The sequence below is a fragment of the Anabrus simplex genome, chromosome 1 (assembly GCF_040414725.1).
Source record: "Anabrus simplex isolate iqAnaSimp1 chromosome 1, ASM4041472v1, whole genome shotgun sequence".
Classification (NCBI taxonomy): domain Eukaryota; kingdom Metazoa; phylum Arthropoda; class Insecta; order Orthoptera; family Tettigoniidae; genus Anabrus; species Anabrus simplex.
In genome coordinates, this window is record NC_090265.1 from 1,794,622,638 (window position 1) to 1,794,766,816 (window position 144,179).

General features: G+C 42.1%; 2 protein-coding genes across 2 annotated transcripts; both read left to right on the forward strand.

Moving 5' to 3' along the window:
* Positions 1-9,605: 9,605 nt before the first annotated feature.
* On the forward strand, positions 9,606-117,599 carry LOC136882897 (facilitated trehalose transporter Tret1). Its single transcript, XM_068226821.1, has 7 exons — positions 9,606-9,619; positions 68,939-69,029; positions 95,962-96,097; positions 106,573-106,839; positions 111,994-112,112; positions 113,426-113,947; positions 117,444-117,599. The coding sequence occupies exons 1-7, from the start codon at positions 9,615-9,617 to the stop codon at positions 117,597-117,599; spliced, it is 1,296 nt and encodes a 431-aa protein (XP_068082922.1). The 5' UTR covers positions 9,606-9,614.
* An 11,506-nt stretch (positions 117,600-129,105) lies between these two features.
* On the forward strand, positions 129,106-140,217 carry LOC137502777 (facilitated trehalose transporter Tret1-2 homolog). Its single transcript, XM_068229768.1, has 2 exons — positions 129,106-129,374; positions 139,227-140,217. Exons 1-2 carry the CDS (start codon positions 129,142-129,144, stop codon positions 139,852-139,854), a joined length of 861 nt encoding a protein of 286 aa, XP_068085869.1. The 5' UTR covers positions 129,106-129,141; the 3' UTR covers positions 139,855-140,217.
* Positions 140,218-144,179: the final 3,962 nt, after the last annotated feature.

The window sequence follows — 144,179 nt, forward strand, 5'->3', positions numbered from 1 at the left end:
CGTAAAGAAAACATCACAAGTCGAACGTCATGAAATGCAACTCACTAACTCAAAATAAGAATAATTATAGTCTAGAAGTAACGTTATGGAGTAATAAAATAATAATAATAATAATAATAATAATAATAATAATAATAATCGTATGTCCTCAGCTACCGTGTGCAGACATTTCAATTTGACGCCATCTGGCTGTCTGCTCGTCAATTTCGACGTTACGTTTTACTCTAAGCCCACTAGGTGGCAGACCGCGTAAACCGAAACTCTCTCGGGCGTGCGTCTATGGCTGAGATCTAATGAATTTTGTCGGGTAAACACCAAATGTGTCACCAGAGATCTTTCACATACCGACATCGTACCACACGGAGTGCCGAATGGACTTTAATCCGCCCTTCAAAAATCCGACTACTTCAACTGGGTTTGAACCCGCTATCTTGGGATCCAGAGGCCACGTTATGGAGTAGCCTAATTCTATTGTAAGTCTAATTGTAATTTCAGTGGGAAAATAACGATGGGGGAACTATTTTATCAACGCAGGTTGAAACAGATACAACTATACAGTAATCATATTTCACGTATGACACTCCGGCCAGAAAATTAGATAAATAGATGTCAACAAATAACATTATTAACCTTGCATGAAATACCATGCAACATCACTATTAACCGCAGACCATTTTGAAAGCATGCAAACGAATTTCTAGAACAAAACATCAACTCTCCAAAATCCATCTGAATTGTTGAGTTGGTACATTCTTGCACCATCGTTTAAAGATATTTTGGTCTCTCAATCATAAATCTTGGTCACGATTTTCCGAATTTTTGCGGGACTGATTTGCATTTCTTTGTAGTAATGTACGTTGGCTGATAGGGGAAAATGCTAGGATAGGCATCATTTGCGTGACACCCGAACTGGATCAGCACCTTCTACGGGTATAATATCTTCTCTAACAATAAATTTGGTACCGTTATCAAAATGATCAATGCACAGAACATTATTAGGCCTATAATTTGTTCTATGTTTTCCCTATGAACGTATTTAAATAATTTCTGACTTACTACTGGGTTGTATGGAAATCTGAACTCTGAAGCTTGTGCACTACCCCTATACTGGGACTCACATCCAGGCACACAGGACATTAAACTATAAACATAACCAAACCAAACCCTATGGGACTACAGCCCTTGAAGGGCCTTGGCCTACCAAGCAACCACTGCTCAGCCCGAAGGCCTGCAGATTACGAGGTGTCGTGTGGTCAGCACGACGAATCCTCTCGGCCGTTATTCTTTGCTTTCTAGACCGTGGACACTATCTCACCGTCAGATAGCTCCTCAATTCTAATCACGTAGGCTGAGTGGACCTCGAACCAGCCCTCAGGTCCAGGTAAAAATCCCTGACCTGGCCGGGAATCGAACCCGGAGCCTCTGGGTAAGAGGCAGGCACGCTACCCCTACACCACGGGGAAACTATAAACATAATGCACAGAAAGAAAGACTGTTGACCACATTTTACTAGAATGTCATCTATACGATCAGCAAAGACAATTGTGTAATTTAAACCACAATAATAGTGTATGCGACATCCTCAGCAAAGATATTCAGTGTAGAAACATCATTTTTTTAGACAAACAAATCTATTCACTGACATGCAATCACTATCTGATCAATATGTACTGTTGTTATTTCTGCAATTGTAAATCTATTTAATAGCCTAATCCTGTATGTATAATTATGAATGTCGAGAGATGACTTTCTACGTTAAAGCGACAATAAATCTTTAAAAAAAATTATGCACAGGTAACTGAAAATGCAAAGAAAATACTTTCAGATAAGACTACGAGAACAAACAACTGCGGGCATTGTTAGAATAAGCTTTTTTAAGAACAGACATCTTCTTACGGCACTGAAATTGGCTCTATAGCCTTTTAAGAATATAAATAAATACAATGTACTATTAATAATATTCAAATTTCCGTAAATATTTCGTAAAAATACGGCTTACACAAATCGAAACAAACACATGTTAGCACTCCAACTACCCCCATTATGGACAGTTTCGATAAGGTCTGAGGTCATGTAGATCCGTCTCGATTCTTCGTCATCATTTATATGGAGTTCGTGCTATTCAATATGGGTAATTATAACTGTTACGGAGTTTCCGTGGAACAGAGAGAAGTGAAAGAAGGTGTGAGCTGGAATGGGTCTTTCTACGAAAGTCAAAGATTCATTTAAAAAATTTGAAATAAAGGTTATATTTCTTTTCAGAAAATTAAACGTTAACAAACAAAATTCTTCACTTGGTGAAAGAACAAAATTTCAGGTACAATAGCAATTTTGATACCAAAAATATATAAAACCCGAGGATAGGTAATTTACAAGTTTTTTGCTCCAAGCTCCAACGTCGCAAATGTTGCGTTTAGTTAGATAAGGGAAGAAATCTCCCAAGACACAATTTTCCCAGAGCACTTTGCTCCAACCGTTACAATTTACGGCCTCATAAAGGCACCACTCAAAACTACACAAGAGCTTACCTGCTCTACAATTTTAACCAAGGAGACTGCGATCCCAAACCCTTACAGCCTGATTAAGGCAACCTTTCAATTTGCATTAAAGAATTAGAGCTTCTTTGCTCAATAGAACTACATTACTAGGCCTCTCTAGGCACACCCTACCTTTTCTATCTAGTACCCATGCTACTGGGCTTTCGAGAAAAAGAAGAACAGTTTAAATTACAGGCCCAAACTCAAAAATGTATGGAGGCGTACACTTGCACTCCTTGAAACCAAGTTTTAAAATCCTACTTGGGCTTGCGGCCCGATGATGCAGAGGCTAATCCCACTGAGGTGACTACAAGGACAAGTTACTTAATGATTTGCAGGAAGAAAAACAGTTACAAAATCGCAGTCACCTCAAAATAAATTGAAGGGGAATTCAAGAGGGTAACGCACTCTCTATCCCCGAATTACCGTTTACGTCTTTATGAAATTTTACATTAGCAAGAAGAAGGTTTACATTTTAGAAAACAGATGGTTACATAGTTAAAAATTAGAACCTTCCCCTCGTGTCCGTTTGCGGAGATAGCTAAAGAGATAGAAAACTGGTGGCTATTACCTTAGCTGATGTTCTGCCTGCCGAAGAATGAGGCCCCCGCCTCCTGCCTTATCACACACACTCAGTAATACGACGATCTATAAGACAAGTTAACTTCAAAAAGCCGCAGCTTTTAGGTTCGAGAAGGCTTTGGACTAAATCCGGACACACCCTCTCATTTTTATTGGTAGATAAAATAGGTACAAGAAACGTTTGATTGGCTGAAAAACATTACAGAATATTTATGATTGGTTAAAGACCAACGCAAGCGGGATGAGAAGGAAGTGTTGTAAACCTTGAAGTATCTAAATAAATGAAAGTCAATTCAGTTGAGAAAACCTATAAACACAAAACTTCTTTCAATCAATCAATCAATCAATCAATACTGATCTGCATTTAGGGCAGTCGCCCAGGTGGTAGATTCCCTATCTGTTGCTTTCCTAGCCCTTTCCGAAATGATTTCAAAGAAATTGGAAATTTATTGGACATCTCCCTTGGTAAGTTATTCCAATCCCTAACTCGCCTTCCTATAAATGAATATTTGCCCCAGTTTGTCCTCTTGAATTCCAACTTTATCTTCATATTGTGATCTTTCCTACTTTTATAAACGCCATTCAAACCTATTCGTCTACTAATGTCATTCCACGCCATCTCTCCGCTGACAGCTCGGAACATACCACTTAGTCGAGCAGCTCTTCTTCTTTCTCTCAATTCTTCTTTCTTCCCAACCCGGTACAATAACTTATATTATTTTTAAAGATTAATCTGATTTATCATATTTCACAAAAATTACGGTATATTACTCTGTGTCATTTGGCAAACCTAGAACGTCCTGGGTCAGATTGAATACATAAATGTTTGGTGCACAATATAATGTATATAATGTATTTCAGTTTTAAAGCACGGTTGATAGTAAATGAGGAGAATTGTATTGCGAAGTCAAGAAACTGTTTTTATTTTTTCTCGTTGTATGTTGCAAAAATTATTGACATAACCTTGATACTTCCGCCATGTTTGTTTGAAATTTAGGACACGGTCTTCGTCTTACACCCTTAGCTCTGTTTTTCTTTTCTGTATTCTGATTATAATTATCAAGATAAATGCTTTTACGTTGTTTCCCATTGTCACACCAGGCAAATACTGGGTTTGTGCATTAACTAAGGTCACGGCCGCTTCCTTCCCAGTCCAAGTCCTTTCCATTCCATCGTCGCCATAAGACCTCGGGGGGACGTAAAGCCACTTGTAAATAACAATGGTTTTGACAGTTGTACAGTTTATTTACGGTCAACCACTTTTGACGGTTTGGGGAGACGCCGAGTTTCAGAAATTTAGTCGGGTTGGGTTTCTTTTACATGCTAGTGAATCTATGGACGTATTTGAGCACCTTCAAATACCACCGGATTGAGCCAGGATCAAACCTGCCAAGTTGGAGTCAGAAGGCCAACGCCTCAACCGTCTGAGCCACACAGCCCGGCAATAAAACATCTCGTAGACATCTTAATTTGAAAAAAGTGCCATTTGATGACCGATTACAAAACTACGTTCGAATCTTGAGACCGTCTGTCAGAGAGGGGGTCACACAGACGAAAAGAAGATGGTACGCAGTTCTAGGTTTGAATTCATCTTCTCTAATTGGTTCTCTATCTCCGCACCGAAGAGAGAAGGAAATATAAAATACAAGCGAGTGCAATATGCTCAAAACAAACAACTGGAAATTATACGAGCAGCTGAGAACGCTCCCTACAAAATCTTGGAACCTAAGGTAAGTAAGATCTGAGATACCCATAAAAGTATGCGAAGAATACTTCTCCAGCATATTCCAGAGAAAAAGTGGCCTAAGAACGCACTCTACCTACAACCGAGCACAAAACCCCACAAATCTTCGTAGAAGAAGTATGGCGCGCCTTGCAGGGGTGTAAACAACACAAAGCCTCAGGAACCGACAACCTCTCTGAAGCAGTCACTATCGCAAACCGCCGCACTTTGGACGGCAATTTTAAATGTATGTATCCGTTAACCTGCTAATTACGTGACCATCCTCTGACAGTAACAGTAGCACTCCATCCCAGCCCATTGAAGCCTTCTGAAACAAAGACTCTCACTGTGTCCTCACGCCTACAGTGGACAGCCTAAGTTTACTCGCACACTTGGACGAAATTAAGGGTATATTTTACGAAAATTGCATATTTATCAGTGAAAGTTGTGGCTGGGTCACGACTTTGGAATGCACTTCCAGCTGCTGTCAGGAACACTTACTCAAAAAAAAAAAAAAAATGCATGCCGAGGTTACCTGTTGAATACCACTGATTGTCTCGTGTGATTGGTGACGTATGATATCTTCTGTGATTGTGGTACGAAGTAGCAGTGGCAGTTTACTATACAGCTGGGCCAACAGAAAAGGTCAAGGTACCAAAATGAAAGTAGCAGCCAGTCCTACCATTTAGAACACCGCAAGTGGCAAAGACAGCTAAAGTACAAGCCCCGTGGTCCTCAGGCGGCGCAAACGAACTACAAAAGAAGAATGATGATGTAATGTGGCTATCGCAATTAGCGACTCCCTCCGAAGAGAGTGGAAGGTGTCTACTGTGCGTGTTATTGTGGTAGAGCATAGTTGTGTGAGTGGTTCTTTTTGCAGTAATACTTGGGACGAAACAAATACCCAGTCCCCGAGTGAAGGAAATTAACATATTCAGTTTAAAATACCATGACCCAGCCTGGAATCGAACTGGGGCTCTGAGGCCCAAGATGATGATATGGCGCTGGACGTTAAAATGAGGATAGGAACCTCGTAATTCTAATCCAGATTCAACTGGAGAAAGGTATCTTCGTTTAGCAACCATTATTTATTAGATGATGTCTCCGCGCTCGTTCTGCTTGGACTCACTTCGACTTTTACCCACTAACTATTTACGGTTTCCGGAAACGCCTGTTCAGCCCACAACAAAAACACGCGTTTCTTTATTTTTAAAGGAGATTCCAAATACCAATTTTTACGTCTGTAATAGCTTCACTTTTTGAGATATAAGTATCCTCATGAAAGGTATTCACCCACTTTCACGCTCCCCTCCACACTCATGGGTTTATCCGAAAAAAGTACGTGTTTCTTCGTTTTTAAAGGAGGTACCAAATACCAATTTTTACGTCTGTAAACTTTTTAAGTTTTTGAGATAGAGATGTACTCATTTAAATAATTAACCCCCCTTTTCACCCCCTTAGCGATGAAATATCCAAAAATCCTCCCTTAGTAAGCACCTACACTCTAATATAAACGTATCCTCAAAATTTCATTTCTTTATGTCCAGTAGTTTCGGCTCGGCGATGATGAATGGGTCAGTCAGTCAGTCAGTCAGGACATGTTCTTTTATATATACAGATTTGGAAAGAATAACAACAGTCTTACTCATCGAACATATATATGCATGCAAATCAAACGTACGAGATGGAAAGGGTACAAGCTGTGCCTTCGTAATATACAGGCCGTGCTGTGGAAAGCGCGCCAAGCCAATCAGCTGATCAATTGAGGCGAGTTAAGGACTGTTACGAGTTGTACTTGTGTATGTAATGCATAAGGATTCGGAGCATTCTTTGGATAATTGTGAATGTTGAAAGAGAGACCTTGATATTTAAGTGCGTTTTATGTGTGTTCTCTAAGTTTATCATATCAGGAAGTACGTAAACAGCTGTTATTAAGACAACGAGAACTCATAGTTTAGGTTAGGTATATTATCTTCACGTGATGAGTACTGGTAATGTAAATTCAGTGGACATGACACTTCTCGAAGAATTTATTCATCGAGCTGTTATCGTACAGCACGTTCTTGTGGAAATGTCTGTTGTTAGTTTAAATAACATAGTGTGAAAGTTCGCAGTTGCCACAATGCTAAGAACTTGTGCGTACCGCGGCGAAAATACAACTGTACAAGTAAATATACTCTAATATTTTCATGTTCTTCGTATGAGAGCAGGATACCATTGTAAAAAATGAAAATCCCAACCGAAAATATACCTGTTACGAAGAATACAGGAATATGTTTTACTCATTTTCCCGAACTGAGGGTGAGTCTGCTTTTGACTTTCGCGTTACATAGCAGGTCGTTTTATTGTTGATACTAAACAAGCATAAACGGTGTAATCAAGTGAACCTTCATATGATTATTTCTTGGGTTAATAGTGTTGAGTACGCGCTGCCTTTTGTTCTCAAAATTAATGCGGATAAAAGCAAAACCCAGTCTAGGTGCATTTAACTTCTGTTAAACGATTTTAGCATTTGTATGCATACATTGTAAAATGTTAAAATTGAACTGTTGCTGGTAGATAACATTCACTGTAGTTGTTAGAAGCAGCGACTCTTAATAATTAAGAAATCTTAATAATTCAGGAATTATTCCTCGGCAATTTCCTTGATTGTGGGAAATAACTAACAGATCCTCCTGGTCAGTAGTAATATTTGGGAGAACGTGGACTGTTCCTAAAAATAAAAATTAAAAAATACAAATGATTGTGTGGAAGAGAGGGTCTCAATGATAGTACAAGAATATTGTCAAGAAAAACCATGGAAGCTATAGAGTGTATTTATGGCTATTTTGAGATATATCTCCATAGTTTTATTAATGCATAATATTGACGGCGTGGATCACTCTTCAAACTTACTTCTCCTCAAATTACATGGACATAACTTACGAGATGAAATGAAATGGCGTATGGCTTTTAGTGCCGGGAGTGTCCGAGGACATCTTCGGCTCGCCAGGTGCAGGTCTTTTGATTTGACACCCGTAGGCGACCTGCGTGTCATGATGAAATGATGATGAAGACGAAACATACACCCAGCCCCAGGGCCAGCGAAATTAACCAATGATGGTTAAAATTTGCGACCCTGCCGGGAATCGAACCCGGGACCCGTGTGACCAAAGGCCAGCATGGAGGCGGACACTTACGAGATATAATGTGATCTATCCTGTTATATTAATATAACATTTGTGAATATTTCGCAATTACAAGGTACAGACGTATTGCACGGGTCGGACGGAGGGAACAGTTCGCCTCTTTGCATGACGTCATCACAGTACGGCCAGTACATAACGAAGGCAGTGGTGTAAGCAAGTACAGAAAGACCTCACTGAATTAGGATCACCAAATCTGCAGGACAGAAATGTAAGCAGGAAAATTGTTCACACAAGAGGATTTGAGGAAGACGAGCAGAAACCGACATGACGTACTTGGTCGGAGGAGCAGGAATGAAGAACAACTGGGCAAGACTCCGCGTGCAGAGCATAGCAGGGATTGCCGCCTGGGCGAGGTACTAGTCCTCCTCCCCAGTTGTATCTGCGACCAAATGTCTCACGCTCCTTGAGGCGGTAGAGGTGGGATCCTTCGCTGAGTCCGAGGGAAAAACTAACCCTGGAAGGTAAGCAGCTTAAGATAGAAAGATGATTATTATTGTGCTATTTGCTTTACGTCGCACCGACACAGATAGGTCTTATGGCGACGATGAGACAGGAAAGGGCTAGGAGTGGGAAGGAAGCGGCCGTGGCCTTAATTAAGGTACAGCCTGATGTGGAAATGGGAAATCACGGAAAACCATTTTCAGGGCTGCCGACAGTGGGGTTCGAACCTACTATCTCACGAGTACTGGATACTGGTCGCACTTAAGCGACTGCAGCTATCGAGCTCGGTATTATTATTATTATTATTATTATTATTATTATTATTATTATTGTGTCCACTTCTGTGGTGTAGTGTTTAGCATGATCAGCTTCCACCTCCGGAGGCCTGGGTTCCATTCTTGGCTCTGCCACGAAATTTGAAAAGTGGTACGAGGGCTGGAACCGAATGCACTCAGCCTCGGGAGGTCAACTGAGAACAGGATCTTCGATTCTCACCTCAGCTATCCTGGAAGTGTTTTTCCCACTTCTCCCGCAGGCAAATGCCGGGATGGTACCTAACTCAAGGCTACGGCCCCTTCCTTGTCTATGCCTTCCAATCTCCCCATCCTGTCACAAGGCCCCTGTTCAGCATAGCAGGTATGGCCGCCTGGGCGAGGTACTGGTCCTCCTTTCCAGTTGTATCCCCCGATCCAAAGTCTCAAGCTCCAGAACACTGTCCTTGAGGTGGTAGAGGTGGGATACTTCGCTGGGAAAGTAACCCTAGAGGGTAAACGGATTAAAAATGAAAGAAAAGATTATTATTATTAAGAGTAATAGTAGTAGTATTAAGAACGGCATTTACCTGCACCCTGTAGATAGGTTCTCTTGATCACTTCTGCTCTTCGGGAAATCTTCGCATAACCGCCTGAGCACTATTGTCTAAGAGAGTAGCATCCTTGGATAAGAATCAGTTTCCCACAAGAAGTATTGTGGTAATGGTGAGAAGTTGTAAAGGCGGCCGCGAAGCAGTGGACAGTGACGTAGCTGATACGTCACAGGCAAGGTCTCCGGGACGATTTCGGTTAGCAGTACCTGAGACAGGCACCCAGTCAGTGTTGTGGAGTGAGCTAGTGAGAGAGATCGAGTGAAAGAGAGGCGCTCATCATGAGGTGAGTATCCAGTGCAGTCGTCACGTTACATGGTGCTCAAGAAGCAGTCCTACGTGGTCACAGCTCCAGTTTTACCAGAAACCCCAACCATATGGACGTGACTTTTCACTTCCGTCTTGGTGATATCACGCGGTCTGAAACTTATCCATTCTCTATTTTGATTAATTTCTCCTTTAAGTTCGACACTAACGTGGATTAGACCAAGTTTTACGGCCGGGTGGCCATTCTGATGCGAGGAATGTGTTCACTATTGCGCATTTCAAAGGAGTTTTATGGAGTGATGTGTTGTATGTAAATTAAGTTTGTATTGAGACGATTATCAACACCTAGTCCCTCAGCTAGCGGAATGGGGCTAAAGCGTCCACCCCGCCTGGGAATCGAACCCAGAGCACTATGCTGGCCAATTTCTGTTTTTAAAAGGAAACATACGTATTCGTTTTCAGGAAGATTGATTTTCACAGCAAGTGACAGACAAAATTTAAAATCTCTGAGGAAACTAAAAAGCATACAATCGTGCAACTTTATGTGGTTGCCGAATTGAATGGCTCAGAGCGGTCTGTCGAGGGTTCGATCCTGGCCGTGACGAGCGGTATTTGAAAGTGTTCAGATTGTCTGCCTCATGTTGGTACATATTTCGGCGCGTAAAACTGGTTATACAGGAACCTCAGCGTCACCGAAAACTGTGAAAGTAGTTACAGTAATTGAACGTACAGCTAACAGTATGAATATGCATGACCTGTTGTGTTCCGTGGATTCTGAACTCAAACATGTGACATTTTTTAACATCTCGCGTGGCCGGTATTCGAACAGAAGCTATCCTAGTAAGAAATCAGTGACTATGTCATTCGGCCCTTATGCCTCAATATGCTTATCGTAAATGGGAGAACAGGTTTCTATGTTCTTGCTCCGTAACATTGTGTGCCAAATTTAAGTGGTGTAGTAGAGTAGCGTTCTCGATTCCCGATAACACTTTCATTTTTCCTTAGGAGAAGTTCTGGACAGGGGGCGTGGTATTTGTGGGATGCTGTGTAGGAAGGGTGTTGTGTAAAGGATGGTCAGGGATTCGGATTTGGTGTATGGGAAACTGGGAGTGAAATTTGTAGATCTGAATGGGTGGGTAGGAGATAGAGATCTACGTGTTGATGGCCTTCACTTAAATCGCAACGTTAAGGGGGTTTGTTTAGAAAAGTTATATGGAGGTATATTCAGGGAAATAGAGGGCAGTGGACTCGCCTGTTAACGCGTACGCCAAGATCTGTATTCGGGAGACCCGTGGGTTCCAACCCCTCAGTCGCCTGTCGTGAGAAAGGTTTTCCGTGGGTTCCTATTTTCACTTCTAGACAAATGTTAGGACAGTTGTTATTCATAGGCCACAGTCGATTCCTACCACCTCCTTAACAATTTCACTCACCATCATCCATTTAATTTCAACTGAGTTTGCGTCAGGAAGGGCATCCTGCCATAAAACATGCCGTTTAAATTCATCTCACCTCATCACCGGCTCCATATCAAGAAATGTGACTAAGCGGTAGACTAGGGAGTTGTGATGACAGTAGAAGGAGCTGGTAGTCAAGTTTATAGTGTTAACAGTAGAAGATAATTAAATTATGTATATCTTAATCCGTTTCCTCTCCAAGGTTGAATTTTTCCTGGGATTCAGCGAGGGATCCCACGTCTACCGCCTCAAGGGCAAGGTCGTGGAGCGTGAGACTTTGGGTCTGGCGATACAACAGGGAAGGAGGACCAGTACCTCGCCCAGGCGGTCTCACCTGCTATTCTGAACAGGGGCGTTGGTGGGGAATGGGAAGATTGGAAGGAATAGACAAGAAAAAGAGAAGGAAGCGGCCGTGGCCTGAAAGAAGGTACCATGCCGCATTTGCCTGGAGGAGAAGTGGGAAAACACGGAAACCCACGTTGAGGATGGCTGAGGAAAGAATCGATCCCCCCCTCTACTCAGTTGACCTCCCGAGGTTGAGTAGATCCTGTTCCAGCCTTCGTACCATTTTTCAAATTTCGTGGCAGAGCCGGGAATCGAACCGTTTTTAGTGAACTCTTTCAACATATAGATATATTTACCACATACTGTAATAGCAGTTGAATCATGACTGAGATGTAATGCAATGGATGCAGAAATGTTCTCAAGAAATTGGAGTATTTATGACAGAGACGGGATAGCAACGATAGGAGGGGGCGTAATTAATGCGGGTCAAATAATAATTTGTAAGCTACGAAAAGGTTAGGGATTGGAAAGATGAAATTCTAGGTGAAATGTTCATCTCCAAATAGAACAGACAACATGATATTTTTGGAGTGTACAGCAATGCCCCTGAAGCTGATTATCTGATAGGATAATGGATAATGGCCCAGAAAGAAACGTTATTATAGTGCGTGATCTCAATTATCCAAACGTTAAATGGTAAGGTAATGCGAATGACAGAAAGCATGGCCAAAGACACGTAAATAAATTAATCTGGGAGAAAGACAGCCCAATCAGAAAGTGATGGAACCAAATATAGGGGAGAACATGAAGACGTGGTGTTGATGAAACTAGATAAAATCTCTAGAAAACTGAAGTGATCATGAAACTATCTTTGTCGTAGTTAAGGTAAATGTGATGGAAGGGAAGGTTGTTAAAGCAGGAGAATTGTTTGTTTTTGTTTTAACGTCGCAGTAATACGTTGAAGGTTCTTGCCGATTGGAGGATGTGAAGGGCTAGGACTAGGAAGGAGGTGACCGCGACTTTAATTAAGGTACTGCATTGTGTGAAAATGGAAATCCACTGAAAACCATCCTCTAGGAGTGTTAGGTGATACCATACCATACCATACCATACCATACCATACCATACCATACCATACCATACCATAAGAGAGAGACGTGGGAAATTTTAAAAAGTAATTAAGATCATTGGAAAATGGTAAATAAAACATGTAGACTAAATAGGATGGGTGTAAAGCAATGGTTAAGGGGTGTGAAAACGGGTATGTGGCTTTAAAGATGGTAGGAAATGGTGAAGGTCCGCCTCTGTGGTGTAGTGGTTAGTGTCATTAGCTGCCGCCCCCGGTGGCCCGGGTTCCATTTCCGGCTCTGCCACGAATTTTGAAAAGTGATACGAGGGCTGGAACGTGGTCTTCTCAGCCTCGGAAGGCCAGCTTAGTAGAAGGGGGTTCGATTCCCACCTCAGCCATCCTCAAAGTGGTTTTCCGTGGTTTCCCACTTCTCCTCCAGGCAAATGACGGGATGATACCTAACTTAAGGCGACGGCCGCTTCCTTTCCTCTTCCCTGTCTATCCCTTCCAATCTTTCCTTCACCCACAAGGCCCCTGTTGAGTATAGCAGGTGAGGGTGCCTGGGCGAGGTACTGGTCCTCTTACCCAGTTTGATCCCTCGAACGAAAGTCTCACGTTCCAGGACACTGCCCTTGAGGTGGGATCCCTCACTGAGTCCGAAGAAAGACCAACCCTGGAGGGTAAACGGATTAAGAAAGGAAGAAAGAAATGGTGAAGATCCCACTATACAGTATTATATCGGAAAATTAAGAGTTAGAAAGGGGGTGCAGGTTAAGAAAAAATGGTTAGGAATGGTTGTGAAAGTATGAAGAAATTGCAGGAAATTACCAGGAAAATGAACTCAGCAACAAAATCAGCTAAGAATAACATGATGGCAAATATAATTAGCCGTCATATGAACCATATGAAACAAGCTCTAGGAAGGATATTCCAGGAATCACAAATGAACTAGGGGAGTGTATATGTGAGGACTTAAAGAAGTCAGAAGTATTCGCTCAGAAGTATGTAAAGATATTTGGATATCAGGAAAGGGTGCAAGTGTAGGAAGTTAATAATATTGACTAATACTGGGGAAGTACTGAAATTTACCTAAGATAAAAATACAGAATTTGAAAGCCGGAAAAATCAGTCCCGAACGATACGATTTTTTCGGTTATACTGAAGGCAAAAACTGCGTCTGTTGATCAGTGGTAGAGTGTAGGCTTCAGGATCCGAAGAGAGTGGGTTGAAATCCGACAGAGTTAGTTGGATTTTTGAAGGGCAAAAAAAAGTCCATTCGACACTCCATGTCGTACGATGTCGGCATGTAAAAGATCTCTGAGCTGTAGATACCCAAGATAGGTTCGGCTTACTCTGCCATCCAATAGGCGTAGAGAAAAACGGAGCAGGCTTCAAGTTAAAATGTCTGCATACGTTAGCTGAGTCCGTGCGATTGTTATTAGGATGATTATCAGTATTAGTAGTACCTAGTACTAAATATAATAGAATACTTCCACTCCCTTGTTCCGCATCCTCTGAAAATGGGGAGAAAGCATTCTTTCATTGCAGTTCTTTTTTTTTTTTTTTTTTGTCATTAGGTAAGAAATCCAACAGAATTGAACGTCAGATTGGTGATACAAAGCTAGAACAGGTTGATAATTTCAAGTATTTAGGTTGTGTGTTCTCCCAGGATGGTAATATAGTAAGTGAGATTGAATCAAGGTGTAGTAAAGCTAATGCAGTGAGCTCGCAGCTGCGATCAGCGGTATTCTGTAAGAAGGAAGTCAGCTCCCAGACGAAACTATCTTTACATCGGTCTGTTTTCAGACCAACTTTGCTTTACGGGAGCGAAAGCTGGGTGGACTCAGGATATCTTATTCATAAGTTAGAAGTAACAGACATGAAAGTAGCGAGAATGATTGCTGGTACAAACAGGTGGGAACATGGCAGGAGGGAACTCGGAATGAGGAGATAAAGGCTAATCTAGGAATGAACTCGATGGATGAAGCTGTACGCATAAACCGGCTTCGGTGGTGGGGTCATGTGAAGCGAATGGAGGACGATAGGTTACCTAGGAGAATAATGGACTCTGTTATGGAGGGTAAGAGAAGTAGAGGGAGACCAAGACGACGATGGTTAGACTCTGTTTCTAACGATTTAAAGATAAGAGGTATAGAACTAAATGAGGCCACAACACTAGTTGCAAATCGAGGATTGTGGCGACATTTAGTAAATTCTCAGAGGCTTGCAGACTGAACGCTGAAAGGCATAACAGTCTATAATGATAATGTATGTAATGTATGTATGCTATTTGTTTTACGTCGCTCCGACACAGACAGGTCATATGGCGACGATGAGAGAGGAAAGGGCTAGAAGTGGGAAGGAAGCGGCCATGGCCTTAATTAAGGTACAGCCCCGGTATTTACCAGGTGTGAAATGGGAAACCACGGAAAACCATCTTCAGGGCTGCCGACAGTCGGGATCCAACCCACTATCTCCCGGTTGCAAGCTCACAGCTGCGTGCCCCTAACTGTACGGCCAACTCGCCCGGTATTGCAGTTCATTAAAGTTTGATACATGCATTACATTTTCCTCTTGTAATGATTTGACTATTACTAGACTACATGTAATATATTTTGTCCTAGGTGTTAACCATGCTATATTGTCTAGGACAACATGTATCTTCCCTTTCCTTAGCTTATTGAATGCTTACTTTTGTGTCACTAGTCTTTTTCGAGTATTCTATCATTAACAAGATGCCTTATGAATAGAAGATAATGGCACGACAATACAACAATTTATTTATTACTACCTTTGACATTAATTTTTAAACTCCTAGTAATTATATACATTATTCTAGGATATGGAGGGTTCTTATCCTTGTCCTTCATTGCTCTTGCTTGTATTTCTTTCGGCATTTTTAATTGCCTTTTCCACGTACTTTTTGTCCGACCCGTTGGCTGAATGGTCAGCGTACTGGCATTCGGTTCAGAGGGTCCCGGGTTCGATTCCCAGCCGGGTCGGAGATTTTAACCTTAATTGGTTAATTCCAATAACCGGGGGCTGGGTGCTTGTGCTGTCCCCAGCATCACTGCAACTCACACCACACATAACACGATCCTCCACCACAATAACATGCAGTTACCTACACATGGCAGATGCCGCCCACCCTTACCGAAGGGTCTGTCTTACAAGGGCTGCACCCGGCTAGAAATAGCCTCACGAAATTAACATATATCAAACCTATAATCAGAACCAACATCCAACAGATGTATAGAGCTTAAAGACTCAAGAGTTCCTTAGAATCTTCCAAGAATCGACGTCCATAACAGCAAAGTGAAGGTAAGCTTAGCTAATAAATGGAGAAAGTCTTCCTCAGCGCCTTGGGCAATTACACGCCATCACTATTATCTCATTCAGTATATAATTATGCTGTAATAAACCGTACGTCACTGATTGGATACAGCAGATGTGTTCTTGCTGACGCAACATACGTCCTGTCACGTTAGATGCAGAAATCAAACTACAGTGATAACTATCCAGAAAGGACCGAGGCACGGTTGCAGTCCTCTCCTCTTCTTTTGAAAACAATAACTAGAGGCCCCGTGCCACTCCGCAACATACGTTATAAATAGGTCAGATAACTCGACTTGATATGCCTGCAGCAGTCGTTTATAACACTCCTTTCCATTCAATATTCACTCTGCTTCAACCATTCAGGCGTATCTGGATCTTAACATTTTCAAACGATTTTGCCCGAGATGGTGTAACATACAATTGGCCGTCACTGAATACTGGTTCTGGTAAGTAGACTGCCCACTTTTTCAGGAGTTTGTCCCTGCGCTAGTCGACTTGATACCTTCCCGTCTGTGAGTACGTAGAGTGTTTTCTCCTAGCAGCGTGTAAGTTATTGGGAACATTCCGCTGAGTATAAGAAGCAGATAATAGTATTCTTCCGTGATAAGAGGAAATGCATGCTCTCTCGCTTGACAGGTAGGAGTGGTGGTGGTGATGATTATCGTTTTAAGAGGAAGTACAACTAGGCAACCATCCTCTACATAACACTAATCAGAGAGAAAAATGGAAGGGATCCGACACTTCGAAAAATGAAGATATCGGCCAAAGAAAGACAAGGGCCACGAAAGGCGTGAAAATGAAAGACTCCCCAGCCCTCACAAACCTAATAGCGTCGGGGTTGGAAAAGAACAAGAGTTGACCAAGGGAGGTCGGACAGAATAGATTAAAGTGAGGAGCCTGGCACAAGTAAAAGGAAGCAATGCCATGACTCAGCTGAGGGCCCCGTGGTCGCGAACCCACGCTCCAAAATTCAGAGCCTCTGAGGCCCCTTTTAGTCGCCTCTTACGGCAGGCAGGGGATATGACAGGTAGGAATCAAACATGGCTGCATGCAGTCACACGCTTAGCAACCTGCTAAGTAGAGAATGTATTGCGGGTTAGTGTAAGCGTTCGCCTGCAATTTGTTGGAGTGGTCATCTATAGTGCTATTAAAACAATGTGCGTGTTCTGACAGCTCTCGGCGTGGTAGTAGGAGGTGGCAGTTACCATGGCAACCAGTACACGCCTCCTATTTCAGCCAATCCCAGCTCGGCATGCACTCTCCCTTTTCCTACCCCCGCTGTCTGAAAGCTTCGTGAGGCGGTCGGTCCGAGTTCCACGTTGCCAATATAGTATACCGTAGAACATGTGGCTGGGCTAACAATGTCTACTTTGAGAGATATCATTGTCTGTATAGTGTGTTTTTTAAATCAACTAAATATTATAGTGCTATTGTGTTCGTGTTAATAAGTGTATCGTTATCGAGGCTGGCATTCTAGTGTAGTGTAAATTATAGTATTGTGTAGTATAGTGTAATTTTAACACCATCTCATTTACTGAACTCAAAATGTTGCAACCCGTTCAGAGCGCCGCTAAACAACGAGGGCGACCTCGAATTCATTCACCTAGAAAAAAGGCAAGCGTAATGGGGAGGTATGGCTTCGCTATTCGTGGTCAAGCTCGCGATATGGTATGTGCCTTACGGGAATATTTTGAGGCTGAAGGGAAAAATGGAGGCCCACTGATAGACGTTAACAAAGTTGTAGAAAGAACAGCAGCAGCTTTAAAATTTCTCAAGCTACAGTAATTAGAATATGGAAAGAAAAAGAAAAGGAGCCTTGGGAAGAAGGGGAAAGAGAGGGAGTGGATGTAATTGGACCATCACATGACAGGTTATCAACACCGGGCAAAACCCGACTCATTAAAGCCTATGAGGAAGGGAATGAGGAGTTTGTCTTACGATATTTGAGCTGATAAAATTACTGCTGAGCCATCTTGGAATAATAGCAACGATATTTAACGTTTTTCTAACTCTTTCATGATCGCCGTTAATGGATATTATTTTCCGCAGAGCCTAGCGCAGAACGAGAGCTGTTGACTGTGATGTAGTAACTCCTGCCGGATCATGTGGCAACACAGCGCTCCCACTCCTTTGTTCGGCGCCACGTGCTGCGAACTGTCAGAACACGCACATTGTTTTAATAGCACTATAGTGAATTGATTTTAGGATTACTCAAACTTGACTGAAGTTAGAGATTTCAATGGCTGACGATTCACCAGCAGGTAGTTCCGGAGAGAATAAAACAAAAGTGAAGCAAATCAGTGCAGTAGAGTGGACAAATCTGTTTTAGTAAACTATCTTAATACATAGATGATAATAATAATAATAGTAATAATAATAATTGATACGGAGTTATCCGTGGAACGCAGAGAGGTGAAAGAAGGTGTGGGCTTGAATGGGTCTATCTATGATATCATAAATTAGTTTAAAGCTTTAAAATAAAGGTTATGTCCGCCTCTGTGGTGTAGTGGTTAGCGTGATTAGCTGCCACCCCCGGAGGTCCGGGTTCGATTCCCGGCTCTGCCACGAAATTTGAAAAGTGGTACGAGGGCTGGAACGGGGTCCACTCAGCCTCGTGAGGTCAACTGAGTAGAGGTGGGTTCGATTCCCACCTCAGCCATCCTGGAAGTGGTTTTCCGTGGTTTCCCACTTCTCCTCCAGGCGAATGCCGGGATGGTACCTAACTTAAGGCCACGGCCGCTTCCTTCCCTCTTCCTTGCCTATCCCTTCCAATCGTCCCATCCCTCCACAAGGCCCCTGCTCAGCTTAGCAGGTGAGGCCGCCTGGGCGAGGTACTGGTCATTCTCCCCAGTTGTATCCCCCGACCAAAAGTCTGAAGCTCCAGGACACTGCCCTTGAGGCGGTAGAGGTGGGATCCCTCGCCGAGTCCGAGGGAAAAGCCGAACCTGGAGGGTAAACAGATGATGATGATGAAAATAAAGGTTATATTTCTTTTCAGATCTCAAACTTAACAAAATTCTTCACTATGTTAAGGAACGAAATGTAAGGTACAAAATAGCAAACCCAAGGGTTGGAAATTTCAAGGTTTTGAGCTTCCAGCTCCAATTTACAAGTTTACATGTCACAAATGTTGCGTTTGGTTAGATCGAGAGAGATATCCCCCAAGAGCACTTTGCTACGGCCTTCCAAAGGCTGCGCTCTCGATTCCTTACAGCCTACTCAAGGCAACATTACACAGCACCTTACAATTTCTGGCCTCTCTAGGCACAACCTACACTTTACAATACCTTTACACAGGGGTATCTAGTACCCATTCTACTGGCCCAAACTCAAAATGTATGGAGACGTACACTTGCGCTTCTTGAAAACCAAGTTTTAAAACCCTACTTGGGCTTGTGACCCGATGATGCAGAGGCTAGTCCCACACTACTGAGGTGACTACAAAGAAAAGTTAATTAATGCTTTACAGGAAGAAAAACAGTTACAAAATCGTAGTCACCTCAGACAAATTGAAGGGGAACTCGAGAGGGTAATGCACTCTCTATCCCCGAATTTACAGTTTAAGTCTTTATGAAATTTTTCATTAACAAGAAGTACTTTACATTTTTAGGAAACGGATAGTTAAAGAAATTATAACCCTCTCCTCGGGTAAATTTGCGGAAATAGCTACAGAGATAGACAACTGGTGGCCATTACCTGGGCTGATGTTCTGCCTGCCAAAGAATGAGGCACCCCGCCTCCTGTCTTAACACACACACTCAGAAATCCGACATCAATAAGACAAGGTAGCTTAAAAAAGCCGCAGCTTTTATAGCCGAGAGGAGGTTTCGAGAAGGCTCTGGACTAAATCCGGACACACCCTCTCATTTTTATTGGTTAAACCAAAAACCTACAAGAAGCCTATGATTGCCTGAAAAATAAAAACAGAAAATTTGTTATTGGCCAGACTCAAAGCTGGCGGGTGGATAATGAAGTGTTGCAAACCTTGAAGTATCAAAATAAATGAAAGTCAATTGAGTTGCGAAAACCTATAAACACACCACAGTGCATGTCCTCAGCTTTTATAGTAGAGACATCTATGAAAAAAAGTTCAAACTTCTTGATGTACATCAAAACAAAACAAAGAAATCCAGACAGTTTACGAAACTTTAACATAACATATCGCTGACTTATTCAGTAGTGACATCTTCTGATCAATGTCCCAACTTTATGCATTAGCTGTTTCAAGTTTTGTTCGATAGATAGTGTTCCTTAAGGCGCTTCTTTTAAATGTGCGGGTTTGAGGTGTACCTCCCGGTATAATAATAATAATGATAATACCTTCGTCTGTCACAATAAAACGACGGAAACATGTAAATTATTGTTTATATCGTTTAATTATCTGACTGCACTCGGAGGATGTTCTCTTATCGCTAGCATCACTATCAAGGGATTAATCTCGGACTTCATCCTATTTTTCGTACACAGCGTTCAAAGTGACTATTTATCCTGTAGTTTAATCATTTAAAACAACACTCACAATTACATTGTCTGTACCAACTAATATAGGGGCTGTCTGCCCGAGGCGTTAAAGGCGTGCTCGATTCGCCCGGAAGGACGTGGGTTCGAATTCACGTCAGGAAGTCGTAACATTTAAGAATCGAGATATTTACTTCCGTAGGTGCACATGGCCCTGTGGTTCACTCAGCCTACATAAAAAATGAGTACGAGGTTAATTTCTGGGGGCAAAGGTGGCCAGGCGTAGAGCTAACCACTCTACCCCATTAAGTGGCGAGGTTACGGACAGTGGGAGCCCTTACCTTCCACCCCTCCAAGGGCCTTCATGGCCTGTACGGAGATGACTTTGACTTTACTTTTGTACCACCTAACATAAGAACAGATGCTATCGTTATTAAGATACATCAGTTCAATTATACCTAATAACCGGCAATCAGCGGCCTCTGGGTGTAGGTTACGGAGAACTATTACATTCTAATGAAGTTTAACGTCGTAATGTGAAACTAGCTGAGATAATTAAGTCATTACGACCTTGAGATAATCAGGACGGATTGTTCACTGGAAATGTCAAGATATCATCCACGTAACATCTCTACTTGGACTAGCGCTGTGTGAATGTGGTTCCCACAGCACACCCCTTAAGTTACCTTTTATGACTCTAAATACTAATACGAAAATACACAACTGTCCTCGCCACATACACAACATCTGCATCTCGCCCGGGGGACGTGTATTCTAGGAGACGAATGTAGCAAACACTCGCTACTCAATCTGGTATTCACTAAGTTCCTTGTGCCACCGAGTTGTTTGGCTTACTGATCACCGTTTTGGGCTGCGGTCTGCTGGTCGGCGGTTCGATGCCCGCTCATGTCAGGGTTTTGATCGTGTTGTGTTCTCAGCCAAAAGTCTGGTTGGATCCCTAAGACTACTGTCATAGATATCCAAGACTTCACTGAGAAGCCATACTATGGAAATGTGGAGTGGTGTAGTTTCCCGTCGCTTTCTTTACCGAGCCAGAATGTGCTATTTCCTATCAGTCTGCCAAGGCCACTAAAATACATACGCCATCCGACTCTATACGAGACAACTTAACACCATCCACCACGGAAACCGGCTAAAATAATGGAGTTATTTATTTATTTGTTTATTTATTAATTTTCATTTATTTATTTATTTATTTATTTATTTATTTATTTATTTATTTATTTATTTATTTAGCATCCTTCGTTGACGGGACTATAGTATAGAATATGCACAGTTATTTAACTCCAGAGCTACTTTCGGTCAATATTCAGGCGGACTGTTTTACTCGGAGCACAGCAGTAATCCCATCTATCGGAGATTAGTGGCAGCAGAAGAGACAAAACGCATCACAACAATGGTCCATGTAGTTTTGTGAGCTTTCGTTCTCTTCCCAAACCAAACCAAACCAAACCAAACCCCATGGCACTACAGCCCTTGAAGGGCCTTGGCCTACCAAACGACCGCTGCTCAGCCCGGAGGGCTGCAGATTACGAGGTGTTATGTGGTCAGCACCACGAATCCTCTCGGCCGTTATTCTTGGCTTTCTAGACCGGGGCCGCTATCTCACCGTCAGATAGCTCCTCAGTTCTAATCACGTAGGCTGAGTGGACCCCGAACCAGCCCTCAGGTCCAGGTAAAAATCCCTGGCCTGGCCGGGAATCGAACCCGGGGCCTCCGGGTAAGAGGCAGGCACGCTACCCCTACACAACAGGGGCCGGCTTCGTTCTCTCCCCACTCTGTGGTATTAGGGCAGTCCTTCCTCCTTTCACGACTCCCTCTTGTTTTATTCTTCAAGCGATCCTCCCTTTATGAATTTTTTTCTCTCATTTTTAATAATCATCCTCACAATTTTCCTTGTCGGTCCGGACCGATGACCACGCGGGTTTTGCACGTTAAGACAATCATGACAAAATCCATCGCCAGTTAACACGATTCAACAATATTTCCATGTTAGCAATGCTTGGACTAGGTAACACAAAGTGAAATTCATGAATATCTCTGTTATCAAAGGCGGTACGGTAAAAACGTATAAGACGTAAATGATAGGAAATTTAATTATATATAAATTTAGTTGTGTAGTATATAGATAGGACCAATACTAACATAAATATTAGAGAATTAAATTTTAGGGCGTCCCCTAAACTACCATTTCATTAAGCATAAATACAATTATTTATAGCCTATATTGTAGTGCCTCATTACCCGACTTTACATGCCAATTTTCATCAAAGTTTCTTCAGCCATTTTCTTGAGATGCTCCTACATACATACTTCCAGACAGAGATGGCAGAAAATTAAAAATTGTATTTCCATGTTACTGTGGACATGACTGATACAGACATGCCATACTTTTTAAATTCTGAGCAATGTACAGACAAAACTCTTCTTTTATATAGGCCTATATCGATTTCCCTTACGTCGCACCGACACAGATAGGTCTTATGGCGACGATGCGACAGGTCAGTCACTTTCATAATGAAAATCAAAATCTAAACCTGTTTTCCAGCAACACTCTCCGATATCAGTTCCTTTTATCTGTCAGTCATTAATCATTGCCTCAGAGAAGTGCGGCAGGTTCGGCAGCCGGTACAATTCCTATCCCCGCCGCTAGGTGGGGCTTCATTAATTCCATCCCTGACCAGGTGGAATGATTGGAAACAGGCTGTGGATTTTAATTTTCAGTATCTGATTTACCAAGCAGGAATGTGTACATTAGCCTACCAATGTGCGAGTATAAGGAAGCGCCCGATTACCTCTGCTATCCATAGCAGTTACGGATACCGTTCTGAAAGACTAAAGGAAGCAGGAAATAGAGAACTACAGTGCAGGCTTTGGTGAGATGAAACAGAGCAGGGAGCGCGAATCAAACTTAGGTAATATGTGGGAAATGAAGTTCCAATGTAATAATAATCGTATGGCCTCGGCTACCGTGTGCAGACATTTCGATTTGACGCTATCTGACTGTCTGCTCGTCAATTTCGACGTTCCGCTTTACTCTAGGCCCACTAGATGGCAGACCGAGTAAACCGAATCTCTCTTGGGCGTCCAAGTCTGAGATTTAATGAATTTTGTCGGGTAAACACCAAATGTGTCACCAAAGTTCTTTTACATGCCGACATCGTATGACATGGAGTGTCGACTGGACTTTTTTCGTCCTTCAAAAATACGACTACCTCTGCCGGGTTTGACCCTCTATGTTGGGATCCGTATGCCGACACTCTAAGACTGATCCACAGAGTCAGCTGGTTCGAATGTCATAGAATGAAAGTGAGCAAGACGAAAACTGTGACGATGAAAATTAGCAAAGAGAATTTTGGATGGAATATACAACTGCATTACCAACAGGCTGAAGTACAGAGTAACCATAACGGTCCAATTTCTACAGTCTTGTCCGCAACTTACTGCTGGAAGGAATGTTCCCCAAAGATGTTCACCTGGCATAATTTATATCTCTTACCCATTCTTAATCAAAGGACATTAGCAAGCTTCAAGCTTGAGAGATAAAGTTTCTTGGAAATGGCCTCCAAATAAGACTTCATCATACAGTGGCGGAAAAAGAGGATGCAGCACCCTCAAGGACTGTGTTAGTGGCATCAGGAGTTGTTGTGTTAGTGATTCATTTGTCACGGACATCGGCGATTAGATGGTGCTGAGGAGGCGCACTCTGCAGGCCGTAACTGTGATCAGGTTAGAGGTGAACAGAGTTTGAAACATTCATTCTAGGCCACAACGCCCTCCAGTTGAACAAATGCTGCCATTTGCCTGCGCAAAGCATGTTGGGTGTCGCTGCCTTCAGCAGTGGTCTGTGGAACATCCCCTCATCCAGGCTCCGCATGTCCGCGTAGTACAGACGCGCCTCAAGATCGACGCATTGTGCGAGCAGCGGTGGCCGAATGAACAGCATCCAGGAACGAAATGCGGTCACAGACTGCACCTGCTGTCACCGAGGACCACTGGGAACCGTCAGCTTGCAGCAGGGTGCCTCTGGCCACGATACCGTGACACACTACTTGTCTCATCGCTTGTGAATAAAGTGACCTTTTCCTTGTGGATGTTGCATGTTTTTATATTCCGGCAGTATATAAAGAACGAAGAAATCACAATAAACTTAGAATTAACGAACTGGATAGCTGCAGTCGCTTAAGTGCGGTCAGTATCCAGTATTCGCGAGAGAGTTTTTTCCAACCCCACTGTCGCCAGCGCAGAAGATGGTTTTTTGTGGTTTCTGTTCCTTAAATGGGGCCACGGCTGCTTCCTTCTCACTCCTAGGCTTTTTCTGTCCCATCGTCACCATGAGACCTGTCTGTGTCGGTGTGACATACAGCACCTCGTGGAGGAAAGACAAAATTCCTTAAACCGTATGGGCATGCTAAAAGAACGAATAGCAAAACAAAATCAAGTTCTTATATCGAAAGGAGACTAGCAGGCAGAAGACAGGTAGGAAAACCAAGACAAAGATGGATAGACCAAGTAAAGAAAGATAACGGACTTGGGAATCTGACATGAAGAACAGAGAGTGCTCGTTTACCATCACCCCTACCCGTCAAGCTGGAAGCGTTCAACGATGACGATGAATCAACCAACTGTGTTAAGTACATTACTGCCCATGTCTTTAATGGGCTGTAATGTAAGTAACGTACACATTGAACATACTACCGAGGTGGATAACGAGATTGTAAAGTGGAGAGTTTGCTCGGTATCAATCAATCTGCATTTAGGGCAGATTTCCTATCTGTTGTTTTCCTAGTCCTTTCTTAAATAATTGCAAAGAATTTTGAAATTTATTGAACATCTCCCTTGCTAAGTTATTCCAATCCCTAACTCCGTCCGGCTCCATGGCTAAATGGTTAGCGTGCTGGCCTTTGGTCACACGGATCCCGGGTTCGATTCCCGACAGAGTCGAGAATTTTAACCATCATTGGTTAATTTCCCTGGCACGGGGGCTTGGTGCATGTGTTCTCTTCATCATAATTTCATCCTCATCACGACGCGCAGGTCTCCTACGGGAGTCAAATCAAAAGACCTGCACCTGGCGCGCCGAACCCGTCCTGGGGTCTCCCGGCACTAAAAGCCATACTCCATTTCATTTCATCCCGAACTCCTCTTCCTATAAACGAATATTTGTCCATATTTGTCCTTTTTTTTTCGTGCTAGTTGCTTTACGTCGCACCGACACGGGCAGGTCTTATGGCGACGATTCCATCTGTCCTCTTGAATTCTAACTTAATCTTCATATTATGATTTTTCCTACTTCAAAAACGCCGCTCAAATTTATTCGTCTACTAATGTTATTCCACGGCATCTTTCCACTGACAACTCCGAACAAACCACTTAGTCGAGCTGTTCGTCTCCTTTCTCCGAAGTCTTCCCAACCCAAACTTTGCAACATTTTTGTAACGCTACTCTTTTGTTGGAAATCACCCAGAACAAATCGAGTGGCTTTTCTTTGGATTTGTTCCAGTTCTAGAATCAAGTAATCCTCATAAGGATCCCATACACTGGAACCATACTCTAGTTGGGGTTTTATCAGAGACTTATATGCCTTCTCCTTTATATCCTTACTACAGTCCCGAAGTACCCTCATAAACCATGTACAAAGATCTGTACCCTTTATTTACAATCACATTTATGTGAATACCCCAATGAAGATCTTCCCACCGGGCGATTTGGCCTTGCGGTTAGGAACGCTCAGCCGTGAGATCGCATTCGGGAGATAGTGGGTTCGAATCCCACTGTCGGCAGTCCTGAAGATGGTTTTCCGTAGTTTCCCATTTTCACACAAAGCAAACGCTGGGGCTGTACCTTAATTAAGGCCACGGCCGCTCCCTTCCCATTCCTGGGCCTTTCCTGTCCCATCGTCACCGTTAGACCTATCTGTGTCAGTGCGACGTAAGGCAACTAGGAAAAAAGGAAGATCTTTACTTGTATTAACGCCAAGGTACTTACAATGATCCCCATAAGGAACTTTCACCCCATCAACGCAGTAATTAAAACTGAGAGGACTTTTCCTATTTGTGAAACTTACAACCTGACTTTTAACCCCGTTTATCATCATATCATTGCCTGCTGTCCATCTCACAACATTATCGAGGTCATTTTGCAGTTGCTCACAATCTTGTAACTTATTTATTACTGTATAGAGAATAACATCATCCGCGAAAATCCTTATCTCTGATTCCACTTCTTTACTCATATAATTTATATATATGTAAGAAAATATAAAGGCCCAATAATACTGCCTTGAGGAATTCCCCTCTTAATTATTACAGGGTCAGATAAAGCTTCACCTACTCTAATTCTGTGAGTTCCATTTTATGGGACTACAGTATATAGTTGGCTGCTCTCACGAATCACTCTTGAAATATTCAAACATTAAGCTGAACATTGCAGGCCAGTCAGTTTGACATGCATTGCTTTTAAGCTTTGGGAAAGTATTATTTCTGATTATATCAGACATGTTTGCGAAATTAATACTGGTTCCCTAGAAGGCAGTTCGGGTTTAGGAAAGGTTATTTCACTGAAGCTCAACTTGTAGGATTCCAGCAAGATATAGCAGGTATCCTGAATTCTGGAGGTCAAATTGACTGTATCGCGATTGACCTGTCTAAAGCATTTGATAGGGTGGATCATGGGAGACTATTGGCAAAAATGAGTGCAAATGGACTAGACAAAAGCGGGCGAGTTGGTCGTGCGGTTAGGGACGTGCGGTTAGGGACGCGCGGCTGTGAGCTTGCATCCGGCAGACAGTGGGTTCGAACCGCACTGTCGGCAACCCTGGAGGTGCTTTTCCGTGGTTTCCCATTTCCACACCAGGCAAATGCTGGGACTGTACCCTAATGAAGGCCACGTACGCTTCCTTCCCACTCCTAGGCCTTTCCTATCCCATCGTCGCCGTAAGACATATGTTTGTCGGTGCGACGTAAAGCAAATAGCGAAAGAGTAGACTAGACGAACGAGTGATATTACGGAGAGGGTAATAAATCAGAAGGCCATCAAGACGACGGTAATTAGAGCCATTTTTTATCATTTAAGGGGAAGAGGTGTGGACCTGGACCAGGCCACACTGATACTTGTAAATAGAGTATTAACGAGGAGCTGACGCTTACAGGCTGCACGCTTTGAGGCATAACAGATGTATGAGTTATACGAGTTTTAACTACCACAGCCTACAAACGTGCTCAGATAAAGAAATAATTTCTTCCGCTGTGCAGGTACCTGTCACGAACTCTCGTAAACCAGTTCGCCTGGAAAAAAGCTTACGTAACAGCCAACTTCTGTTTGAGAACACTGCCGTAACACTGTAGAGGCGTTCAGCGTTCAGTGAGTATTGAATTTTCACGACCGCATTCCGCGGGAAATAAACTTTCAACATATTAGGTCGTGTGAGTGCATACAGTATTTTACCGAAAAGATGTGAAGTACAGAACAAAAATAGCCACCGGACAGCGGTGGGATCTGAACCAACAACGTTCGGATGCTATTCCTAGTTCAGCTATGGTCGCCTAGATCATGTTTGTGTCGTACTAAGGCAGAATCAAATACGTATATCAAACAACTTGATATTTTAGGAGGCGCTTTTAAAACTTGGCGAGCTCTCTGAAATTCAGATTGTTTTTCTTTTTTCCTTCTTTCTTTCTTTCTTTCTTTCTTTCTTTCTTTCTTCTTCTTCATCTGTCGGTTTTTCCCTCGGACTCAGCGAGGGATCCCATCTCTACCGCCTGAAGGGCAGTGTCCTGGAGCTTCAGTCTCTGGGTCGGGGATACAACAGGGGAGGACGACAAGTACCTCGCCCAGGCGGCCTTACCTGCTATGTTGAACAGGGGCCTTGTGGGAGGATGGGAAGTTTGGAAGGGAAGGAAGTGGCCTTGGCCTTAAGTTAGGTACCATCCCGGCATTTGCCGAGAGGAGAAGTGGGAAACCACGGAAAACCACTTCAAGGATGGCTGAGGAGGGAATCGAACACCCCTTTACCCAGTTGACCTTCCGAGGCTGAGTGAACCCCGCTCCAGCCCTCGTTCTGTTTTTCAAATTTCGTGGCCGATCCGGGAATTGCCGGTGAGGTAGCTATTCATACTAACCAGTAAATCTACCGACACGACGCTGACGTATTTTCCTTGCCAAAACCAGTGCCTCAACCGTCTGAGCTACACAGCCCGGCAACGAAACTGCCTACATACCGGAACTTCATACAGGGATCCATCACTATAATAGGGTCCGGCTCAATGGTTAGCGTGCTAGCCTTTTGTACAAATGGTCCTCGGTTCAATTTCCAACAGGGTCAGGGATTTTAACTATGTTTGGTTAATTTTTCTGGTTCGGGGGCGGGTGATTGTGCCCTTCTTTTAACTTAAGCAGGGCTTCATTCTAACGGACACGCAGATCCCCTTTAGGGCGTCAAGGCGAAAGACCTGCTCCACGCCTCTCCGGAACACCAACTCTATTATTAATATTTCAATAGGAGACCATGCGGAAAAGATCACAGACAGCATTGGCAGGAGGAGAATTGTTTTCTATAGCCACATTGCCCGTATGAATCCTACAAGGCTGAGCAATAGGACCTTTAACTACTTCCTCAAGAAAAGAAACGAATGAAGTGTGGGTCACCGAGGTAGAGAAAGACTCGCAAGGAGTGGGGATAACACAGGAGGATATTCAGAAACGTATTCCGCTCAAGAAGAACCTCCAAGAGCATTGTGGTTTCCAAGGAAAAACCTGAAACCAAAAACTGCCAAAACATGGACTGAAGTGAGGAAGGATTCCAATGCGGGATTCCTGGACGAAAGTTAAGCGCAAGGGAAAGTGCCCCGTTACGACAGCAAGAAGACGACAATAGGAAGCAGGCATAGTGAAATGACACTATGAATATCTTCATTTTCAATCAGTGCTTTTTTCATTCACACGTATTTACATTGGGTCAAGAAATAGAACAACGCTTACCAAATACATATTTCACTTGAAAATAATGGTAATATCGCACTAATAGAAGAACATTTCTATAAGAATTAAGATTATCACTATCACTATCAGTCACTACTGATCTGCATTTAGAACAGTCCCCCAGGTGGCTGATTCCCTATCTGTTGTTTTCCTAGCCTTTTCTTAAATGATCGCAAAGAAATTGGAAAATTATTGAACATCTCCCTTGGTAAGTTATTCAAATCCCTAACTACCCTTCCTATAAACGAATATTTGCCCCAATTTGTCCTCTTGAATTCCAACTTTATCTTCATATTGTGATCTTTCCTACTTTTAAAAACACCACTCAAACTCATTCATCTACTGATGTCCTCCCACGCCATCTCTCCGCTGACAGCTCGGAACATACCACTTAATCGAGCAGCTCGTCTCCTTTATCCCAAGTCTTCCCAGCCCAAACTTTGCAACATTTTTGTAACGCTACTCTTTTGTCGGAAATCACCCAGAACAAATCGAGCTGCTTTTCTTTGGATTTTTTCCAGTTCTTGAATCAAGTAGTCCTGGTGAGGGTCCCATACACTGGAACCATACTCTAGTTGGGGTCTCACCAGAGACTTATATGCCCTCTCCTTTACATACTTACTACAACCCCTAAATACCCTCATAACCATGTGCAGAGATCTGTACCCTTCCCCATGTAAAAAAGTTAAGTGGTTTAAAGATATGAATGTTACATTATCAATATCATAAAAGAATCCGTAATTCGCGAAATCTCTGTCTGATCAGGATGCAACTGCTACTTATATAATATTATTACGTCAGTCTTCAACTAACAGGTCTGTGACATTGAAACACATTCAAGATCACTAGAATTGCTTCTGAGACGGACATGAAGGCAGGTAGCGGACCACCCCTGTGCAGTGTTCGGTTCTATGGGGGAATGGTTAGCGTGCTTGCCGTTGGTCGAGAGGGTCCCGGGTTCGATTCCTGATCGGGTTGGGGATCTTAACCTTCATTAGTTAATTCCAGTGGCTCGGGGGCTGGGTGTTCTGCTGTCCCTAACATCCCTGCAACTCACACACCACACATAACACTATCCTCCACCACAATAATACGCAGTTACCTACATATCCATTACCTACTACAAGGGAAGCAAAAATTAGATGAGGAGTGCGACAAGGCTGCCCACTGACACCGTATCTCTTTAACCAATTTATAGAAAATGTAGTTAGAGGAAGAAAAGAGCACACTAAAGGGTTGTTCAGGTGCACAGCATCCGCTTTGCAGACGATATTGCTCTCTTAGCTAATTCTGAAAATGATATCAGTAATATGCTAAGAACATAAAACTAATCCTTAGAAAAATTTAAAATAAAAATAAATATTTAAAAAAATCATAATAGTAGACAAAAAGGGCCTACAGGTAGAAAACACTTCTAATTAAATAACACACCAATAGAACAAGTCATAGAATTCTCCTATTTGGGTAGTGTAATTACCTCTGATAGCAGTTCCCTTTCAGAAATCAAGACAAGAATAGTGGTAGCAAAACAAGCCTTATTGCTAAACAACCATCTCAGTTTGGACTGTGGTACTGTATGGGTACAGGAAGAAACTAAACTTGAGCCTGCTGAAATGTGGTTATGGAGAAGAATTACAAAAACACGTTGGACAGATGAAAAAAGCAAATGACTTTGTTTCAATGAACGTAAAAGGGGATCGATGTTTATTAAACACGATAAAGGAGAGGAAAACAAAGTTCCTTGGACACGTACTGAGACTTGACTCTCTTCTCAAAATCATCATTGAAGGACGGGAGAGCCGGGAATCGAACCCGGGGCCGCCGGGTGACAGGCCGACGAGTTTCCCCCTACACCGCGGGGCTGGGCAGCTTTAAAGGTTAATAAACTAGTGAATGCCACTTTCGTTCTCTTCTCGACAGAATTAGCCCGTTATATGTTTTGAGAAGTGTAACATCAAAGAAATTCAACTTAGTGATTGCTTGGCAAATTTTTATTTTTATTCAAGAAGTCGGTGTTCACAGATTTGGAAGCAAGATTTATTCACATGAGAGATTGTCGGATCCCTGACAGTGATTTCACTTTCCTTGGCTTCGCGGAGGAGATCCGTTAGATTAGTGCTGGCAAACAAACTTGCCCACATTTGTGACGGATACTTCGTGCGTGACCGCACGAATATATCTGGCAGGAGAAGCTGTACGCTCTCTACCGGAGCTGCTAAACCATAAACTGCCAATATCGACACAATCGTCACAAAATTCCGCTACAGTTGTAAGAGATCCCAAATACAAACAAACAAACAACTACCTTAGATGTGAAGCGAACGTCGGCATACTATTCTGAAGGTACAGAAAACAACAGCACGGTTCAAGTTTTACGAGGATATAACACTTCAAAAAATGAAAGTATCGACCAAAGGAAAACAAAGACCACGAAAGGAGTTAATACAACACTTCTTTTTACAAGTTGCTTTACGTCGCACCGACACAGATAGGTCTTATGGCGACGATGGGAGAGGAAAGGGCTAGGAGTGGGAAGGAAGTGGCCGTGGCCTTAATTAAGGTACAGCCTCAGCATTTGCCTGGTGTGAAAATGGGATACCACGGAAAACCATCTTCAGAGCTGCGGAGAGTGGCGTTCAAATCGACTGTCTCCCGAATGCAAGGTCACATATAGCGCCCCTAACCGCGCGGCCAACTAGCTCGGTCACGAAAGACTCCCTAGGCTCGAACGCTCTAATACCGTCGGGTCGGAAATAAAGCAAGAGTTGACCAAGGGAGTTAGGTAAGGAGGACCCTGGCACAACGCCAGGACTCACCTAAGGGTCCCGAGGTCGCCAACCCACGGTCACAAGTTAACAGCCCCTGGGGCCAACACGGTTCGACCTGTAACAAGAACGAAATAAAATAAAATAAAGAAGCAAATCATTCTAACTGTCGTGAGGTGTGTCCTATTATTATTATAATTATAATTATTATTATTATTATTATTATTATTATTATTATTATTATTATTATTATTATTATTATTATTATTATTACTGTTATTATGACAAACGATTCTCAATTGCACATTCCTTTCTAATTATCAATAATGTACAATACATAAGACATCAAGATTTCTCTATTAATAGTCCTTTTCTGGTTTTTTCAATAATACACAATCATATCCTTTTTCACTTAAACTTCCACTAAACTTTGCCGCTGAGATGGCTTATTTTGTGGTTTTAATATGGCTTGGATTAGCACGCCATACGCTCATAACAGGAGGAGAAAGAAGAAGAAGGGTATGCCAAGAAAATGACTTAATTTGAAACAAGTTACCGGTATTCATTATTAAGATATTATATTTATACTACCAATTAGTAAGTACTTTTTTAATTTTACTATTTTCTTTTTACTTACTGATGTTTTTATTTTTTACATTCTTTTCCTGTTTTTCCTTTTATTTTATTTTTAAGGACGACACACACACACAGTCCCCGAACCAGTGGAAATAGCCAATTAAGGCTTAGTAAGAAAAACTTCTGTCCGCCTCTGTGGTGTAGTGGTTAGCGTGATTAGCTGCCACCCCCGGAGGTCCGGGTTCGATTCCCGGCTCTGCCACGAAATTTGAAAAGTGGTACGAGGGCTGGAACGGGGTACACTCAGCCTCGGGAGGTCAACTGAGTAGAGGTGGGTTCGATTCCCACCTCAGCCATCCTGGAAGTGGTTTTCCGTGGTTTCCCACTTCACCTCCAGGCGAATGCCGGGATGGTACCTAACTTAAGGCCACGGCCGCTTCCTTCCCTCATCCTTGCCTATCCCTTCCAATCTTCCCATCCCCCTACAAGGCCCCTGTCCACCGTAGCAGGTGAGGCCGCCTGGGCGAGGTACTGGTCATACTCCCCAGTTGTATCCCCCGACCAAGAGTCTGAAGCTCCAGGACACTGCCCTTGAGGCGGTAGAGGTGGGATCCCTCGCTGAGTCCGAGGGAAAAGCCGAACCTGGAGGGTAAACAGATGATGATGATGATGATGAAGAAAAACTTCTAACTCCCAATGTTCTTCCTACCCATTATTTCCTTAAGACTGATCACTCCTAGCCACGTATGGGTATGCAGTCCTTCATAACAAGTTTCGTTGTGTTCATTTTCCTACGTGTTCGTGTAATGGAAAATGAACCTTACCGTACCGCACTCTAGGAATGTTTGGGGACGTATTTACGAGGTGCATTTTCCTTTACACGTTAACACAGGAAAATGCATACATCGGAAAGTGTTCACATGGACTGCATATCCATATGTGGCTGGGAGGCGTGACCAGTCTTGAAGAAAATAATGGTTAGGTAGAGCGTTGGGGGGTTACAACTTTTTCATAGTAAGCCAACGATATGAGAATGTACAGAACACACAACGAATCCTTCAAAACAACTTAGAACGTGTTTAGTAACAATACGTTATGCAACAAGCCTATAGTGGCAATAATTAAGACACGAGTTTTATAATTTCCACACGATTGTCTTAATTACCATTATAGGCGAGTTGCATTCGACTGTTTATATGCTCGGCGATAATTATAACTCCAATTTTTAAATGTTTATATATTTCTGTCGAGATGTCGCTTGACAGTTGAGTTTACTGAACACAGCGCAGAGCGCATATGTTTTCAAAGCTTTGATAGAATGCTACCATAACCTAGCTTTATTTCAAATGCAAATTGTTTATTGTACTGTTTGTGAAGACAATTTGAGCTAATGTGCCGTGTGGTTGTGGAATATTGGAAGTAGAAGGCGCATTAATGTTAATATGTGTGTCCGACATGTTTGATTTTGGAAACAAGTGCGAAGCTATCCTTACCTAATTGGTTAAACAGTTGTATCATAATGAAAATCTGAACTCTGATTGGTGGACAACCTGTATCATAATGAAAATCTGAACTCTGATTGGTGGAGAACCTGTATCATGATGAAACTTGAACTTTCATGATCGTCATTAAGATTCAGTTTTCTGGCATATAATATTTATATTTCGGCATCGTCGAGCATTAAATTATTTTAGCCATTTCCTTGTTTGTGTTCTTTTGGTGTAAGAGTGTACAGAGAAATTTCAAAACAACATATTCTCGGAACGAATTCTGATCATCCCCTCTGAAGTGGCATTTCCCGAGAAATGTGGAGTACGACCTTTTTGCTGTTTTATTACATCGCACCAACACAGAAGGTCTTAGCGGACCGCACACCAAAGCGATAGGATTCTTAGGGAGAGATAGGTGTAACGCGGCTGCTAATTTCAGATGGCAAACATACCTGATATCACAGCCTGCACGGTTGCTAGGTAACATTGTCTGACCATCCAACCATACCTTACATCACAGCCTGCACAGTTGCTAGGTAACATTGTCTGACCATCCAACCATACCTTACATCAGAGCCTGCACGGTTGCTAGGTAACATTGTCTGACCATCCAGCCATACCTTACATCACAGCCTGCACGGTTGCTAGGTAACATTCTCTGACCATCCATCCATACATTACACCACAGCTTGCGCGGTTGCTAGGTAATTGTCTGACCATACATCAATACATTACATCACGGTTACCCTTCCGTCAGATATTTTGTCGCGTTACGTTGCACAAATATTCGGATGAGCTCCAGCTATATGACATATTTATGTCAACATCTCATGGAGTGTATGTAAAGCATTGTTTACCTTGAGTAGCTGCATATTCGCGCGTCTGTGGCATCTGTTGGCAGTGCTAGTCTCGTGTGATTGTTACCGTACGATGTGTCAAGATGGAAAGACGAACGAAGATCCAGTGTTTGTGATTAAATCCATAAAATGTGTACAGAAAACATCGTTGTTTGTAAAATTCCACACTGAAACATTGTTGCAAGCGTGATGTTGCGAGAAATCTATTGCGGAGGAATTTCGTGATACCGGTATGTACAGGGTATAGTGATCAAGTTTTTATAATAATTTTAATAAATCGTTATACCTATGAAAAAATTGAAACTCATTCATGAGTTTTAATTTGATACCACTGCATAGGCTAATATTGTACTGCACGTTGTGGAAAATTGTGAGGACGGACCCAAAACCGCCTTCTCTTCATTCTTCTGCCGAGCAAGTGCTCGGGAGATAGTGAGTTCGAACCCCAATGCCGGCAGCCTGAAGAAGGTTTTCCGTGGTTTCCCATTTTCATACCAAGCAAATGATGTGCTGTACCATAGTTAAGGCCACGGCCGCTTCCTTCCCACTCCCAGCTCTTTCCTATGCCATATGATCTAACTGTGTCATATCAAGGTAAATTAAAATGATAAAAAAATCTTGCCAGACTGAGTAGCTCCGAAGGTTAAGCGCTGACTTTCAAAGCCCGTGTTGGCAAATTCGATCCTGTCTCAGTCCGGTGGTATTTGAAGGGCTCGAATACGTCAGCCTTGTGTCGGTAGATTTACTGGCACGTTAAAAATATCCTGCGGACATCAAATTTTGGCACCTCGGCATCTCCAAAAACCGTAACAAGTAGTTGTATGTATGTTCGGTGCTCAGACCTAAGGCTGGTTGGATCCTCCCCAGCTCCGCCATCACCTGTCATAGATGGCTTAGGCATCCCTGAAGAGGCGTACTAGGGAAGTGAGGAGTGATGTTGTTTCCCGTTACTTTCCTCACCAACCAGAAGCTGCTTTTACATATCAGTGTGCCAAGCCCACTGAAATGCATGCATCATCCAACCCTATGAGCAACATTTTCACACCATTCATAGCGGGGACTGGCTGTACAAGGAATGGCTCATACCTCAGTCACTTTCAGATTGTCAAAGTCAAGGATATGATTAAGACAGATCATGAAAGTAACAAATTTATTCTAGGCCATACCTGAAGACATGTAAACACTAGGTCCCTCCAGCAAACGCATAAACAAGTAGTTAGTGGGACGTAAAATTAGTAACACAATTATTAGAAAAAAACTTCCTTCTTGGACGATGTAAAAACGAGTAGAGAGGGGTGGAAGGTAAAGGCTTCCACTATTCGTAACTTCGGCACTTGGTAGCGAGGAGTACGCCCGGTCAGCTTCGCCCCCAGGAATTAATCTCTAGGCCATGGGAACCTCCGGAACAGGAAATCTCGATTCTTAATATATTCGTCTTCCTATCGGGGAATCGAAATACGTCCTTCCGGAAGAACAGACCACGCCTTTACCACCTCGGACAAGTAATTGTGGTGCGGAGCGCACATAACGCCTCCGTGTCCAGTGGTGGCTTGCCATGAAAGATTTGATGATTTCAATACCTCAGGTGGTCGTCTACATACATAATTTGGACATTATGAGTTTTGTACATACTGATTTGTGTGAGGGAAATCGAATAGCCTTCTTCTTCTTAATCTGTTTACCTTCCAGGGTTGGTTATTCCCTCGGACTGAGCGAGGGATCTCACCTCCACCGCCTCAAGGGCAGTGTCCTGGAGCGTGAGACTTTGGATCGGGGATACAACTCTGTACGATGAGCTGTCCTTCGCCCAGGCGGCCGCACCTGGTATGGTGAAGAGGGGCCATGTGGTGGACTGGAAAATACGATGTTATAGACAAGGATTCGGCCGTGGTCTTAAGTTATGAACCATACCAGCATTCGCCTGGAAGAGAAGTGGGAAACGACGGGAAACCACTTCGAGGATGGCTGAGGGAGCAATCGAATCCCCGTCTACTCAATTCACCTCCCGAGGCTGAGCGAACCTCTTTCGAGCCCTTGTAAAACTTCTGAAATTTCGTAGCAGAGTCGGGAATCCAACACGGGGCTCCATAGAGACGGGCGAAAAGGAATAGTGAAGAGAAGTTGAGCAGCAACGCTCTGTGGTCCAGTTGTGAGCCTTGAAGGGCTCTTAATGTTTCACTCGTCCTCGAATATCGTCAATGAACAAAATAGTACACATATCATTGTTACGTCATGCAAATTAAGTACTAAGTGTTCTCAAGAGTTCATTGGCCACTAATCCCAAATCGTGCGTGAGTTCATATTTGAGTCATTAAAACAGGCGGACGCTATCGGTTACCAATTGTTCTGCTTGATGAATATTCGGCGAGGCTTTGATGATGATACATAGCTGGTCTAGACCAACGAAATTATTTCAATCGCATGTGGCCCCTGAAATTAGAGGTTAATACGCTACGAGTCGTTCACATTCGTATTTAACCCCGCTTGTACCCTGCGTAAAACTGTTGTAACGGCTACATGTCTTCATGAAGCTAAGCTCTTAAGTAGAGCTGGAATTCATTTTTTTTAACATAGAAATTATCTGATATTCAATGCACAAAATAATATCTATAACATTCGTAATAAAGTTGGTGTCACATTTTTGTCTCCACCTTATGATTCTCCTTCTTCTTTCCTTATGCCCATTCAGAGAGCGCGTTGGAACTTGTTCATTAGCTTGATAACTTTCGCCTTCCTGAAAATGAAAACCCACAACCTGTTTTCCAGTCAGGGATGTAATGAATGAATCGTATATAGGCTATTAGTAGGATGGGTCACGACTCCCAAACTGATTTATTAATGACTGATAGATGTTATGAAATGATACTGGAGAGTGTTGCTGGAATTAAAGATGACAGGGAAAACCGGAGTACCAGGAGAAAAACCTATCCCGCCTCCGCTTTGTCCAGCACAAATCTCACACGGACTGACCGAGATTTGAACCACGGTATCCAGAGGTGAGAGGCCGACGCGCTGCCGTCTGAGCCACGGAGGCTCTTTCGCCTTCCTATTCTTCCAAAATCTTCTTCTTGTACCAGTCCTGCTGCTAGTTTTGACCACAAATGTGTGTTTATTTACTGCGGTCCCGAAGACGTTGCGATTTTTCATCATGTCTTCCCTGATGTTCAGTTCATTCAGGTCTCCCCTTGTTTTCTTCAGCCAACTTATTCTCCTGTTTTGAGAATTTATTACATTGAATAATCTTCTTGTTAGTCTATTATTATTCATCCTAACAATGTGTCAAACGTCCCCTCCGTACAGTATTGGTGAAACTATCTGTAACTTAATCGAGATCTACATTTCGCCTTTTGATCCAAATTAAATTTTCTTGTATGGGGCCGAAACTTTTCCTAAGAATTTTACCTTCTTGTTTTTCTATATCTGCAATTTTAGAATGACTTCCCAAAGTTAAGGTTTCTGATGCATATAGAGCTTCCGGTAGAATAGCTGTGTGGTAATGTTTCAATTTAACATTACGTGACATTACTCGTATATTGTAGTCGTCCCATGTTAGTCTAAATGCCCTCTTGAAGTTCTGAGGCCCTTTCTGTATTGACCGAACTGTCTAATCCCGAAGGAAGAATTATTTCTCCAAGGTATTCAAGGAAAGATACCTGTGAAATTGTCCCATATGCCGTTTCAGTTTGATCTTTCTTGAACTTTTGCTGAAAATTCTGCATACACTTGGTTTTCTGGAATGATATCTGAAGGCCTGGCTGTGATGCTATTCTGTGTAATATCTCGATAGCATACCTACTTTCATCCTTATTCTAAGTGATTATTATTATTATTATTATTATTATTATTATTATTATTATTATTATTATTATTATTATTATTATTATTATTATTATTAGTATTATGTTATTATTATTATACCATAATGCCCGACCCATTGGGTGAATGGTCAACTAAGCTGTCTTTGGTTCAGAGGGTCCCGGTTTCGATTTCCGATCGAGCCGGGATTTTAGCCACTTCTGGTTAATTCATCCAGCTCGGAAAGTGAATGTTTAAGCCCGTCTTAATGCACACTTCTTCAAACACGCGTACTTCCAAGGTTTACAGGAAGACGTAATTGTGAATATCACCCTGCACATAGGGTTGGTGTCAGGAAGGATATCCGGCCATAAAATTGAATCAAATCCACATGTAATGCAGTAATGTAGTCATAATATTAAGATGAGACTATATCATGAAAAGGATTTAACACCGTGTGAGACTTGCACTTCGTCCTTCTGAGTTACGCCACGTTAGCACGTCGCAAGAGAGGTTTAGTTCCCAGCTTTTAAATACGAGATAATCTCCTGTTATCCTCTTCAATTAAGTAACTTCAAGAACATTTCCATAAATACCTTTCTAAACGAGAAGTTTTATTGCAGGACTAGGATTTTACTGCCCAAGAAAATGCGTGAAAATAATTTATTAAAAGTGTAGTAATGCTCAAGCAAGAAGACCATGTCCATGATAGTCAAGAACCAAAACTATGTTCAAGCCAAATTCAAAGTGGGAAACGACGAGACTGGACTTGCTCAATGGTGCAGATACTTTAGTTGATGATGTGATGGGCTAACTCTCGCTGACGAGTCTCTTCGAAACTCAGTTTTTGTGGGTTCTTAGATGGCTGTAGAGGCCGACCTTGAAGCCAAAGATTCTACCGCATTGATGACATATATAAGGCGTGATCAAGTTTCCGTTAGAGGGCGACGCTGCAGCGGACATGCAACGTAGCGCGACTCCGATGCTGGTTTATAAGCACGGACATGTAGCCAAATGAATTCGTGTGGCAGTCGTATCGTGCCAAGGTGCGTGCCTTACATGCGGCCGCGTGAACTACGGTGATGTTATTAACAAATGCGTCCAAACAGGACCAACGTGTTGTTATTCTATTCTTGGCTGCCCACCAGTGGACATCCATGGGAGAATGAAGACTGTGTATGGGGCGAAAACCACCGCTGTGGAATGGTGCACTAAGTTGTATGCGGGTCGCGTTTCGATACAAGATCTGGGAAGCCAGCCACATCCATTACGGACAACAACAACTCTATCTCCCGCGCTATAGTCCAACAGTCCCCTGAAAAAGGCCTTCCTGTCGGACGAGGGTGTGCAGCAGGACACAGTGTTTTACCACAGGGGGATCTTCAACCTGATGGGATGAGTACCTCTATGCTCGCGGCTATTTTGCCTGATTGACATCCCGATTCAGGACTGTACGGCCGTCGAACGGGGACATTTTGATCGCCCCTTATATTCGGGCTGGTGGGCTATGTAAAGTTGTTTTTCTTCAGAAGTTCCCGTTGTTTCCTAGCATTGTGCTAGTCAGTTTCTCTTTCCCGACGTTCTTGCTCAAGGTCCTGAGTTCCTTCCAGGACATGTCGGCGCCATATTGGACGATCAAGTACAGCAGCTGTTTTAATTTGGCATTTCTTCGTGTTGGTCTTTGTACCGCTTCTGCGGTCCTCCATGTCCTTTAGAATACAAAATTCGTTTTTCCAGACGGAATTCAGGCATACGAACAATGTGACGTGTCCGACTGAGTTGGAGGTTAATGATTATGCCTTCAGTACTAGTGGAATTTGCTTCTTTCACAGTGAGTTTCTGCCATCGGTTGGGCAGCAGGCGCACCCAGCTTATCTGCCGCCCGTTGACTCATCACTGCCCGCTCCACGGCATAGCAACACTGCGCTCACTTTATCAGTGCATGACATGAGATAACAATTACAATTATGAAAATAAGAATTACGATAATTAATGATTAAGAATTAAGAAAATATGCTCGTACCTCATTTCAGGTTATGTTGCAAACATTTTCCTTCTGCATCCACACATTTCTGGCATCGTCTTAGGAAACTCCGATTCACGCGCATTAGTTCGTCTTCCGTAACGTTAACATTTTCGTAGCGCACCATGCTGAGCTCTTCTTGTCCGAGTTGTGTTGGGCATTTTGTCGGCGTATGTTCTAATCTTTCTGTGATTTCATTTCTTTTCCTCGTTAAGTACACGTGTTTTAACACTTCGCTTTTTATCGAATAAGGAAACCAGTTCCTCTCAGTTTGTTTAGGCATGGTCTCACTATGTGGAGGCATTATGAGAATTATAGCCCGAAGTAACACTGCACAACTCGAGAACAGTTGGAGCGACAGATCAACACGGACCTGAACTGCGAAGTGCGGGCATTCCCGTGCTGTGTAACGGGAAGTGATGAGTCAAAGGGCGCGCCTGCCGGCCAACCGATGAGAGAAGCTCACTGTAGAACACTAATGTTAGTTACTATTTCACTCTCAGGATCCTTCTCAGGCAGCGCTGATGATACTTTTTCCAGGTAGTCCATGTTTCACAACCATATGTAAGAGACTGGTACACATAAAACTTAGACTGAGCACTAATATTATGGTTATCAAAGACCCTTACCCGAAGGTACCCAAAAGCCATGCTAGCACATCTGACGCGGTGTTGGATTTCGGCATCAATATTTGCATTTGTTGAGAGATTGCTACGAAGATACGGAAAGTGTTCATCGTTCCGCTGAACCTCACCTTGGCCTGTGAATGTAGGACATGTAATGATGGAGTTCGGTGCAGGTTGGTGAAGGATCAGTGTCTATAAGTAACGCTTTGTATGCTTCATGAGATCGGTTTCTGAGATGGCAGATACATTAGGTACTTTTTGAGTGAAAAGTGGAATTACAGCCGAGAGATCAAGATCAGTACTCAGTGTACAAAAATGTACAATTGTTAAAATGAAGAACCTTGTCAGTAACAGCAACTTAAACATGGATCTGAGGATGTGAATGACCAGGGTGTTTCCCGCAGTGTTGTATGAAACACAAACAGAATCTGAGCAAGAAAATAGAACTATTTGAAATGTAGAATTAGCGGCAGTTTCTTACGTTTCTTTCTTCTTCCTTCCAGGAAGACAGACCTCTATCCAGTATCGAGAATAATTTCCTTTATTTCGCTATTTGCTTTACGTCGCACCGACACAGATAGGTCTTATGGCGACGATGGAATAGGAAAGGCCTAGGAATTGGAAGGAAGCGGTCGTGGCCTTAATTAAGGTACAGCCCCGGCATTTGCCTGGTGTGAAAATGGGAAACCACGGAAAACCATTTTCAGGGCTGCCGACAGTGGGGCTCGAACCCACTATCTCCCGATTACTGGATACTGGCCGCACTTAAGCGACTGCAGCTATCGAGCTCGGTTTCCTTTATTTCAATCCATTGATAACTCTATTAAAAACTTCCAATCACGACAGACTAATCATGTTCGAAAGATTGAGCATAATCACGATTAAATGATTTATCATAATCTTTGTTTCATTAGTTACTGCAGCCAGCATTTTATCATGATATGTATAACAGTAACTTAGCGGAATATTACGATCTGAAAAGGAATTATTTCCTTGTGTACCATAGAAATTAGTTCCTTCTGTAGATCAGAAGTAGAGTATCGGCCTCCGGGACTCACGATCGCCTGTTCAAAACCTGGCATTGCTAGTCGAATCTTTAAAGAGTGAAATAAAGTCGGTTCGGGACTCCATGTTGCACCAGGTCGCCATGTAAAAGATCTCTGCTGACACATTTGATATTTCTTTCATTCTTTTTCTGTTTACCCTCCAGGGTCGGTTTTTCCCTTGGATTCAGCGAGGGATCCCACCTCTACCGCCTCAAGGGCAGTGTCCTGGAGCGTGAGACTTTGGGTCAAGGGATACAACTCGGAGAAAGGACGTCACATGAACATTATCTGAAGATCTCATTGATGGTGAAATCCATGGAAGGTTCAAATTGCTATTTATGGTGCAAGTGATGACGGCTATGAAGTGAAGTAGGGTTGCACTCACTGTACATCAAGTAAAGACTGGACCGCATCTGATCCTGTCTCTTCCTAACTGGCATTTAATCATTCGCAAATTTCTAGTAGAGATGCGTTACCGCTGAATAAAGCCTATTTAACATGCAACAATTTTATCTTTCATGTATTTCACGTTTACCATTTAAATTGCCCGGTATTTTCAGGCTGGCTTTGAAAGCCAAACAATGCGGCTGAGAATGTTTTTCACCTGCCACTCCAGTACCTGTAAGTCATCTGCCTGGACAGCAGTAACCTTGGCAGGCCAAGAAGTTTAAAGGACTGTACGTGGCCGGGTTTCATTATTTGCTGAAGGACCCAATATATTACAATTCAGCGGGTTCAACCTCATTCAGTGACCCATTATGCACGGTGACCTTGCAAAAGGTTCCAGTATTTACGGACGAGAGAGCACAAACAAACGTTGGTCGGAGTTATGGTTCTCTACCACTTCCATCAGTGATCACCGTCCATTACAATGCAGCCTTCCAGCCTACGTCGCATGGAATCACGCATTCGTTGGAACGTCCCTAGCTGTTTCCGGATTGCATCGCAGGCATTGAACACCCGTTGTCGTAGTGTATCCAAAGCATTTATGGGGACCGCATGCGCCATGATGTGTACATAAGCCCAAAGTTAAAAACTCTCAAGTGTTAAAGTCAGGCGATCGGGTAGGGCAAGGTATTGCCTCCCCACCCACCAACCAATGCATCGCCCGTGTTAGGTGTCGCCTAAGCCTACGATGAAAATGGGGCGGTGCCCGATCACTCATGTACCATATTGGTAGTCCTTGACGCCCAATGATTAGGTAGGAAAGAATTCTCATTTTTTAGTGCATATGAAACCCCTTAATTTACTGGAACATTCTGATCATTGATAGTCATGGTAGTGGACCATATCAGGCTTGCCACCAATGATTATAGGACCTTAGTTTGTTGTATGCTGCCGCCTTCTCTGTAAATACTGGAACCAGGACTCCCATTATAGGATTTACCTTAAATCAGTCCTGTGTTTTACTGACAGGTCGTAACAATTTCTGAGCAACTTTCAGGTTTGTTAGCGGACCTGCTGAAGGTGATAAGAGTTCTTGGAACAACTTAAGACTATAAAACGAAAGTTATTGAGAATTGTTCTGGTTTATAACCTGATAAAGAAAGCATGTGGCTGACATTATCGAACTTTCAATTGAGTTGGTAAACTTCATAACATTCCTCGATTTTATTACCAAAATATTGAACAAATTCACTGCACGAAACCGGAACTATATAGCCATTATTGAGAGAGGTTGACCAACATGGCGCGCTCTTTCTTCACATCGCTTGTGTTAGACCAACATGGCGCGCTCTTTCTTCACATTGCTTGTTAACAAGACGAACAACGACTTTACACGAATGAGGACGAACATGGCTTCATTTTCGCGAAAACCATTCGAGTTACGAAGAAAACGCGTATAATGTTTCTTGCAGAGAATTTAATTTCATGGCCACTCCGTGCATTTGATTTTTCGATAGGGCGAACCGTTTACGCATTATTTTCATTGATTTAGGGGGGAAATTTTCCAAATTTGGGACATACCGCTGTAAAATCCCCTCAAATTCTAAACTGAAATATATCAAAATAAAAATATCCTTTGTGTGACTCGAGATTTCAAGCTATATGCTTACGAAATTTTCAACTAAATCGGTCCAGTAGTTTTCGAGCCTATCCACAACGAACAACGAACAAACAAACAAACAAACAATATCTCATTTTTATTAATATTATAGATTAGAAAAACAAGAGTCCAAAATAGGTTCTGTTCAACTACTATCTGTCTCTTTGTATATTGCCAACGGCCGTAGCCGTGTTGAAACACCGGATCCCGTGAGATCTCCGAAGTTAAGCAACATTGGGCGTGGTCAGGAGTTGGATGGGTTTCCACGCGCTGTTGGTGGGGGTAAGGGAATGGAGGAACGCAAAGGAACTGGCCACCCTACCGCACGTAAACTCCGGCTCAGGAACACCTCTGCGGAGGTTCGGACCTGCCTTAGGGCAGAATAAACCTTACCTTTGTTTATATGTTTGTTTGTTAAGAAATTACGGGAAAACGGCTGAACATAATTTCTCGAGAATCCTTACTTGTATTCAGTGATACTCGGATTGTCTACCGGCTATATATTGCTTTTATTAGTATTCAGTGGTGTAGCCTCACGAAGCAGGCCAAGACAGGAAATATCAGAAATTAGCTGTAAAAAAAAATCCCGTCAGGCAATCGACTCAATGTTGAAAACATACTAGATATATGAGCTACGAATTTTAGGTAAATATAATAAAGTATGAGAATATATTCTTTATTTATTCCTAAAATTTGCAATCCTTTTCTTAAGCACCGTTATCGGGTCGATTAAATCAGCAGTTTGCCTTTTTCTACCACTACGAACGCTAATGTTAGTGAATACAGAGTTACACTTAAGCCCTTATAACAACATTCGCTGTGGACATTTTCAAAAAAAAAAAAAAGCCTGTGGGTATTGAACCAAAGGACACATTGCAGAAAGAATGATCTAAATAAGTTAATCTGGCGAGTAAAGAAACAAGCCATTTCAGGCTGTTTTTGCGTAACTACATTTAGGCGAAAGTTATTTTCGAATTTATTTTACTTTGATAGAGCTATCCAAAATTCATAATTTGAAACCTTCCCGGGCCCCTTGGCCCTTCAACTTTAGGCATAATTGAGGAAATTGCTTAATTTTACGTTTTTCGTAGTGTGGGGCCCGACTTTGTCTGCTAAGAAGTGTTTTCAACATAATAAAAGTTGTTCAGCAACTAATTTTCGATCGGGAGTCTTTACCGAGAGAGGAGTAATAAGTGAAATATTCGCGATTAATATCTCACATTTCTCACAATATATTTGGGAAATACATCTAGTACACTTTTCCCGTGGGAGTTATACGAATTTAGTTTCCTGTGATGAACCAGTGTGTTACGTACGAATAGCATCAGAAAATTTACGAACCAGAGGAATGGCATGCTAAAGAAGAAAGATATCTAACTCCCCAGCTACTTCCCGTCAATATTCAATATAGTTGTCACGTAAAAAAAGAGGAATTACTGACGGAAATGGGTTTTTAAACGCTGGGTATCCCTTATCCGCCGCTACCATTTCACGTGACGGAAACTGAAAGTGTTCATCTCTGTATTGTAGCGGAAGTGTTACAGCGATTTAACTCTCGGCTCGCAGACGTTCTCTACAACAAGACAGCTGCAATTAGTGTCGTGCTCAGTAAACTTTTGATGTCAAGAACTTAGTGAAGAGGTTCTGTGTGTTGGCGGTGGGAAGGCTGCGCCTCTGGAATCAGGCCACGTCCTTCAGAGTCACGAACTCAAAGCAAGGCTGGAAAATTCTTTCCGCGTCTCTAGATTTCCGAATCAAACTAACACACCGTGCAGTCCTTGAACTCGTTTGTACACTTCTCTTTTATTAAAGTCAATGATGTATCAATTCTCTTTCGTAACTGTGCATGCACCTTGCGGTCGACACCATGTATGGATTCTAAACCAGATTTTCGGAGGGATGCTCTTCCTGACTTTAAGCTATTGAGTGCGTTCATTCTTGATAATGTGATGAGTTGTATGTTTTGTATGAGAAGACTTTTATATCAAGACAAACGCAGACATCCAGCCCACACACCAGAGAAATTATTCTTTAAATTTGCAATTCGCTACGGGATTCTCAGAAAGACTAACTTTGTGGTTTTCCTAACTGAAGTCAACATAAGTCATTACAAAAACGTCAGTAGGAATGTAACAATTAAAGGCAATGTTATCATATAAAATCCTCGAACAAATGAAAAACAGCACATTTTATCACTTTTAACGAGCAGTACTACGGTGCCAATCTAACAATCCAAAGTTCCAGAGCTGGAATGACCAGGCCGCAGACAGCCGTCAACACTCCTCGGCCATTATTCCGTTAAATATACACACTCCTCATTACAATCAGTGCCTCAGAGTAGGGATTGAATAGCTCGAATGTTATGATGAACCAGTGTGTTACGTACGAATAGCATCAGAAAATTTACGAACCAGAGGAATGGCATGCTAAGGAAGAGAGGTATCTAACTCCCCAGCTACTTCCCGTCAATATTCAGGCAGGCTGTTACACTTTGTACGACCCCCCACTGTCAGCAGTGCGTATTCCGTGGTTTCCCATTTTCACACCAGGCAAATGCTGGGACTGTACCTTAATTAAGGCCAAGGCCGCTTCCTTGGTACTCCTAGTCCTTTCCTATCCTATCGTCCCCATAAGACCCATCTGTGTCGGTGCGACGCAAAGCAAATAAAGAAAATACTCGGTACGCAACAGTAATCCTATCTACCGAAGACGAGTGGCAACAGAAGACACAAAGCACATCACAACAAACAATGGTCAATGTAATGTTATTGTTGATCAATGTTATGAGCTTTCTATATTGTAGGCCTTCACATTTAGTTTTCTTTCCGCTCTGTGATGTGTAACCTTTTTTATAGCGTAGACTGTAGTTCCTTATTCTCCGACTTTACATACAGATTTTCATTAAATTCTCTTTACCAATTTTCTCGTGACTCGGGGCTGATGTGAACTTAGAAACAAAAATCCAAATTCATGAATACCTTTGTGATCATAGCCGGTACTGTAACAATGTGTAAGACATTAAATGATCGGATATTTAACAATATATAACTTTAGTTATGTAGTATTTATCAATACGACCTCTAATAACAAATATTTGAGAATAACATTTTAGGCCTTCCCCTAAACTACCATTTCACGCAGCGTGAATAAAATTATTTATGACCTAGATTATAGCGACTTATTCCCCGACTTTGCATACAGATTTTCATTAATATACGACCACTAATAACAAATATTTGAGAATTAAATTTTAGGTCTTCCCTTAAGCTACCATTTTTCTCAGCGTGAATACAATTATTTATATCCTAGATTGTAGCAACTTATTTCTCGACTTCGCATACCGATTTTCATTAAAATACGACCAGTAATAACATAAATATGTAAGAATTAAATTTTAGGCCTTCCCCTAAACTACCATTTCACTCAGCGTGAATACAATTATGTGTGGCCTAGATTGTATCGGCTTATTCCCCGACTTTGCATACCGATTTTCATCAAATTCTCTTCAGCCGTTTTCTCGTGATGCGAATTCATACGTACATACATACATACATACAGACAGACAGACAGACAGACAGACAGACAGACAGACAGACAGACAGACATTACGGAAAATTAAAAAGTGCATTTACTTGTTACTGTGGACATGACTGATACATAAATGCCATCCTTTTAAAATGCTGAGCAATGTACAGACAAAACTCTTTATTTTATAATATGTTGTTTAAGTCATCAGTTCATAGACTGGTTTGATGCAGCCCTCCATGCCACCCTATCCTGTGCTAACCTTTTCATTTATACGTAACTATTGCATCCTACATCTGCTCTAATCTGCTTGTCATATTCATACCTTGGTCTACCCCTACCGTTCTTACCACCTACACTTCCTTCAAAAACCAACTGAACAAGTCCTGGGGGTCTCAAGATGTGTCCTATCATTCTATCTCTTCTTCTCGTCAAATTTAGCCAAATCGATCTCCTCTCACCAATTCGATTCAGTATCTCTTCATTCGTGATTCGATCTATCCATCTCACCTTCAGCATTCTTCTGTAACACCACATTTCAAAAGCTTATATTCTCTTTCTTTCTGAGCTAGTTATTGTCCATGTTTCACCTCCATACAATGCCACGCTCCACACGAAAGTCTTCAAAAACATCTTTCTAATTCCGATATCAATGTCTGAAGTGAGCAAATTCCTTTTCTTAAGAAAGCTCTTCCTTGCTTGTGCTAGTCTGCATTTTATGTCCTCCTTACTTCTGCCATCGTTAGTTATTTTACTACCCAAGTAACAATATTCATCTACTTCCTTTAAGACTTCATTTCCTAATCTAATATTTCCTACATCACATGCCTTCGTTCGACTGCACCCCATAACTTTTGTTTTAGACTTATTTATTTTCATCTTCTACTCTTTACCCAAGACTTCATTCATACCATTCAGCAGCTTCTCGAGATCTTCTGCAGTCTCAGATAAAATAACAATATCATCGGCAAATTTTATAATATATAGTTATTTTTTTGTCATAAATATGTCTTATAGCTGGAGGTCGTCCTAAATTCTATGTAACGTGACGCCACACAATGTGTGACGGAAGTGTAACCATAGCAACCGTGCAGGTAGTATTACATAGCAACCATCCAGGCCATGTCTTATGGCTGGTTGCCATCTGGAATTCGCAGGCGTTGATGGCTAGCCATGACCGGTGGACGTACAGTATTTATGATCTTTTGATTTTTTAAGTGATTTGTTTTCTTCTTCTGTTCACAGAGAAAACAATATGAGATTCTAAAAAAACACAATTGATTAATAAAAAAGCAAAATGATGTAGTAAGTGTATATTGGTCGCCTCTTTGATAAATATCAGCACAGAAGGGTCCCTGCGTTTGCTCAGACTTTCTCGGATACCCCTTGTTTTATAATAATTAAAAGTTATCATTCTAAAAAGATACATAATCACCAGAAACATATTTTTAAAAGGTTTTGTCAATTCAAAGTCAAAATATGATGAGTTGATTTTTTTCCTTATATGCAAATCTGTGCAATTACCTACGGAGTTTATTAACACAGTTCATTATCGCCACGCTCACGAGTGCTGTGAGACAAATGACATTTGAGATCCCATTTTACCTTTATTGTTTGAAGTTTACTTTTCACACCAGGTAATTATCATAAAACCGGGCTAGAAAGCCAAGAAATTTGGCTGAGATGATTCGGCGTGCTGACCACGCGACACTTCATGATCTGCAGGCCTTCGTGCTGAGCAGCAGTCGCTTGGTAGGCCATGGCCCTTCGTCGCTGTTGCGCCATGCGGTTTGGGTTTATTATCATATGGAGATTTGAAACACGTTACTGTTCACTGTTGCAGCCGGTAGAGAGATTTTTTGCCAGTAGTGTACTTTTATGTTACATCAACCTATAGAAGTTTCTGCTGACGCAAGGATGAGAAAGTGATGAGTGGGATGGTAACGGCCGTGGCCTTGATTAAGATACAGCTGCAGCATTTGTCTGGTGTGAAAATGGGAATCTACGGAAAACCATCTTCAGAGTTGTCGAGAATTGAACTCACCATCTGACGAATGCAAGCTCACGGCTACGCACGGCTAACTCCCTCGATCCTATGCTCCGCACGCTTTTACTTCTACACTGACAGTTCGCAAAACACGTGAGTATCGCATTGCTAGCACTCTACTGCTGTGAGTGCGAACACGCCGCGTAAAATGTAGAAGGGCTGATGAATCACGAGCGAAAGCAAATTCATAAAAACAACACTAAAACGAGAATGCAATATTAAGAGTAAAAGTGAGTGAGGAAATAACAAGTTACTCATAGCTAAGGGGTGGCGCAGGCCTCTCCTGCCACTCGTCTTTTCCGAACTTCACTTAGACGTAGTATATACAGATACACTACCCAGCATACAGGTACACTGAACTATTAAGGCTATAAATAACTATAAGCCCTTGTACTAGCTAAACTACCCTATAGTAGAGATATATAAACTAGAAATAACAATATGAAAAAGACTAATTAATGAAGAAAATCCAAAAGATCGCAAACCGTGCCAAATACCACACACGCCTAGCGAGATAGCTTAACCATGTGGTGAATGTACACAATCCAGTTGGAACTAGGTTTCAAGATTGCGCTCAATCGATATAGATCGATATGAACGGGTGCTTGGGATTGGTTGAATGTCTATCTTCCCGTGCACAGTCACTAGATAGAGCCAAAGCGACCAAAACGTCAATTTAGAAGCTATAATCAAATACACTATAGACAACACTGGACACTTCCATATTCTCCCGCACTAAACTGCGAGACATGTTGACAGTGGCGCACCTGGCGGCCCGGCCTTAAACGTCAGGCGGCGAGATTGAAACTACAGAAGTCGCATGTTAAAGTTTTTAGAAATAATGAAAAAAATAATGATTTCGTTCTATCCGCATCATTGGCTGAATGGTTTCCGTTGAATCCTTCGGTTCAGAAGGTCACGGTTTCGATTTCCGGCTAGGTCGAGGATTTTAATCGCGTCTAATTAATTCTTCTGGATCGAGGACTGGGTATTTGTGTTTGTTCCAACACGTTTCTCTTCATATTCACACAACACACTACACTTCGAAAGACCACAGAAACGTGCAATAGTGATTACTACTGTAGACCTCGGATTTCTACGTGCTTAAATGTTATTTTAATTGCCTAAAATAGACTCTCACATAGGTTCTAAAATAATTTTATGCTGCTTCAATTTTAAGTATTTTCATAGACATCAACTGAAAACTATGTTTATTTTGCTAAATTGACAACTCGTTAGTGGGCAATATTTTTTAAAAAAAGTTTCATACACCTCCTTGCTGCAAACGTCACAGAATACAATTTTATCATCCAATGTGAAATGGTCAAACTCCTGTAACCTCTTTTTAATGAAAGACGGCTTGGAACTTGACACTTTCGCCATAGTGTACTCAGTTTCAAGGCCGTGCCACTAGGTGCGCTAATTCTCAACAGTGTATTTGCTATAATGAGACAGTTATCTGCAAAGTCAGAAGTAAATGCAAACTTGTGAAGCAGGAATAATGTGCTAATAGTCGAGTCCGAAAGAATGTGTATCAAGCAAATAAATTCACCTTAGCACATATTCAATGGTGCGCATTAAGTGCTAACCAGACGTGAAGCCATAAAGCATCATCCCCGACACCGAATCAGGAAACGGGACTACATGTAGGTACTTACCTCCACGTTTGTGGTATGATATAACGAACGGAATCCCTGGTTATTCCAATCACTATGCAATGCTGGAACTTATCAGGCTAGTAGCCGGAGGCTAATGTTAGGAAATCCTAAACCTAAATAATACTGTAACTTTCCCGCTGGAATGTCACATTCCAACTTACGAAAATAAACAGATATTCTGAAATTGAGGTTTCATCTTGGTGAAAGTTGTCAAAACAGATTGAATGAATATTCTGTGTTTCAGTTTTTCATACATGTTCTAAGACCTGAATATCTACTCGAAAGTGGCTATTTTAATTTTTAAAACCGGGCGAGTTGGCCGTGCGCGAAGAGGCGCGCGGCTATGAGCTTGCATCCGGGAGATAGTAGGTTCGAATCCCACTATCGGCAGCCCTGAAAATGGTTTTCCGTGGTTTCCCATTTTCACACCAGGCAAATGCTGGGTCTGTACCTTAATTAAGGCCACAGCCGCTTCCTTCCAACTCCTAGGCCTTTCCTATCCCATCGTCGCCATAAGACCTAACTGTGTCGGTGCGACGTAAAGCCCCTAGCAAAAAATAATAATAATAATAATTTTTAAACATACATAGATCTTCGTTATAGACTCTTATGACTTTCAGGGTTCGGTCTGCAAGCCTCTGTGAATTTACTAAACGCCTCCACAATCCTCTGTTTGTAACTAGTTCTGTGACCTCGTTTACGCCTATATCTCTTGTCTTTAAATCATTAGAAACTGAGTCTGACCATCGTCGTTTTCGTCTCCCTCTACTTCTCTTACCCTCCATAACATAATCCATTATTCTCCTAGATAACCTATCCTCCACCATTCGCCTTACAAGGCCCCATCACCGATGCCGGTTTATGCGTACAGCATCATCGATCGAGTTCATTTCTAACTTTGCCTTTAATTCCTCATTCCGAATACCCTCCTGTCATTGTTCCCACCTGTTTTGTACCAGCAATCATTCTCGCTACTTTCATGTCTGTTACTTCTAACTTATGAATAAGACATTCTGATATTTCCGTACGCGTGTTTTAATTACCATTATAAACGAGTTGCATACGACTGTTTATGCTTGACGATAATTATAACTCTATTTTTTAAATATTCATACATTTCTGTCGAGATGTCGCTTGTCAGTTGAGTTTACTGAACAGAGCGCAGAGTGCATGCCCTGGGTTTTTGATTTTCCGTGAGTGGATCAGAGACCTTGACAATGTCATGTGTTTTCAAAGCTTTGATAGAAGGTTACCATAACCTAGCTTTATTTCAAATACAAATTGTTTATTGTACTGTTGGTGAACTGAATTTGCAGGAATGTGCCGTGTGGTTGTGGAATATTGGAAGTAGAAGGCGCATTGATGTTAACATTTGTGTCCGACATGTTTGATTTTGGAAACAAGTGCGAAGCTAGCGCGTTAAGCGCAAGTGCGATGCTATCCTTATCTAATTGGTCAAACAGTTGTATCATAATGATGCTTGAACTATAATGAGCCTCATTAATATTCAGTTTTGTGGCATATAATATTTGTATTTCGCCATCGTCGAGCATAAAAGTTATTAAAGTTGCCAACATAAAATTATGAGTGGTGTAAACAAAGACATTTTTTTACGTTAGCCGATAAATGCACGTGAGTAATAAATCAACGTTATCAACATGGCGTCAGGTCGTCATGTAGCAGTCACTGTCAACCTGTCCCTAAAGGGTTGTTAGTTTCACATATCTGGACAAGCACAAAGTACAGTACAAGGACTGCTTCAAGTCTATTGTCGTGGTGTAGGAAGTACAAATGGGCACTCATTCCGTCTTAACAATAACCAGTAGGAGAAAGGAAGAGATTCAGTCGTTTGATGAATGTAGGAATAGGCAAAATAAAGGGCAGGGTCACTAAGAGCGTGACATCAACGACTCGCAACAGTAATGCCTCTGTGGGTGGAAAAGAGCAATACTTGACCAAGGAAGGTCAGGCAGGAAAAATGAAAGCACCGAGACAGGCACAACTATGTGAAACCAATGTCAGACTCACCTAGGGGCCTCGTGATCACGAACCCACGCTCCCACATTGAGATCTCCACTGTTCCAGCAACATCAGATGGCAGACAGGGGATACCGTTAATATATTCTAGCAACCGCCACACACAGGGAGGAAATCTATTGGGACTATAGTGTCTGTGTATATGTTATAAAGAATTAAAACGAATTTACAAGTATATTGTCCACCTGTTCAAAAATAATAATTTCGTGTGGCTATTTCTAGCCGGATGCATCCCTTGTAAGGCAGATCCTCCGATGAGGGTGGGCGGCAACGGCCATATATAGGTAACTGCGTGTTATTGTAGTGGGGGATAGTGAGTTGCAGGGAAGTTGGAGACAGCACAAACAATCCGTCTCCGAGCCAAGGAAATTAACGATTAAAGATTAAAATCTCCGACCTGCCGGGGATCGAACCCTGGACTCTCTGGATCAAAGGCCAGCACACTAACCATTTATCCATGGAGCCTGAGACCTGTTCAGTACAAACTTGTTATCATTTAATAAATGGTCTGTCTAAAACAAAAGCAAAAAGGACATGTTTCGGCCTTACTTGAGGTCATCTTCAGCTTGATATTACAAAGAAAATAAAGGTATATATAACACATGAAGAAACTAATGAGAAAAAAGACATCCAACAGTTATAACAAAAACCCAGTATTTAAAATGTCCGTATTTCTTGAGTCTTCTTGTAGTAAGATGAATGCTTGTTTGAACAGATATAAGTCCAGATTTGAAAGAAAATTAGTTTGGCTGGAAGAGTTCCTTAAAAAAATAAGTGGACTGTTTTTAATGAATCGTCACATGTTTTCTGTCGTGTCAATTCCGTAACAAAGTGAACCCGACCTGATCTACATAAGCACGGGGCTGGAGGAAAGAGTGATGTCCTTGTTAACATTTTTACTCTTCATGCAGAAATACGGAGCCTATTCTCGTCTCTTCTCTCCAGATGTTATTCCGTTCCTTCTCTTCTTTCTCCCGGAAACCCTTGGCAGTTTGTATCAATCTCCTATAAGTTGTTCTACCCTGTATTATATCTGCTGTCATTCCCATCTCTGCCATATCTCTCTTTGTGCATTACATCCATTGATTGTCATTCTAATGCCCGGCTGCAGAAAGGTCCATCAAATCAGTCCTTGACGGCAGATCAGCTGATAGCCAATCAACTTTAATTTCGGAGTGCGTTGCAGAAAACCTAAACCCCGATCAACTTTTTCCAATTTACTGATTGAAGATCCGCGAAGGCAACAGCGCAATTATTGACCACTGCCGTGTTGATTCGTTAAGGATGGTGTCTATTTTAACCTCTTTGGTGTCTAGCAGAGACATCAAAGTGGCAGTGAATCAGGGAACACCTGATCGTGATCGTGTTTCAGAAATGTGAAAAAAAGAGTGGATTTTGAGGCTTTTATTTGATTTAATTAATTTTCGAAAATATGAGTGATATCCCCACTCAGAAATTGAGATGGCCACATTTTTCATTGAATAATGGAGCCGTCTTAGTTAATATTGTTGAGGGATACTTGCATATAATTGAAAATGTAAAACAAAAATGGATGCTGTGTGGGCAAAACAGGAAGAGACGGCATGCAAGGAAATTAATTCTGATTTCAATGGCTGACGAACAATGCATGATCGGAGTACGGCACGAAAGAGTAAACAACCAAGCTGCGGATAGGTTGAAGTTTTGTCGCGTTGGCTTATTCATTCTAAAAAGTATGGGTTTACATAGATATTAATATGCCAGAGATAAGTATTTGAGGCTACTGTTATCAAAAGGAGCAATCTCCACTTTCCTGCACTTTACAGTCGGATTGATTTTTTATCTAATGCATTTCTATTCACTCTATCTGGGTGATTTTTTGTCTTATATACACAACAGACAGGCTGTGAGCGAGCAATCAAGGAAATCCTACCATATAATTAATGGTTAATTAGGTATTTTAAATTTTATTTCGGAGAGTGTCCCTTTTGATACTAACTTTCAGATTTTCTTGGATATTGCTCTTTTTGATACCAACATGTAAGGAGATTGCTCTTTTTGCTAATAACTTAAAGAATTGTGATACCTACACTATTTTGCTCTACATTAGATTGAAATGTCATGAATGTCACTATAATGTACTGTACATTTATTTAAGAGTTACAAAAGTGATGAATAATATTACCTAGACTGAAAAACGGAAGACCACCAGCACGAAACACATCAGTTTAGATTTGCAAACAATATTTTTACCAATACATTCAATATAGGGTACAATAAAATTTAAACATTAACATTATCCTTCAGATAGTCAGCAAAAAGAAGGTAGAGAAGTCTGTAAACTAAGGATAGCTGTTATAATGAAGTGCCCTGAGGTTATGATCAGTTCATATGGATATTGACTATACAAGAGTATATAAGTCCATTTCCCAATTGAATTTCTACCTGGTAAAAAAGTATTTACTGACTGAATGTTATTGCCACTTTTTGCAACAACTGATTCCCCCTTCCTATGATCGTGAGACTATTCCCTCACTTTTGTGGGTGACACAGGTGTCACGTTTTGCGGTACCATGTCAATCACAGAACACACTGAAGAAAGCTACAGTTTGTTTTGGTAATATAATATGTTCGTGCACCTTCATATACTTTCAAAACACCGAAAATACCTCCAATATAACTCTAAAACCGAAAAATAGGCATGCATAAGCAAGACAGTCTCAATTTATAACTCATTTGAACCAATATGGCAGCACTCACATGGCGTGAGCAGAAAGAGCTGATTGGTAGTTCTGGAGATTGTCCCTTTTGATACCAACAGATGGCGGAGATTGTTCTGTTTGAAAGTCACACTGTACTTTCGTGCTCTGAAACGAAGGGATTTTGTTCCTTTTAAAAAAGGCAAACAACATAGTTTTATAGACAGCTATTAATATAATACAACGGTATCAGTAACTCATTTCCAACGAAAAGTGGAGATTGCTCTTTTTTGATACCAATACCCTCAATTTCAAGATTTGGCTTATATAAATTAATTCGTTCCATGTTCAAGATTGAGGTTATATGTGAGAATAAAGACCACGGAAAACAAACTAGTACTTCCACATGAACTTGAAATTATTTATCACTGAAACGCTTAATCATATGTATTTAATGAGAGAAAAGCACTGATTGGTGAATGAGTGCTTGATCAACATGAATTTGGTGGTCAAATCAGATGGGAGATCGATCGTTTGATCAAACACTGATTGCTGTTTCTGCAACTTACATACGACGATTGACAATCAGACCCACACTGATTGCAAATCAAACTCCGGTCAAACGTTGATTGGCTTTTCTGCAACCGGACATTACTCTTGTAAACATATTAAACATTTATTTTGTGAGTCTGGCGTTATCCATCCTCATTATTTGACCAAAGAACGTAACTCTCCTCTTCCTGATCGTATCAGACAGACGTCTGCATTCTTCCTGTGTCTCAACTCCCCATTTTCAGTCTTAGAATTTTTTCTTTCCTTCGTATTATTATTATTATTATTATTATTATTATTATTATTATTATTATTATTATTATTATTATTATTATTATTATTATTATTATTATTATTATTATTATTATTATTTGTTTATGTCAAATACTTGATTTTGAGAGGCGCAAAGTCGAAATTTTGTCCTTGAATGATTATTAACTGTGCTGAAAGCCTTTGGCAGAAACATGTCGCATTTAAATATTGTACCCTTAAATGCCAACAGCCTCAGCCGAAATCGAACCCGCTATCTTTACAACAGAAGGAAACCTTCTTCTTCTTCTTCTCCTGATTCCCTCTTATTATTACTATTAAGGTGCTGACAGAGAGACGCCACGCTGTTGGAGTTGCAAGCAGCAGTTCTCTAGTTGGAAGCCTATTAGGTGCATTATTATTGAACTGTCTCTTCCTGCGTACAATGATAATTAAAATTATTTTGTAATACTCGATGTTACTAGCTTTGAAAACATCCTCTGGGCATTGATGGTTAGTTTAGTAGTCCTTTTGTGGCATTAGCTATCAAGCCAAACATGGAACGAAAGCATGGTTTAGGAGAAGAATGTCAAATCAGGTCTTGAAATATTTTCAAGCCTTAGGGTTTTCCACAAATAACTCAGAAGGTAATTTGTTGGTCAAAGCATTAAATAACAAGTTGGAAAAAATAACGCCTGGCACAATAGCTGCTTCAATAATATGGAGAAGTAAATTACAAATGCATCATTACCCGAGACAGCTCCCTGCTTTCAGGACTGTCATTCAGGTGGGAGATTCACTATCTAGCTTTCTCTTGATCTTTTCAAAGAACTTGCAGATTTATCCAACATTTCCCTTGATAATTCATTCCAATTCCTAGGTCCTAGTCCTATAAATGAATACTTGCTCCGATTTGTCCTCTTGAATTCCAGCTTTATCTAGATATACTATAATCTTTCCTGCTTTTAAAAGCTAAAATTATTCGCTTTATGTCGCACTGACGCAGGTAAGTCTTATAGCAACGATTGGATAGGAAAGGGCTGGGACTGAGAAGGAAGCGGCATAGCTCCGGCATTTTCCTCGTGTGAAAATATGAAACCACGGAAAGGCGCTTTGAGAAACCACTATCTCCTGAATGCAAGCCACGTGACCCACATCCCGCAGCCACCTTTAAGAGCTCCAGTCAAGCTTTTTCACCTACTTGTGTCATTCCGCGCCAACTCTCCACTGACAGTTCGAAACATACCGCATACTCCCAATTCCCAGCCCAAACTTTGTAACATTATCGAAACACTACTCCTTTGTCCGAAGTCACAAAGAACAAATCATGCCGCTTTGCTTTGAATTGTTTTCTCTTTCTTGTGTCAAGTACTCCTGGTGAGGGGTCTCATACACTGGAGCCTGCGGTCTTACCAGAGACTTATACGCCCTCTCCTTTACATCCTTATTACAGCCTCTGAATACTCTTATAACCATGTGAAGAGATCTGTAACCTTTCTTAAGAACCTGGCTTATATGATTTCCCCAATGAAGATCATTCTTTATATTAACATCTAGGTACTTACAGTGTTCCCCATCAACACAATAATTAAAACTGAGAGGACTTTTCCTGTTGGTGGAACTTACAACTTGACTTTTCATCCCATTTACATCCATACCATTGCCTGCTGACCATCTCACTACATTGCAATCGCCCACACCTGGCAGGTTATGATAGGAAGAAATGGCCTTAAGATTAAGAGAATGAAGATAGAATACCTGTACTAAAAAATTTTGCATGAGAATATGCAATCTTGAAGGATTTAAACATTGGAAATTGGTGAAGAAGGCATAAGGCATTACGATTAAGTGTTGTTTTTATCTTAAGCAGCTAAATTCGTCTTAGGCCGAGGTAACATGGCAATAGTATCAAAAGTTGCTTATGTAGTGCACAAGCATTTTGAGCATGTTGTAATTTGTCAGCGTGAGTGGCAATCGGATCAGTGCTGAAACTGATGTTCCAACTTGGTATTCATGTTCTATGAAACAGCTTCAGTCTGATTATTATTTGTGTACTCTTAAGAGCTGGAAGCTCCACAGGGAATTACCCGACTAACGACCGTGAATAAGCGTAAAAGGTCTCGACCTGGCAGCGTATGCCATGTATATCCTACTTGATGTGCAGATGTCCTTCACATGTAACTCAATGCGGTTGCTCGGACTGTCTATCCAACAGTGACTGTGGTTTGAGTTACACTTATACAGACGCCACCCTACGTGCAGTTTCTTGACCTCATCGAGGGTAAACCGATTAAGGGAAGAAAGAAAGAAAGAAAGAAAGAAAGAAAGAAAGAAATAATAATAATAACAATAATAATAATTCTAACTTCATATAATCTATATTTATAAAATAAGAGTTTTGTTTGTACATTGCTCAGAATTTCAAAAGAACGCTATTTCTGTATCAGTCGTGTCCTCAGTAACAAGGAAATGCACTTTTTAATTTTCCTTCATCTCTGTCTGTCTGTCTGTCTGTCTGTCTGTCTGTCTGTCTGTACGCGTATCACAAGGAAATGGCTGAAGAGAATTTAATGAAAATCGGTACGTAATGTCAACGAATAAGGCACTGCAGTCCAGGCTATAAGTAATTTTATTCACGTTGTGTGAAATGGTAGTTTACGGGAACGCACTTAAAATTAAATTTTTAAACGCCTATGTTATTGTTCCTATCGAAAAGTAATACATAACAGAAGTTATAAGAAATACAATTTTCGATCAATTGTGTGTTATGCAGTTTTACCGTACCGACTATGATAATAGGATTCGTGAACTTATGTTGCTTAGTCCATAATTGTAACATGTAAATATGAACTAGCAATGGAAAATCGTGATTTTAAAATTGAGAAAAAATCGTAAAGGAACGCTTGAAGAATAAAACAAGAGGGAGTCATGGAAGAAGAACTTCCTTCACATTAGATGCTCTAATATCCCAGAGTCTGAAGAAAACTAAACGTGAAGGCCTACTGGTCAACAAAAACATTACATTGACCATTGTTGTGATGTGCTTAGTATCTTCTGCCGCCATTCAACTCCGATAGATGGGATTACTGCTGCGTACCGAGTAAAAGAGCCTGACTGAATATTGGACGAAAGTAGCTGTGGAAGATAGGTCTCTCTGACAGGTTCACAGCTCAACAACCGGCCCAACAGTTATAAACCTATGACTCAATTTAAGTAATTTTACCAATTATATTCCGTCATTTCTTTCATTCCTTATTAAATATGGCCCTGGCACAGTTGAGTCTGGAGGTCTAAGGGTCATAAATGTGTGATGAAAGTTGAAGACTTCGTGACCCTCACGTGCTGGTGCTCCTTTGATGTTGTTGAAGTAAACCTGTTTACGTTGTTTACATTCTCCTTAACGTGCACAAGTTGCCATTAGTTCATTGGATTTAGGAGACATGTTGGTATTTAAACCTTGAGTGTTGATCGATAACGCCGTAATTTAGCTTTCTATGATGTAACTATGATGTCACGAGGAAGCATCTTCGTAAAGCTGTAAGACACTTTCAGGATTACCTTTCATTAGTTAATTTATGGACTTTTTCTTAAGACTTATTGCGCATACGTATCACTGACGAGCTTACGTAGTTCGTGAACGATCCGCGTATTTCTATCTAAGCCCCTACACCACGGGATCAGTAGTAAGACCTTGTTAGAAAGATTCCTAGTAACCATATTGTAGGCATAGTGGTGGTGGTGGTGGTGATTATTGTTTTAAGAGAAAGTATAACTGGGCAACCATCCTCTATTAACATTGATCAGAGGGAAAAAAAGTGGAAGGGATCCAACACCTCCTAAAATGAATGTGTTAACATAAGAAAGACAAGGCGTGACAATGAAAGACTCCCTAGGTCTCGATACGTATTAACGTCTGGGTCGGAAAAGAACAAGAGTTGACCCAGTGAAGTCGGATGGGATAGATGAAAGTGAGGAGCTAAGGGCCCCGTGGTCGCCAACCCATGTTCTCAAGTTAAGAGCCCCTGGGGCACTTTTTTGTCACCTCTTGCGATAGGCAGGTGATACGGAGTCTGTTACTGTACCACGTTCATCAACAGAGGCAGAGAGACGAAAGTGAGGAGGTTACCACAAATAAGTCGAAACAATCCAAGAATCCGTTCGGAGTCCCGTGGTTGACAAACGACGCTCCCAAGTCGAGATCCTCTGAGGGATTTCCCCTTTGAGTCGTCTCGTACGATAGGCAGGGGATACCAGAAAACACTTGACCGTTGATTTTTTTAAATGAAATGATACTCTCACTCGACAGCGGGTGGCTCACTATGCGCTAGGCCATCCTTGCTCGTGTACACGTGCATGAGTTGTAGAACAGACAATACAAGTTCATCAGAACAGGAGGGAAGAAGTACAGTAGATCAAAAACACTGTTGAGGCGGACAAGATGGAGATGTACAAAAAAGGTTAAAGAGAAGAGAATAAAAGGAAGAATGAATGAAGTAACTGATGTTCATAGTTGATCAGCATACGACACATTGAGTGAACAATCTGGTAATGACAAGACTACGAACTTGGAAAGCCCAAATCTTCAATGGCTGGCAACAATGTAAGGTATTGCTTAATTGATAGTTAGGACTATCGTGTCTTTTAAGTATCAATCTAAATAATAATAATAATAATAATAATAATAATAATAATAATAATAATAATAATAATAATAATAATAATAATAATAATAATAATAATAATAAACCGCATACCAGTAAAAAACCGGGAACTAAAAATAGTGGAATTATTTAAATGCCTAGTCTCTTGGACGAGAAACCTGCAAGCCAAGAAATAACTAATTACATTATACAAGCTCAAAAATGAACATGCTCTACACACAATAAAAATATCTATCGATCAAAACAAAATTAAAACATTACGAGACGGTGGTTGACCCGCGGGAAATGAAATGAAATGTCGTATGGCTTTTAGCGCCGGGATATCCCAGGACGGGTTCGGTTCGCCAGGTGCAGGACTTTCTTTTTGACTCCCGTAGGCGACCTGCGCGTCATGATGAGGATGAAATGATGATGAAGACAACACATACTCCCAGCCCCCGTGCCTTTGGAATTAACCAATTAAGGTTAAAATTCCGGACCCGGCCGGGAATCGAACCCGGGACCCTCTGAACCGAAGGCCAGTACGCTGACCGTTCAGCCAACGAGTCGGACACCCGCAGGTGATATCCGGGAGCGAAACACTTTTTATAAAGTCACTCAGAGAAACAGAATCGACAAAATCTTGAAAGTAGAGAGAAGAATAAGAAGAACCTGCATAAATAAAAATTATAAAAAAATTATGGAGCTCATCACAGATACTATATGGAAGAAGAGGATCTCTTCTTAACGCTGAAAACATGTCTTAGCAGACAAAGTATTGGTGCCATAACTACGAAAAACGTAAAAATTAGGCAATTTCCACAATTGTACCTAACGTTGAAGGGCGAAGGGACCCAGAAAGGTTTCAAGCTGTGAATCTGGGATAGCTATATGAAAATATATATATATATATATATATATATATATTCCCGCCTGGACGCAGTTCCGGAAAAACAGCCTAAAATCGCTTGCTTCATTGCTGGTTTTCCTTTTTATTCAAATGTTTGCCAAGTTAACTTATTTGCGTAATTCTTTCTGTAATGTGTTCCTTGGTTCAAGACCCGTAGGACTTTCTTGATTTTTTGAAAAATGTCCACACCGAATATAGTTATAAGGGTTAAGTTAAATAAATGCATTGACTCACTGTAGCGCTCGTACTGGTAGAAAAAGTCAAAATGCTAATCTAATCGTTCAGACAACGATGATTAAGAAAAGGATTGTAATTTTAAGGAATAAATAAAGAATATATTCTTATACTTTAATATATTTTATTTACCTAAAATTTGTAGCTCATATTTCTAGCATGTTTTGAACATTCAGTTGCTTGCCTGAAGGTTTAGAAATGTGAAGTTTTTGGTCACATTATGAGGACTCCATAAATCAGATTATCAAAAATGATTATGGAGAAATTCTAGAATCTAAAGCAACAAGTAGGATGGATTAAGAAAATTAGAGAGGATATGGAAGAACTAGAAATAATTCTGGACGGTTTGCAAAACAAAACAGAACATTTGAAGAAACTGAAAAACAAAACAAAAATATTTAAACCGAAAGTAAAAGCACGACATGCAATGAAAGCCGTATTTACAGATGAGTAACGAGAGAAAAGTTCACAAGGAATGATAAGCTAATGGGCAATTCGGAAGGAAAACTTATCGAAGAGGATGAGCAGAAAATGATTGACCGAGTGGTTCAATGGGGCCGTAAAAGCAGAATAATAATAATAATAATAATAATAATAATAATAATAATAATAATAATCATAAATGTTTAACATTCATTCAGTTTCTATACAGTATATATTGTGGTAGACCTCTACAACGATTATAGGACTGAAATATGACTGTGATGTTCGTTTTAATGGATTAAGGAGCCGAGAGAAGTAGCGATAGAAGATCCTGAATTCGTTATCTACTCCTGGGGTACAAAACTAGGTAGGCGATGATTATTTCCATGCTATACAATGCGAGAACAGCAAGAATGGTTGGAAGTGGATTTCATGCCTCCAAGTCTCTTCCTAGTCAAAAAAACATGAAGAATGACACAAATATCTTCGACCACTTTCTGGCTTACATTGCATTATTTGAATGGTTTTGAGAGTCCTGAATCTATCGACACCATTAACTTCCATCTACACTGTACTCTCTCTGAGACATAAGTGTCTAAAATCTGACTTACTTTTATTAGGTCAGTTTTCTGAACATGCACACTATACCTCGGACCGATTTTAAAGATCTACCGGTATTTACAACAAATATTAATCCAGCGTTATGATTTTTAATGTATTAGCAGATTCATTGAACATTTGCCACACCAAATACTCGGACATTTTAGTGGAATATCGTACGTGAATTCTATAAATGATGGTTTGTAAAACGAGTTCAAGTAGTCAGTGACAATTCCTTGGTCCTTCTACGATTTTCAAAGGTTAAAACGGTCACAAAAGTAATTCACATACAGTATTGCTGTTTAAACTTTGTTGTTGTTTATAGCCTACTTCTCGGGAATACGTCCGACAAGATGGCGGACAGAAGCAGATGGTGGGTCGTCTTGCATTTTATTGCGCTTTCCACCACGCCGTCTGAGGTATAGCCAATCACTAAACTGTTGTGTTGTCCTGATCAAGATGGCGGGCAATAAGTTCTTCCCGTACACCGACTGGTCTCCTCTGGGAAGACTTCTGTCGCCTATTTCTAACAGAACGACCTTGTTATTATGCTGCTATCCTCCCCACGTTCACACTTTTTTCCAGACGGAATTTCCGCCCATTTACTTAGTGCTACGAAAGTCTACAGTAACATGGGAATTACTCTCAGATGATAGCAAAGAGGCGATTTCACTACTCCTACAGCAAACTTGACGGAAGGTAAGAAGTGGAATTGTTCTAATAGACATGATATCACATTCTATGTCCGACCCATCTAGTCAGCGTAATAAAATTGTACGAACACCAAACCTTAGAATATTATAGGTTATAGGGCCATTCTTCTTGCTCTTAGTATTTCTCTTCTTATTCTTCATTATCTTTTCTGATTCTTGAGGTCGGCACTTTTGCACGGATTACGTCATTACGCAGGGTCCAGTTCGTGACGCAACTCTACGTGTTGACTATTGCATGTTTCTGTGGTGGTTGGTAGGGTGGCCTGGGACCCTCTGAACCATGGATCGAACATTAACTGATGTAGGTTACATTGTTTAATGAAATATTGTGAATCGCTGTTAGTACGGTACACATTTTGTGCTCACATCTGCTGTACTTTCTTCAAAGTTGTAATTTCTACATTACTGTAATAACTGGGGTGGCTGGAGACGCCGCGTCGTTGCTATGGATCATAACGCTAATAATCATAGAACTTGTTAACTAATCTTTTTTTTTCGAATGGAATTTAGTGGCGGGAGTGTCCGAGGGGATGTTCGGCTCGCCTGGTGCAGATCTTCCTTTTTGACACCACTGAGCGACATGCGCGTCTGGATGTGGGGGGGGGGTGATGATGTTTATGACGATGATGATAATAATAATAATTAGCGTGGAATGCCATTAGTAGACGAATAAGTTTGAGTTGTTTCTTTAAAAGTAGGAAAGATCGCAATGTGAAGATAAAGGACAAAATCGGGCAAATATTCGTTTATAGGAAGGGGAGTTAGAGATTGGAATAACTTACCAAGGGAGATGTTCAATAAATATCCAATGTCTATGTAATTATTTAAGAAAAGTCTACGTAAAACAGGTAGGTAATCTGCCACCTGGGCGACTGCCCTAAATGCAGATCGGTGGAGAATGTGTGATTGAATAATGAAATAGGAAGAGAGTGAAACCACGTAGCCTACTCGTGTCCGAGTCTGCTCAAGGCTTAACGTCCCCATCCGACGGACGAATGGCCATCAACAGCGTCGTGTGTGCACTGTGGAGAGGTCTCCCCTACCCTGCCGGACAACATTCTGATGGTGCACAGTTTTTCGACCAACGGAACTCGAACCGGCTAGCCACGGTAACGCCAGGAGGGCTAGTAGTTACATCGTACAGTGAAAGGTAAAGAATTTGAGGAAGGGGATTGGGAGATTCAGAGGTACACACGAATTCTTGAGCCCAGACGAACTTTCTCTTCGATACGTCATAATTGGTGAAAGTTCAGTGGCTCCTTTTGGCACCCGGTTGTCTGGCACTGATCTGTCTTAATCGTGCCAAATTCTCTTCTTTCATATTTCCTCTCTGATCTACGTGGACCAATTCTCGTCCTTTTCCAAGTGCCACAGTGTTATCCGCCTGTATCCTCAGACCGCTCTAACACTTGCTTGTGGCACGCTCTCCTATCAGGTCTCCTTGTGTCAATTCCCGTCCTCTTCCAAGTGCCACAGTGTTATCCGCCTGTATCCTCAGACCGCTCTAACACTTGCTTGTGGCACGCTCTCCTATCAGGTCTCCTTGTGTCAATTCTCTTCCTCCTCTAACGCTGACGGTATTAGGTTTGTGGTACCTATATTCGTCGAAGGCCTGACCTCTTCCGAGTATGGTTAATAACTCTAGCTCAATACCTGACTGATTAGGCTAGTGTCTTGTCTTCACCTTCGGCTCTTGGGATCCCGGGTTTGATTTCTGGACTAGCAGTAGGTTAAAGGTTAACTCGCTTGGCCCGGAGACTGGGTCCCTACCATTCGTGCAACTAACACATAACCACCCTGCAGCACACGAACACACAGTTTTATGATAGTTGCTTTACGTCGCACCGACACAGGTAGGTATTATGGCGACGATGGGACAGGAAAGGCCTAGGAATGGGAAGGAAGCGGTCGTGGCCTTAATGAAGGTACAGCCCCAGCATTTGCCTGGTGTGAAAATGGGTAACCACAGAAATAATTTTCAAGGCTGCCGACAGTGGGGTTCGAACCCACTATCTCCCGGATGCGAGCTCACAGCTGCCCGCTCCTAACCGCACGGCCAACTCGCCCGGTTACACACAGTTTCCTTAACAAGGTGACCTTCGCTGGAAGATCTGCCTCACACGATATTAACAGGCGATGTTCGCTATCTCTGACCGCGTTGCCTAGGGAGTCTCTTAACTTAGCAGAAAGCATCCCCCTTCGAGGCCAAGCAATGAGCCTCCTTTCTTCCTACGATTAATGTGATGAGTGTCTGATAAGACCCTGCGATTGGCCCCTGATAAAAATGATAATGGATAAATGTCCGTCTTCTTGCGTCAACGACCATGGGGCTTCGGGTTCGGTTCGATTACAAGCCTAGTCGGGGATTTTTACACCAGGCTACGGTCGCTTCCTTCCCACACTTCCCACTCCTAGACCTTTCGTACCCCATCGTGGCCATAAGACCTATCTGTGTCAGTGCGATTCAAGGCAAAGTGAAAAGAAAAATCACATAGTGCTGCCAACCCTCCATGGGCGCTAAAAGGTAGCTCCTCAATTGAAGAGCAGACGCCGTTGTAGCCGCCCCTGACGCATATCATCTTCTGAGAGGCTCTGGGCTCCACCACCTGGTCAGACCCGCTCTAAATTCCACGTTGGGTACATCACACGAACGAAACACATCGCACTTGTAAAACACCAACATCTCGTGCACGACGCAGCAATGCCCACTGTTGGTTACATCACAGCTGGCACAGGTGTGTCTTCTAAAGCGCGGCCATGAACTAACAACAACAACAGCCTCCCAGTTCCCAGGTGAACAGTTAATTAGGTACACCGACCATGGAAGACTACTACATACGCTGCACGGAGGAGCTACATCACGGGAATTCCCCGTGCATCTCCTGCCTGTCGTAAGAGGTCTCAGCTTGGGAGTATGCCTGTGCCTGTCTGGCATTCTTTCCACTTATTTATCCCAGTGACTTGACTTAAATCTTTCCCATCGACCTCTCTTGGTCAACTCTGGTTCTCTTCCGACACCGACAGTGTTAGATTTACGAAGCCAAGGGAATCTTTCACTTTTGCGCCCTTCGTGTCCGATTCCATGGATACATGGTTAGAGTGGTGGTGTTTGGTTCCAGGGGTCTCCAGGTCGATACCCGGCTCGGTCAGGGAATTTAACTTCCTTGGTTCATTTCAATGGTCCCGAGGCTGGGCGTTTGTGACGTGTCATCACAGACTGGCCCCCATACCCACAGACGCACAGGTCGCCCATAAGGTGTCAACTCGAAACACCTGCGCCAGTCCTCTCCGGAGGCCACTCGCCATTATTACGCTCTTTCCTTTCATTTTCCGCTACTTTTAATTTTCGAATAATTGGATCTGTTCCTTGTTCTTCTCTGGTTAGTGTTAGTAGAGTATGGTTGCCCAGTTGTACTTCCTCTTAAAACAATAATCACCACCACCACCTCCCAATGTAACCGCGGGTCCGCTGACTTACCACTGCCTGTTCCCAGTTGTTCACGTTTGCTAAATTTACAATTACGTTTTTGTTCGTGTCACAAATAAGCGGAAGGAGTATCAGAAATTTTGGCGAGTTATGCTTACTTTTATCTTTCCTATCTGATCTTCTAACCGAGCTCGATAGCTGCAGTCGCTTAATTGCGGCCAGTATCCAGTATTGGGGAGATGGTGGATTCGAACCCCACTGTCGGCAGCCCTGAAGATGGTTTTCCGTGGTTTCCCATTTTCACATCTGTGTCGGTGCGACATAAAGCAATTAGCAAAAAATCTGACCTTCTTTGGTCCACTGTTCTTCTCTTTCGACTGTGACGGTAATGGATTTTTTAAGACGTTTTCACGCCATCCTTTCCGGCCCTTCGCTTTCTTCTGTCGTTACCAACATTCTTCGAAGGATTGGATCTCTTGTGATACTTTCCTCTGATTAATGTTGCCCAGTTTACTTCCTCATGAAACAATAATCACCAGGTTCTCATCCCACTGCTAGCAGCCCTGAAGATGACTTTGCGTGGTTTCCCATTTTCACACCACGCAAATGCTGGAAATGCACCTTAATTAAGGCCACGGGCCACTTCATTCTCAATCATAGCCAAAAACTTTCGATGTTTTCGTGCAACCTTAACCACTAGAAGAAAACTGTTCCGCACATTGCTTTCTCGCAAGTCAGTTTTCAGGACGTCTTCATAGCATGACTTAAGAGAAACAATATGCATTCACTAATACAATACAATTCACTTTCTGTTTCAGTGAAAAGAAGAGTGAAGAAGTGGATGGTGCAGACGAAGAGCATGGAAAGAATGGAGGAGGAATCAGTCGCTTCCGCACCGCTTTGCCACAGGTATGACATGTGACTTCATAAACGTAACACTGGAGTATTTCAACACTGAATGACTGCTATGAATAACATGAAAACATCCATTATGGACGTATTGCAATCACTTCAAGAGTAGCTGAAATGAAGTGAATTTGGGTTCTAATTTTTTGAAATCATATTTAAACTTTACAGTTTGAGCCTTTTAGAAAAGTTAATTAGTTCTTCTTCCGGGTTGAATGGTGTTGTTTTGTTCTGTAAATTCCGTACAGAATACATTGCAGAAGCCTTGGTTACCTGCCTGGGAGAGTGATTACCTTGGATCGAGTACGGGTATTTCAGTGGCCTTGACAAAGAATGTGTTCCAAACATCGGCAAACTGTAGGGACTGCACAGAAAACAACAACATGGTTCAACCGGGAGGGAGAACTAAATAACTCTACACACCGTGGAGGTTTCACATCATTAAAATGGTGACAACTATTCGGTTATATCTCCTCATTTCGCTCTCCCTTTTGTCAGCAATGGTCAAGTTTGGCTTTTGTTGGCAATCTCTCACTACCCAAATATAAGCAAATCGTAAAGATATTCCAGCTTATGAGTCGTATTTTGTAATCACGAGCCCAGATAAAACTGTTAATTGTTTCTGATTTCTTCTGTCAGGTCCTTTGCCTTGGCCTAAACTTATCTTCCGACCCTCAAATTTATTACGTTTGCGAGGAGTAGATGGTATTTTATTTTCCATTCTTTCCTGAGTCTTCACTTTCTTTCTAAGACTTCTTCTTCTTCTCCTTTTCTTCCTTCCTTCCTTCCCTCCTTCCTTCCTTCCTTCCTTCCTTCTTCCATCCATTTATCTTCTTCGAAGTTGGTAATCTTCCTATTTTCGGAATTGAAGCGTGTCTTATTACCACCCTCATAGCTCAACTGCTCCCAGAGTTACAGGAATGACAGAGAGAGGTAGACATATAGATAGTGGGATTGATATTAAAATTACAATAAACAATATTTAAATAATGAATATTTCACCAGATCATAAGAAGAGCAAGGGTTTGTTGAAACACTGCATCCGGTCTATTTATATATTTATTTATTTATTTACTTATTTATTTATTTATTTATTTATTTATTTATTTATTTATTTATTGGTAACACATATATACAGATAAACATATTCAGATATCTAGATAAACCGATATGTCACACACTGACAGTCGGAAAAGCACTGGGGAGTCATAACTTCAGATTATAATTGTCCAGCCATTGTTCAGACGCTGTCATAAAATCCTTTGTAGATACTGAAATGCACTCTTTGGACAATCCGTAACTATCTGTTGGATTGTCTTATTCACGTCGCCACAATCACACGTAGGGATAGATGCGTGTCCCACGTATGTAGTAAAGCTCCGCATCGTTCATGACTACCTCGAACTCTGAGGAACATGGCACAGGTTCTCCGCGGTAGATCAAATCCTTTTGCAGGGTGCTGGGCTTTAGACAGAGAATGCCAGTCAGTTCTGCGGTGAAGTCGCTGCAGATCAGTTGTGCTGTTCGGACGGCGGGACATCTATTTCAGTCGCTGAGATCCTCTAGTTATATCACCGTAGAAGGTGTCCGACACCTAATTACCTTGATGTTTTACTTTCTGATATTGAATTCTTTATGATGTCATAGATCAGTCGGTTGTGACTGGTTAATGTTCTCTAACTTGACGTGTAGTTCATCCCGATTAGACAGATGGCACCTCATGTAATGACGGATCGCCGAAGCATTTCTTTATACCTTATCTTTGATTCTTTTGCTCTCTGATCGGGGGAAAAGAATGGCTTGGGTTAAAAAGATGTAGGCGCTGGGCTACGAGATGATTCATCTCTTTCAACTGAGATTTTAAAAAGATCCATAATATACACAGTATGACTCCATGTTTTGATTCAATGTATATGACTACTTAGAATCTATGTATTTTATTCCTACAAGCCTCAGGTATTTAGGTTATTTTCCTTTCCTTGGCTTGCCATACTTACGCTGGTTTAGTGTGCTGAGAGATGCCTGTTCTGTATATTATTCTTTTATTTATTTGCTGAAGACTTATTTCAGTGTCCTTCCTTTTCTTCATGTCTGCTTGTTATGTATTCGTTCCTACGTAAGGGGGAAGGTAACACTGATCCATTTGATCCGTGTGTGTGATGAGTTTGTTTGTGGTTTTTGATTGGAGACCTTTTATATTCTCTTCGGCTTCGACGTCTGGCTTGAGCTTATGTTCTGTAATATGGTTCAACTCTAATGCTGTATGATTCATGTTTGCTTTTATGTGCGTTATGAATATGTCATGTAGCGTATCAGTTGTTATTTCGTTATGGTGTTGACTGGGTGAGCCTGACCTATATTGCGGTGACCCAGATGTCTCATCTGTGCCCTCAGATCAAGCTCATAAGCCGTCGACTGACTTATCATGCTGTTACGGTTCTCATCGTAACGTGTCTTGATACTATATTATTTTTTCTACTTTGCATATTTGGTCTCTGCGCGTGTGTGTAGGCGTTGTGTGATTATCGGATCTGTGTTATTCTTCAGTGCCTTATGGATGTTGCTTTTATCATTAACATTATCATTTTATCTTACTATTTTTCGCGGCTTGCTCAGGCAATTTATTTACCTATTTCGGGATCGTACTCTCAATTCTACTTGTTTCAAGTGACTCATGTTTATTTGCTTCCGTAACGATAGCAACTCTTTTAACCTCCTGGTGTTCCATATTTGTTCTTTTCCTGCCAGCTTTGCTTCACTGGCGTTTTGATTTCTGAGGGATACAGTCTCTTTGGAGATTGTTGGAAGCCATGTTCCTTTTTAAATAACTGATTTAAGCCTTGTCTTATCTGGGAAGCTTGAATAATACTTTTTCTTGTGTGAAAGCAGCTACTTTCACCTGTTATTGATGTCTTGACAGTGAGAAAGAAATGCTTTGCATCGAATTTCAATTACCACTGTAGGGAAATAATTGAAAAATAACTGTGTCAATTTTCATGATACCTCTGTTGCGACAGTGTAAAATTTCATGAGATTGTGTTTAATGAGTCAAACGACTCGATTGTGACTAAGATACCCTCACGGACTATGTATATTAGTAGCCGTCTCCCTGTATCTCCCTATTTTGCTTGTTTTTGCCACATTTTAATTATTTTGCCAATCTTATGTTAATAAACCTTACTCATCTTTAAATGAGCTTTGCTTTGGGTACATGCCTTTTATTCTTTATTTTCTTAGTCTAAGAGGCCCGAATTCAGCTCCTGGCAGTTTATAGCCAGTTTCGACCGGTCCACGGTAATAGGTAGGTAGGTAGGTGGGTGGTGTAATGGGAAGAGCCCGATTCAATGATAAACCAGCACCAGGGTGGTTAGTCTTCTCAATGTGGGGGTGCTATGTGACGCAGTATAGCCTACCAGTAAAGAGAGTTGCAGTTAGCAGTACCAATGATGATGCGCATGGCGTGGTTCAAGGCTACCTTAATTTTCTTACCATGTGGACGGTTCAGTCAGACTGAAGAGCTGACATCTGCAAGTTTACGTACTATGACATTTCTTCTCCTTAACTTGAAGCTTAGTTAAAGAGATGTTTGTTGAAAAACAACTCCTGTTAGGAGTTTTTCCAAAGTACCTTGGATTGGTGCTGTGTGCGAGGGGAATGCCATTGAGTGATACATCAAGTTTGGCATATGTCTGTGTATTGTCTAGGTGGAACAAGCGCATCTCCGAAGTTAAACCTCTTGGATGCTTATTCCAGGTGTCGTTTGGCTACAGAAGGTGTGGGAAAGAAGTGGCTTCTTTTTCGCAAATAACGTCCGACCCAGCATGGCTCAGGTCGAGCAACACTGTTACCACATGCTTTGGTCCTTGACTGCATGTAACACTCGTAATGAGCACATGAAGCAAAAGGAAGGCGTCAATTCGCAGTTTGACCTCTCATTGAGCGACTGGACAAGTCACCGGCCTGTTGTCGACTTTCGACTGCTCACTGTTCAAACATCGCCCATTTCGGCTGAGCAACAATGGTTCTGATTCGAGTTCGTTCATTAGTGAGTCTCTCTCCTTGTTCGTTCTGGCAGCAGGAGTGTTCTCTGAGAAGTGGTCAACTAAGCTGGGGCAATGACTACATAGTTAACATCCAGGTTTGGATAAGCCAGATCTTTTTGGAGATTGCTGGAGAAAAGAGTGTTATTACGCTTCATTCCATAAGCATTAGTAAGAAAATAAAATAAATAGACGGGCGTTCCTAAAATAGATTTTATTTTGAAATCGTGTTTTCTTTATTGCCAGTCATAGCAGCCTTTCTACTAACGATGGAGGCGACTCACTCACAACATGTGACTCCAAGTTTCCTTTCTAAGAGCGTGAAATGAATAGCTATGCAAAGCGGTAGAAACTCATTTACAACTCTAGTTATCAGACATCCACTGTGCATTAAAACAAAGCGTGGGGCTAAGTTTAATACATAGCCACAGGTCTTTCGCACGTAGAATACTTCAGGACGGTGCTAGAAAGAAGTAGAGGATGGTTGACCAGTTGTACTTCCTCTTAAAATAATAATCAACACCAACATCACCACTGTTAGAAATGAGTGAAAGAAGCGTACTCAAGGTTTAGAGAGGTGTTTTGTTTCTAAATGCGGTCTCCTCTTGCGGTGTTGTGAACTCACATTATTTCTAGTCTCCATCAGCTCTAGCTGTTTTCGGGCGGATGTATCTCCATAGGTCAGACGAGAACAATAACTTAAGACCTACTCGGTTGAGAATCGCAGCGCATAGCCGCCTCGGATTTCTTACGTTGGAATTCTGTGAGAAGAACAGAAAGGCTCGTACAAGGGCGAAAAAGAACAACTGATAACTGAGTGTGGTACCCTCAAGAAGAAAAGTCTTCGCATGTCTATATCGATTATAAGAAGGCATTCTACTCAGTGCGACATGATTACCTCGTGGACAAAGTACATCCATCAGTTGTTGCCTACAGCGAAATGGGGGGCACTACTCCGACTTGGACAGCACTTCCTAACGAGGAAAATCAACTTCAGGAGTGGAATGGACTTGTTCTACGACAGGCAAAGGAAAGTGCGGTGTACATTTATGTGTTAGTTTGCACATTTATCTGGAAGTTCGGTTGAAAACGTGTTTATGTGCAGTCTGGGAGAATATTATCGAGTTTAGTTATGCCGAAGTTGGACAGGTAGTTATCGCTCCTCTCTGGGACTTCCCTTCTATCTGGGACGCTGCCGTAGGAATCAAGATGGCTGCACATCGTGATGCATCTTCATCTGCATGATGTTATATGAAAAATAAGTTGTTATAATGTAATCATTATTGTCTTCTTCTTTCTTAATCCGCTTACCCTCCAGTGTTGGATTTTCCCTCGGACTCAGCGAGGGATCCCACCTCTACAACCTCACGGGCAGTGTCCTGGAGCGTTAGACATTGGGTCCGGAGATACAAATGAGAAGGATGACCAGTACCTCGCCCAGGCGGCCTCACCTGCTATACTGAACAGGGGCCTTGGTGGGGGATGTGAAGATTGGAAGGGATGGACAAGGAAGAGGGAAGGAAGCGGCCGTGGCCTTAAGTTAGGTACCATCCCGATATTTGCCTGGAGGGGAAGTGGGAAACCACGGAAAAACACTTCCAGGATGGCTGAAGTGGGACTCGAACTAACCTCTACTCGGTTGACCTCCTGAGGCTGAGTGGACCCCGTTCCAACCCTCGTACCACTTTTCAAATTTTCGTGGCAGAGCCGGGAATCGAACTCTGGCCCTTTTATTTAATATATCACGCTTGATGTCCAGCTATCATAGAATTTTTAAAAACTTCGCAAACTAGCAAGTTGTTGCCACTGACTATGACTTTCACGCAAACTCATCAACGATAGGCTTTCTAGGTTGCCACGGTCGGTGCAGCGTCAGTGCTTGATGCTGCCTTGCCGTTCGAGACAATATGGTCGAACTTAGTCGGCAGGGCACTAGAGGTCATAGTACACAATTCCTAATAACTAGAGTGCGTGCCAAAAGCTTGCTTAATCTGCGCCGCTCATATGGAGTAGGCCTAAAGGTATACGAAGTTGTTCATTGTGATTCGTCTGTCGGATGAGAACATTAAGGAGGTTATCTTTCTTTGACTTCGTAACAACTTACTACCAAGTATCTATATATATATATATATATATATAATAAGAGTTTTGTCTGTGTATTGTTCAGAAATTAAAAAGGATGGTATTTCTGTATTGGTCGTGTCCATAGCAACAAGGAAATGCACTTTTTATTTTTCTGTAATTTCTGTCTGTCTGTCTGTCTGTCTGTCTGTCTGTCTGTCTGTCTGTCTGTCTGTCTGTCTGTCTGTCTGTCTGTCTGTCTGTCTGTCTGTCTGTCTGTACACGCATCACGCAAAAACGGCTGAAGAGAATTTAATGAAAATCGGTATGTAAAGTTGGGGCATAGGCCGCTACAATCTACGCCATAAATAATTTTATTCACGCTGAGAGAAATGGTAGTTTTGGGGAAGGCCCAAAATTTAATTTCCATCTATTTATTTTATCAGTGGTCCTATGTTAATGAAAATTTGTACGTAAAGTCCCGGGACAAGTCGCTACAATCTAGGATATAAATAATCGTATTCACGCTGAGATAAATGGTAGTTTAGGTAAAGACCTAAAATTTAATTCTCAAATATTTATGTTATTAGAGGTCAAATCTTAGTGAAAATCGGTTTGAAAAGTCGGAGAATAAGTCGCTACAATCTAGGCTATAAATAATTTTATTAACGCTGAGTGAAATAGTAGTTTAGAGGAAGGCCTAAAATTTAAGTCTCAAATATTTGTATTAGTGGTCCTATCGACAAACACTACATAACCAAAGTTATTAAATTTCCGATGTGTTATACACTTTTACCGTACCGGCTATGATAACAGGGATATTCATGAATTTGGATTTTTGTTGCTGAAGTCCATACCAGCGACGAGTCACGAGAAAATGGGTAAACAGAATGTAATGAAAATCGGTTTATATTACAAGACAGAACAACTTTCAGAAGATTGATACAACATTTCAATGGTTTCCAGGAAAAGGAAAAGAGGAAAGGTAATAATATCTGGACACAAGAGAGGAGGAAACAGCAAAGTGAAAGGATGAAGAAAAGAAGGATTAAGATGAATGCACAGGGTTACTTTCCGTGATCTTTAAATGGCCAAAATCGAAGAAAGAAGAAGAAAATCGGTATGTAAAGTCGGGGAATAAGAAACTACAGTCTACACAATAAATAATTTTGTAAGACGTCCTAATATCACAGAGTCGAAAGAAAATTAAATGTGAAGGCCTACAATGCAGAAAGCTCACAACCTTCATCAACAATAACGTTACATTGACCATTGTTTGTTGTGATGTGCTTTGTGTCTCTGTTGCCACTCATCTCCGATAGATACGATTACTGCTGTATACAGTCCGGCTGCATGGCTAAATGGTTAGCGTGCTGGCCTTTAGTCACAGGGGTGCCGGTTTCGAATCCCGGCAGGGCCAAAAATGTTAACCATCATTGGTTAATTTCTCTGGCACAGGGACTGGGTGTATGTGTCGTCTTCGTCATCATTTCATCCTCATCACGACACGCAGGTCGCCTACGGAAGTCAAATCGAAATATTTGCACCTGGCGAGCAGAACATGTCCTCGAACACTCCCGGCACTAAAAGCTATACGGCATTTCATACTGCTGCATACAGAGTACTTTCTTCTTAATTTGCTTTACGTCGCACCGACACAGATAGGTCTTATGGCGACGATGGGATAGGAAAGGGCTAGGAGAGGGAAGGAAGCCGCCCTGGCCTTAATTACGGTAAAACCCCAGCATTTGCCTGTTGTGAAAATGGAAGACCACGGAAAACCATCTTCAGGGCTGTCGACAGTGGGGTTCGAACCCACTACCTCCTAAATGCTAGTTCACAGCTGCGCGCCCCTAACCGCACGGCCAACTCGACTAGTCGACCGAGTATAACAGCTAGTCGAATATTGGCGGGGAGTAGCTGGGGAGTATTTCTTTAATGCTATTTGTTCGGGGCGTCGACCTACAGTGATCTTTTGCCCCCAGCTGTGGAGTTAGTTAACTTTCTTCTTTAGCATGTCATTCCTTGGTTCAAAAATTTTCTGATACTACTGGTACGTAACAAACTGGTTCATCTTAGCATGCGAACTATTCAATCCGTACTCTTAGGCACTGACTGGAATGAGCAGGTGCATATTTAACGGAATAATGGCAGATGAATGTTCACGGCTGTCTGCGGTCTGGTCATTCCAGCACTGGAACTTTGGGCTGTTAGATCGGCACCGTAGTACTGTTCGTTAAAAGTGAGAAAATGTGCGGTTTTTCATTATTTTTTTTTTGCTACTTGCTTTACGTCGCACCGACACACATAGGTCTTATGGCGACGATGGGACAGGAAAGGCCTCGGAATGGGAAGGAAGCGGCCGTGGCCTTCATTAAGGTACAGCCCCAGCATTTGCCTGGTGTGAAAATGGGAAACCACGGAAAACCATCTTCAGGGCTGCCGACAGTGGGGTTCGAACCCACTATCTCCTGGATGCAAGGTCACAGCTGCGCGCCCCTAACCGCACGGCCATCTCGCCCGGTGGTTTTTCATTTGATCGAGTATTTTATATGATAACATTGCTTTTAATTGCTACATTCCTACTGACGTGTTTGTAACGGCCTAAGTTGACTTCAGTTAGGAAAACCACAAAGGCAGTATTTCTGAAAATCCCGTAGCGAAGCGCGGCTAGTTTACACTAAAGTGAGATAAATGCTTGCCAGTTACTATTCTAACATTGTCTTGCAAAATTAAATTAACTACCTATTAAATTAATAACAAGAAATCGAATAATTAATAATACAATTAATGATACTCCGCCGCTTACGATGGCCTTGATTACGAATATAAACTTTACTTTCGCTTAATAAGAGCATAATTTACCTCTAGTAATACAATTTAAAAGGAATGGCGGTAAACAAACGAAAGCACCAGGGAACAGGTATACCACCTCGCTAAATTTCACTAAATTTTCAGTAACCTTATTGCCAACCTGCCAACGGCCGTAGCCGTGTTGAAACACCAGATCCCGTGAGATCTCCGAAGTTAAGCAACATTGGGCGTGGTCAGGATGGTTAGGGTGGATCATGGGAGACTACTGGATAACATTAGTGCAATTGGACTAGACAAAAGAGTGACTGAATGGGTTGCTATATTTCTAGAAAATAGATCTCAGAGAATTAGAGTAGGTGAAGCTTTATCTGACCCTGTAATAATTAAGAGGGGAATTCCTCAAGGCAGTACGAGAAAGACACATATTTTTAGTTTATACGTAATGTACCCTTTGATACTTTTCACGTAAATTTTAATTCGTAATTAGAAAGAGACCCTCGAAATTAATATGCCAGTGCTTTTAGCTGGATAATATTAAATCGTTATTGATACCCTGCAATATCACTGCATGTTGAGTTCATTGCTTGTCGTCTTCGGAGAAGCCTGGTGCAGGTCTTGACACCCATGAGTGACTACGCATCTAGTAGTAGTGGTAGTAGTAGTGATTGTTTTTGTTGTTGTTGTTGTTGTTGTTGTTATGGTGGTGGTGGTGGTGATGGTGATGACAATTATGATACTAGTAAGCAGATAGGGAGATGGTGTCAGCACATAGTGTACTGTAGTTCTCTCGAGTAAAACCAAGGGGTCTGCTCAAGGCTTAAAAACGTCCCAATCCGACGTAAAAGTCACCATCTGCAGCACCATATGCCCTCACTCCACATGAAAGTGAAAACATATTTTCTATATCTTAAGCATATTAATGTTACTACCATTTTAGCTAACAAATCCTGTGTATATTCCAAGTAGTGTTGGCTACTGAATGTATGATTCGAAGCAGTGTATCGATTCATTCAAATGTCCGAGTGAATCAATTCACAGGAACGGCGAGCTCACGGCACACTATCCAGCTTACTCCCAGCGGACAGTGCTGAGTGGCGCACTCACTGGACGTTGACGGGGAGCCGAGCTTCCGCTGCAGCGAGACAGTGAATCATGGCACACCGAAAGAATCGTGAACAAGCACGGCTCAGTGAGACACAAGATACACACGGCTCCTTATCGGCCACTGGACACTGGCGGAGAGCTGAGCTTCCGCTGCAGGGAGACATACAGTGAGCCATGGCACACAGAAAGAATCGTGAACGAGCGCGGCTCAGTGAGACACAAGATACACACGGCTCCTTATCGGCACACAGGACACTGGCAGAGAGCGGAGCTTCCTCTGCAGCGGGACATACAGTGAGCCATGGCACACCGAAAGAATTGGGAACGAGCACGGCTCAGTGTGACACAAGATACACACGCCTCCTTATCGGCCCACTGGACACTGGCGGAGAGCCGAGATTCCGCTTTAGCGAGACATACAGTGAGACATGGCACACCGAAAGAATCGTGAACGAGCGCGGCTCAGTGAGAAACAAGATACACATGGCTCCTTATCGGCCACTGGACACTGGCGGAGAGCAGAGCTTCCCGCTGCAGCGAGACATACAGTGCGCCATAGTACACTGAAATAATCGTATGCTATAATGGACTCTCGAGCTCAGCTCATTTGAAAATGATACCCACTTGCATTCACTCTCCTCTTCTTACAGGGAGGTTTAAATAATAGATGGATTTATTTGCAGTGTTAGAAAGGTAGTCATAACATAGTTCGGAAGTAGCTAGTAAGTAGGTAGGCTATTAGGTTATACTATGTATTAGTTTAATGAATCTTAGAATTATAACTTATTTGACAATTAATTAAACTCGACTCTAGCCTGTCCTATGAGTATGAGTCATGCTCATGACCACTCAAAAGTACCTGTTTTATATTGGGAAGAACGGCTCAGTATTCTCTCAGTTCATATGTCACATCGTTGTACAAGACTTCAATCATATGTGGACGGACGCAATAACTTAACCAACAGTATGTTGAATCAGAAAACCAGCGGGCTACTGTACATCTCGGGTAGCCTATACGAAATATGACGATTTAAAAAATCCTCAGCTGATAGAAACATACATATTTTCAAAAGTGTCTGAGCGAGTTGGATGTGCGGTTAATATCGCGTAGCTATGCACTCGCATTCGGGGGATGGTGGGTTCGAATCCCACCGTCGGCAGCCGTTAAGATGGTTTTCCGTATTTTCCCCATTTTCACACCAGGAATTGCTGGGACTGTACCTTAATAAATTAAGGCCATAGCTGCTACCTTCCTAATCCTAGACCTTTCCCATCCTGCGTCGCCGGAAACCTTCGATGTATTAGAGTGACTAGCATTTTTTCTAAGAAAAGAGTTCATAGTATGAAGACCAGATGGCAGCAGCGAGGAGTGAATGCTGTTGCTGCTGTCTTAACAGCACATACTACACGTATCTGAGGCTCAAAGTCTCCGGACTAGTGACAACAGATCTCAGGTACTGGAAGCAACTGATGACCTCATAGTCGGCAGTTCTTCTGGTGTCAGGCCTTTTGTTACTGCGATGGTCTACAATTATCACTTTGACTTCAAAACAGTACGATCAGCTCCGTTCGTCTAGCCTCCGCACGACGGTTTCTAATTCATATTCATCTGTTGCACTTATCAGAATATCATCTCCGTTTCTGATATTGTTTATGTTCCTACTGCCAGTTATGATGCCGTATTACCAGTCTTAAAGCACTTCCACCATGGTACATTCACTGTACGTGAGGGGGTGGGGGTGGGGAATGCAACCTTGTGACACTCCGGCAGCAGCAGAGGGTGTTACTGACTCTTGTTATTACCGTGTTCGAAGAACAGAATTGCTGAATCACGTATACCAAGTGTCTCGATGAGAATAGCCCAGGGAATTTATCTAGATCACTCCATCTTGTAGTCCACGAGCCACAAGAACATAGAGGTGGTCTTGTCGGATGTTTAGGATCTGTTCACGAGTTCCTTAGGCTGGAATAAATCCGGTCCGTTCATCTGAGATTTATGGAAGGAGAAAGGTCTTCTTCTTCTCGTTCAATAATGTGAGTAATGTTGCCAAGTTAGCGGTTTTATAGCTAAACCTGGAGTTTTAGGACCATAGTTGGCTACAACATTTTACCGTCAACAACTATTGTTAAGAGATTCTGGTAGGTACGACTTCATTGCATGAGATTTTAATGTTTTCTTATGAAAATACGGGATCCATATTTTATATCATGTGTAGACACCTGACAGTTAATCATAAACCAAAGTTGAGTATGTTTTATCATAGTGCGAATATTATAATGTGTACGTTTCATGTTAACCTGATTCGGTCTAAACACGTCCGTAGCCTTTCTGATCCATAAGTATTGCACAATTAAAGTCTGCCAAGTTAGTTACAACTTTCTGTAATCTATGGATTCATTGTCTTTTTAAATAAATGAGTGACTGTATTTATACATAAGCACAAATGGTATTTTTATTTATTATTGATCATTTTGTGCTGTGTGTTTATGAAATGACACGCCTGAGTTAAAACCAGACTCATTGTTATGGTCCGTAGATTATAATACCCAGTTCAGAAATTAGTGGAACGTGATTTTGAACGTATGCCATGCTCAACAAAACAATATCTCACACCGAGATATAGTACTAACTAAACCTTTATTCCTTACCGTTCAAGTATACAAAGGAACAATGATGGATTCGCATTCATTTTCAGGGTGGATTTTAATCACAATTGGACAGCTTCAGTATGGCGTATGTCCTCCACGAGCATTTATCACAGCTTGGCAACTATGTGGCATGCTCCGTGTAAGTCGACGGATGACACGTTGCGGAATCAGGTCCCATTCTCCAATGAGAGCCTGTTCGAGGTCTTGAAGAGTCTGTGGTGGGAGAGGACGCACACGAACACTTCTGCCAAGCCTATCTCACACATTCTCCATGGGATTAACGTTGGGACTCACTGCTGGCCATTCCATCTCTTGAATGCCCACTTCTCGCAAGACAGCTCTGGTGATGCGCGCTTCATGAGCCCTGACATTGTCGTGCATGAGTACGAATACAGGGCAGCAACCAACACATGCTGTAGCAGTATCTGCTCGATGTACCCCGCAGTGGTAAGATTACCACGGACGACGACAAGATCCGTACGGCCATCACAGAACCTTGTCCGAATCGGTCGCCTACCTGGACAACAACTGCTCACCGTGGCGTCCATCACGCTGTGCCAGGGGAAATCTAAACTCGCCTGTGAACAACATAGGTCTCAATTGGCGAAGTTGCCAGTTGACGTGGGTACGAGCTGCGCGATGTTGCTGCGTTGAACGGGGCACTCGAACAGGACGTCTGGGTCGTAAGGACACTTCTCTTAACCCGTTCCTTACTGTCTGGTCAGACACCGCGATTACAGTGACCCTCCTCACGTCTTGCTGCAGTTCTCTGACAGTTGGTGAACGACACCGCAACACACAGATGGTCAGATATCGGTCATCCTGTGGAGTTGTCATGCGTCCACGACCTTGTCCAACCCTCCTTGTGAACTGGCCTGTCTCAGTGTAGCGATTCCACAAGCGTTGAATAACTGACGGAGAGACATTGAGGAGTCACCTGACAGTTTAATGCATGGCTACGCCTACAGATGGAGTATGACTTCGATTTGACGTACCATGAGTAGCTAAGGTCTTAAGGTATGCTGTACGACCATTGGAACCCCATCTACCAAACTAACGTTCACATACCAGACGTTACAAGTCATGTTCCCCTAAATTTTTTGAACTGTGTACTTGTGTATGCAGTTCGCTGCGTGACTGTGGTGTTCAGTAGTGTCTTCATCTTATTCTGTTTTCCATAAATTGCAAGCACGAAAATTTTGGCGTTTCTAAATTTAAGTTTAACAGGTTTCTGAAGTGTGTTCAACAGCAAATAGAATTTTGAGCTGGCAGCACTGACTATGCCCAGTTTTACCAGTTCAGAGAAAAATAGAGACACACTCTTAGTGAGAGTGAGCTTATCAAATCACGTCAGTAAGAACACAGACAGATGAAAGAATACTGTCTTCGTGTTTGTTTCTTGTTTTCGCGGTAGTTTTCATTACGTAACCCGTGTTTCGTTAATATATGAACGTTATGAAGGACATCTAACAAGGTAAATACTTGCAAATGCATTAGTCGATCACGATTTCGCTATAATGAGCTTTTGATTTGTTCCCTGTAGGGACTTCAACACCTGACTTGTGCGACTCGCTTCCACCACAGAAGTTACTGCGCACTCTCCTCTCTGAATTTGTTATATAAGAGGTTGCTGCATGAAATATCATGCTGTTCTGTTCTTGGTGGTGATGGTCACAAGGTCAACGTCTTAACGTGCTTTATACGATACGTGAGCGAGTTGGCTTCACGGTTCGGGTCGCATAACTGAATTTAGATTCAGGAGATGGTGCATGGATTTTCATGGTTTCCCATTTCCACAGCGGAAAATTAAACCCTCGCCAACTTCCTTCCTAATTGTAGTCCTCTGCCCTCCCTGCACCGCCGAAAACTTTCCATGAGTTACTGTGACGTCAAGGGCACGCGAACGTTATCAGAACTTCACATTTTGGTTTTCACTTCTTTGAAAACGTCAAGTCAGAAACTCGGGAGTCATGAAAAATGATATTATGCGACAAACTGAATGACTTTTTTTGCGCTGTGGGAAAAACATTGTCCGCCTCTGCAGTGTAGTATTTAGCGTGATTAGCTGCCATCCCTGAAGGCCCGAGTTCGATTCCCGGCTTTGCCACGAAATTTGAAAAGTGGTACGGGGGCTGCAACGAGATCCACTCAGCCTCGGGCGGTCAACTGAGTTTAGGGGGTTTCGATTCCCACTCAGCGATCCTCTAAGGGGTTTTCCGTAGATTCCCACTTCTCCTCCAGGTAAATGCCGGGATGGTACCTAACTTAAGGCCACGGCACTTCCTTCCCTCTTCCTTGCCCATTCCTTCCAATCCTCCTGTCCCCCACAAGGCCCATGTTATGTATAGCAAGTGAGGTCTCCTGGGCGAGGTACTGGTCCTCCTCCCCATTTATATCCACACGACCCAAAGTCTCACGCTCCAGGACACTGCCGTTGGGGCGGTAGAGGTGGGATGCCCCAATGATTCGGAGGGAAAAGCTAACCCTGGAGGGTAAACAGGTTAAGAAAGAAAGAAAGAAAGAAAGAAAGAAAGAAAGAAAGAAAGAAAGAAAGAAATGAATACAGCTCTAGGAAGGGACACGATTAGCTCAGTGGCTTAGTTTCTGGCTTCCCAACCGGAGGCCTTAGGTTTGATTTCCAGTCGATACTGGGTCGATATTTTCATCTGAAGAATCGAGGTGTTAGGAAGGACACCTGGTCTCAAACCCCAGGCCAAAACCAAAATGAGTTTTCGTGGCTCCAGCGACTCCAAAAGTAACACGAGATAGGCTAAGCTGAAGAACGTTATGTCGGACTCTTTCTGTTTAGAGGGTTCTGGGTTCGATTCCCGACTCAGACGGGGATTTTAATCGTTTCTGATTAATTCTTGTGGCTCGGTGACTTGAGGTTTATGTCTGTCCCAACACTCTTCATATGCAGACAACATACCACACTAGCATCCATCACAGAAAAATGCAGTAGTTATTACATCGTTCACATAGGGATGGCGTCAGGAAGGGCATCCGTCCGTAAAACAGAGCCAAATCCCCCAAATCCACATTCGCTACCCAGTTCGCACCCGCGACCCCACAAGTGTGGGAATAGCTGTAGAAGAAGAATATTACAACCGTACGAGCATTTACCGGCGTTTCCGTCCGGGTCGACCAGGCAGCGAAAGGAGTAGACTTCAGCAGCTCTGCACTCAGAATACCAACCACTTTTAGCCGTGCTAAACCGAATCTCGCCGTACCTAGAACAGGGTGTCTACTGATGCAATACATTCTTTCTTTGTTAATCTGTTTACCCTCATGTGTTGGTTTTTCCCTCGGACTCAGCGAGGGATCCCACTTCTGCCTCAAGGGCAGTGTCCTGGAGCGTGAGACATTGTGTCGGGGGATACAACTGGGGAATAAGACCAGTACTTCGCCCAGGCGGCCTCGCCTGCTATGCTGAACAGGGGCCATGATGGGGTATGGGATGATTGGATTGGTAGACAAGGAAGAGGGAAGGCCGTGGCCTTAAGTTAAGTACCATCCCGGCATTTGCCTGGAGGAGAAGTGGAAAACCACGGAAAACCACTTCTAGGATGGCTGAGGTGGGAATCGAACCCACCTCTACTCAGTTGACCTTCCGAGGCTGAGTGGACACCGTTCCAGCCCTCGTACCACTTTTCAAATTTCACGGCAGAACCGAGAATCGGATCCGGGCCTCCCGGAGTGGCAGCTAATCACACCACACAGGCGGACACAATACATACGAACTGTTATTAATGGGGGACCTTTTAAAGATTGATAATGTGATCCCGGGGACTTTTCTGTGCAACATTCTCATCCATATAGTACACGGATATCTTCAATGGTTTAGGTAGCGTAAGGAGAGAATTGTACTATTTACTTTCACAAGCACCGATAGAATCGTTACTGCTTGGTTACCTTTAATCGCAGTTCAGTATTAAATACATGATATCATCGTTAAGGCGCCGAAGTCTAAACGGTCTGACACAGAGGTTAGCCGGTTCGAGTCCCGTTCACCATGAGAATATTGACCGGCAGGGTAGGGGAGGTGGTGGTATACAATTTATAATCACTAGATTGCTTGCCAAAATCCTGGATTAAATTCCAAACCTCTCCGCAGTGCTCATATGGAGTGAGGGCTAATGACGCTGTTGATGGTGATTCGTCCGTTGGATGCGGACGTTAAGCCTTGAGCAGACCCTGAACCCATAATTCTACGATGAAAAATAATTCCAAATATTAGTTTCAGCTTCAAACATTTTTTTTTGAGAGTAGCCATGTTTTTTATTTCGAAAGTCCAGCTATCTCGTGGGAACGAGCTGACCGTGACAAGCGAGCCGCGAGCTCTGAAATACCAGTACACTTCGGTGAACCTCGAGTAATGAATAATCTATCGATTTCGAAAAATCCTTCATAACGAGAGATTTTGGCGACATGGTAAATCCACGAATAAAGGATCTAAATTATTTATAAACCGTATGTGAAGATAGAATCCCCAGGGTAAATATAAATGCAGTTAAGCCTGGAGGACAGTTGGCATCATGCTCGCAGATCTGTGACACGTGGCAAGGTCATTTTCCTGAAGAAAAGCCGCGAAAGTACATGGCAGAAAAATTCATTACGCCCGTTGCAAGTATGGGAAAAATATAAAACTAACACTATAATGAATTATAAGACTGTATGAATTTATGGAATCAATTTCAAGAAAATTGGTCCTGTGGATGTGGAATTAGCAGATTACGCAATCGAGCCTCGTGGAGAGGGTGGCGTCCCTCCCAGAAGGTATAAAAGAAACCCCCCTCCCCCTATTTTACACATTCTGTCTGATGGTCTGAACGGTGAAGCCAACGTCACTCGTCTGCAAGAAATTGCGGGGTTTCGTTCCCAAAGTAACTTGTTATATATTCGTGTCAATGGTTCAAGTAGAATATTAAATGGAAGGTGATAGAAATCATCCTGAGCTTCTGCCGATGAAAACTGTGAAGGTTTAGATATCTGGTTAAAATACGTAGGTAAGTTTCTCTCCGTATGACAATTGTGTGTGTTTGATTTTGTCAAAAGGAAGTCTGGAGACTAGCCGTCAGGTCTGATTTTTTGTTATCTATTTGAAACCATCTGGCCAGCAGTAGCATGAACGAAAGCCGGGTCCTGGGAAAACAGTGGCAGTCGCCAGTTGAGAAGGGTGCGCGGTGCATGTTAAACGCGAAGAAAGTGTGTTATTTGCGGTGTTAACCGATAACGAGTATAAAATTTAAGTTTTATATATATAAGAAGATGATGTCAAATGTAGCTATGAACGGCTAAGCACGACGGCAGCTGGCTAAATGTGGCTGGAATCTCCAAGACTACTATGATTACAGGTCTGTGACTATATTTTATCAATGTTTTAGTTAGAATTTGTTTGTCCCAATAAATTTTCAGTACGTGTGTCGAATTAATATTTAATAATGATCAGGCAAATGTGTTACATTTCTGGTCGTCGTGTGAAACTCTTCAGGGCTGTAAAATTCATGTCGAGAAACTATTAAATGCGAAGTTTAAGTAATGTGTTAATATTCTTTGAGATAGTGTTCAAATTGAGTAAAGTTAGGAAGGTGACAACGATAATGTAGTCGTGGTGAATGCCTTAATTTCGAATATCGTATGAGTTCAGAATTTTTTTCGGAATAATAATAATAATAATAATAATAATAATAATAATAATAATAATAATAATAATAATATTTACCGTGGGATACAAATTTTCTATGTTAAAAGTGTATATAACACATATGTTCAATAAGATTTGTGTTGTCTCGAAACCCAGTGAAGTCTGATAAAGTCATGTTTTTTGTAGGAAGGTAATTTTGTGACATCGTGTATGTCGCTGATATAGGAAATCACGCTGTATTATTGTATTCTTGAGGTACGAAAGTTGTAGTAAAATAAATAAAAAGGATTCCTGTAAAATTTGTTTGTCACGGGAGGATTGAGGTGAAAAGTTTTGAAACAGGGAGAAATGGATTGTGCCGGAATGATATGTTGAGATAAGAGTTGTATAGATGTTGAAGGCAGAGGAAGCCTGTATTTCATGTGTGATGCTGCCGTGAGAGGCGTTGAAGATGAAATTTTGAGACAGGCTATATTGGTTGATGGCGAAGAATTTTTGAGACAGGCTGTATATTAAATGTGATATTTCTGAGGCAGGCTGTAGTGATCTTCCGCTAACAATCCGGGACAGCTGACCGAGTGAAGGTTGGTTCGAAATGAGTGCTCTCTGACGCACATTATGAATTCAAGTTAAGATCCCCCTGTGAAAAACAATTTCTGTTGAAGATTGTAGCCCTTGGCAGTTAAGTCCAAATGACGATTATGTAAAGTCAGCATAATGAACATTATAGGCGACCTCAAGGTTAAAACAGCATTCTGAATACACGGTTGGTGTTAGTTGACTGTTATAACAAATTTCCATTCATTACATTTCATATATTATGAGACGATAATTTATCATTAAATCGGAAACATTGTGGGATGATATATTGGACGTTATTAAAGCGATAGTTTGGCTGGGTAGATTCATTGAATTTCTCTTCACTGGATAGTTTACGGACATGGATGTTTGGAATAGTGAGATGCAGGCGAAGTTTGGGCCTCACCCTAGAATTATAGTGTGGATTTTTGCGGTGGTGATGATTACTGTTTTGGTGATATTCACGTATTGTTAAATGTGTGCTGAAAGTCATTATTATTTTTCCCAAACTTCATTGCGCATGTCGTGATCGTGTTTGAGTTGTGGATTGTTTGCCACGTTTTATTAACAAGATAGGGACTTTGTTGCATTTCCCGACTTGCGTTCATTCTGTGGAAAGTTCTATTGTGTGCTATCGTTTCGACAAGGATTACAGCTAAAATATCTAAGAGTGTGTTTGAAGTTACGATTTCGCCTGATATGCTAGAGGAAGCGTAGAAAACGCAGTTTCCGCTCGAAAATAGATTTAGGACGACACATGTTATCCTAAGAGTATACTGATGATAAGACATCCCAGTTTACGCTCGACGATAGGTTTAGGAAGGTGTGTGTACATAGAGGTTAGTGTTAGGGTGTGTAGACGTTATGTAGGCCCGGCAATAGATTTAGGGTGTCGGCTGCACATACTCAAATCTTGGATTAGGTGTTTTTGCGAAGTGACTTGAGCGATGGTAGTGTCTGCAGTAGTATATGCAATGTGAAGGGTGTTAGCTAAGTAATATTGAGGCCATGTTTTGGCACAGCCCTTACTAGCAGGAAGGTGTTTACATGGCTCAACGATGCCATTAGTGGCATGAACGTGAGGGTTGTCCAATATTGGGTATTGAGCTAACCGTGATTAAATATTACTGCGGTTTGCCACGCGCGTTTGGGTTTATTTAACTTTTATTTTATTTTAGTTACGGACTTAATTGTCCGACTGCTTTGCTAGTGTGCGTGTTGACTCTTAGTTTATTTATGTGGGACTTGAGTTACGAATACGGGTTCGATTCGTCAGCCGGGAATATATTTTATTTTAAATTTTTCGTTCTTTCATTTTTGTAATAGTTGGTTGTGGTCGATCAATACCTTTGTAGTTAGTTTGTTGGGAAAAACAATACATAGATGGATCTGTAATGGTAGTCGTTGTTGTAAAGGAAATAATTTCTAGACTTTTGATTTTATTTTACCACGTGGACTTGTAATTTTATTAAGCGTAACGTAACCTTTTATAACCTGAAAGTTGGTTTTATAATAATATTTTTAAGTGATTTACCACTTTTTATTTAACTTCAGTGTTTGACATTTCTTCTAAATGCATGATAAATACGTGTTTACTGCATTTCGCAGTTTTGTTCCTTCAGAACGACGTAACGTAAAATCCTCTCGGGTCTAGTTGTTGTTGGTTCCTTCTGAACAGCTGTTTGGGTGATGCACGTTTCAGCATCGGGATTATTCTATAACTTAAGGGTGTCACGAGATGACAATACATGGTGGAATTTTATTTTCAATTATGAATGTTGCTGTTAACTTATAGTGAACACCATGCTTTCCAGTAGTATTTCGCAACCTATCCAAAGCAACCGATAGTCAATTTGGTTCGATTAACGGTCCATTCGGCGGGTGTTCCCACATCCGACAGGTTATTTGACTGGTTGATCACCTTAGTTAAGAGTGAATCTGGAATTCTACTTGTTGAAAGTCAGATTTTCCACGGATCGTGTGGATTAATTCTCAGTTATCGTTTGGATTAATAGGTGCCCGATTTTCAGCTTTTCATTTTTCCGTTTCGCTCTCCACTAATGTGTGATATTTCTAACTTTTCTCCGAAGAAAATTCTTCGATATTGTAACTAATAAAACTAACGCCATGCAATGTAACTGCGTTTGAAACATTAAATAATTAATTTTTTCTTGATCAATGATTTATATAATTAAATTTTTGCATTTAATTGATTCAATAAAAGTTAGTAAGCACATATTTGCTCCTCATTTAAAGTAGTTAGGCTCTCTTCTGAACCCCATCGTTTGGTTAAGATCGTGACCGAAATATTCCCGCTACGACCCCAAGATTTAAGAGTTCGATATTGCTCTACTGCAGCAGCTGTGGCCGACCATCGATGGAATAGTAAGTCAAGGGTTCAACCCCTCAGTGCTATTCGACAGGAGTAGGCTATGTGCCGGCACCGGGTTTCACCCTCTCCCTTCCTACCATCATATATCATTTCATTAACTCCTCTGTTGAGGTTGACGTCAGGAAGGGCATCTGCTCATAAAAACTCGCCACGACAGATTCATCTCACCACATACCTGAGCCCGTAGAGAAAAGAGACAAGGGTTGGACAAACAACAACAACAACATCGTATAAATCTGAGCAGGAAACGCCAACTCTCTTGGCTGTAGTCAATTGTTGGATGCACTAGCGAGTGGTTGGCTGTTCCAAGAGCTCTGTGTTATCTCAGTTCCCCCTGTGGGTGGGTGCGGTAGAATAACACCCACGGTATCCCCTGCCTGTCGTAAGAGGCGACTAAAAGGGGCCCCAGGGGCTCTGAATTTTGGAGCGTGGGTTGGCGTCCACGGGGCCCTCAGCTGAGTCCTGGCATTGCTTCCACTTACTTGTGCCAGGCTCTTCACTTTCATCTATCCTATCCGACCTCTCTTGGTCAACTCTTGTTCTTTTCCGACCCCGACGCTATTAGGTTTGCGAGGGCTAGGGAGTCATTCATTTTCACGCCCTTCGTGGCCCTTGTCTTCCTTTGGCCGATACCTTCATTTTTCGAAGTGTCGGACCCCTTCCATTTTTCTCTCTGATTAGTGTTATATAGAGGATGGTTGCCTAGTTGTACTTCCTCTTAAAACAATAATCACCACCACCACCACCACCACCTGTTATCTCAGTGATGAAGTAGTTAATAGCTGTAGAAATTTACCAAATTTTGCTTGTGTGTGATACATTTAGCTCCACAAATAATTGTGTTTAGTGTTTGTTTGTAGAAATCTGCGATTAGTGGTATTTATTTACCGTTTTCACGCTGAGTAGTTACGTAGGCGTTCGCTAGATTACAACCTGTAATTTAGGACTGCGTGAAAGAAGAAATCTCTCTTCTTTTTTAACCCGCCATCGGTATCGTTGTCCGCACTTACGCGAGAGGTAGCGTGTATAGGGGCTCCCTAACATCGGCTTGGTATATGATTTTAGTTCTTATACGAGCTCTTCTCGGCAGTTTGAATAAATTATACTAGTATTTGGTTATTTAGTATATATACTTACATATTTGTATATATCCACAATTGTTTATTACCTAAATACTTGCTACTACAATTTCGACTCGTACACTGTTTTCGTTCTTTTAGAAGGTAATTATAATTGTTTTAACAGACTGGTTTTATGTTAAATATTTATATAAATTTACATAACTATTACTAAATATGATGAAAATTAACAAAAATCCTTGGCATTACAAATACATATTACAGTACAAAACAAATGTTAACATGATTTGTAAACCTCATTATTTTGTATCAGTGTCCTGTTCACTCATTTCTTTCAACTTCTTGCGAAAAACATTCACTGCATACTACTTTTGTTAGTCCAGTGTGCTCTTTGCACGTTGAGCGTTTGCACGCATCTCAACGAGCTGACGTAAATCGTTTTTTTCGAACTGGGAGAAGGCACATCTTGGTTTCCGCCCGGGAACGTCTGAAAATATATACTGTAAACACCATAGCGTTTGGTAATTATTATAAACAAGTTTTACAAAGTGTTCAATTAGATACTTGTAAAAATGTAGAAGTGAGAACTGTTAGCAATACTTACCTGGGGCTGCTGGTGTCGCATTTCTGACGGGAAGTTCTTGTCCAAAGATATTTTTGATGGAATTTCTGAGACCAATTGACAGAACATCGACTAAAGCACGTCTCAACAGATGTGGCTTTACGATTTCCAGGGCAAGATTCTTCAATCCAGCTCAAAATAAGAGATTCACTAGGCCTAATAGCCATTATAATTTCACTGTGATACCGTTTACTAAAACATTACACCAGCACGGAATGTGCAAAAACTGTGACGCCAAACGTATCGAGGCTATAATGCGCCTAACACTGCCTGTGACGCGACCGGTATCGTAGCGAGGCGCGGACTAACACTCCAGACAGAACGCACTTCCCCTACTCCTCCACGTGACACGTGTGCGTGAATCATCGCGTAACGAAGGAAAACATGTGACTCATAAACTCATTTGAGAATACCTGGAGTTTGAAAAATTTGAGTCTTAAACTAAAAAACTTTTCTTAATAAGGAATGTTTTTGTTAGGGGCTACCTAACAACGATACCGATGGCGGGTTAATAGTATTATTAAAATATCAATAGGTTTGTTGATAAAATACTTACAAAGACGGGATATTAAAAAGAGTCGTAACTTCGGCTGCGGTTATAATCTATTAGTGCGGGCATTTGACAGGGTATTTCAAATAGCAGTTCAAAGGTCCCACCTATCACGAAGGTAGTAACTTCTTTAAATAACGCGATACTGTTGTAAATTTTTTAAAGAAAGGATTTCAACAGAATAGACAGCATTTCACTGGAGAAATAGTTAACAGTCGTAATTGTTATTGATTATTGTCGCTCTTCGTATTCAAATATTTGCATTGTTGGCTACTGTCGTGAACAAAGGGTGTAGTGTATCAAGGAAATATAAATAAAAATCTGCTGATTCTTGTATTCCGAACACTTGCAGTGGTGTTCTGTGGTTCTGAATAGGCAGTTGAAGTATCCGTAATTTATATTTCACACCCTCGATATTTCAGTAATTATGAGCGGTTAGCTAATAATCAAGTTCCTACATTCCAATAATTGCAATTCAAGTCCCTGGCGTAGTTTAGACAGAAATACTTTTGAGAATTTTTTTTAAACAAACTCATATTCTTCAGCATTTAAGGACACTTTAATTCTCTGTCTCGCGGAGTAGGGAAAATAATAGTAATCCACCATCTGTAATAATCACATAACCACATTTCAGTTGAGGTATATTAGATAGTCTCTTGCCTGTTATATTCGTGTGTATTTTTGTGCAAACGTCAGGCTTAATTTCTTTACAGTTTAGTAGTATAACGTAGTACTAATGTTGATCTGTCTACGTGTTTAAATTTGTTGGTAATCTTCGAGTACCTACCGGTAGTTCTTGCGAATATCTAATTTAGGCCTAATTGAAATATCCATTCCTATTTGTGCTATGTAATAACCTACGATACGTCTGAACGTACTTTAAACATTACTGTAGTGTAATATAGTAACTTATTAGAAAATAGAGTGCCTATTCTATACTTTTGAGTATTTTTGCAAATTTCGAAATTTAATGGTAATTTTATTTTCTGTTTTTGCTTGGTAATAGCCTTTTGTAATTGGAATACGTCTGAACGTAGTTTAGAGTTATTGTAGAGTACTGTAGTGTAGTATCTGTACTTAGTCTGAACGTAGTTTAAAATTATTGTAGTGTATTATAGTATCTTATTAGAAATTAGTGTGTTTATTCTATTAGTGTGAAATATTTGTGTAGTACCGTTTTTGTGGTAACTCTCTTACTAGAACTCTGTTGTTGTAATTAGGGTAGACTTAACTGCAGTTACGAATTGTGTAATTCTTGTGTATTATTCTGTTTCCAGTAATTAACAGCAATTTTCATCATGTTAGCGTGCTGTAGGAATAAAAAATCGTACAATTAAGTAGTATTGTAGTGTAGTGGTACCCTATGTTAATTAAATTATTGTCGTGTGATCTTTGTGAACTAACCTAGACAATATTTCTTTCCTTTTCTTTTTATTTTGCACAGAATAAGTTACCTTATTTTTCCCTTTCTTTTCATTATTTAGCAAAGAATGGCTAAGGAGTGCGAGTGTAGGAACTGTGGGTGTGGCCAGGCATTAAGGAGTATGAGGGAGGAGTTGGAGAGCTTGAGGAAGATAATTAGGATTCTCTCAGAGGACAGGAAGGAAAGTAGGCCTCCCTCAAACAATGTACAGGATACAGTAGGTGTAATAGGGGGATGGGAAGGAAATGGGGGAATTGTAGAAGACAGGTGGTCTAATGTTTTAAGGGGAAGGAGATTGCAGGCTAAGGACTCCATTCAGGATCAGAATTCAGGACAGGTGTCGGTGAGAAATCGGTACGAGTCACTGCAGGTAGAACAACCGAGGGAAGATGAGGAACAGGGAACTGTAGCCGAGAAGTGTGGAAGTAGGAAAATGGGAAGAGGTCGGAAAGGGAAATGTGGAGTAGTGGAAAGGAAAAGACAGGTGGAACAGGGTAATGGGAAGGAGAAAAGGGAGAAGGAAGTAGCTTCTGCAGCTGTTAGGAGAGATAGGACTGACCAGGAGGGGAGGGGCTCAAATGAGGTGGGTAGGGTTGAGGCTCTGGTCATTGGGGATTCCATCGTTAGACATTTCGGACAAGTGTGTGGAGGAAAGGGTACCAGGGTAGAGTGTTATCCAGGAATTAGGTCAATGCAGATGTTGAGGAAAGTAGAAGAGAAGGAGGAGGGAAAGGAGAAGGTGGTAGTGTTTCACGTTGGTACTAACAACGTAAGACAAGCAGGTATAAGTACCAACATAGTTGTGGATGTGTGGGACCTTATAAATGCAGCACGGGTGAAGTTTAAGAAAGCGGAGATTGTTATCAGTGGAATACTGTGTAGGAGGGATACTGACTGGAAGGTGATTGGGGATTTAAGTGAGACTATGGAGTGGGTATGAGGGAAACTGGGAGTGATATTTCTAGATCCTAATGGGTGGGTAGGAGATAGGGATCTCTGCTCAGATGGCCTGCACTGGTACATATAAGTTAGTTTCACAAATAGGAAAAGTCCTCTGAGTATAAATTACTGCGTTGATGGGGTGAAAGGTCCTTTTGGGGTTCATTGTAAGTATCTGGGTGTTAATATAACGAAAGATCTTCATTGGGGTAATCAAATAAATGGGATTGTAAATAAAGGATGCAGATCTCTGCACATGGTTATGAGGGTGTTTAGGGGTTGCAATAAGGATGTAAAGGAGAGGACTTTTAAGTCTCTGGTAAGACCCCAACTACAGTATGGTTGCAGTGTATGGGACCCTCACCAGGATTACTTGATTCAAGAACTGGGAAAAATCCAAAGAAAAACAGCTCGATTTGTTCTGAGTGATTTCCGACAAAAGAGTAGCGTTACAAAAATGTTGCAATGTTTGGGCTGGGATGAACTGGGAGAAAGGAGACGAGCTGCTCTACTAAGTGATATGCTCCGAGCGGTTGGTGCAGAGATAGCGTGCGATGACGTTAGTAGACGAATAAGTTTGGGTGGTGTCTTTAAAAGTAGGAAAGAACACAATATGAAGATAAAGTTGGAATTCAAGAGGACAAATTGGGGCAAATATTCGTTTATAGGAAGGGGGGGTTGGGATTGGAATAACTTACCAAGGGAAATGTTCAATAAATTTCCAATTTCTTTGCAATCATTTAAGAAATGGCTAAGGGAAACAACATATAGGGAATCCGCCACCTGGGCGATGCCCTAAATGCAGATCAGTATTGATTGATTGATTGATTGATTGATTGATTGATTGATTGATTGATTGATTGATTGATTGATTGATGTCTCGTATGATTTAGTAGAACAAGTGTATACTAACAGCACACAGTTTGTGAATATGTTTACCGTAATGAAGTGACGCAGAGTACTGTGGTACCTCGCCAAATGAATGAATCATTGATTGTGATAACATTCCTCGCTGATAAGCGTGTTCTGTGTGTTCCAGGTACTGGCTAGCACGGCTAAGAACCTCATTCTGTTGGAGCTGGGAATGACCATCGCATTCCCCACCATCGTCATACCGGCGCTACACAATGTAGCGGAGCAGCTCTCCCTGGATGACGACCAAGCCTCCTGGCTGGGTACGTACACAATCACAGTCCGACCACTCTTGGTCAATTTATGTTTTCTTGCCAACCCGGCGATATTATGTTTGCCATTTCATTGCCTTTCACAGAGTATTCCCCCCTCGCTCTTGAAGGGGGCCGCACGTTATACCGCAAGAGACCTAAGCTCTGGAGAAGTGACTTGTGCTAACTCCAGAGGTTCTCTTTCCTATCCGACCTGTTCTGACCCCGACGGTGTAGGGAGTCTTTCAATTTCACGCTCTTTGCTGTTGTTCTTTTGTGAATATCTTTGTTACCAAGTTTTTGTGGTAGGTAGAGGTGAAAGAAGGTGCGGGGGTGAACAGGTCTCAGGCTACGAAATTAAAGTTAATTTAAAATTTAACAAGGTTATATTTTCTTTCCAAAATTCAGAAATCACACGAATGGCAGGTACAGAGTAGCAAGGCAACAAAGTACAATTACAGTATTTACAGGATTTGGGCTTCGAGCCCCGAACTCACAATTCTTGGGCAACTAGCCCAACTTTACCCCAAAATAAGATTTAACAGAGGGGCAGAAAACTCCATTCATGCCCAGGAGCACTTGCTCTAAATTACACAGAAAAGCCTCCTCGAGGCATACAACACTCAATTTTCGAGAAAGAGCCACTCGCTCTCAACTTTAAGCCTATCAAAGGCCACACCAAACTCCACCCTCAAGTTGTCCTCTAAGGACATAGACACAGGGGTAAAATACCCAACCTACTGAGGCCTATTAAGTGAGAAAAAGGTTAATTACATGACCTCTAAAATAACAATTTGAGAGGAGGCGATCTGCACTCCTAATACATTTTGTTTAAAACCTAATCTGGCTCTAGGCCGCTAATGCAAGGGCTAATCCCATACTACAGAGGTGACTTTAGAAAAGAACAATTTACATTACATTAAGGAAGAATCGGTTGTGAGAAATAAGTTCACCTCAAAACAATATGAGTGGGAGCTCGAGAGGGTTAAGCACTCTCTATCCCAATATGTAACTTTAAAAGAGAATAGATGCTAAGAGTCGTTACATTTTAGGGAAAACTTACATGGTGGAAACGCTTCGGACCCGCCCCGAGAGTTAAACTGCTGAGCTAGCAAGAAAAGAAGTTCTTAAACGGCCATTACCTTGTTGTTGAACTGCTGCCCGAAGAAAGAGGCGCTTCCCGCCCCCTGCTATGTACTTTACACACTGAAAGATGGTACTGAAGTGGCGCGGAGACCCTAAAATCAGCAGTTTATATACTCCCGCGGAAAGTTCGAGGCGTTTGAGGAATGAGAACACCCTCCCACAAAAACTTTATTGGCTAGGGTTAAGCAACATATCCCCTTTGGAGAAGATACACCTGATTGGTTATAAATTAATTACGGAGATTCGGGATTGGCTAAATTCAAAACAAGGGGAAAGAAAGGGTTATACAGCCAACTTAAACAATAACAGAAAGAAATTTAACAAGAAACAAACTTTTGAAATAAAACTTTCTCCAAAAAAACAGTTCTTTCACTTCGCACTAGGGTGCACCATTGTAGTTCTTCAGTAGTGTCCTCTAGAAGAGAAAGTTCACACTTCTTACTACCGGAAAAACAAAAATACGTCGAAAACGACCCAGTTCGGAAACTACAAAATTTCCAAGTAGTGACATCTTCTGAGAAACTTGAAAATTAACACCTTAAATAAAGTTCAGACTTCCTCCAGTAGGGGAGCTTCAACTGGCGCAAAATTTGAATTAGCGGCGTGGAGGTGTACCGCCCGGTACAATCTTCATACTTGGAAGGATCGATCCTCTTCCAAATTGACGCAGAATAGCCTACTTGTGACACGCGTACCACGATGAGCCTCACTTTACGTTCTGGCATTTGGCCATTTTTCGCTTGATCCACATCGTCTTCATTCGCTCACTGTGTTTAGCACGACGTTCTTCTGTCGATTTAGCACCAGTTGCCTGTTTTTCGTCCCGGTAAGTCTGCTCTGAAAAGATTTCGGTGTAATGCATCTTCTGCTTGTATGCCCAGTTCTTGAAGATTTTTCTTGACATTAAGGTACCATGGCATTGCCGTTTTTGGTTTTGAGTCAAATATACTGAAGATACGTTTCGTCCACCGAGAGTCTACGATCCGTCGTATATGACCGTAGAAGCGAACTCCGCCTCTACACATTGTGTCCGAGATCTTCTCTATCTTAGAGTATACATCTTGTCTGGATTTTCTAATGTAGATGCCTTTTTTTTTTAGTTTGGACCAAGTATGATGTGTAGGATCTTTCTTTCTTTCCCCTCCAAATCCTCAAGCAAACATTTCTCGGACAGGATTAGGCATTCAGATGCATACTGCGATATCCGTTTGATGACAGTGTTGTAGTGAAAAGCACTGTTTGCTGTATAGGTTGCGGGTGGTTTGGAAAGTGTCTTCCATTTTCTTGATTCTTGCTGCTATGGCCTTTTGTCAAGTCCATTTTGCTGGATCCATTCCCCAAGGTATTTAAGTTTATTAGCACGGTTTATCATTCGATATTTCGTGATTAGTTATGTCGTATCATCTTTGAAGTTCGACATTACTTCTGTCTTTTGGAAGGAATGTTGTAAACCTATTTGTTCTGCTACTTCCTTCAATATTTTTATCTGTTCCGCTGCACTTTCGAAATTTTCTGCCATCAGCGAACGGTAAGCAATCTATTTCCACTCCACTTTTCTTTGTCCCAATCCTTAACGGTTTGTAAAGATCTCTTTCTTTTAACGTCTTTCGCCACTCCTGTATTACCTTCTCAAGTATGCAGTTGAACAAAAGAAGTGACAGCCCATCTCCCTGTCGAACGCCTGTCTTGATCTCAAAAGTGTTCAGAGAGACATCCTTGTAATTTTACTTTGTATTTGGTATTAGTTAGCGTTGCCCTTATTATCGCGAGCAATTTCTCATCGACTCCCATTTGTGGAAGTATGTTAAGCAACACATCACGGTATTATTATTATTATTATTATTATTATTATTATTATTATTATTATTATTATTATTATTATTATTATTATTATTATTATTATTATTATTTCCAGAACATTGGATAAGATAAGAGTAATCCGGATAATTATGGAGGATTGTCTATCTTAGACTGCACATACAAGATTTTTCCAAAATTCTTATAAGGAAGGATTAAAGAGTTAGCGGAATACCAAGGAGGCTTTAGACCCTGCAGAAGTTGTGCTGAACGGATCATCATTCTAACATTAATAATGGCATAATACAGAAAACAAAAGAAATCTATAGTAATAACATTTGTTGACTTTAAGAAGGCATATGGTTGTATACATTGACCTTCAAGGTTAAAAATTTTACGGAATTTTAGACTCCATCCTAAATTAATTAAACTGATAGAATTTACTTTAACTAATACCACATCAAAAGTAAAGTTTAGAGGAGAGGTTTCTGAACCATGTTTGATTAAAACAGGTTTAAGGTTCATTAGAAATTATAATAAGGGAATGGTACAAGGTCAACCTAAAGAATATACAAGTTGGAAGCTCCAAACAAAATTCATTTTTAAACTGTTTAGGATTTGATTTGTGTCTGTATAATTGACAGAGTGGTCCAATGTAGGCCATAGAATATAAAATAAAATAAATAAATTATTATCATCTACTCTTTTTGTGGAGCGCATTAACGGGCTCGCCCTGCCTAGAAAGGGAAACATGTGTGGAAACTGACCTTCATCTGATGAGATGTTGTTCGTTGTACTTTTCTTACGGAGACTACCTTGCAAGATCGTGATTTAGGTAACTTTTACTCACAAGCAATACATTCCACACTACCGCAGTCTTAACAGCTACGTTGTACTTCAAACTGTAGCAGATACAGGTCCTTTCCGGGAATATGCTTGCGCAAAAATGTGTAAATAGTGAGTCGCGATTGCACTTGTGTTTAAAGACCTTTAAGACGTCGTCTGTAATGTTCTTCTCTCTCGAGACCAGACATCTGTCACTCGGGCAATGCCTGCTAAACCCTCTCCGATCCACCGACCCTGTAGAACTCTGGGCTAAGAGATACGACACCGGCGATGGACGCGGGTAGAGAGGCACACTTGTTTAACTTGGAGCTCACACCACTGTGTCACCGCTCGAGATTCCTTTGTTTGAGTTGCGCTGGAACAGACACACAACAGTTTTGAGGGGTTGTACACGCATGCACAGGAATGGTGTCTCGATGTAAACAAAGCACGGCCTCGCTTCTGCAGGTGGACAGCTCGCTACAAGCCTGTTGTGACTGAAATGCGGACAGTGGTGGAGTAGGAAATCCACTCTGATAATTACAGTATCAAGATTATTATTATTATTATTATTATTATTATTATTATTATTATTATTATTATTATTATTATTATTTCTTCCTTTCCGAATCCGTTTACCCTCCAGGATTGGTTCTTCCCTCGGACTCAGCGAGGGATCCCACCTCTACCGCCTCCAGGGCGGTATTCTGGAGCGTCAGATATTTGGTTGGGGATATAACTGGGGTATAGGATAAGTACCTCGCCCAGGCGGCCTCACCTGTTGGTACAGCGCTCGCTTAGCATGCGAGAGGTACTGAGATCGATTCCTGGCGTCTCCATTCAATGCTTGAGTTCGGAACACATTCCATATATTGTATAGGAAGAGATCTAATACAGAAACATACCGGGGACGTAGCTCAGATGGTAGAGCACTCGCTTAGCATGCGAGAGGTACCACATTCGATACCGACGACTGCAAGCTTCTTCATTTGGATTATTTTACAGTTGTTTTGTTTCCATACATACGGCGAGTTGAATGCTTGGAATCAAATGACGGAGGACTCGGTTAGCTTTCGAGATATACCAGATAGCAGCGTCTCCAATTGATTTCACTGCGGGAACTAGGCACATAATGGATATTTTCTTCTTCTTTCACCGCTTTTCCCACACCCTCGCGCGGTCACGGGTGCGAACTGTGTCGCGGACTCTGTTTTAGGCCGTCATGCATTTGCATTCAACCCCGTTTTATTTCTTTCTTTCTTAATCTGTTTACCCTTCAGGGTTGGATTTTCCCTCGGACTCGGCGAGGGATACCACCTCTACCACCTCAAGGGCGGTGTCCTGGAGCGTGAGACTTTGGGTCGGGGGATACAACTGGGGAAAAGGACCAGTACCTCACCCAGGCTGCCTCACCTGCTATGCAGAACAGGGGCCTTGTGGGGGATGGGGAGATGGGAAGGGATAGATAAGGAAGAGGGAAGGAAATAGCTGTGTCCTTTAGTTAGGTACCGTTTGCCAGGCGGAGAAGTGTCAAACCATGGAAAACCACTTGCAGAATAGCTGAGGTGTGAATCGAACCCGAAAACCTATGAACCGGAGGTCGACGCTGATCATTCACATGTGTATGGGGTTGTGAGAAAAATGTTTCAAACACTATTGAGGGTGGGGGTGGGGGGGTAGCTCAGATAGAAGAGTGGTTTTTTTTTTAATTTGCCTTACGTCGCATCGACACGGATAGGTCTTACCGCGACGATGGGAGAGGACAGGGCTGGGAGTGGGAAGGGAGCGGCCGTGGTGTGAAAATGGGAAACCACGGGACACCATCTCTAGGGCTGCCGACAGTGGAGTTCGTACCCACTCTATCCCGAATGCAAGCTCACAGTTGTGCGCCCCTAACCGCACGGCCAACTAACTCGGTGATAGAAGAGTGGTCACTTTCCATGCGAGAGTCGTTTTCATTTAACAGGTTATTAAGTAACTGCTCTTCACTGCGAGTATTAGAGCAGCTGCTGAGCTTCTGCTACAGTTTCTTCGAGTCATAATTTTACTGTAGCTCTTGTTTTAGTACTGTAAATCATCATCATCATCATCATCATCTGTTTACCCTCCAGGTTTGGCTTTTCCCTCGGACACAGCGAGGGATCCCACCTCTACCGCCTCAAGGGCAGTGTCCTGGAGCTTCAGACTCTTGGTCGGGGGATACAACTGGGGAGTATGACCAGTACCTCGCCCAGGCGGCCTCACCTGCTATGCTGAACAGGGGCCTTGTAGGTGGATGGGCAGATTGGAAGGGATAGACAAGGAAGAGGGAAGGAAGCGGCCGTGGCCTTAAGTTAGGTACCATCCCGGCATTCGCCTGGAGGTGAAGTGGGAAACCACGGAAAACCACTTCAAGGATGGCTGAGGTGGGAATCGAACCCACATCTACTCAGTTGACCTCCCGAGGCTGAGTGGACCCCGTTCCAGCCCTCGTACCACTTTTCAAACTTCGTGGCAGAGCCGGGAATCGAACCCGGACCTCCGGGGGTGGCAGCTAATCACGCTAACCACTACACCACAGAGGCGGTTTTACTACTGTAAATATGTAGATTTATGTACGCAAATGATTAAAAATAGAAGTTTGTATATTGATACAGTTCTTGTTAAATGTTAAAAGGAGAGTATCTCAATACATTGTTCTGATAATGTGGAAACTAATACCGGCTTTAAATGTGTTCATAATGAAGTTCGTGGAGGGAGAAGCGAAAAGTTTGACTATTGAGTGTTCGTCGCTGTTCCTGGGTTATCGCTGTATGATCGTTTCTCTTTTCATGATTTGTGGTGAGATGATGTAAACTCTATATAACTTTCAGGATATAAGAACAACTTTTTTGAGAACAGATTTATTTTAAATATTTCTAAGGAGAAGTACAATTCGTATAACTTATGATGACGGATTATTTTCTTACAGAAGATTCTGCGGAAAATAATAATAATAATAATAATAATAATAATAATAATAATAATAATAATAATAATAATAATAATAATAATAACAATGTCCGCCGCTGTGGTGTAGTGGTTAACGTGATTAGCTGCCACCCCCGGAGGCCCGAGTTTGATTCCCGGCTCTTTCACAAAATTTGAAAAAGGAGTAGGAAGGCTGGAACGGAGTTCACTCAGCCTCGGGAGGTCAAGTGATTAGAGGTGGGTTTGATTCCCACCTCAGCCATACTCGAAGTGGTTTTCCGTGGTTTCTCACATCTCCTCAGGGCAAATGCCAGGATGGTACCTAACTTAAGGCCAAGGTCGCTTCCTTCCCTCTTCCTTGCCTATCGCTTCCAATTTTCCCATCCCTCCACAAGGCCCCTCTTCAGGATAACACGTGAGGCCGCCTGGGGGAGTTGCAACCCCGACCCAATGTCTCGCGCTCCAGAACACTGCCTTTCAGGCGGTAGAGGTGGGATCCCTGGCTGAGTCCAGGGGAAAATCCAACCCTGAAGGGTAAGCAGATTAAGAAAGACAGAAATAATAATAATAATAATAATAATAATAATAATAATAATAATAATAATAATAATAATAATAATAATAATAATAATAATAATAATAATAATAATAATAATAATAATAATAATATAATAATAATAAATATATAATAATATATTTATAATATATTATTATTTATATATTTATATATATTTTTATATTTATTATTTATTATTATTATTATTATTATTATTATTATTATTATTATTATTATTATTATTATTATTATTATTATTATTATTATTTACAGAGTTTACGCCCACATTGGAGCACTTTCAGACTACAACAAATTTGTCTTCCTTGTCTTCTCCCAAAAAGTCTTGAGTCTGGTCGACCTGGCTGCCCTCTCCGCATGCGTTATAACATATTGTTTCCTCTGTACAGTGGTCAGAGGAAGCCTGATGCATTTATTCTTCACAATACTTTTCTCGCCTCTGTTTTCTATGGTTTGTATGGTAATATTCAACTCCTCAAAATCACTTTGAACTTCTTTAAACCAATTGTTTTTTGATTTACTATTCCAAAAGTAATTAAATAATTGTTTTAAAACTCTGTTACCACTTAGTCGAAATATATGACAAAAAAAGGCAATTCTTCTTTTTCTCATCGTGTCTGTGATGGACTCACTTTCCCGATAGATAACCTCATTCGGCAACAATCTCCACTGTCCATCCACCTGATGTTTCTTGTTTATGATCGTCCTGAGCATCCTTCGATCAACTCGTTGTAAGCGTTCTGTTGTTGATCTAGTATTCAGTTTAAATAACGTTTCACAAGCATAAGTTGCTTCTGGTTTAATAACAGAGTTATAATGCCTAAATTTAGCATTAATCGAAAGACATTTCTTTTTGTATGTAGGCCAAGTTATCCGTTGTGGCTGCTTCAGTTTATATATTCTGCTTTCTATTGATGGTTTTTCATTGCAATTCCAAGTGAGATTGTCACCCAAAATAATACTAATAATAATAATAATAATAATAACAATAATAATAATAATGTCAGCCTCTGTGGTGTAGTGGTTAGTGTGATTAGCTACCGCATCCGGAGATCCAGTTTCTATTCCTGGCTCTGCCAAGAAATTTGAAATCTGATTTAATAGATTGGTAAGTCTTATTTGCTAACTCGGATAGACTTTTAACGGTCTACCAATGCTATGTAGTGTGTAGTTGTGGCGTGCCAGACCGACTGACGGGATGAAATGGTACACCCTGGGTGAAACACTACATGCGCACAGACCTAATAACCCATTGCATTGCTGTAATACACTGACTGACAGAGCAAATGCAACACCAAGAAGGAGTGGTCAGAACTGTATGCCAATTGCAGGGTAGACTGACGTCACTGAGGTATGCTCATGATGTGAAATGCGCTGCTGTGCTGCCCACGTAGCGAACGATAAATGGGACACGGCGTTGGCGAATGGCCCACTTCGTACCGTGATTTCTCAGCCGACAGTCATTGTAGAACGTGTTGTCGTGTGCCACAGGACACGTGTATAGCTAAGAATGCCAGGCCGCCGTCAACGGAGGCATTTCCAGCAGACAGACGACTTTACGAGGGGTATGGTGATCGGGCTGAGAAGGGCAGGTTGGTCGCTTCGTCAAATCGCAGCCGATACCCATAGGGATGTGTCCACGGTGCAGCGCCTGTGGCGAAGATGGTTGGCGCAGGGACATGTGGCACGTGCGAGGGGTCCAGGCGCAGCCCGAGTGACGTCAGCACGCGAGGATCGGCGCATCCGCCGCCAAGCGGTGGCAGCCCCGCACGCCACGTCAACCGCCATTCTTCAGCATGTGCAAGACACCCTGGCTGTTCCAATATCGACCAGAACAATTTCCCGTCGATTGGTTGAAGGAGGCCTGCACTCCCGGCGTCCGCTCAGAAGACTACCATTGACTCCACAGCATAGACGTGCACGCCTGGCATGGTGCCGGGCTAGAGCGACTTGGATGAGGGAATGGCGGAACGTCGTGTTCTCCGATGAGTCACGCTTCTGTTCTGTCAGTGATGGTCACCGCAGACGAGTGTGGCGTCGGCGTGGAGAAAGGTCAAATCCGGCAGTAACTGTGGAGCGCCCTACCGCTAGACAACGCGGCATCATGGTTTGGGGCGCTATTGCGTATGATTCCACGTCACCTCTAGTGCGTATTCAAGGCACGTTAAATGCCCACCGCTACGTGCAGCATGTGCTGCGGCCGGTGGCACTCCCGTACCTTCAGGGGCTGCCCAATGCTCTGTTTCAGCGGGATAATGCCCGTCCACACACTGCTCGCATCTCCCAACAGGCTCTACGAGGTGTACAGATGCTTCCGTGGCCAGCGTACTCTCCGGATCTCTCACCAATCGAACACGTGTGGGATCTCATTGGACGCCGTTTGCAAACTCTGCCCCAGCCTCGTACGGACGACCAACTGTGGCAAATGATTGACAGAGAATGGAGAACCATCCCTCAGGACACCATCCGCACTCTTATTGACTCTGTACCTCGACGTGTTTCTGCGTGCATCGCCGCTAGCGGTGGTCCTACATCCTACTGAGTCGATGCCGTGCGCATTGTGTAACCTCCATATCGGTTTGAAATAAACATCAATTATTCGTCCGTGCCGTCTCTGTATTTTCCCCAACTTTCATCCCTTTCGAACCACTCCTTCTTGGTGTTGCATTTGCTCTGTCAGTCAGTGTATTACTCGTATCGAGATGGTTGGTCTGCGGTTAGCGGTGCGCACTTGTGAGCTTTCATCCCGGATGTAGTATGCTCGAACCCTACTGTCGACAGCTCTGAAGATGTTTTTCAGTGGTTTCCCATTTTCACACCAGCCAAAGCTGGGGATGCATCTTAATTAAGACCACGGCCGCTTCACTCCACTTCTAGTCCATATTTTACCATTGTGGTAGTAATACAAATTTAATAATAATCACAATAATAATTTTATGAATTAGTTAGTATGTTCAAACATTACATGTCAGTTTCAACATTCCACTTTAGTCTACCAGAACAACCAGAACTATACCGGGGGACCTATTTGTGACTTCTTTTTGTCAGGTGAACACCGAATGTATCAGTAGAGATGTATCACACGGCGATGTTGTCCTCCCATCTCGGCCAAGTTCGAATCAGTGACTTTGGATCGAGAGACTATCGCCGATGCACAGACAGTACTCGCTGTTAAAGTGGGCACGTTCTGTTACAGGTAGCCTGTCGTTCATCTTCCAGCCTATAGGAAGCATCCTGTCGGGCATGGTCCTGGAGCCCCTTGGTCGCAAGCGCTCCATGATCGTGGTGAACATCCCCCAGCTGGCGGGTTGGCTTCTCCTGTACTGGGCTGACTCCGTCACCCTGCTGTATACAGCCGCCATCATCATGGGTATGGGGGTAGGGTTCATGGAGGCTCCCATCATCACGTACGTGGGCGAGATCAGCCAGCCGCACCTCCGAGGAATTCTCACTTCATATGCTGGTAAGTTCACTGCCCCTGTAATGTTACCATGTTTGATTGTATGTCCTCGTGATATTTCCGACTAATATTTACTTTCCATTAACATGAGCCTCAGGCGGCAGCGCGTCGGCCTCTCACCGCTGGGTTCCGTGGTTCAGATCCCGGTCAGTCCATGTGAGGTTTGTGCTGGAGAAAGCGGTGACGGGACAGGTTTTTCTCCGTTTTTCCCTGTCATCTTTCATTTCAGCAACCCTCTCCAATCTCATTTCTTCTGTCAGTAATTAGTCATTGCCCCAGAGGAGTTCGACAGGCTTCGGCAGCCGGCGCAATTCCTATCCTCACCGCTAGATGGGGGTTTCATTCATTCCATCCCTGACCCGTCACTTCCTGGAAAACAGGTTGTGTGTTTTCATTGATTTACTTTTCTTTAAATTTAAATGTAACTTCATTTACCCATAGACACTTTATATGTGCATAGAAATGATAAAACACTTGTCAATAATTACAACAGTCTGCATTGGAAACTTACTTTAGAAAATTAACTTGGTACAGTTGTTGGACCAATGGGACGAATCCTCCTGTGGGTGGAGGCGGTAGAATAACACACACTGTATCCCCTACCTGTCGTAAGAGGCGATTAAAATGGCCCCCAGGGGCTCCTAATTGGGAGCGAGGGTTGGCGACTACGGGGCCCTTAGCTGAGTACTGGAATTACTTCCACTTACTTGTACCAGACTCCTCTTTTTCATCTATCCTATCCGACCTCCCTCGGTCAACTCTTGTTCTTTTCCGACCCCGACGGTATTAGAGCACTCGCATAGGCCTAGGGATTCTTTCTTTTTCACTCCCTTCGTGGCCCTTGCCTTTCTTTGTCTGATGCCTTCATTTTTAGACGTGTCGGATCCCTTCCATTTCTCTCTCTGATTAGTGTTATATAGAGGACGGTTGCCTAGCTGTACTTCCTCTTAAAATAATAATCACCACCACCACCAATGGCACGGATGGAGCTGTTCTCCAAACACCAAGCGTTTTACAAGCGTAGTCACTCGAACCCAAGATCAGCCTCAACATTAGTGCCATTTCTGTACTTCATTTCCATTGGTGTGAAAGCACAAAAGGTACACTTACACAGGTATGTTGTTACGGAAAGCATAAAACACAGTATTTCCTGTCTAGAAATTATAGGGTATAGGAGATGTCATGGACCCAAAAGATGATCAGAGACGTGGAATTGTGATACAAGGTCTTCACGAGTTAGGCCCAGTGCCAACTTGTGCCATTTATTGGCCAAGAATTACATATACCGGTACTGTATGTACCCTAAGTTACACAACAGTGAAGTCATTTGTTCCTAAATTTAGAATAATGAACTCATGTGCAATACAATTTCGCTCTTTAAATACGACTTTCATTATTACTGCGGAGCCCTTGGATTATCGTCAATTTGGGAATGGCTGCTTTACGGCATACATTTTTATCCTGCTTTCAGTTATTGCATTTATTTTCTTCTCTCTTGTTTTTTCTGAACTCTACTGTAGGTGATGGATTAGATCCTGGCTCAGTCCAATCGTATTTGAAGTCCGATCCTATTTGAAGGTGTTCAAATACGACGGCCAAGTGACATCACTTTTCCCGTGGACCAAAATTCGGGCATTTTGGCGTTTTTTGAAAACCGAAAAAGTAGTTTGTGATGTAACACAAATAACATTAACAATGTTTAAAATATTCTTAACTCTTAACTGTTTAACGGTGCAGTGATGAAATTTTAAATTTCTTGTTTTATATATATTTTTTTTTCTTGCTGGTGACTTTACGTCGCACCGACACAGATAGGTCTTAAGGCGACGATGGCATAGGAAAGGCCTAGGAGTTGGAAGGAAGCGGCACTTGCCTGGTGTGAATATGGGAAACCACGGAAAACCATCTTCAGGGCTGCCGGCAGTGGGATTCGAACGCACTATCTCCCAGATGCAAGCTCAGCGTTATAAAATTAGAATTTTAAAATCCATACTGAATGTTAACGAGTATATAAGTTACTTTTCATGGCCTTATTGTGCACGAAATACATTTTTAACGTATGAGCTCAAGTTCAGTACGTATAGAAGAGATATTAAGTACGCAAAAAAAAATGGCCAGCCGGACATCAGTGGGATCCGAACCCGCATCGGTTGCTCTTGGCTACTGAGCTATGGTGGCCTAGAGAAGATTAGTTCTTTGGGAAAAATCTTAGCTACACTACCACCATCACACTGTAGAGTGCACGTAACTCGCCCGTTGAGAGTCAGTACAATGAATATTCATTTTCACGACCGCAAAATATACTTTCAACGTATTATTTCGTGAAGTGAGCTGTGCTGCTCTGTCAGTTACCATTCTACACTCACATATTGACCGTTCACCCTCCATGGTTGCTCACCTCCGCCTCAAGGGTAGTGTCCTGCAGGGTGAGGAGGAGGACCAGCACCTGCTGTGCTGAAGAGGGGCCTTCTAGGGATGGGAAGAGGCCGTGACCTGATGTTACGTACCGTAGTGGTATTTGCCTGGAGAAGTGCGAAACCACGGAAAACTACTTCGAGGATTGCTGACGTACGAATCGAATCCCCTTCTACTCAGCTGACCTCCTGAGGCTAAGTGGACCCCGTTCGAGCCACCGTACTACTTTTCAAATTTCGTGGCAGAGCTGGGTATCTAACCCGGGCCTCGAGGGGGTGTCAGCTAATCACACTAACCTCTACACCACAAAGGCCGACCTACTCTATGAAAGAAGGGTCGACAGCAAAACGCAGCTTGTTATTTTTGTTTTCCTACAGATTGATATCCCTCCCGCCTAACCTTCAAGTTCAATCCTTATGTTTCCTTGCACCTTAAAAACAAATTTTTCTTGAAGATCCGCAAATTCGCTAAACTGTTCGATCAAGATCATTGCCTCCTTTGGTAATGAAATCATGATGGAGGCCACATTTTCTTTTGAAGGAAACCTTAAAAGTTACAGCCCCAGTAGTTCTATCTCCTTGTTTTACTTACCACTGTCGTCTCCATTCCATGAGAGTTAATAAAACTGAAAATCACAACTTTATACTCAGTAAACGGAAATGTAACACAAAAGTTTGTGTTTTTCCATCCGCATTTCCACATTTATAGCTAAAGAATTCAGACATGGCGGATGAGAATTCATCTTCCTTCATTGGTTGCAGTTGCGAGAGTGTTCTGTAATGGAGATATGCAAATTATTATGATTAATAATTAAGGCTAAGATGTTTGGCAATTTGCCTTACGTCGCGCGGACACGTGGAGACTATAGTATAGGAAAGGCCTAGGAGTGGGAAGGAACTGATCGTGGCCTTAATTAATGTACAACATTTGCCTGGTGTAAAAATGGCAAACCACGGAAAACCATGCTCAGGGGTGCCGACAGTGGGGCTGGAACTCACTATCTTCTGGATGCAAACTGACTGCTGCGCGCCCCTAACCGCACGGCCAACTCGCCTGGTAAGGCTAACATAAAAGATCTTTTAATAATATAGTGCACCGGCTTCGTTCGGTCTAATTATTACAAAGGTTCCAAATTTTCCGAAGTTCCTCGTCTTATTGCATAGCAGATATCTTGTCAAATTACATCGAAATGACATGCCACATGGCCATATGGAACTAATTAAAGTAGGAATGATCTAACAGGGTCCGACTCGTTAACTGAATGGTCAGTGCTGAGACCTTCGTTTCAGATGGTACCGGGTTCGAGCCCGGCGGGGTCGGGGATTTTAATCGCTTCTGATTAATTCTTCTGGTTCGGGGACTGAGTGTTTGTGTTTGTTCCAATAATTTCCTCCTCATATTCAGGCAGCACACTACACTACCAACCACCACAAGAACATGGATTACATCCCACCACATAGGGTAGGTGTCAGGAAGGGCTCCCGGCCGTAAAACAGGGCCAAGGCCACATGTGCGACACAGTTCGCACCAGCGACCCTACAGATGAGGAAAAAGTGGTGGTAGTAGTAGAAGAAGAAGAAATGATCTATCAGGGAGAAGAAGATCAAAATAGACTGATTCAATGAACAGAATAAAGGTTCTGTTGATAGCCTACATTAGCGCGTATCGGCGTTGTAAACAGCGAAAGAAACACTTAGATGGTATTCGCAGTCGTTATGCTGGTAAGAGGATGGAAATATGGGTCCAGAATCAATAAGTTTATTGGCAGATGAACGCTAGCTATGAGTTCAAAATGTTTAAACAGAATCTCTCCTTGACCTTGGCTAGACTCATGCTCAAACACCAGGCCTGTATTCTACTGTAGAACATCACTTTTAGTAAAGACCATGCACGATGAGGAAGAAGAAATTAATGCTCGCCAGGGCGCCGATAGACTGACCGACATCCTAGTGGTGCTCTCAGCCGAAGTGGAAAGGCGTGTAGTGCATGGCAGACGGCGGTCACAAGTGAGTGAAGGTTACGAAGTTTGGCAGTTTGAACCATTGGGATGTGTAGGGTCAAACTGCTGTTGTATGGGAATTGGGATCACAGATCGTGTGTAATCCTACTGAGGTACAAGTTGTCATGAACCCCTAACGAGGGCAGCAGTTGTCAAGTTTGAGGCCACATGCGAGTCAGACCTGCTGACGCGAGGAGTGTGCAATGAGCACAGACTGATCGTTGTAGTAGGTTCCGGGATATTTTAAATGATTCGTTGTAGGCTTTATCACGTATTTTTTTCGCAACTGCGTGTATTTTGCTACACTTGGATGTAAGGTAATTTTGTTTCCTTTCCATTGGTTAAGTTTATAGAAAGTTGGCGATGCATATAATGTCGGCTACTGTTCCCAACCATCGCTGTTCCCCACCAAATATCGCACTGGTACTATTGTTAGAGAATTCTACCATTTTAAAAAGAAACTATGCTATCTATACGATATGAATATAAATGATTCCAATTACTCGTAAATTGTTAGTTTAACACTTGCGACGTTAAGTTGATAGGCACAGACACGTAGTTACATGTACCAGCCTGTGTTGCGGTTAGATCCGTATAAATACGATTATTATATTCTTACTGTAATTTTGTCGCGATAGTGTTGTGACGAGGTGAATTACTATAATTGTTTACTGAATATGATTCTGTAAAGGGGCTATGCTAACGACTTCTTGCTAGGAATCAACTGTATTCTCCTGTTCCAGGTATTTGCGCTCAGCTTGGGTTTGTACTCGAGTTCTTCCTGGGGACGGTCACAGACTGGCGAACAGCGGCCATCATTAGTGCTGTAGTTCCGATCATCACTGCCCTCGCAATCACACAGGTAAGTTCCAATAATAATTCGTGTACGGATAGTTGAGGGTTAATAGTCTACAAATTCTAAGAATACGTGTAAGTAAAAATTTGGAATAACTTGATCGGTAAAAGCACACATATCTTGTGGTAAAACTACTACACAGATCCGGAGGCTATTGAATAAGATGTGAGATACTTTTGCCAAAGGAGTTGACTGAATGGGATGATTAGAAGAGGAAGAAGAAGCAAATGTTCTAGTAGGTAGATCACGTAGAAGTTCACCAAAATATCTAGCAAAAGTGCGACTTGAACATATGCAAAGGACAACAATAGTTCAGGTTTCGTACGTTTGCAATAACTTTTTACAACAGCAGTGAGTAAGAGAGAAGTGAAGAGAAGAGATTGTTGCTAACTTGCTAATAAAGTAGGCCTATGGATAATTGTCATTCTAACATTTCCTAATACAGAAATGGCCGTTCTCAACTTAACGCTTCTTGTATAATAGTGTGCTGGGTCAATCAATGTCGAATTCCCCTAAATATTATGTTACGATTAACCTATATGGCTTTCAACATAATTATTCAGTACAGTAAGTTGAACATCACCTGGGGGGGGGGGGGAATTAATACATATATCGGATGCGGGGCTCTCAACTTGGAAGCATGGGTTGGTGACCACAATTCCCCTAGCTGAGTCCGTTATTTCTTCTCCTTGCTTGTGTCAGGCTACTCTCTTTCCTATCCGATCATCCTTGGTCCGTTCTTGTTCTCTTTCGATTCCGACAGTATTAGATTTGCGAGGTCTACGGAGTCTTTCATTTTCCTGCCCTTCATGTTCTTTCCCTTTTCTTTTCCAGAACTTCTCTCTTCCATGTGTCGAACTATCTTCCCTCTGCTTAATGTTAAAAGAGAATGGTTGACCACTTCCACTTCCTCTCAAAACAATAATGACCGCGTAAACCTTTGGAGAAGGTGAGGGTAGTTGTTTCATATCGTGGAACGTCACCGAGGATCTCAGCACTTCGCAATTCGCATCTTCCCCGACAAGAAGGAACCAGAACCTGCTGGCGGTACAGACGGAGAGGTAGTGTGGTCCAGACAGGGAAAAAGCAAAGCAAAGTCATCTCCGTACAGGCCGTGGGGGTGGAGGGTAACCTCGGCACTTGAGGGGGTAGAGTGGTTAGCTCTACGCCTTTACCCCCTGGTGTGAATCCCAGGGCCTTGTGCACCTCCGGAAGTGAAAATGTCGAATTCCTGACGGGGAATTAAAGCCACGTCTTTCCGGGTGAACGGAACGGCCCGGCAGCCCCTGATGATTAGAACTGTACCTTCTTTGCTTCAGGTTCCGGAGACTCCCATTTGGCTGCTCTCCCGCGGGCGGAAAGAACAAGCGGAGAAGTCGTTGTGCTGGCTGCGAGGTTGGGTGTCGCCCTCAGCAGTACGCAAGGAGTTCCAGGAGCTGGTGCACTACCACGACATCGCAAGAAAGAAGTGGGACCGACGTAAGGCGTCCAGGATAAGCGAGACGCTTTCTCCAGAGGAGGAGGCAAGGATCCGAGCCGCGGCTGGCGTGGAGCGTCACCGAGGATCTCAACACTTCCCGGTTCCCATCTTCCCCGACAAGAAGGAGCCAGAACCTGATCCAGAGCTGGTGCTGGCGGTGGAGATGCAGGGCTGCTGTGGTCCAGACAGGGCCTGCACTCGCAGAATGGAAGATTTCTTCTCACCCAGCACGATGAAACCTCTCCTTTTGGTGGTCACACTGTTCTTCTTCCAACACGCTGCCGTCGTGTCGGGATTGCGCCCATACTTGGTGGAAGTGGTCAGAGACTTTGGCATGCCGATAGACGCACATTGGGGGACGGTAAGTACACCATCATCATGTTCATTATTATTATTATTGTTACTGTTCTGGGCTTCCCATGGGTCAGATAGGTGAGGAAACGTGATGGGTTGAATGGATGGACAGTTCACGATTCAATTAAGTTCAATTTTAGAGTTTCAAAACCCTAATCACCCAATTGAAATTGAATGGGAGAATTATGTGGGTAACCACTCGTGCTCCGTTACATTCAACCAACTTCCCATAAGTAAATTAATTATTTAAGTCTGGGGACATTACCGTGAGAAAGGAAGGCCCTAGCAGTTACATTGAAATGAAAGCAACGAGAATCTTCCCTCAACTTCACACGCAGTTATGTACACTAAGATAAGTCTATTCCCGCATACCTTATTAGTTGGGATTTCGTTAAGGGCGAAACACCCGCCTTGAAAAGTCCCCGGTTTGTACCCTCTCGCTCCTCCGACACTACGCGCACACAATCACAACAGCAATCACATACACTGAGTGCGACAACGCCTCAGTTTGTACAGAGAGAGATCTGATGTTTACAATCCAAGAATCGGATTGGACGGCATCCAGTAATAAGGACCCTGATTGGTCATTAATATACATCTAGCTTGAGATAGGCTGATAGAATTAGAGGACATGGTACAGGAAGTATTGGCAACTTCCGAAATAGAAATAATAACAGCATGCGAACAAGTTTACCAACACTGAGATACAGACTTTCTTTTAGAATTAATTAGGGATTTATCCTCAAGAGATGGCAGAGCTATCTAGTCATTGAAGAAAAACCATTAAAATATCTCAAAGTTCAGAGTCTTTAGCAAATATGGGCGTAGTGGACAACAGCTCACGAAATACTCAAAGAGAGATACTGCACCCGCGGTACAATTATTATTATTTTGTGCATGGACACAGTCACCTCCGACATAGAATCTTCACCCACATGCTCACTCCTATATGCTGACGATGTCCTTCTGGCTGCTGAGGAGCGTCAACAGGTTCAGAAGTGAAACGAAAGACTAACAGCACATGGAGTGCGGTCCGCAGACGAATGAAGCTATTCAGATAGATTCAATAAAGTAGAACAGTTTAAGTATCTTGGTTCTTTGGTCAACGCTGAGTGTGACACTATTTGAGACGCCCGTGCACGAGTAAATGAAGTGAGGGCAAACTACTGGTGTTCTCTGTGGATACCAATCCACCTGAAGTGCAAGGTTTGCAGGACTGCTCTTCGTTCGCCCAGTCGTTCTTCATCGCTCTGAATGCAACAGTCAGGCACAAGCAAGCACTTCATGTCATGGAGATGGTCACTTGGACTGACCCGACTAGATCATGTCCCCAACCGGAAAACCATGCGAGTTGACCCGATCGTAGACAAGATGTGTGGTATGGATACGTAATGTGTAGAGGAGATACAGACGCCACTTCACATCACACCATCTGGAAATAGGCCACGTGGTCCGCCCAAGAAAAGCTGCCTTGATCGCTTTCAAGAAGACATCCCTATGTTCATCTTGTTCCAAGTGATGTGCTTAACAGAGCCAAGTGGAGACCCTTCTCGACTGTGGAACAACTAGTAAGAAGAAGATGACGATTCTTTACAATAATCACATTTAGAACAGCGCGAAGTACTCACGAGAAATCTGTTCAGGGCTGGAGCACACCAATTGCAATAAAACTCGGTAGGATGATCAGTTAAGTTTCGAACATTGCTGCAAATGTCCCGTTTGTACATGCTTTGTCCACGGTATAAGACTGTGAGTGATATTGAACAGTATATGGCAGTTTCCTCGTTTGTGCTCATAACATTCTGTATTAGTAGCATATAAGTGAATATAGATGGACAGGATATCACGTGATATTTTAGCTTCTATAATAGACAATACAGAAATATAAAAACCTGTACGTGTTCGTAAAATAGGTTTATTTATTTATTCACGAAGCACAAGATACAGCTACACTGAGCAAATTTCACTTGCACTGTCAACAAACTATTTAACAAACGAAAACTTTCATAATAAAATATAACAAACATACCAAAATATAACAGGATCAGGTACATGGCCTACTAATAACTTGAAATGAAGCTGTTAAAGCTTACCACTTGTAATAACAACTGTCCAAATCGAAAACCATGAGAATGTCCATGTTCATAGCCAAGTCGTTGTGAGTCAAGATGACGGTATAATCCCTTCACATCCACTTATTTTTAAGAGGCTATTTACACACCTCTCGAATATGCTTTTATTTGATGCTATATCAAGCTCTTGTCTCCTATTAATATTGTTAAAGAGTGTTGGGAGGCGGATTAGGAAAGATCGTTGAAGTATTGAGTGCTGAGTGTGGGGAATGTGGAGAAGGTCTTTGGTTGTGGTGGAGCGGGAAGGAACACGGAGAGAGAAGAGAGAGACAAGATGTTCCGAGCGGTAATGCCCATTTAAGATCCCGTGGAGGAAACTCAGGTCAGCTACCTGTCGCCTGATGTGCAGCGGTGACATATTAATTGCCATTAATACCTGTTGCGTAGACAGATTTCTGAGCTTCGGGTATCTGTTCCTTACAATTGCAGCAAAGAAGGATGTTTTCAAAATCTTCTTCGGTACATAATTCTACATCATCAGCTGACTGTTCCTGACCACACGCAGTTATTCCTTTAGCAATTAAATATAATGATGGCAACCCTGTTGTGTAGAGATAACGTGCTTGCTTCGTAGACAGAGGTCACGGGTTCGATTCCCAGCAAGCGTACGGATTTTTACGCAGAACTGGCGGCTGGTTTGAGGTCCACTCAGCCTACAATTGAGGAGCTATCTGATGGTGAGATAGTGTCTCCGGTCTATAAAGCCAAGAATAAAGGCGGAGAGGATTCTTCTTGCTGACCACGCATCAGCTTAAAATCTGCAGGCTTTCGGTGTGAGCAGCAGTCACTCGGTAGGCCAAAGGCTCCTCGATATTGTTGATTTTACAACAAACTGATTATGACATTTAAAATTGGGGCTGAGTGTCTTAACACGAATGGATAGTAAATAAAGACACAGCAGTGAACATATAGTGAGGCATACTACACTTCGTGATTTCATACACAATGTAACCATCAAATGAATGCGTCTTTCTAGAGGTACTCACTCACTAACAAGCAAGGCCACCTCCCGTGTTGAGTCGCCGATAGGAAGAACACCGCGCGGGTGGCTCTTAGTTCAAATCGTCTCACTGTATATAACAGTGGATCTCTGTACTACATGGAAGAGTGATGGTTGTTCATTGTTACTGAAATGTTACTTGTCAGTATGATTGTTATTGATTCCGAACAAGGGGTGAGATACCGTGGTTAACAGCCCCGCGTACTTAGTACGACTCCCAAGGACTCTCTACTCGACACTTTCGGGGCCTCTCATTCAGTCTAGTATCGTTTCCACTTGCTTGTGTCAGTTTCCACACTCTCATCCTTCCCATTAACTTCCCATAGTTAACGTTTGGTCTTTTGCAGTTCTGAAGATATTATGTTTATAAGGTGTACTCACCTTCTACAGACCTTCCTCCTTTCCTTTTAGCGGATACCTTCATTATCAAAGAACCAGGTCACTCTTTCTCCGGTGAACAGAGTTACGGTCGTCTCATTGTATTCCTCCTTAAAACTCATAAACATAACCACCAGCGTCACAGATAATCTATGGTATCCGTCAACCTCGACGAGATTTGAAAAGGAAGGGGCCAAATATTGTATTCGCTCCGAGATGAAGTGGAGAAGTTTTACGATGAAGAGATTCACGGAAGTTCTGTAAGGAATTCAAAACTGTCTCATTCCTTCAGCGATCAAACAATTTCTTCTTTCACATTTCTGATTGGGCTTATTTTCTTTCATTACCTAAATTACTGCAATCACCTGATCTTACATTTCCTTGTTTCGGGAGACCGATTAACTTGTCATTGCACTTATCTCTAAAAGCCTATGCTTTGTTTCCGTCATGCCTTGTTAAGTTGTGCTCAAGCGTGTCAAGTGAAGATGTCAAGGTTTACACTACATGGGTTGTGAGCAATTAGTGCTCGTAGTGTGGGTCACTAACTTTCAGTAGCAATACTCTCACCTTGAAAAGCAACAAGCCCCATTGGAAAATGCGGACCTGTAGGGTGACGTAAGAACCATCGCGAGCGGAAGCTCAATATACACCAACCCAGACATCAGAACAAATCCGTCTGTCTGTTCCACTGGTCCGATTTGCTTCATTTCCGTTTTATTCCCTCCAGAATTAGCTGACGGTGAGTCACGAGACATTGACATGTCTCTACGTTCAGCCAAAACTCCAAATCATTAAATGACCACTCCAATAATTGCAGGCGAAGGCTTACCCTAACCCGCAATACAGGTTGCTAAGCGACTGACACTTTCAATAATATTCTGATATCAGTGATTTTCATCCTTAGTAATGTCACTGCATGCAGCCATGTTTGATTACTACCTATCAAGCCTTCCTCTGACCGCGGAAGAATATTATTCCCTGCCAGATAGTCTTTGATTCTCTAACGTTCCCAGCTTACACATATATTCAACAGTTGGCGGACCATTCCTAATAACTTACGTGCTGCTGAGGGAAAAACGTCTACGTTCAAACAGACCTCATGGTGACATACGCCTTAGACATTATCTGGGAACACCTACCGAACGATAACCCAGCTACTCTAGAAAGAGTGAAGGCCTGTCGAAAACGCTCTTTCCAGATTAATCTATGAGAGCTCACCAGACAACCGTTCTATGTAGAAGAACTGCGTTTAAAAATGCCATAGCCTTCTACGACACAATACGAAGCTGCAGGATAAAAAAGCGAATTAATGGATAGATTTTGAGCAAACATACGGCATGATGACGTCAGAAGGGATGAATTCTGACTACGAACTGTGGCTTCTTATTAAATGTTCATAAAACCGTTGGCAAAACAATATGTCTACGACAGGCGAGTTATCTGAGCTATGCGGAGCGGCCCGGGTCCTCTAGTAGCACATTACTCAGAAAGCTTTCCATATGGACATCAGTACGTAAATTTACTCAGGGAGATGGTCTTTGCAGCATTCAGGCCTAATTTATTCATGAAGCTGATTATCAGTATTAAAGATTATAACTTTACACAGGAATGTGAAATTGATCGATCTGGACGGTGTACATTATTCAGGAGATTATTTACGTGGACGTCAGTGCAAGACTGAATAAAATTATTCAAATTACTAGTAAAAGAAAGCTTTGTCCGTACAGGTCAGGAAGGTAAAGGTTTCAACGTTTCAGAGTGTCCGGCAGTGTGGTACCAGTCTCCCGAAAGGTCTGCAAAAACAAAACAATTTAAGGAACGGAAATAAACGATTAAGTTCTGAACACATGATGTGGATAAAATATAGAAAAGAAATCTACTTTTTTACAAATGCCTAATGATATGCATTCGGAAGTAATCCAACTTTAAGATACTTTTATAGCCAAAATTAGGTACATGTGAGTATAATTACTGCCGAGTAAATCAGACAAAAGGTTTTGCAAGCTCAGGATGTGTGTGTGATATGTGCTAAGTATGGTTAACGTATTTAAAAATAGGTGTATAAACAAATTATGTGCTTACATATGTAATTAATTTTTGTTTTATATATATAATTCTATGAAGTTAAAAGTATACATTTAACCATCAAAACTCGCGTTCATTTATTTTTATTATCCACAGACGTCAATTCTAACATAGCTTTACCATTTCAGTTTCATTTTTCCTCTGGTTATTAATTTAGTCTGCCATTGAAACACTATGCTAAATAAAATGCAGTTTCGAATTTTCAAATGTAAAATTTCTACTATTATCCCGAAAAAAGTTATTTTTATTTGCTGGTGCTACGCTCTACATTGCATGATGTGATTGGCAGTCACTATGTCATCTGCTTACAAGTTTCCGCAAAGCGTGCATCACCTTGTCCACTTTCGCTTTGACAAAACTAATCTCTGTGGTGTAGCTGCCATCCCCGGAGGCCCGGGTTCGAGTCCCGGCTATGCCACGAAATTTGAAAAGTGGTACGAGAGCTGGAACGGGGTCCACTCAGCTTCGGGAGGTCAACTGAGTAGAGGAGGGTTCGATCATCCTCGAAGTGGTCTTCCGAGGTTTCCCACTTCTCCTCCAGGCAAATGCTTGGATGGTACCTAACTTAAGGCCACGGCTCCTTCCTTCCCTCTTCCATGTATATTCCTTCCCCCACAAGGCCCCTGTTCAGTATAGCAGGTGAGGCCATCTGGGCGAGGTACTGGTCCTCCTTCCCACTTGTATCTTCCGACCCAAAGTCTCGTGCTCCGGGACACGGCCCTTGAGGTGGTAGAGGTGGGATCCCTCTCTCTGTATGAGGGAAAACTGACCCTGGGGGGGGGGGGGGGTTAAACAGATTAAGAAAGAAGAAAGAAAGAAAGACAGATTGTGTCGGGTCAAGGTTTCCCGGAGAAAATTTCTCCGCATCTTCAGAAGAAAATCTCGGGCCATGAAGCATTACTGTGTGAAGTTCACGTTGTCTTTCAGTGTGTCAAGTAATGTGAGTTTGCCGTTTTCCAGTTACTGAATTATTTTTGACCTATTAGGAGAAATAAATATGAATACAACACATCATTTTCACACACTGTTCACTCAACGTCAGTGGAGGCAACACTTTCCGAATTAAGATAATCCAGAACGTTCTTGATGGCGTAGGAACTTCACGCGATCGGCCACCATAGCATGTCTTGACTAGTGAATACTGAAAGAATATGAAACCTCGCTTTAAGGTTTTCGGAGGAATTGCTCAAGTCATTAACAAATATCCTGAAGTTTTCGTCAATTCAGACAGTTCTTTGGCACTTAACCAACAGTTTTCAATTTGCTCACGATTTTCTTAATTCTATAACGCGTTGCGACTCGCGCTCCAGGAATTTGTTCGCGGTATTCTCTTCTCTCTTCCGCAAAAGATTCTGTTCAACACTTAATTCACAGTGAGCCGATCAATTACTGCTGCACACTGTACGGAAGCTTATCGCAGACTAGCTGAGACAACCACATCACCGAGCGAGCTGGCCGTGTGGTTAGCGTCGCATAGCTCTGAGCTTACATTGAGGATATGGTGGGTTCGAATGTGCGAGCTCCAGGTGGCCCAGACATAGTACAAGGAATAACCGGCAACTAAACGGAGGCTCACACTGTATTACAAATAACATGACTATGTGATAAAGAAATACATAAATACATAAATAAAATTGTAGGGGTTCTGCTGTCCATAATTTCGTTTTGTTTTGCCAATATTCCACATATTTACCGTTTTAGGCCAATTCAAGACCGTATCAGTGGGTTTTAGATTCCGTGCCTCTTCGGTTGTCTGTCTGTTCCACCATCACGGCGAAACGGCTGGACATATCTCGACCAACCTTCACATTTAGAGTAGGCTATACTCCTCCAGTACCAAGTTTAGATATGAATATGATTTAAAAATCACTGATTAGACTGAGTTTATAGGAAAACCAGAACCGATTTTTTCAATTTTCCCTTACCTCCTTAATCGGTTTACCCTCTAGGGTCGGTTTTTCCCTCGAACAGAGCGAGGGATCCCACCTCCACCACCTCAAAGACAGTGTCCTCCAGTGTGATACATTGGGTCGGGAGGGTACAATTGGGAAGGAGGACAAGTACCTCGCCCAGGCGGCCTCACCTGCTAAGCTGAACAGGGGCATTAGAAGGGGTTGGGAAGATTGCAAAGGACAGGCAAGGAAGAGGAAAGGAAGCGCCCGTGGCCTTAAGTTCAATTAAATCTATCAATCAATACTGATCTGCATTTAGGGCAGTCGCCCAGGTGGCAGATTCCCTATCTGTTGTTTTCCTAGCCTTTTCTTAAGTGATTTCAATGACATTGGAAATTTATTGAACATCTCCCTTGGTAAGTTATTCCAGTCTCTAACTCCCCTTCCTATAAATGAATATTTGCCCCAATTTGTCCTCTTGTATTCCAACTTTATCTTAATAGATGTTTCCTACTTTTAAAGGCGCCACTCAAACTTACTCGTCTACTGATGTCATTCCACGCCATCTCTCCGCTAACAGCTCGGAACATACCACTTAGTCGAGCAGCTCGACTTCTTTCTCCCAGTTCTTCCCACCCCAAACTTTGCAACATTTTTGCAACGCTACTCTTTTGTCGGAAATCGACCAGAGCAAATCGAGCTGCTTTTCTTTGGTTTTTTCCAGTTCTTGAATCAAGTAATCCTGGTGAGGGTCCCATACTGTAACCATACTCTAGTCGGGGTCTTACCAGAGACTTATATGCCCTCTCCTTTACTTCCTTACTACAACCCCTAAACACCCTCATATCCATGTGCAGAGATCTGTACCCTTTATTTACAATCCCATTTATGTGATTACCCCAATGAAGATCTTTCCTTATATTAACACCTAGATACTTAAAATGATCCCCAAAAGGAACTTTCACCCCATCAACGCAGTAATTAAAACTGAGAAGACTTTTCCTATATGTGAAACTCACAACCTGACTTTTAACCCCGTTTATCAACATACCATTGCCTGCTGTCCATCTCACAACATTATTGAGGTCACGTTGGACTTGCTCACAATATTGTAACTTATTTATTACTCTGTACAGAACAACATCATCCGCAAAAGCCTTACCTCTGATTCCACTTGTTTACTCATATTATTTATATATATAAGAAAATATAAAGGTCCAATAATACTGTCTTGAGGAATTCCCCTCTAAATTATTACAGGGTCAGATACAGCTTCCAAACCAAACCAAACCAAACCCCATGGCACTACAGCCCTTGAAGGGCCTTGGCCTACCAAGCAACCGCTGCTCAGCCCGAAGGCCTGCAGATTACGAGGTGTCGTGTGGTCAGTACGACGAATCCTCTCGGCACGTATTCTTGGCTTTCTAGACCGGAACCGCTATCTCACCGTCAGATAGCTCCTCAATTCCAATCACATAAGCTGAGTGGACCTCGAACCAGCCCGCAGGTCCAGGTAAAAAACCCTGACCTGGCTGGAATCGAACCCTGGGCCTGCGGGTAAAAGGCAGGCACGCTTCTCCTACACCACGGGGTTGGCCAGATAAAGCTTCGCCTACTCTAATTCTCTGAAATCTATTTTCTAGAAATATAGCAACCCATTCAGTCACTCTTTTGTCTAGTCCAATTGCACTCATTTTTGCCAGTAGTCTCCCATGATTCACCCTATCAAATGCTTTAGACAGGGCAATCGCGATACAGTCCATTTGACCTCCTGAATCCAGGATATGTGCTATATCTTGCTGGAAACCTACAATCTAAGCTTCAGTGGAATAACCTTTCCTAAACCCAAACTGCCTTCTATCGAACCAGTTATTAATTTCACAAACATGTCTAATATAATCAGAAAGAATACCTTCCCAAAGCTTACATGCAATGCATGTCAAAGTGACTGGCCTGTAATTTTCAGCTTTATGTCTATCACCCTTTCCTATGTACACAGGGGCTACTATAGCAACTCTCCATTCATTTGGTGTCCGACTCCTTGGCTGAATGATGAGCGTACTGGCCTTCCTGGGTTCTGGGTTCGATTCCCGACCAGATCGGGGATTTTAACCTTAATTGGTTGGGTCAGTGGTTGGGTATGTGTGCCGTATTCAGCATTAGAAATCATCCTAGGTAGGACCCTCATCTTCACAGACATGCAGGTCGCCTCATAGGCCGTCTACGAGAAAAAGACCCACACCAGGCCTCTCCGGAGGCCATACGCCATTATTATTATTCATCTGGTATAGCTCCTTCGACCAAACAATAATCAAATAAGTACTTCAGATATAGTACTATATCCCAACCCATTGTCTTTAGTACATCCCCAGTAATCTTATCAATTCCAGCCGCTTTTCTAGTTTTCAACTTTTGTATCTTATTGTAAATATCATTGTTATCATATGTAAATTTTAATACTTCTTGAGCCTTATTCTCCTCCTCTGTCTGGACATTATCCTTGTAACCAACAATCTTTACATACTGCTGACTGAATACTTCTGCCTTCTGAAGGTCCTCACATACACACTCCCCTTGTCAATTCATTATTCCTGGAATGTCCTTTTTCTAACCTATTTCTGCCATAAAATACTTATACATACCCTTCCATTTTTCACTAAAATTTGTATGACTGCCAATTATGCTTGCCATCATGTTATCCTTAGCTGCCTTCTTTGCTAGATTCAATTTCCTATTAAGTTCCTTCAATTTCTCCTTACTTCCACAGCCATTTCTATTTTTTCCAGTCTGCACCTCCTTCTTAGTCTCTTTATTTCTCTATCATAATAAGGTGGGTCTTTACGATTCCTTACCACCTTTAAAGGCACAAACTTCTTTTGACATTCCTCAACAATTGCTTTAAGCCCATCCCAGGGTATGTTTACATTTTTATTTACCGTTTTCCACAGATTACAAGTTACTTTTTAGAAACTACCTCATGCCTGCTTTATCAGCCATGTGGTACTGCCTAATAGTCCTACTTTTAAGACCTTCCTTGCTATCAGATTTATTTTTAACTACGACAAAACGAGCTTCATGATCACTAATACCATCTATTACTTCAGTTTCTCTATAGAGCTCATCTGCTTTTACCAGCACCACATCCAGGATATTTTTCCCTCTGGTTGGTTCCATCACTTTCTGAATCAGCTGCCCTTCCCATATTAACTTATTTGCAATTTGTTGGTCATGCTTCCTGTCGTTCGCATTTCCTTTCCAATTGACATCTGGCAAATTCAGATCTCCCGCTACAATCACATTCCTTTCTATGTCGTTTCCCACAAAGCTGATTATCTTATCAAATAATTCTGAATCCGTGTCAGCACTACCCTTTCCCGGTCTGTACACTCCAAATATATCTATTATCTTTAGAAATGAGCCTTACACCTAGAATTTCGTGCTTGTCATCTTTAACTTTTTTGTAGCTTACAAATTCTTCTTTCACCAGAATGAATACTCCACTTCCTACCATTCCTATCCTACATCTACGATACACACTCCAGTTCCGTGAGAAAATTTCTGCATCCATTATATCATTTCTCAGTCATGATTCACTCCTATTACAATATCTGTTAAATATATATATATATATATTAAATTACTTAATTCCATTCCTTTCTTTGCAATACTTCTACAGTTCAACAGTAACACTTTTATGCCATCCCTACTTGACTTCCAGATCTCTGTACCCTTATCACCGCACCCTAGTCCACCCCGTTTCAATGAATGTACCTCCCTATTAGACTACCCTTCCAAACAAATTTCCCTACTTATACGTACCACTGCGGTTTAAGTGAAGGCCATCTGAACGCAGATCCCTATCTCCTACCCACCCATTAGGATCTAGAAATTTCACTCCCAGTTTCCCACATACCCACTCCCTAGTCTGATTTAAATCCCAAATCACCCTCCAGTCAGTATCCCTCCTACACAGTATTCCACTGATAACAATCTCCGCTTGCTTAAACTTCACCCTTGCTGCATTTACTAGATCCCACACATCTCCAACTATGTTGGTACCTATATGAGCTTGCCTTACGTTGTTGGTACCAACATTAAACACTACCACCTTCGCCTTCCCCTCCTCCCTCTCTTCTACTTTCCTCAACATCTGCCTCAACCTAATTCCTAGATAAGCTAGTTAGGTACCATCGTGGCATTTGCCTGCAGGAGAAGTGGGAAACCCGGGCGAGTTGGCCGTGTGGTTAGGGGCGCGCAGCTGTAAGCTCGCATCCAGGAGATAGTGGGTTCGAATCCCACTATCTGCAGCCCAGAAAATGGTTTCCCATTTTCTTCTTCTTCTTATTCTTCTTAATCTGCTTACCCTCCAGGTTCCGTTTTTCCCTCGGACTCAGCGACGGATCCCACCTCTACCGCCTCAAGGGCAGTGTCCTGGTGTTTCAGACTTAGGGTTGAGATACAACTGGGGAAAATAACCAGTATCTCGCCCAGGCGGCTTCACCTGCAGAACAGGGGCCTTGTGGAGGGATGGGAAGATTGGATGGGACAGGCAAGGAAGAGGGAAGGAAGCGGTATTTGCCTGGAGGAGAAGTGGGAAATCACGGAAAACCACTTCCAGGATGGCGGAGATGGGAATCGAGCCCATCTCTATTCAGTTGACCTCTCGAGGCTGAGTGTACCCCGTTCCAGCCTTCATGGGGCCGATGACCTTCGATGTTAGGCCCCTTAAAACAACAAGCATCATCATCACCATCAACCAGCCTTCATAACACTTTTCAAATTTCGTGGCAGAACCGGTAATCGATCCCGGACCTCCGGGGGTGGCAGTTAATCACGCTAACCACTACAGCACAGAGGCGGTCTTCCCATTTTCAGACCAGGAAAACTTTTGTTTGTACCTTAATTAAGGCTACGGCCGCTTCCTTTCCACTTCTACCCTTCTCCCGTCCCATCGTCGCCATAAGACCTATCCGTGTCGGTGCGACGTAAAGCTAAATAGCAACAACAACAGGAGTGGGAAACCACGGAAAAGCACCTCGAGGATTGCTGGTGTGGGAATCGAATCCCCTCTACTCACTTGACGTCTCGAGGCTGAGTTCCAGCCCTGGTACCACTTTTCAAATGCTAGTGAACTACCCGATATAATTCAACACAGTCTCTGTGCTGGATATGTTTTGGAGAGGCTAACCATCACCTTCCTTAGGATTTTTAATCAATTAATGTTCTTACCATGCTTTATCAAATATAAATCAAAACTTGTTCATAGCAGATTGGCAATGTTGACTGGGTCTTGTGGCAACTTCTAGTATTGCGTGTTTTCTCTCACTCTAGACAATGATTCTTTGTTACTGTATATTAATAAAATCTGTTGTAGATATGCCACTGTAATACTCTCACACTTTTCGCATTTCTTAAGGCGTGAGTCATAACATAACAAATTAACCAGTCACTATTTGAAACTGCCTATACATACACCATGTCAGCCTGGCACACGCTTCTGACGTACAGGATAGCTCAAATGTATTTTGCAATGTGTAGTCACAGCAGCTGAGTCGTGAACTGTGGTCGCTTCCTTAAGGTATGATGACGTTCAACTAGCATCAATAGAAACACGTTGTATGTTGGTTCGTAAGAATGTTCTGAAATATTCCGAACAGTATACGGAATACGTTGCATTTATTTCGAAAGGTTATTTTTAACATGCCGAAACAGAATGAATATTCTGTAGATCTAAGATAGGTTGTTCACCAGAGCACCTTGGGCTGAACCTTCATGTTTTCACCGTAAATTGTAATTTAGCACCTGCTCATTTAAATGGTAAATGACCTGCAAGAAAACTACATGATACCACCACATTGAAGGAAGAAAATGCCTCGAAATTGGATATTTCAACAAGACAATATTATAAACTATTCCTCTGGCCGTATGAGGAATTTGTTTTCAGAGATGAAAGTCAAAGTTTTCGTTTGGCCAAGCCAACCCTCCCACTGAACACATCTGGACCGATGAGCAAGTAGCAGCATTTACTCAAACAAGCGTAAAATGTTCGCTGCTTTTTCAAGAAGAATGGACGGACTGTTCATTTTTCCTTTTGCAAAAGCTTGTGGATTCCATGCCACGAAGATATTCCTACTGTTACCAAGCTTACAAATAGCAACAAGGTACTAAATTTATATCTGAGTACCTTACACAGTTCTTTGTATTGGTGTATTGTTCTACCTTCAAAATTGTATTGATCCAGGAAATTCTAACTTTATTTATTTACTTGTGAAAGAGCTGGGATTAAGATGTCCGACTACTTGGTTGAATGGTCAGCGTTGAGGCCTTCTGTTCAGAGGGTTGTGGGTTAGATGCTAGGTCGGGTCGGTGATTTTAATCGCATCTGATTATTTCTTCTGGTTCGGGGACTGGGTGTTTGTGTTTGTCCCAACACTCTACTCTTCATATTCAGACAACACACTATACCACCAACCACCACAGAAACACGCAATAATGATTAGATCCCTCCGCCTAGGGTTGGCGTCAGGAAGGGCATTCGTCCGTAAAACAGAACAAAATCTACATGTGCGACACCCGCGTCTCTGTAGGTGTGGGAAAATCGTGACATGAAGAGTTATGTTTAAAGATTTGTGGTAATACTAAATCGATTACAAATATACTTGCGTTTTCTTTGGTAACTGATGTTTTGTGATTTAAACAGTTTTTCTTAAAAGCATTTTGAACAAATGGTATCCACAAGATACTTTTTAGCACTTCTGTAGGCTGAGTGAACGCCACAGTAATTTGCCTCTCCAGAAATTGAAAAGTTGTTTCTAAATATTATATATTTTAACGGGAAGTAAGATTCATGTCTTTGCAGGTGTAATTTTAACGCCTTATTTTTAAAAGGATGTTTCTCTGATCCAGAATGCGTCACACCATAAAGCCTGATTTCAATGGTAAGGTATAGGAGTAAAATAACTTCTAAAATTCGAATAGATTCTTACGTCACGTACTAAAACAAGCTATTACTTTCTTTATAGTACGTCTATAAAATATTGTAAATGAGGCTGTGCGTTTAGTTTTTTTTTTTTTTTTTTTTTTTTTTTTTGCTAGTTGCTTTACGTCGCACCGACACAGATAGGTCTTATGGCGATGATGGGACACGGAAGGGCTAGGAGTGGGAAGGAACCGGCCGTGGCCTTAATTAAGGTACAGCCCGAGCATTTGCCTGGTGTGAAAATGGGAAACCACGGAAAACCATTTTCAGGGCTGCCGACAGTGGGGTTCGAACCTACTATCTCCCGAATACTGGATACTGGCCGCACTTAAGCGACTGCAGCTATCGAGCTCGGTGTGTGCGTTTAGTGGTGAGGTCATGTGGGGTGTAGGAAGGAGGATTAGTTACCTAGGAGAATACTTGGCTACATTAGTGTGAGCTTGTATTTGATAGATAGTGGTTTCGAACTCTACTGTCGGTAACTCTGAAAATGATTATTTCGTGGCTTTCCATTTTCAAATGCCAGGCAATATTTCAATTGAGGCCACGCTCACTTCTTTACCACCCCTATCTGAGTCCAAGTGACGTAAAACAAATAGAAAAAATGAACTCGGATATGGAGGGCAAGATTTGATTGTGCCTGGTCTCAGTGGAACTAGAGCTAGCTGTAACAGTGTTGGGGATGTTTCACAGGTGGTGTCTGCGGTGATCGGCGTGGCTGGTAACGTAGTCTGTATGATCCTGGTGCCGTGGACTGGTAAGAGGGCCCTCACCCTGGTATCGCTAGCAGGCTGTGCCGCCTCTGCGCTGCTGCTAGGAGGATACGCCTACGCTCTGCTCCAGGAAGAAGGAGTCAGGCTTGTTGGCACCTGGGCACCACTGGCGCTTCTCATTACCTTGTCCTTCTGCCATGGCTTCGGCATTGGGCCCGTTCCTTGGATGATGCTCAGCGAAGTCTTCCCATTCAGGTATTGTACAATAACCACTTCCTCAACCACAGTAATATGCAGATATCTGCCTTACAAGGACTGACAAAAGCTACACATTTATTAATTTTATTATTTATTTATTTTTATTATATATACTCTCTGCATGCTCCACTACACGCACTTAACTAATCTTACACATTTGTGTGAAAAACATTGATTACATTTAACATGCATATTTGGTGATGGCTATTATTCTTGACTCTTTGTCAATGCCTGAAATTTAAAGAGTTCACTTTGAATACTTTGTGATTAGGACAGACTTTTCCATCGGCCAGTTGCCTACTATACTAACACTGTTTATAAACATTTCTTTCTCACTTCTCACTTCACTACACTCGAATATTAAGTGGTCTACTGTTTGGGATCCACTGTGGCAGGAGCACTCGGGACTGCGTACAATCATAAGCCTGTGCAGATACGCTGCGATGTTTCCATGGCTGGTTACTATTGTTGTCGTATTAGGCGTTAGATTGATTTTGGTTCTTAATATACCTTCAACTGTTGGAAATAATTCCTTTGCAATTGTACCTTTTGAAATTTCTTCTCTTTTTCGCTGCCATTCGTTAATAGACTCTCTGCTGAGGTTACTTTTAACTGTGTTGATGGATAATTTATCATAACTTATTTCGTTTAATTTTACTGCTTCCTTTGCTAGTTTATCATCCAGCTCATTGCCTTGATGTGCCTTAACCCATTTCAATTGTACGCTCCAATTACTTATTTTAAGTGTTCCTATAGTTTTCCTTATTGTCTAAATTAAATGGTTATGGTTATTGTAATCCACTATAGAGTCAATTGTTATTCTACTGTCCGTGTGCACAGTTGCTTTGTTATCTTCATCATCCTCTACACATGTTGTTCATAAGGATTCCAAAGCTTTTATTATGGCGAATGACTCCGTCTGATTGTTCGAACATCTGTTGTAGCTACTCCTGTTCTCACTCCTTCGTCGCTTTTACTTCCACCCCTACCGGGCGAATTGGCCGTGCGCGTAGAGGCGGGCGGCTGTGAGCTTGCATCCGGGAGATAGTAGGTTCGAATCCCGCTATCGGCAGCCCTGAAGATGGTTTTCCGTGGTTTCCCATTTTCACACCAGGCAAATGCTGGGGCTGTACCTTAATTAAGGCCACGGCCGCTTCCTTCCGACTCCTAGGCCTTTCCTATCCCATCGTCGCCATAAGACCTATCTGTGTCGGTGCGACGTAAAGCCCCTAGCAAAAAACAAAAAAAAATTCCACCCGTGTAGATTTGCAATCGGGTACTTTCATTTTCTTCTACTTTTTGGTCTCCTGTGCCTAGAAACGCACCCGGGTGAAGTCTTCTTGCTGGTTTTCCTGGGTAATCTATTACGTAATCTGCAGTTGTTTTGCCTGTTTTTATATTGTATAGAGCAACCGCCTCTCTTGCTTTTATGTCTATGCGAGTAATTCCTTTAATAATCCACAGTGCCTCGCGAGATATAGTTCGGTACGCTTTTGCTATTCTTATAAGTCTTTGCACTCTCACGTTTTTAATTATGTTGCATTTGTTTTGCAGCGATTATATCCAGACTGGTGCAGCATATTTATTTATTTATTTGTTAGAATCCTGAGCTAAATGGTCAGCATAGCAGCCTTCGGTTCCAAAGGTTCCAGGTTCAATTCCCGATACGATCGATGAATTTAGCCGTGTGGGATTATTTACTGTAGCTTGGGGACTGGAAGTTTTTATATTTGTCTTCATACCTGTGTCTTCATCAGCATGCAACATACCACACTAGCAACTACCACAGAAACACGTAAGAGTCAAATATATCCCTCCACATAAGGTTGGCGTCAGGAAGGCCATCCGGCCGTAAAACTGGTCGAAGTCCACTTGTGTTACACAGATCGCACCCATGATCCCATTAGGCTGTGAGAAAAACACCAGATAAAGGATGAACAGACAGGTAGATTATTTATTTATTTATATATTGATTTATTTATTTATTTATTTATTTATTTATTTATTTATTTATTTATTTATTTATTTATTTATTTATTTATATCCTCCTTCTTCGTTTATTCCTACTCATAAAAGACGAAACTAATAAGATGATTTCAAGAACCGCAAAACGTATTTTTGCCAGGTCCGATTCCTCTTTCCATTAAATAAATGCTGTGATGGTGAGAAAATGTCTTTTTTCTCAGTGTTGTTAGGTTCAGAAGATCTAGGAACGTTATTTTGCATCCCACCCTTCAAATAAACGGTATGATATCCGTGTAACTAATGACATGACTGTAACCTAAACTAGCCTGCTACCACACAGACATATGAAAACACAACCGTCCAGTTCTTGCCTGAAGGGAAGCACAATACACACAGGAGAAAACGCTCTGGAATGTTCACTTTCCTCCCAGATCACTCTGACATGGGTGTGCTAGCTGACCTGATGTTCCTTGAAAACACACAGGTGAGATTCACTTTGTCGTATTTCCCTGAGCGACCATTCTACCAGTCAGCACAACCTCACCATGTCTCTTCGCTGTCAGAGAAAGAGCGCGTGCGTGTACTTCCTTTGTTTCCAGTAAGAAACACTGTTTCTAAGCGGAGAACATCTGCATTATACTTCATCGCGAAGCAGCCCACTCGTTGTCCACGTCTCGGTCCACTTCATGTTTGTCAACATTTTCAGAAATACGAAAGCAAAACTACGGTCGTGTCTGACTGACGCAAGCCTGAGAAACACTTGAGGATTTCCGTCAGTCGGAGACTATTGGGCACCATGCGCTGCTACACATCTAGCGTGCAGAGAGACGAGAGGGAAGCTGGTGGTGCTGATTGTTGTCTTAAGGTAACCATCCCCTATATAACACTAATTAGAGAGAAAAATGGAAGGGATCCTACTCTTCGAAAAATGAAGCTATCGGCGAAAGAAAGACAAGGGCCACCAAGAAGTTGGAAGTGAAAGGCCTTGAATGAACAAGAGTTCATAGAGGATAGATGAAAGTGAGGAGTCTGGCGCAAGTAACTGGAAGCAATGCCAGGGCTCAGTTAAGGGCCCCGTGGTCGCCAACCCACGCTCACAAGTTGAGAGCCCCTGAGGCCCCTTTTATCGCCTCTTACGACAGACAGGTGTTATTCTACCCCCGCACAGGGGAGAACGGCAATGAAGGAGAGGGTGGGAAAGAGATAGTTTAACAACCAACATTTGGAGTGTTTGGGGTGACAGAAAGCCTTCTGTACTCAATTCACAGTGAGCTGCTCTGGTTTACACTCTAGCACTTGTTGCAAATTTTCATTTGTACAACATGTAGTCGCTCCCATAAATATTCGCCCACTAATAAAATCGTCGGAAAAATGATGATAGTAACGCCACCATGACCAGAATGTGAAACCAATTGTGTCTAAGTAATGGAACTACATGTGTTCGCTTATGCCGAAGAGGAATGACGGAGCATTGATGTACAGCATGCTGTAAAAGAAAGGACATTGCGCACATGGGTGAAATGACACGCCTCAAATATATTCGGTCGCCCTTGCCGTTGTGTTCATTGACAGAGACAGGGCAGATAGTGTTGCAAAACATTCAGTTCACGTCATGCCGAAGTAATTTGCTGCTCTGTTGCAGACTGGTATCAAATGGGGAGCAAAAGACAACACAATACCATGTTTCAAGAACGCCAGCTCGTCATATTCTATCATGCTCGAGGTAAATCGCATAGAAACATACCGCAAATGCTTAACATAACCAGAATAATAGTTGGAGATATAATAAAGACGATCCAAAAATGAAGACAGAATAGATCCAGTTCCCCACACAGGCATACCAAGAAGACTGACAGAAGTTTGTGCTTCATAATGGGAAACAAGATCCGAAACTAGTGCTTCGAAACTGGCAACAGCCGTTTTCGAGGAGTATGGAAAGAAAAAGGGCACTGAAACCGCCCGAAGAGCACTGCGAACGAATGAGTTCTTTGGAAGAAGAGCTAGGAGAAAAGCATAGATCAGCGCGGTATATAAGTAGAAGCGGCTACGTAAGCAAACCCAGTGCTTGGTGGGAGGATGTGTTATTTGTTGATAAGTCAAAGTACAACCTCTTCGAGTCCGATGGAAAGCAATTGATGTGGAGGAAACGTCACGAGGATTTGAAAAGAAGCAATTTACAAGCACCGGTAAAACGTGGTGAAGGAAGTACAATCGTGTGGGGATGTGTTGGTGCACTGAGTTTCAGTGAACAGATTTTGACATATTTGGCTATCCTCGAAAACAATTTGCGATAATCTGTGGAACAACTTCGTATACAGCGTACTTTCAAGTTTTAGCAAGATAACGACCTCAAGCACAAGCCGTAACTTGTCAGGGAGTGGCTCTTGTACAACCGCCCGAAAGTTTTGGGAACTCCACCACAGTCACCCGACCTGAATCCCATTGAGAATGTGTGGAGTCGAATGAAGTCAGCCTAAGAATTGCGGCTGCCAAGTTCCCTCATAGTCTTAAAGAGGAGACTGCAACAGGAATGGGTGGCATTAAGACCTGATTTCGCTAGTATGCCGAATCGACTGAAAGAGGTCGTAAACCATCAAGGTGAAGCTACAAAGTACTGAATTTGTAACAGGGTTGTGAATTGTGCGATTTTATGTTGCTTTTTGTATAGTGACAGAATATTTTTGAGGCGGCACTGAAATTATTGCTTTTATTTCATATACGACAGATGGCGTACTAATGACTGTCGGAATAGTTTGACTTACATCACAATATTTGTAGAACGTGTCATTATGTTTTCCTGCATGTTTCGTTGCATTATACACTGTCACTAATAGTGTAAGAATAACTACCCAATAAAAGTGTGTCAAAAATCGGACTGACCGAAAATTTATGGGAGTATTTTTTTTGTTTTTTGCTAGGGGCTTTACGTCGCACCGACACAGATAGGTCTTATGGCGACGATGGGATAGGACAGGCCTAGGAGTTGGAAGGAAGCGGCCGTGGCCTTAATTAAGGTACAGCCCCAGCATTTGCCTGGTGTGAAAATGGGAAACCACGGAAAACCATCTTCAGGGCTGCCGATAGTGGGATTCGAACCTACTATCTCCCGGATGCAAGCTCACAGCCGCGCGCCTCTACGCGCACGGCCAACTCGCCCGGTTGGGAGTATCTGTATATCATGATAGTAAATTAGGTGCTACAGGGTTCCCAGAAAACGGCCTTCCCTTTTAATATAATTGAGATATTGACATAATATTTTACCGGTAAAATATAGCCCGACTTTATCATCTGAGGTAAATTATAGCTAGAGCTTGGTACAGGAGGAAGGGTCCTAACTACAAGAAAACTTGAAATCTCTTTTAAGTATTAAGTTTATTCAAATAAATGCATGTTGAATTGCACATCGCCTTAGTGTAGATATTTGTCGCGTATCAGGTAACCGCTACTCCCAGGTCACCGTGCTGAACTGGACTGCAACTCGTTCTGCAGGCCACTATCGTTGCGATGAAATGGAGCTGGAACACCCAGGTCGGTCTGACATGGGATCGAACTCGTACCTATGAAGTTCTAGACGGTCTCCGACGATGTTGCAGGGTAATCGCTCGTTACTTTACTCACACGAGTGACCACAATGGCACAGTTCCCCGACACATTTCTTTGACACCAATATTTAATTTAATATTGTCGTGATATGCAGTCGAACTCGACTAGTCCCTTGTAGATAAAATTTAAATGTTCTTTATAGGTGAAGATGCGGATAACATCGAATTTAGAAAAAGAAATAAACCAGTTTTCATGAACATAAGTTTATAGAAATAACGAAACTGAAGACTGTTCATAAATTATGCACAGTTCGTGGTTGCTTTCCACTGAAATATGGGCGCACTTGATACAAAAATAAATATCCGATTGCTCAAGATTTTTTCATACGAACAATGCCGCACTAATTATTAAACACTCTGAGGAAGAAATAATGTAAGGAATTGTTATGCACAGTTCAAAATGCAGCTCGGTTTGAATTTAATAGCATTCACTTCAACCCAGAAATTCAGCAAGTACTAGGCCTATGCACAGCTGTACATTTACAGAGTTTGAATTGATTATCGTTCAGAATTAATCACTTGTGTCGAAGCACACGAGTATAAGAGACATAATAGGCAATCACTTGCATTTATGGTAGTGAAAAAGTTTAAATACTTTCATGAACACTTCTACGTAATAAAGAAAATAAGCTGAATGAGTTTTAAGAAAATTTCACAGCTAATAATAATGCAATGGTGTGTCACTTTGGAATGTACGACGCTTGTTGAGATTAAGTTCCACAATTATAAAGACTGTCACGTATCGAAGTATCTACACGCGCAAAAATGCTAAGTTCCAATTGATTGTCAGAACCTAAATCCACTGTAAGACTTGTTAGAATTCGAAGATAAATTATTGGTCAGCACTTCGACCCGACGAACATAGTAATGATGCAGCGTGGTGAGTCAGACTGGACTCCCAGCTATGACTGCCCTGATTTGGTTGGGTTGAGCTCGTCTTATATACGATTTGTGCATCTACGTCATCAGATGTCATGACTTCTATGAAGTTGGATAACTCGAGAATCCCTCGGCGGCTTTAGTTGAAACTTGGAATTAGAGACGTTTACATGATCTTCTACGAAATGGCGTATCCCTCAAGTTGATGCGATCATTATTACAGGAGTTTTGAAAATTTTCAAGTCGAACATTCGTGGTTTCTAGAACACGCCAGTCCATGCCAGGCAATACGTGCCATGACAAGTGGGTAGCCTATCTTGGTCCTGCATCCACGTCACTCGTACAGCTGTAGCTGTTTCAGGGGTTACGTGCCAGATGCGACCCGGTCATTATCGTGCCAATAGCGACCGAGTGGATAAGCATCGTGCCGCATGCGACCCATCAATCACTTACAATTGATCTGCATTAAGGGCTGTCACCAAGTAGCTAACTTGGTATTTTCTAAAATAAAGATCTGACACCATTGTTAGCAGGTTCGAGTGCCGTTGGTCGAAGGAAAAATATAATAATGTTGCTGGCTTTACGTCCCAGTAACTACTTTTATGGTTTAAGGAGACGCCGAGGTGCCGGAATTTAGTCCCACAGGAGTTATTTTACGTGTCAGTAAATCCACCGACACAAAGCTGACGTATTTGAGCACGTTCAAATACCACTGAGACTGAGCCAGGATCGAACCTGCCAAGTTGGAGTCGGAAGACCAGCATCTCAACCGTCTGAGCCACTTAGCCTGGATGAAAAAAAAAATCACCATCAGAATGTTGGCCGGCAGGGTAGGAAAGTTGGTGGTAGACAGTTTCTAATCACTAGATTGCATGCCAAAAGCCGGGATTCAAATCCAAACCTTTTCGGAGTGTTCAAATGGAGTGAGGGTATATGAGGCTGTTGATGGTGATTCGGCCGTCGGATGGCGACGTAAAGCATTGAGCAGACCCCTTGGTATTATTCGAGAGGAGTAGGCTACGTGCCGAAACCGCGTTTCATCTCTCCCTACTTCATTATCATAATCCCACAGCCAGACGCGCAGGCCGCTCAAGGGAGTCAGGTAGAAAGACCTGCACCAGGCAAGGAATGGTAATGGGAAGGAAGCGGCCCTGGTCTTAATTAAAGTACAACCCCAGCATTTGCCTGGTGTGAAAATGGGAAACCACGGAAAACCATCTTCAGGGTTGCCGACAGTGGGATTCGAACCAACTATCTCCCGGATGCAAGCTCAGGGCCGCGCGCCTCTAACCGCATGGCCAACTCGCCCGGTGGGAAAAGACGTCAACGCATCACCATGTTTGGTGTTGTAAAACGAGTTTCCCCCAGAAGTGTTATGTAAAGTAGGGGCAGTGGCTGCATATAGGACTTATTGAAATGGTATTGCACTTCGTTTAGCTTAGCTTATCTTGGGTGATGACACAAATTATCAAATGATAATTAGCTTGTCAACGGCGGTCGCATCCGGCACGGTTACAGATTATGCGGTCGCTAGTGGCACGGGTCGTATGCGGCACGCCACCGCTTCAGGCGGGCTCGCTCCACCGAACGTAAACAAACCAAGCTCGCAGTAAATGTCTTGCGTGATGATTAAACATTACTGGTCTTTAAAAAATATGGCGCGTAACCGGTACAATATCGTAAACTACATCACTTAGCTGTTGATGATAATGCTTGTTGTTTAAAGGGGCCTAACATTTAGGTAATCGGCCCATAATGGTACGAAATGAGACGAAATGCGATGAAAAATTTAACCCAAAATCCTCTACTGACCGGAATTCAAAACGCGAGTACGAAGAATCAATGGATGGATATGTGTTAAAGCAATCAGTGGGGCTCACGTTCAAGGGACTGCTGCTATAGCATAACACTGAATCGATGATGCTTGTAGTCGGCCCCTCATAATGGTACTTATCGCTAGGAAAGTATTTGTCATGTTGTCACGTTGCGGTACTAATCAAAAGTACAAAGTAGATATTCCACACATTATGGTACTACTCACAGGTAATGAAATTCGCACGTGTAATACAGACCTATTGCGGCGCCATTTACAGGCAACGCAAACGTATGGTGTTTAAGTGTACTAACGAGAGGGTCCCGCACTATCCCGTGGTGTTCCTCATATAGTGGGTACTAATCATACGCAAGCCAGAACCATGGTGTCGCTCATCCCATGGTATCGCTCATTTACTGCTACCAATCACAGGTACTGTAAAAGCCGGCTACGCACTCTGTTGCTACTAATCACAAACCTATTTTGTACCTAACGAAGTGGTACTAGGTGCAAGTAAAAGCGACCCATGGCGTTCCCCGCGTGCTTGTACTAATCACAAGTAGTTTCATGGTTCTAATACAATCATCCCTTGGTCGCCCCTTTTAGTCGCCTCTTACGACAGGCGGATGATACCGTGGATGTATTCTTCGTCTGCGTCCCCCACCCACAACGGGTTGTGTGTTCCCTCAAGTCCGCCAGCAAGCCGGTTAGGATTCCCCTGTCCGCCACCTGGGACGCGCCACGTGGGAGTATCACCTTTCCCCCTACTACGCCAGCGTAGTAGGTTCGTGGCAGTTCGCTGTTAGGTGTTTGTCATCAATTCCTTGAAATTTCCAAATTTGCTATGAAAAATGTGAGATACATTGTAAATTTTAAGACTACATTTATAAAATGCATGGTACAGTATTTGACTGTTAATTTTTCGATAGCCGAAAACGACAGGGTTACAATTAAAAATCCATGAATCTTCAGGAGAAGAGTTTAAAGTTTTATCAGTTTACCCAATGCCTCTAAAATACACGTGATACACAATTTTTATAAAAATCGGTATTACATAGTTTTCACAGCATCTCGAAAGAGTTGCTACTCGAAATATAATGTTTCCTATTAAGTAAATCTACTAATGTCAGAATATTGCAAACCCTTAGAAGTGCTTCCTGGAATGAATACATTACATTTTTGTTGTAACACTTTAGGGGTTTGTAGAGGTCAAACTAAGCTGTACATTGATGGTAACATCTCAAAAATGCACAATTTCAGTCGTAATTCAATCATTCTGAGTCATCGATTTTGTGATGCACTCTTATATTTTTATGTAAGTGATTCTTATGCAAGTACGGCACCTTAACGTTCATGTGGCGAATGTTCAAGTTTCTTATTGTGAAGTCATGAACTTCTATACTAATGTTATGCCGGGTGTTGTAGGATTAGACGTACTTCACCTTAAAACAAAACCAGCAGTCCTATAGCTGTAGGTAATTCGTCTAGTGTTTAGTGTTTCTTATTAATTTTATTCACTAGCGTTAACGCTTCGTGTTAGAGAGATAGTTTTGTTTAGTTTATACATGTGATGGTGTATTTTTGTTTCAGAACGCGTGGTCTTGGCAGTGGAGTGGCGGCTGCTATGTCCTATGTCCTGGGCTTTGTTGCTTCCAAATCCTTCCTGTGGCTCCAGCTGAATTTAGGACGGTCGGGAGTGTTCTGGCTGTACGGCGCTCTCAGTGTCCTAGGAGTCGCTCTTCTCGGCTGGAAGATGCCGGAGACTGAAGGCAAGTCCCTCGCGGAGATCGAGAACTTCTACAAACGTCGCCGGTCGATCAGGCAAGTGCTAGCGAACGTCACCGCGGTCACAGAGGCACCCGTCTTAATAGGGAGCAAGCATCGCGTTCCACCTGAGGATGAGACCTGTCTCGGTGCAGAAACATTGACGTCTGTTGCAACAGCGGACAATAAACTGAGCGAGAGTTCAGAGCCTTTGTGTGATGGTAAGAGGAAATCTGTCAGTGCTCCATCCCTTGTTCACGACGCTTTATCACCGCTGCACAATTCAGCAAGTACTGATACAGTGGACACCACTGCAAGCGTAGAAACGCTACAGACATCAGTGGACACAATACCAAACACGGACTCAAAACACTTCAAAACATCATTAAATGTTGAGTTGTCGCCACCAAAGAATAATATTAATAAAGACAAGAACAACCATGTGTTGTCGTAACGTTGTGGTGTCGTTCTTTACTGTTACTATCGTGTGGAACAGTTCCGTCCATAAGTGAAGATCTGGTGTAGCTCAGACTGCCAACCCTGATATCATTATCACTATCTCGAAATAACTAGCAGTCTCTCGACAGTATTTATCGAAGAAACTATATGTGATTGACAAAGTATTCAAAGTAGTTCTTTATCATTAGTTTCTATACTGAAGTGGACAGGAAGTATAAAAGATCAAATACCTCTTTTTACTGGAGGATTGATATTATGGTCTATTATATTAGGCCTACTTATTTAAAGGTACATGCATATTAACACTTATTAGAAATGTGCGGAAGTAGCAAGATAATATCCTGCCTGATATGTAGTCTAGGACACACACAATGTTATAGAAATATTTACATATTGTGCATTTGAGTATTCCTAGAATTATGAATAATTTATCAAAATGAATACCGTCTAGGTTCGTTCCTCTCCTTCAAAGCTATCATTGATTACGAAGGATTTCTGCAATAATCATGAAGCATGGTTGTCAAAATATTGAGTAATGCGTCCGTCATTGCAGCTGTTGAGGCGATATTCAGACGTCCAAAGTTCCTTTTCAAAAAAGTCCATCTACATAAGACGAGATTAGCGACCAGTCAAAACTATGCTCATCAAATCATTCTAGCACAGTACGATCCCTGTGATACTGTGCATTGTTATCTTGAAGTAAAATAATAATAATAATAATAATAATAATAATAATAATAATAATAATAATAATAATAATAATAATAATAATAATAATAATAATAATAATGCGCCGAGGAGATCAAATGGGGTGGTCCTGCAACGGAAGAAAGCATTTACAGAATAATAATGGACATCTGGATAAATAATAAGATACCTAGAGACTGGAAATAAGCCATAATTATACCAGTACATAAAAAAGGAGACAAAAGAATACTGGATAACTACAGAGGTATGTCACTGCTAAACATTGGGTACAAGATACTCTCGAGATTAATGCTGAACAGACTGGAAGCACAGCTTGAATCAACCATAGGAGAATACCAGGGTGGTTTCCGGAAAGGGAGAAACTGCGTAGAACAGATATTTGGACTCAAGAGAATCATAGAACACAGACACAGGAAAGGAAAGGACACAATAGTTACATTTGTAGAGTTCGCAAAAGCTTACGACTCAATAGACAGGAAGACATTACTGAACATCCGACGCGACAGAGTATTGGATTCTACGACACATGCATTGGTGGGGGAAACATTGTAGGGTACAACTGCTAGAGTAAGATACCGGAGTATGTTGTCAGACAGCTTTGAAATTAAGACAGGAGTCCGACAATATTATTTAACCTAGTTTCGGATGAAGTGGTGAAGCAGTGGAGGCAGTTGAATAGAACCACGGGAATTGAAGGTGTACAGATTGGATATAAGATCAAAAACAATGTATAGTGGATTCACTTGCCTTCGCAGATGATATGGTGTTGTTTCATGCGAAGGAAGAAGACGCGAAGTTAACACTTGCAAATCTAGCAGAGACTGCAGCAAAGGTTGGTCTGAAAATAGCCTACAACAAGACGAAGGTACTGAATACGAAGACCGATTGGAATGTAGAAGGCCAAGTGGTAGAGAGAGTCGACAGCTTCCGGTACCTAGGTGAGAACATCACGGGTAAAGTACAAAGCAACAAAAGTACCACGGACAGAGCTCAACTGCTGCTGAAACTACGATATGCAGCCATGAATACATATGGAAATAAGAACCTCCCGAGGAACGCCAGACTGCGACACTACGTGATAACCATCAGGAATGCTGCATTATATGCAACTGAGACGCTGACATTGCGCAAGAGAGCTTGCATACCATTGGAGAAGGAGGAAAGAAGAATCTTGAGACATGCATGGGACACCAAAAAGCAAGGTTAAATCTGGGTACACAGATCAAGGCACGAACTATATGCGAGTATAGAACCAATCTCGAGTGTGATAAGAAAGAGAAGGTTAGGGTTTGTTGGACATCTCATGAGGATGGATGACAGTAGTGTGACGAAGAAGATATGGAATGCAACCTGCTTAACTGGAAATAAGTGGATGAAGGAAGTCAGAGACGACTGGGAGACTATTGGCATAAAGGAAAAATATCCACTGATGACAGTACAGGATAGGTCCAAATACAGAAAGCTCATGGAAGGTCACAGACGGACAGACACCAGGATCCAGATTTAGATCACGGAAGCAGAGAGAAAGAGGAGGGGTGAAAGAATGAAGAGTTATTGGGAAGAAAGAAGACCTGCCGAACAAGTCACTCGTGATCCTCAGGGGTCGTAACGAACCTAATAATAATAATAATAATAATAATATTGTAATGTATTTAATGACCTTTGAAGTATTCTTGTTTTCAAGAAATTTCTTTAAAATCACCGCCAGTATTAGCAAAAGATGCCGGGGTACACTCTGTCTCCAATTAGGCGAGAATTTTGCGCACAAGCCATACATTCATCCACACTTCCAGTTTCCCTAATGTATGTGGAGAATACAAACATACGCTTAATGGGTTCAAAATTGTTCCTAGAGAATGCTCATAAATCAGTAATCTGCCGGTGAAAATGCCATAAATTACTTAATAGGTCTATTTTAACAAACAACTTTAAATCTTCAATAAAATTTTAAAATAAATTTTCGATATATTACGAATCAAAGAATGAACATTGCATAAACCATGGCTCTTAATGGGCTGTTTGGCAAAACAATATGCAAGGTTCTATATTTTAGTGAAGTTTACAGTAGGTAATACCGGTTATTTTATCCCAGTAATTCTATTTGAGCTATGGCCATGATAACCTAGTAAACTTTACCACTCCGTAAGTACGTTACTTCCTTGAGAAAAGAGTGTTATGGTGGTGAATAGAGTTGTAGCACTGAAATGGAAACGTTCATCACAGATGATGTGAACACTTGATGTTATACCAGGTCATCGTTGATATAGCTGCGGGTCCTGCCAGTTTCGCGTGAAACTGAACCACATTCCCAAATCCGTTGACCGTAATTAGGACAACGGCCGCCTTGGCAAGAAGCCAGCGATGATGCTACTCAGCTTACATGCCTCAGTGTCGCGTCGGCTTTAGACTCTCCTTAATACTCAGGAACAGATAAACAACGATCGCTATTACTTTATCTTTATCAGCCTTTTAGTGGACTGTATGAGAGCTAGTAAAAGTGCTCAAATACAGGTGAATATTATAGAAGAATCACATGTTTGTGACTTTATCCAGACTACTAAGCAGGAAAAATGGTTTGTAGAGAGATATGAAGCCAGGTGGTGCTTGCCTCGTATAACGAAAAGGAACCAAAATAGTATGAATGTTCACTTTGGGAAAATCATATGATCATAAATATGGCCATGAAAAAGTGAAACTCAAATTGATAACGGTTAATTTATTTGTATCTAACAAATTTGCACGGAATTTGCCGTCAAAAAAGTGTAGGATCCAGTGTGTCGTAAACGAACGGCGGGGGGGGGGGGGACTGACTCAGGGCCTATGAAACTTTCCACGAATTAGTTCTCTAGACTGTGATAAGAGACCCTTCTATAGATCTTTTAGTCATGGCCATCCATCAATACTTCACATCACAGCCTACAGGATCACATCGACCATCTGTACAGTAACACCTCTCTTTGATAATATGTAACTCAGTCATGGTCATCCATCAATACTTCACATCACAGCCTACAGGATCACATCGATCATCTGTACAGTAACATCCCTCTTTGATAATATGTAACTCAGTCATGGCCATCCATCAATACTTCACATCACAGCCTACAGGATCACATCGACCATCTGTACAGTAACACCTCTCTTTGATAATATGTAACTCAGTCATGGCCATCCATCAATACTTCACATCACAGCCTACAGGATCACATCGACTATCTGAACAGTAACACCTCTCTTTGATAATATGTAACTCAGTAATGGCCATCCATCAATACTTCACATCACAGCCTACAGGATCACATCGACCATCTGTACAGTAACATCCCTCTTTGATAATATGTAACTCAGTCATGGCCATCCATCAATACTTCACATCACAGCCTACAGGATCACATCGACCATCTGAACAGTAACACCTCTCTTTGATAATATGTAACTCAGTCATGGCCATCCATCAATACTTCACATCACAGCCTACAGGATCACATCGACCATCTGTACAGTAACATCCCTCTTTGATAATATGTAACTCAGTCATGGCCATCCATCAATACTTCACATCACAGCCTGCAGGATCACATCGACCATCTGTACAGTAACACCTCTCTTTGA

Coding starts and splice junctions, on each gene's coding strand:
- LOC137502777 (XM_068229768.1), top strand. CDS start 129,142: ATGATCCTGGTGCCGTGGACTGGTAAGAGGGCCCTCACCCTGGTATCG. Junction 129,375..139,226: donor AGCGAAGTCTTCCCATTCAG/GTATTGTACAAT, acceptor TTTTTGTTTCAG/AACGCGTGGTCTTGGCAGTG.
- LOC136882897 (XM_068226821.1), top strand. Junction 69,030..95,961: donor TCCGCACCGCTTTGCCACAG/GTATGACATGTG, acceptor TGTGTGTTCCAG/GTACTGGCTAGCACGGCTAA. Junction 106,840..111,993: donor AATTCTCACTTCATATGCTG/GTAAGTTCACTG, acceptor CTCCTGTTCCAG/GTATTTGCGCTCAGCTTGGG.